This window comes from Idiotropiscis lumnitzeri, chromosome 5 (genome assembly GCF_059441095.1).
Source record: "Idiotropiscis lumnitzeri isolate Australia: NSW breed Sydney's pygmy pipehorse chromosome 5, RoL_Ilum_1.0, whole genome shotgun sequence".
Classification (NCBI taxonomy): Eukaryota; Metazoa; Chordata; class Actinopteri; order Syngnathiformes; family Syngnathidae; genus Idiotropiscis; species Idiotropiscis lumnitzeri.
In genome coordinates, this window is record NC_142395.1 from 9,341,073 (window position 1) to 9,485,251 (window position 144,179).

A 144,179-nucleotide genomic window follows, 5' to 3' on the forward strand; every position below is an offset into this window, starting at 1 on the left:
TCTTGCGGAAAAGATGAAACGAATAACGTCTGTCTCAGTGTCACTTTGTGTCGTTCTCCGTTGTTGTCCATCAGGCAGACCTCCGCGTCTCCCCTGTGTTCTGCTACTCCTTTGCATCTTGTGCCATCAGCCAATTCCACGCAGTGTGTCTCGGCTTGAAAACTGTCATCGAACGCTTTGAACTTCCCCAGATCGGTTATGATGTGTGAAGTGGCGCCCGTGTCGACCATCAGACCTGTTTTGTTGATGCTGCGCACCGGCTGGATATCTGTGTCGCTGTCATTCAGGTGGAATGCGTAATCCTTGTCATCGGTAACTTTTCGTGCGTTATCCGACCGTTGTTTACGCCTGCAGTTTGAGTCGCGGTGCGTGGCTCTCTTGCACAAACTGCACCACTGCTTACGTTGACATTCTTTAGCTTTATGTCCTTTACAGCCACATTTAAAACACTCAATTTCTGCTCTTTCTGTTTTTGGACTTGGTCGTCCTCTTGCTTTCATGACATTGTCCCCTGATTCTTGTCTTTTTAGATTTTTGTTGTCTTCGTAGTCCCGTAGTCTCGTCTTTAAGTCAGCAAAAGTCATTGCTTCTTCAATTTGAGTTATGTGGACGTTGAATGATTCAAAAGATTCAGGCAGCCCATTTAATACCATTGCGATGAGCAATTCGTCATACAACATCTGACCAACTTTTCGAAGTGCTGTGATGACGGCTTCTGCCCGTATAATGTATTCAATGACACTCTCACTGTTAGATTTTCTGAGCGTGGTCAACGCTTTGTAGAGGCTAAGAATGCGCGGCTTGACAGTACCCGCATAATGCTTCCTCAATATTTGTAGTGCCTTTCGTCCATCATCTGCTGCATCATCCATTACCAGTGATAAACTGTTGTCATCCAAAAATTGTATCAGCTCTGCATATGCTTCGGCATTTTTTGCTTCAAAGACGGCTCTTTTATCATCTTCATCATCTGTCTCATTTTCAGCAGGATTGTACAGAACCGCGTCTTTGAGCCCTTGTAGTTTTAAATGACCGAAAAACTTTGTCTCCCACAGTTCATAGTTTTTCTCATCCCCGTCAAAAACGAGTCTACTCCAGCGGCTACTCGTTTCAGTCGGCCGCCGGTTCATTGCGTTAGCCATTGGCTTACTCGCAGTTATGCTCACCAGACTCGCAGTACGTTGCGGCTTCTTTCTGGTGGTAGAGTCCAAAAATTCCTGATTTTGTCCTGGCTTCAGTCGGATCCTGGGCCCATAACCTGTTGGCAGAGTGGTACTACGCAGCAGTAGTATCGCGTCCAACTATTTTCAGGATCAGCAAACCAGAATTTCTGTATTGACAGAGGAATAACTACACACAACCTGCCCCGTCTGACAGTGTGGAAGAAGTGAAGACTTTATTATGAGGCTACAAAGGACGAAAGGGATGAAAGGGAAGACACATCATAAGCATGCATGTAACAAAGTATTACATCATAAACATATACGTAACAAAGTAAGGACTATGAGAGCACATCTTTAACAATAACAAACACAAAAAAGAGCAAGAATGCATTTTGATGCACTCTTCATTTGGCGTACTTAGTCGCCATCTACTGGCTTGTAAAGGAAATGCATTCATTGGAAACTACCTTGCAAGTACATTATTTGTGTGTAATAATTAATTCAGATTCATGGAGAGTTCTGAATGTGTCAATAACAACTAGAATTAACTATTAATTGATAAAACTGTAAAACAATCGCATTCACAACGAAATGTATGACTGTTTCGTGGATGTTTTGATGTCCATTTAATTTTATGAATTAATTAATTTATCATGAATGATTGTGGAAGTACACTGGAAAAACATAGATATTTCTCTTGGTGCTTAAATATGCAACCCAAAAAAAGCATGGCTTGTCAATGGTTAGGGCCTGATTGATAAAAGAAAAAGAAAAAAATGAAATAGCTCGTGGCTGGTTGAAAAAAAGATCAATAATATCGAAATCGAAATGAACATAATTTATAATGATTTCGAATTACAAGTATTTAGAAACAGAACAGCGCACCTGCCTTTTGTCGAATTGTCGTGTACCATTTGTGACCACAACCCAGTGGCTTGGTGCGCGTTCCCGAAGCGCCGCGCGCGTCCCCGTGACCGGGCTTCCTAACCACGCCTGCGCAGAGAAATACAAGATGGCGGAGAGTGCGGAACTGAAGGTAAGGCGCAGCCTGAAATCGGGATCGTTTTTCGCGCTTGGCGTGTGTTCACTTGTCAAGTCACTCGTGGCTTTGCCGGTTGAAGCGTCCGTGTGGTGACAATTGGTCCGATATGACGTTGACGGTCCAAACAGGCAGGTAACTTTTGAGTGCACGCGCGAGCGTGTTTATGTTGATATGGAGACTCGCGGGTTTGGCTGAACTGGACCGACCCTTTCCCCCCTCCGCAATTGAGCCGCTGCTGCATCTATGTGTCTCATTTAAACCTGCACGTTTGAAGCTTACACCACGGGGTTCAAATGTGCCTTTTGGAAGCGGGCTTGCAGATGTCGGCGAGACTCGCCGACTGACTGTCAAGACTGTCACTCGAACATGACAGCGGCTTCGTGTGTGCGCGCGCGCGCTGGTCACGTTGAAAAATCACCACGCGCACGCTGTTTATTGCACGTTTGCTTACACCGCTCAAGATATGGGTCCAAGTTGTTGTCGCTGTAGTATATTACCTGTGACGCTCATATTACCTGTTGATGACAAGAGAAATGCTCTGGCGCCACCTGAACCGTTAGACACGCCAAAAGACACTTCATCACACTTTTTCATGCACCTTGTGCTCATGTTTAACATCTGATAGTTCGCTGCTCTGCTTAAGTAAATTGTTCAGGCATGTGTTTTAACTTGCATATTTACTTGTTTACTTCCTAGATTTTAAAACAAATTAATTTGTCATAATCTGCTCGTTCGTTTTTCAACCAAGTCAAACACACTTGAGAGCTAGATTGATTGAAATGTAGCGGTTTTATACAGTAGAAAAAAGGGACAGCAGCAACACAGATGAATGTGAATCTGCAGGGAGCTTTAACAGTTTCAGAGAAGCAAGATTATTCCCCATCCATGGGCTAATTTGGGAGAGTTGGCAGATATTTCCAATAGCAAGACTGATTCGATGCAAATGTAGTTGCTGTGTCCAAAATTGTAATCTGCTTCCTCCAAAGGCCCCCTTGCAGGCTCCTCCTCATGTAGCTTCCGTGGACCACATTATTTGGACAGGCTTGGGAATTCTCACCTGACTGTCTTATGTATTGACGCAAGATGGTAGCAAAGCGCTCGGCTGGTAAAAGGCACAATGTCAAGAAGAGTGTCGTAATTACATTACGTACATTACGAAAGTGTGCTCCGAAGCAAGCTTTTCTCAAGGCCGTCTCCATGGAAACAATGGCCAGATTTGAAGGCCGCGTGAATTTGGACTCTGGCGGAGGTCGAGGCGCACCGGAAGTTGCGTCTGTGGCCTTTGGAGGATGCAGCCGACAAATTTCGACACTCCAACTCTGTCATGTTTCGGACTGAAAATGGCCTGTTTGGGGTCTTTATTAAATGCATTGTCAGGTATTCAAAAAGAAGGAAACTATTTCGTGCACGGAAATGTTTTTCTTATTTTTTTTCTCTTGTATGTGATCATGACGGGTGTTCTATGTAATTGACAGTACAAAAAAAATCTTACTTTTGTACTTTGTGCATTTTATTTTCTGTTCTTAAAAAAAATACTACCCTTACTCTGGCAGAAGTGGAACCATTCTAGCGGGTATTGATCTGAGTTTTTGTGTGGTGGGCTTCCACTTTAGCAGGGGTCGTCAAACCTGTTCCTCGAGGGCCGGTGTCAAGCCTGTTTTTCAAGTTTCCCCGCCGCAACACACCTGATTCAAATGATCAGATAATCAGCAAGGTCAGCAGAAGCTAGATGCGGATCATTTGAATCAGGTGTGTTGCAGCATGGAGAGACACTGATCCTCGAGGAACAAGATTGAAGACCCCTGCACTACAGTCTATTTACAGTGCAGGACAGAAGCAGGGAACTTTTTCAGTTGCGTTGACTGCCATAGCAAGATGTGTGGGGAAAAAAATGTATTTGAATATTCAACAATCTCGCAAATGGGGCAGCATGTGTGTCAGCGGTAAGCTCGTCTGCCTCACAGTTCTGAGATTCTGGTTTGAATGGTCGCTGCCTTCCTGTGTGGAGATTTCATGCTCACCCGTGCCTTTTGGGGTTTTCTCCAGGTACTCTGACTTCGCCCCGCATTCCAAAGACACGCATTTTAGATTAACTGAGTACTCTAAATACCCCATACGTGTGGCTGCTGTGTTCTTTTATCTCTCTATGTGCCCTGTGATTGGGAGGCTGCCAGTCCAAGGTGTGCCCAGCCTGTCACCCAAAGTCAGTTGGGTTAGGCTGCAGCTCACCTGCTACTCTGGGGACAAGCTTAACAGAAAATGGTTGGCTCGTTATTTTACGTTATGAGCCTTTGCAGGTTCAATGTTTTCACATTTTCTCTCAGGTTTTATTATTGCACGGTCAAAAAGTCAGAGTTTCCCCGCCAATGCCATCTGATGTTGTCATTGCCTCAGCAGTCTTACCCCCACAATGATGTGATTAAGGAGGAAGGCAGAAAATACATGGTCAGTCATTACTAACACAAGTGTCCGAACTAATCTGAAAAATAAATGTCATAAAATGAGAACTAGGGCCAGCCGTGTAAATCCAGTCAAAGATGGATGACAAGCTGGAACTTGAATGTTTACAAAAACACCACCAAACGTTTGGTGTTATAATTGATGCCCCTGATAAATTAGTCAGTGGTTTCCTCTCTGCTCCAGGCCATGCTTGTTTTAGTTATTATATTTGGAGGCTTTGAAGATGTCGTGCGTCTGAGTGTTTCATAGTTTGCTAGAGCTTAGATGAAGCTGTTTTGATCTGCACGGGTAGCTTTTTGTTTTTTCTAACTCTGTATAAACTATAATGGAAAATCAACAGGTTTAAAGATTTTGTAGCACGCTGTTAAGAAATGTATCTTTGGCCGAGTGGTGTGAGTCCTACAGTATGTAGTTGCTTCTTTGGGATTCAAATAACATGTAACTCTTTTACTCGCAGTCGTGGTTGGATCATTTTTATTTTATCTTTACTTACAGCTGGGAGAGTAGTGTTACAGGTTTTGAGAGGTGTACAAGATATAAACGGCGTCTACATTCGGAACTCACACAGGCACTTAACATCGTATAAGGAGTAATTGAAACATACAGAACAGGAAGCCGCCAAGGTCGAGCACCACCTTTTCCAGGTGAGTCAGTCATATGATGTTGTCTCAATTAGGGCTAAACGATTTATCGTTTTGGGACCAAAATTGTGATCTTAACGTTATTTTTTTTCTTCTTTTTTTCAAAGGGCTCTTGTGCCCCATGCTCACGAAGCAGGTCACACTAAGCAGCACCGTACAGATTAAAAGAAAAAGCATCAATCATTCAATACGTACCCTCAGAACAGAACACGTAAACGGATGACGTCATCGTGATGAAGAGGTTCGATGTCAAATGTATATTAAATATTTACAATCTCATCAATAATATTTGCACTATTTTGCACCACAGATTACTGAGTTTTGAGATCTACACAATAATAGGTCTTAAAATGATATATTTTGATTTAGCGTTGCTGAGGGACAATGATGGTGTTGACATATAATCTGACATTTATATACAAATTACATGTACATTAGTATGTAATGTAAAACATTTTGGAGTTTAAAGAATGCATTTTCAAAAACACAATTACACATAAATCCAACATTATATTAGATGGCAAGTAGTTTTTAAAAACTTGACAAAGAAATGCCCCCCCCCCCTCACAAATCCTTGTTAGTGGTTGTAAATGTCATTATACATTGTGAAGAAAATTAGAAAATAAATTGAAATTGCAACATTTGTCAGAAGCTGCCATATTGGACATTTTGGACAAATTCCTGTAAACCTTTTGATGTCACGTGTGCTGTACACCAGACTGTTCTTTTCAGACTTGTTTACCGGTCTATTTTGCGAGAAAAATGCCAGCTGGTCAAATATGTATCATCTATATAATATCACCCCTACCGTCAGGTTTCATGTTCATCCTAGGAAAACATCCGTATAACCAATGCGGCAAAATGTACGTGCGCAAGTGTTGACGTGATAATTATTCTCTGAAGTCCTTAGAGTGAAACTCGCAATATTTTGTATGATAGTCAGTAACGTCGCAAGGTTGCCTGCCCATATTTCCCTCATGGAGTGGCAACTTAGCGTCACTTATGGAACAAAAACATGACCCTTGCCACCAAATTTATGTGGGCACTTATAAAAATTAGATTCCATATTTTGGAAGATAGTCACGTCGGAAGCATTGCCTCATTAATATGCATATTACAATATGCAATATACACATTACATTAACACTTTCTATAGGTTGGCAGCTCTGTGAATGTGATGCAGTTGAATATTGTGATGGAACCGACTTTAGCGCGCATGCACCAAATTTAGGTGGACCAGTGCAAAAAGTTATTCTTGAGCAGATTTTTCAGTATATTTGTATTTTGGAACACTGTCCGTCTGTGGCATTTGTGGACTTCCCTCTTGTGAAAGCGTTTGATTATCATTCTTTTCAACGGACTTTCTAGAAAAAAAGATACTGTTGTCCTTATAGTGTTGAAGCCAGGGGAATTTAACCAAACATTCAGACTTGATGTGATGTGATGATTTGTGTCCCGATTAAATGGCTGTTTTGCAGTGTCACAATCACTCATCCTGCTTATTTTTTTTTTCGACACGGGTTTGGGGGAGTTTATTTAGTGTGACTTGGGAACAATGATGTCGTTTTTTGGTGCAGTACACATTCATGGTTGCAACAAAACGGCATGTAGCTAGCTTGCTACTTCTTGCATTCCTGACACCTTTGGCAGATGTCAATTTAAGATTGTGTTTTTTTTTTTTAAACTTAATTCGACGAGCAATGTTGCGTTCATACTGTAACCAATCCTGTGAGTCATTGGCTGCATGGTGAATTGGGGGATTAGTCGCATTATTTGCATACAGAGATTTGCGTTTCGGATTTCGACACGGGTTCCCCCAGGGCAATTTGGAAGGAGAAATTGGTCCATCGCTGGAGTGGCGATTATGGGAAATATTTATCACGCCACTCTCGTTTCAGCTTGTTATTGGCGATTTGGCGAAAGAGCGGCATGCACTCTGAATGAACCTAAAGAAATAGAAAGGGGGACAAAAATAATAAAAGGAGATCTTTAAACTCGCAAATTGCTTTTTGAAAAGTAGTGCGGGAAGAGTTGGAAAAGTTGCTAAATCAAGCAAATCGTTAAGTTGGCAACACTGACTTTGCTTTTGTAAACTCCCTCCTTTCGTTTTGCATTCATTTTGTTAAGATTAAACAGTTCGCCTCACCGGAGTGGAGATAATATTTGCACTATAAAAGCCACTTAAATTAATACCCGATCTTAATTTATATAATATTGTAGTTTCTAGCGTTGCATTATTAGGGTTTTTCCTGCCTCAAATTGAGTTTGAGATGGTACAATCGTGACTATACGCCATGATCTGCATGTATTCTGTAAATTCAACTCACTCACTTTCTTTCAGGCCGCATACTCTTATACATCTCCTAAAGTTAAGAGTTCCTATTAAAATACGACTATCATGTTAAAGCATTCATTTATTAAATCTATATACACACGCAAATCATATGTCAACTTTAAATTGAAAGTACACTTTATCCAACCATCTCACATCACACACGCAACATTTCAGCTTCCTCTTTTTTTCTTCTGTAGACCCACCTCATGTGCCTCCGTGTAGAAATCTTTGTAAATTGCTGTCACCTCGCGTCCTTTTTAATGTGTCCAGCCCGTAGTTGGTTGATGGCTGTCTCACTCGGGAGGCAGCGATTGCCTGCTGTGTTGAGGCGCAGAGCCTTTGGCATAAATAACACTGGATGCCTTCCTAAGTATGCCTCAGCAAGGTACATTGATTTAGCCACTGCTTGTAGAACCACCGGCTCTGTGTTTTTGAGATCTGGCAAGAGGAATAAAAAAAATATTTCAATCACGTACACGTTGGCTTTGCGTTGTTATGCTCCTAATTGTAAACAGATTGAAGAACCCTCCCCTCGCCGACTCGTCCTGTCCTGCTTTCTGACCCTCGCTTTCACGAGTCCCTTGTGAACTACTTTCCGACCTGACACAAATTTCCACATGTTGTCACCATCGTTACATTTTAGCTGCCTGTTAAGTTAATTCCTCTGCTCTGTTTCATCTGGACTCTTGACTTTCCTCCTCGTGAGGACCGCTTTTTAAAGTAGTGGCTGATTTTGATATCTGCAAGGCTAAAAATCATAAACACGAAGGAAACCTTGTTTTTTTTTTTTTTTTTTTTTTTTTTAAAACATTTACCTCTCTGTATCCAACACAGCAAATATAGCACCTACTATCAGGGGGAAAAAAAAACAAAAAAAAACAACAAAACACAATTCAATTTGTTTCTTCAGTACTTGATTCAAGTCTTTGCGGTGCACTGCTGTTGGTATAGCGCCTCCCTAGTGGCGCAGTGCTGCAACTGCAGCTAACATACTTAACTGCCACAGAGGGACATCAAACGCTAAATCAGTACAGCTGGAACGTTGAGGATATCAATCCCTCTGGCTGGGGGCGGCCATGCAATATTGAACGCAGGAAAAACCCTCGTATGATTTCCATAAATCTTTGAAGAAAAAGGACACTGGTCAACAAATTTGCACTCCTATTTGAGCAGCAATGTAAATAAACTTTTCTAGATGTATTTTTCGGGCTGATTCTGAATCTGCACTTGTTTTTTCCCTCTACCACATCAGGTTATAACAACAACAATAATATTAATAATAACAATAATATGATATGATATAGTCATATCATTTAAAATACAAAAACCCCAATCTCAAAAACCTGGCCTGCTCGAAAAATATATATTTTTTTAAATCAGTCGTCTCAGATTTAAAAATTGATGTTGACGATTGCTAATCATGTGACTCTGAAATGTGAAAACCACTTTGTTGTTTTGCTATAGTCACCTCCGTTGCATGCTTGATGCGGTTACCATGCCAACGGGCCTGGTGTCACAATCACTTCACAGGTTTTTGAGGCCAATTGGTGGTGGTTCAAATCAGAGTTGATGCTCCTACAACGTCCTTCTGCTTTTAGAAAATTCTATTAACGGGTTTATATTGTTCAAGGTGCCGAAGAGTCTGGTAGTCTTGATAATAATGTCCCCCTTTCTCTTCTCTTTTGACGAACAAAGAGAACATTGTATGCAAAGTGTAAATATTAATAAATTTTCCATCTAAAATGTTTTGACCTTTCCCTTGAGAGAAGCCGTTGATGGAGTGAAAATTGAAGCAGTTTTCACATGACACATAAACAGAAGAGCTGTTGTCAAGCAGAGAAAAGCTCGATTTAGTCTTTGGGGGCGAAACTGAGGACATGGCAGTCTCGTTCATCTTGCAAGTTCAGAGAATTAACTTCAGAAAAATACTACCTTAATCTGCACTTTTTTTATGCATTTTCATTGCCGTTTTTTTTTTTTTATGACAACCAACATTTCAAGATCCTGTGTATGGCTATAAAAATATATCATCCCAAGGAATATTAATAAGGAGAAAACTTCTTTGTTGAACTTGAAATCAGGTCATTTTAGAAAGCTTTGCTCTTACATTATATAAAGGAAATTTATCTTAAATTAGGGAAATAAGAAGTTACCTCAGGTATATTTAGTGCTAACTGATGCGGTTGTAAATAAAATCTCCGATATCCATTCTTTCCCCCCTCAGTTTGTTTTTAACAAAACCAAATTAAGTTTTTCCTTTTGTCCCTTTTTCCTTCTGGGTTTTAAAAAACAAAATTCAATTGATACTATCCAAGGTTTAATTTTTTTTCTTTTGAGCATTAACTTTCATTGAAAAAGTACAACTCATTTGGGGACATTTTCTTTCCAGATAATGTGAAAATAAGTGCTTCCTCTTGGAAAAATAATCCTTTTGTCCAAAAAATTATGCAAGCATTCTGTGCTGCGTGTTACTTCTGTTGTGTATAGAATTAATTTTCACAATAAGATTTAGTGTTCAACTCTTTAACATGAAAAAATGAACCGTCACACTTCTGTTCTCAAAGAGTTATTGCCGCACTCCCGACAGCTCTCCCAAACACTTAACTCAAATAGACTGTCGGCAAAATATTTGCCCCTTGGAATTATGTACCTCGGCTCAAAAGATTCCAACATTTAACAAATGTCATTTTTGTTTTTGAATGTTGAGTGTGAATCATCCGAGAGTCTGTGATTGCCTTTCACTGGGATCCCATCTTGATATACGGCAAATTACATCAAAACATTGTCAGTGATTTCACCGACATTATGTTGTAGTGTTGTCACGATACGCAAATTTTGATTTTGATACTATGCATGCATAAAATACCTCGATACTGGAATTGAAACGAAACCATGGCGAAAATTTAAAACCTCAATTAAAAGTAGTGCAATAATAGCTGGCAGGTAAACCCCTTCAAATTCCATTTTGTTTGTATTTTTAAAAAATACCAGAGGAATATTAATTACAATACTTTTGATAAAATAAAAAAAAAAATACATTTTGAAATTGTTCAGTTCTGATTTGTGCAATTAATTACAAAACTTTTTTTTTTTTACACACACTACTGACTTTTGATATGTATCCAGAACTGTACAAAAGTATTAGGGCCCCAAAAGATTTGTTGTTTATTATTTAAGGCTTCGGGCAGGATAAAATCTCATTAAATATTTAACATTTGTCATCCCAACCAATAATATTGTCAAAAGTTGCAGAATGGAAGCTTAGTGATTTATTATGAATTGTAACACAAGTGATGTAATGGACCATTGATTGATTGAAGTAAATTAGCAAAGTGATTTCACATCCATGATTTTTTTTCGTATGTCATATTTTATAGATCGATTGAAAGCCCACATTGTTTAGATAGTTTGGTTATGAATGTTTAATACAGGCACGGTGGTTGACTGGTTAGAACGTCTGCCTCACAGTTCAGAGGTCTTGGGTTAGATTCCGGCTCCGGCCTTTCTGTGTGGAGTTTGTGTGTTCTTCCTGTACCTGCGTGAAAAGCGGCTTGGATAATGGATTGATGGATGGATGTTTAATCCATTGATGGATTTGCATGAGTTTGGAATGTTCCACTGTCCTTGAATGCACACGAGTGACGTCCGTGTTTACTTGAGTTCTGATCCGCTCCGTTTTAAAAGGTGAACCACAAAGGTTGAATAATGAGTATCTTACAAACAGTAAAACAAATATTTAAGTACCGTACAAGCATCTACCTGTCATATGAAATGAGGGATCCAAGTGATACACTCGCTTTTACATATATATCAGCCCTAGTTAAATTTTATTTTGACGCATAGGTCATATTAAGTATAAATAGATAAGTCTCAATCTGTACAAATATGGTCCAACATTGTCCACTGATAAATAATGGAAAACATATCATTTAATACAACACAAAAATCTTGAGTCACCTGAAACCGACAAAAGAGCCTCAATTAAGGGGTTCCGTAAACTACACCCATCGCCCATGTATGGACTTCCTGAATAGAGCGCGTGTCGCCTGCAGCGTCCTGTCAATGGTGAGTGTGAGTGGATGTAGATGTGACAATTTATGGTTCAAGCTCTACTGTCTGCACCCTTGGTGGCACCTCTGAAACTGTCAGGGAAGTTGGAATGGTGTGGTGTCCTGTTTTTCAAACTGGGGTGGAAATGAAGCAATGCGTGTAGAAATGAAATGCGTGTGGTGGTGCGCGCTGAGAGGGTGAGAGCAGTGTGCAATTACTTGCTCGCACAGCTTAGAAGGAACATTGACCGTGCACGTGGCAAAGTACACATTCAGACTTAACATTTATTTGGTGTGTTAAGACATTGGTTACGGGATGGATTTAAACTGAAGGTCACAATACAATACATCTTTATTTATAAAGCGCTTTCACAACAGCTGCAGCTGTAACAAAGCGCTTTACAGTTGCTTAATTTTGACATTTAAATGTTTAAATATGGATACATTTTTATCGGCCCAGTCCGGGAAGCATCTCTCGCAACATGGCCCAACCCATGGCCCATAATCCGCTTTTTCAATTACACAGTCCAGCCCCAATACTTCTGCCCTTTAACTTTGTTTTTGTGCGTCTTGGACGGGTGCGCTGTGCTGCACACCAGCCCCGCCTAACGCACAGTTGCCTTTATTTTTTTCTTTTGCCTCCAAAGTAACGTTTTTTGGAAATTGTGGCATTTTTGGCAGGTGAAATACACGGTACGGTAGGGCTTTGCAATTAATCGAAATTCAGTTTCGATTATGATTATTACGTACGATTACAAAATCTGTTGAATTGTAAAAAAAAATGATTATGTGCAGTTTCTATTACATATAAAACATTGTTAAACTAATCATTTTACAATGTCTAATACAATAGTGAGTATACTTGAGTTCAAAATGTCGGCGTTGTCTAAATTGTTTATTTAGATGTTGCAACAGTTCTCTGGCAATTAAAGTGTATAGCAAGTAAACTCCATTGCAACGTTTGTTTATACAAAGATACCATACTCCAATTTATACATTTGCACAAGATAAAATACATTTAAATTCTCTTAATATTGCTTTTATTTAGAAATTTGTTGTTTTTTATCCCCCGCCCAAAAAAATATATAATTTGAATAATCGTGATTTCAATTATTACTAAAATAATCATGATTTTTTTTTTTCATAATCGAGCAGCCTTAGGGTACGATTTAGATATCGGTTCTTGGTGCAACACTAGGATGTTGTATGTTTGTTTGCGGGAATTAACCTTGCAAGAAAAATACTTGCTACTCGGGTAGGAAAAGACACTAAACGTTAGCGTTTCTGTGTTGTTAGCGGAAGCAATGCACATCGATGGGGACACTTCAAACTATTGAAACAAATACAAAAAAAAAAAAGTTATCAAATACTTTTTGAAAATTGTTTAATCCCCCAGCCCTATTTGTTGAATATTTTTTTCCCCAATTATCTTTGAAAGAACAACAGACTCTCTCTAAGATGTACTCACCGCCTGAGTCATAAAGATGTTTTTAATGAGAGAAGCTGACACGGGTTTGGCCAATTGCACTATATTTGAGATTACCAAAATGCTTACTGCACAAGTATTGTTATAAGAGGTGAACCTTTTGAAATTGCTCTGTGAATATTTAATACTACCAAGTACATTGGTGTAACATCACCAGGCTCTCAAACGTGTCCTGTTGCGTTTAATTGAGTTTCAAAGGAGTCCCGGCCTGCCTCAGCTTCTTTTGAACCGTCTTCTCTCTTCTCTCCAGCAGCAACATGGCAATACAAATAAGCATCTGTGCTCTGGCAGCTTATTGGAGGAGACAGTCTATTTGTAGAGCCTGTGGCTAGGTTAATCCCTAATGATACAGGCCCCTCCGCTTTGCTCTCCTACCTGTTCTCGTGTCTCCTCTGCCTTTGTGTGTATGCTAAACGTTCACACGGTGGGGTGGGGAAGCTCAAGCAGCCTCTCTATTCATTTTAATTACGATTCGATTACAGATTGTGGAAGGATGTGCAATCGATTTACAGTAAAGATTTTTGTCCGATAGTGTTTAGATTTCTTTCTCTTTTGTTTTAAATCCATATTAGTATTGATTGGTTAAGATACTGGATAGATGGAAAATACATTTGATACATTTGAATAGCAATATAACATTTGCCAACACAGGTTCTTCATCATTTAAAAATTTTTTTCATTTTTTTTGTTGATATTTGCATTAGGTTACAGTGATGTTTGTTAATATTTGTGTTATCACCCACAAATCAATTCACACATCCCCTACTTGAATAGCACACTCAGTCTCATGCAGCGACTTTCACGTCTCCTAAAGCTGAGGCTGTTGCTCTCTGATGTCCCTGACGTGTGATGTCTTCGCCTTCCTCAGTACCAAAGCGATAGACAAATCAAACTCAAGATAAATATGGTCATTTTAAAAATGTTCTAGGTTGGATTTTCCCTTCCATGATGTGGTTTGGGGATTTACTGTTAATACATACATATATATATTCATTGTTCTGGAGGTACGATGAGGTGTTGTGGGCAACTTTGGTTGTGCGAGTGATATATGTTGCAGATGTTTGACTGCGGACATATTCAAGGGAATGCCCGACTTGCCTCTACTGCCCAGTTGTGTTAGACGTATAGGCGTAAACATGAAGTTGCTGCATAAACACTTACAAAGACAAGCCAAGCAGCTCTATTATTTTGCCTCCGTTGTACCACTTTGGTGTAAATGTGTAAAAGTCAATTCCTTTAAAAATTGCATTTCAGCTAGTTGGATGCATTTCTCAGCAATCTGAGCTGCATTTAGCTTGTTTTTGCCAAAAGCTTCAAATATTAATAATACTTTGCATAACAACAGTATGTTCCATACAGCCTAATAACTCAGGCTCCGGCACTGGCTTATATTGTGCCTCAAATTTGTCAGCCACCATTGACGTCTGGAACGATTTAGCAAGGGGGAGCTCTTGTTGACGTCTGTGGTGATTTTGTTAAGCCCTTCTGTTGCCTTGGAAACCTGTCACATTTGAGATGGACATAGCTAGATAACAATTTGGAGTGTAATTGTGTGCTTCCAACTGGAAGAGAGACATTTCAGTGGCCACTCTCCTGTTGGATTGGCTGACAGCTGAAATGTTATAATTTAGCTAGAGGCTGAGCATTACATTTCATTAAAAGCAACACTTGAAATTAGGGCTGTACCAAAAAAAAAAAATAAAACAATTTTTCAGACCAACATTACGATTGGATTTGCGTTTTTTGTATTTTGCACATTAATATGCATTAAAATGCTAAAATTGTGAGTCAGTTTAGTTTCAGACATGTAATTTGATCAATATTATAACTGTCCCTATTTGATTAAAAGGCACTCTTCTAGGTGGATGTGCTAAGGCAATGCTTCTCAATTATTTTCTGTTATGCCCCCCTAGCAAGAAAAAACCAATTTGCGCCCCCAGCCCACCACACACTCTCCGCCGCAACTATAAATAGCATTTTCGTTGCAAAACAAACCTACACCGTAGAATTAATACTCGCCGTGCGTAATTAGCGATGAGAGCGCCACTGCCAACTACTGGAGTGGATGTGCAATTACACTTTATTGTGGTATGGCCAAAAAAAAAAAAAATAGCATGTTCCCCAGGGTCACACGCGCCCCCCTCAGCATCGCGCTACGCTCCCCCCTGCCCACCCCACGATTTGAGAAGCACTGTGCTAAGGGATGAGCTTTGACCCATATTATGCTTCTGAACCATATAACTTGCCAATCCAAACAATACTTTAGGGTTCAGGGGATGATGAAATTATATGATACTATAGTTGCTTATCCAGAACAATAACATGTCTATTATTTATTTTTTGGCAGCATCACTAAAATCAATCTTTTTTTTTTTTATAGCTGCATTTTACACAGTAGATGCACCGGACCAAGTACTAATATGATAATGATAATTCTCCCACACTCTTTTTAGAAACCATTACTTAAACTCAACCCTTTATTCCACACATTTTAGAAAGAAGAACAAAAAAAATGCTCCTGATTTTAGAAAAATCAGATTATATAGTGAAGAGAAACTGCAATTAGATAATTGAAAATAGATCAAACCTCGATGTTGATTAGATTTCGATTTGTTGTGCAGCTCTATTCAAAATAAATTTTTGTCGTTGTGAAGCAATTTTGCTTTGGCTTCATTTGAGAAGCAACTTTTTAATTTGGAGGAGCAATTTTTTTTGCTTGTTCATCCTAAGAACATGAAGCAAGGGTTTTGTTTACCAATGAAATTCGATAATATAAAGATTGAACAATTGGTGTGTTTTTTTGTCATATATACTCAATTCATTTTATGCTAAATTCACATCATGTATAGCAGCAAACTATGTTTTCTTTTCCACAAACATTTTCAATGGGGCAATTTCAAACACAAATATAAATTTCAGTTTAAAGTGGCACGAGGGAACTTTCAGTTTTTGTTAATTTTGGCTGCTCCATATGGAGAAAAGTGGTAGCGTTTTGCCTGATGTCGACCACATTTCCCACCAACGCATCGCGTTGTGAAATCCTGAGTTCTTGCACGCCTGCAGTTGGACATATATCTCTCAATTTTGCTATTGATGAACTAACGTTGTGTTTGGCGACTCTTCTGTCACCATGCGGTTTCTTTCCTCAACGAGCCAGCAGCAGGTGCGACCCCTCATCTTCTCTCCCGTCACTCACACTCATAACCCGTCATGCAGTGGCTTCATACTGTAGCTCCACCTACTCGCAGGCAACACGTTGTCTTCAAACGTGCTTCTACTATAAACCAATTAAAAAAAAATATACACAAGATCCTGTATTTTACGGACTATAAATCCCACCTTTTTTCAAAGGTTGGCCGGTCCTCCGACTTCAACTCCGGAGCAACTTATACATGAATAAAAAAGACTGAGTAAGCAGCAGGTTTGGCCCTTCATCTTCTCCCCCGTCACACACTCACAACCTGTCACAAAGTAGCTTCATACAGTTGCTCCTCCTGCTGGCAGGCTACACGTTGACTTAAAAAGTGTTCCTGATATATACCTATTCAAAAAAATTATAATTCCGTGCTTTTAATGAATCTGCTAAAGAATTAATGATAAAGAATAATATCTCTCTCTCGGGGGTCTTAGGAATTTGTGTTATGGCTTGAAAGATTGAACACCTGACATCTGTAGTGGAGGGATGATGAAATCTTATTTTTGTTGATGTGATATTTTTGTCTTTCATGTTTCCATGCAGTTCTCGATGGAGTCCCCAGTGTTCACCACCTCCGCTTTGTAGTAATACATAAAACATTTTTTTTTTCCTTCCCTCGCATGAAAAGTGCGCCTTTCAGCAACAAAATGTCCCTGAAGAAACACGAAAGTGGCCAAACATTGGTTCCGGGCCGTGTGTGCAAATATATATATATATATATTTTTTTTTTTTTATGATTAAAAACTGTTTGAGGTATACATTTTTTTTTTTTCCATTTTTTTCCCAGCCTGAGTCTCATGGTTATATGGAGTGCAGGGTTTTCCTCCTGGTGCAGGGAAATTTTAAGCTTCTCCTTGGATGATAAGAGCATTAATGAGATTGACAGTTCTTTATATTACCAAGATGCAGCAGATAATTTCACAGGCGGAGTGCTCTTTTTTTTTTTTTTTTGGCACCCATGAGATGCGGTGTGTGTGACGTGGAGACTGGCAGGGTGGGGAGAAATATAAAAAAAAGTCAAGTAGCTGCAATGAGGACGTATGCGTGTGGAGCACACAGTTATATATGAGTCCATTGTGCGGATCAGGTGCGCTGAGTTACGAGCGTGCAAATGCCATAGAAAACTTTGCTTCTGAAATGGGATTGAATGAAGCCCCAGTTGAGTTGGCCAGACATCACGTTCATTCGTCTGTATCGCCACTGTGGCCGAAGTCACTAGGCAGAGCGGGGCTTTACAATTTTGCTTCGGATATGAGGACAGTGACGACAGACGAACAAGTCAGGTAACAATGTGCAAAGCTCACACATGTCTTCCAACGTCTAATAAAAGTGCCGGTCGCAGATTGGATGAGGAGAGAGTTCACGTGCAAAGAAAGTTGACTGAGTTCCTTCATTGTTACACACGGCAACACAGGATGGAGAAGAAAATTATGAGGAGGATTACAAAAGACCGAAGTGATATTTTTTTTTCTTTGTTAAATTATCCTTTTTTAGCTCCTGTTTTATAATTTACATGATTACACTGATGAGAAAGTTTGCAATTCTCCAAAAGTGGTATTATTTAGGACATTGTCATATTTAAGTAAGACATCAAAAGGGAGCTACTATTGTCTTTATCTATCCATCCATACAGGGCTGCACAATGTCTTGGAAAAATATTGTCAAAGTGATAATGTGCAGAATGCAAATGACGTTCAATACATTTGTATGGAATTGTACCCTTTAATCTAACTTTGGCCAATCAGATGGAACCTTAAACGTGCATTGCCATCCAATAGGCGAAAGGTAACCAGGGTAATTACGAACACTACATCACTTGATTAGGTAAGAATAAATTCACATTTTTAAAATGTATTTCTTTCATTACTTGTTCAATATAATAATATTGACATTGCAACACACAACACCCATATCATATTTTGCATCTTTTTCCAATATCGTGCAGCCCTGCTTTTAATATATTACAACACATCTTTTTCTATGTAGCGCTTTAGTTATAATGTATGGCATATTTGAGTATCATTCCTGTATCTTGAGGCCAGTTCCTCTTTTTTGGAAATCAAAATATGGTCACCGTAGTCTAAGATGCATGTTCACATTCAGTGGCAAGTCATGTCGCACCTGTGACACCTTCATGTGCCAATATACATACAATATACATTTTGGTTCGGCTTGAGAAAGAGACAGACTGACAATGACGCAAGGATGCCCTGGCTAATGATGAATGACGGACTGGCAAAATGTAATAAATTCAAGTTCGGCTCTCTATGGCAAGGATGATGCGCTCACAAGTATTTCCTGTACTACAAAGATTCCTTGCGGATAGCGCAAGTGCATGTGCAGAACACAAATGAATGCCCCGTTTGACAAGAGTTAACCTGATCCTGTTTATGAGATCCAAAAACAGAACACTGTCAATATTCAGGTTTTTTAAACGTAATCAATGCGTTGCATCCCTCTCGGTCACATCTGAATTATTTTTTCGGTTACTCTGTGTGTCACGCACAGAGTCCAAGCTACACACGCTGCGGTTTAAATCTAATCCAGATCGGGGTTTATCATTCCAAACCAATGTGGTGGACTGAAGTCAAACTGTACAGCTTGGCGGAAGCTGTCTTCAACATACTTACAATGAGAAGAGCAATCACTTTAAGATGAGTTCTTCTTGGGTGCTTGGAAAAGAATGTGATTGCGCTAGACCTAGCTCTGAAATCCAGTCTTTGTTGAGCTATGGTATGAACTGCAACTTTGGATACTTCAGAGGCCGGAGGAAGACAAAACAACAGGCAGAGGTATTTGAGAGTCAGAGAAGCTGGAAGGCTAAGAGGTGGGGATGGGGTGAGGGGGAGATGGGCGCACAGAGGAGAGGAGGACAGGGAGGGATCTGACACTCAGTCCAGAGATCCCTTTAGCTGAGAGTGGGAGTTTTATATAATGGCAAGGTAGCGTGCAGTTTTCCACCCTCATGCCGACACAAGCGTCAAACACCCACGTGTACACAAACACACATTCTGCTTGACACAACATTATTACCCTCACCATCTTCTGGTCTGCTGGGACTTTCAAGAACTGCATTGTTGTGCAGCTTTCCTCAACCATGTGCAGCATAGTTTTATTACTGTGTGAAAACATTGCAGAATGCGCTAGGTAAACAATTATTGAGAGCTTGCAACCTAACTTCAATTTTCGGTCCCCGGGTAGGAAACAGTTGTTTACATGACAATTGAAAACACTTTGGGATAAGTGCGTGTGTTTGTAGCTCACAGAAAGGATAAAAGTTTTGGATGAACGCTGAAGCTGTTTTCTGTGAAAATGAGACATCCGCATGTGTGTAGACATGCACGAAAGCAACTCAGCACTTGACTTGGCTGTTTTTTGTGTTTTGCTGTTGATTCTCTACACAATGCATACTGCACCGGTGCTGTTACCAGTGGAGATCTACAAAGGTCAAATTCTGAACCCCCATTCACATACAGATACACTACGATACACTTTTGGCTGCCATTATTTGCATAATCCTGCAGTCCGTCTTATGAAATATCTCAATGCAGGTCATTAATTTCTTTTATGCTAAAGACTGGAGAGGTCTTTGCCTCTGACAGAGATTTGGGTTTTGTGCTGAGCGTTTTGTTTACAGCAGTGTTCCCAACCTTTTTTTCCCCATTTAGTTTTTATTCTCAAATCTCGGCCCAGTACCGGTCTGCGGACTGGTGTTGGGGGACCACTGATTTATAAGGTCAAGTCCAGTCATTTGCAATTTCAAACGCGCATCAGGTCACACTCAACTCCTGTCTCCTGTTCTATTTTTACTGTTGGGTTAAAAATGTTTAAAAATAAAAATTCCAACTCTTGACTTTGTTTAAATGCCCTTAAGCACTTGTTTATTAAACAAGTATTGTGATTTGCAACTTGTTAAAGCTTTTTTAGAGCTTACAAAATGGACATCTTTGTTTTAAAATTCTAATAAAAAGTGCAGGGAGCGCCCGGGCTCAGCAACATGTTTTGGAAAGTTAAATAAAAAGAAGAATCTTTTTAAAGTAGTTGTCCAAAAATTCAGTACATCTAAAATATTAGTTTGAAATAATACTAAAAGTGCCCCACAGGGGTGTGCAAAGTTGGCGAACATTAGCATAGTGCCGCTATAGAGTTGAAATCAAATGTTTAGGGAGTTAATGGCAAAAGGAAAGAATCTGCTTGAATGTCTGCTGGTTTTGGTGTGCATGCTTCGATAGCCCCTATCTGAGCTGGAAGAGTTTGTCGCCAGGGTGTGGGGGGTCCAAGAGAATTTTCTGAGCTCTTGTCTTGGTTCTTGAGGTGTGCAAGTCCTCAAGAGTGGGTAGAGGGGTGCATATGATATTTTTCTGCAATCCTGACTGTTCGTTGCAGTCGGATCTTGTCCTTTTTTGTGGCAGCGCCAAACCAGACTGTGATGGAGGAACACAGAACTGATTCATTATCTAATGTGTCGAACTGTCTCAACTGTGGCCGGGCGTGCTTCCTCAGAAACCTCAGGAAGTGCTGGGCCTTCTTCAAGATGGGGTTGAAGTTGGCCTCCCATTTCAGGTCCTGAGAGACTGTCATTCCTAGGAACTTGAAGGTCTCGACAGTTGACACAAGCAGTTGGACCGTGTGCGGGGCAGCTTTGGCGAAGTCCATGATCATCTCTACAATCTTGAGCGAGTTCAGCTCCAGATTGTTGGCTGCACCAGTTCGCCAGCTGCTCCACTTCCTGTCTGTACGCAGACTCGTCACCGTCTTTGATGAGGCCAATAACTGCGCTATCGTCCGCCACCTTCAGGAGTTTGACAGCTGGGTGCGTTGAGGTCATTTGTGTGGAGGGAGAAGAGCAGCAGAGAGAGGACGCATCCTTGAGGGGCCCCAGTGTTGGTGGTGCTTGTTGCTGAAGTTGTCCCCCTCAGCCTCACCTGTTGTGACCTGCCTGTCAGGAAGCTGTGGATCCACCAGCACATGGCCGGAGATCCCTGTGCCATCAAGGCGCTCCAGGGTGTACTGCAGCTCCATGTTGGCTGCGTCATCCACCAACCTGTTAGCCAGGTAGGCATACTGCAGAGGGGTCCAGTAAGGGTTCGGTGATGTTCTATCGGTGTTCCAGCGCAAGGCATTTAAATTCATGACCACAGATGTCAGAGCAACAGCTATGTAGTCATTCGCTTCTATTGAAGATGGTTTCTTGTGGACTGGGACGATGGTAGACTGTTTGAAGCAGGATGGGACCTCGCGCAGCTCCAAGGATCCGTTGAAGATCTGAGTGAAGACCGGAGCCAGCTGGTCAGCGCAGACTTTAAGGCAGGAGGTCGACACCCCATCCGGCCCCGCAGCCTTCCTGATTTTCTGCTGCTTGAAGAGACATTTTTATCATCAGCAACCTGATTTCAAGTAGTTAAATTTCTCTACAGAGCCATGTGGTTGACGTCGCGACGCATGTGGGGAGCAGTTAGATTTAGACTCAAGGCCAGGCAGCTTACTGCCGATTGTTTATATGACACTAAAGTGACACTTGGACGTGCTTAACATTGGCACTTATATAATGGCTATGTATGTAAAAATGACATCAGCTCTAAAATTCACCCCCTCCAAAAGAATCTGGAGTGATTTAAGGACTTTCTTTTTTGGCACGCCCCCTCTTGGAGCTTATTTTTTCCATCTCAGCTGTCTACGGCACAGCAGGGAGGCAAGCACTGTAATATTGCTTGGTTTGTCAGTTCTGTTGTGTGCAACGGCAACCGATCGCCACCAAAATTCAAATGCTCATTACTACTCTTGTCCACTTCAACCCGTGAACGTATAAAAACGTTCTGCACAATAGTTTGGATCAAACGTGAGTTCAAAATGGGCAAAAACCTCCACGAAAACAAAAAAACATTCTAGTCGCTTTTCCTCTTCCAGAGGCTGAAGCAAACAAGAGCATGAAAGCAAATATGAATCCGTGGCGACTGGTTTTAGTTTTCGGACACGCAAAAGTTCTGTTAAGACTCAGGAGCCTAAGAGTTGCCGCTCCGGTGGTCTTAAAGGGGAAGTCAACCCCCAAATTTTCTAAACAAGAATATGTTCTATGCAGGCCCACTTGTCATAAATATTGTGTTTGTGGAATATAAGTTAAGCTGCAAAATTCACCCGTTTTTATCCATCTCAGTGTCGACTGTAAATGACATCACTATTGCACACGGATCAGATAATGACCAATCATGTCTCAGCTTCAGAAAACAGGTGAGTCATTTTTACCTGAGCCCTGAGCAACCGTGATGTCAATTTCAGTCGACAAAAGTGACAAAATGGCCATCAACTGAGATGGCTAAAAATGCAATATTTTTCAGAATGCCATGTTTAGCCACATGAAGGAACATACATTTTATTGCAAAGACGTTTTGGGGGTTGTCGTCACCTTTAAAGGTAACAGCACTAATTCAAGGCAGCAGTTAACTTTCTGCCTCTAAACAGGGGCCACTTCGGGACTGATCTTTTTTTTTCGTTGGCTTTTGACAAATTCAGCACGCCCGCGCTCGTCTCTAGTGAGGATATGCAGGGCAGAAAATGTATGGATGGATGGACGGACATACTTTGAAAAAGCCAGAGCCCCAAAGCTCCAGCAAGGAGGCCGACTCCTGCCGAGTGTGGCCGCGCCCAACGTGTCATTTTGGGCCTTGGTGAAAAAAAGTCAGTAAAGTTAACGCTCATGGATTAGAATCTAATAGATAACCTACAAACAATTAACCTTAGGGAAAGCCTCTCAGAACACATTTTATTTGTGTATCTTGGTGACAGTAAATAAAACAAGCAAAATATGACCAAGTGCACATAAGATGCTCATTTTCTCATTCTCTTTTGTGTCATCCATGGAAAGGTGAATCATTTTGTGATGTTTTCTACTCACATTTTGGAGCCGGTTATTTTGACGTTATTAGCGATGTTTTTACAGTGAATTTAAATGGACAAATTATGATTGGTCCCTCCCGTGACTCCCACCAAGACATGGACTGAGGGGAGGGGTGGTGTGTGTGGCCATATAGCTCACCAGCAGGAAGCTCTTTCAAAGTCATGGGATTGAGTACGATTTCTGTAAAATCTGTGGCCATACCTTCATCTGCTCACTGGACCTCTCCCTGTGCGTGTGAGTCTTGAGGGAGAGCAAACATGCAGCTTTCACTGCTGATTGGCTGTTGCAGCCATTGCACGTGAAACCAGTCAGATGGTGCTGCACAAGGGCGGGCCCATGCTGCACAGCCAGAGTCGCAGCAGACAGAGAAGCGCCCTGCAGCCATCAGAGCCAAAATGAACTGGTTTTTAATTGTTCAGACGTCGAATTAAAAAAAAAAGAAAAAAGTCAAATGCCTGTAATTGCCCAAATGCCAAATATTGGCCTCAATAATAATATTGGCAGTGTTAAAAAACTTGGTCTGCATCCGACATAAAACACAAAGCTAAAACCAACCAAGAATTGCTGAATCTTCATGATCAGTCACTATTTTTTTTTCAGGCCAGCTTTGTTTGCAATTTGTTTTTATATAATTTAGTTACATTTTTAAATGAGTTATTTTTCCATTATGTTTAAACTAATTTGTCACTCATGTCTGGGACAGTGACTGCTTTTTTTTTTTTTTATTTAATGGAAGGGTAGAATTTATTTCTTTTTTCCCATGTGTATGTGGTTTGTTCGTATCCTGCATTAACAATTTTAGATGATTTAGATTTCTCACGAGAATTAGTGAAGTGTTGTTATGAGACCTTGGCTGTGCACACCAGCTATTTGGCAATCTGTGCGGGGCCGATGATCTCTGGTGCTGTTAGCGTATTCTAACGCTTTATGGGCGTCCCTCGCATGCTAACCTTTCGTGTGCCAGATCTTTGGCATGCGTGCACTTTGTCTTTGTGACTGCCCTCTGCGCGTGTGCTTAGTTAAGCTGAAGCTTTGCATGATAACAGTGAAATATTGTGTGCATGTGCATGTGGGCTTGTTGATTTTCCAGTTTGCAGTTGTCTGCCGTATCTTCTGTGCGTTAATCTATCTTTGATTAATTTTAATTCTAATAAGTGCATTTCACTTAGATGTCTTCATTTAGGCACCTAGATTGAGTGAACCAATCCAATTCTTGATGCAAAATAAAAATGTGCTTTGTCAGAGATGAGATAAAATGCTTTCAGTGCTTACAGCAAATAGGAGTGGCTACAGTAATAGATCATGTTTGAACAATTACGGTAGTCTTTATTTTTACAGGCTTAGCGTACTTACCACTATTGTCTTAAAGTGAATGAGTTCTGCGTTACAAGCTCCAAAAATAAAACACTTATACTAAAGTGCTGAAAAGTGTATCATGCTAAAAACGGTTCATATTAGTCTATGGATATGTATTGATTTTTTTTTTTACTTATTTAAAAATGAATTGATTTAAGATCAAATTAAACAGCTATCTAGAGGAAATGTACCATTTTAAATCGCTTGTCGTAAAACTAATGCAATGTACATTGTAATGCCGTGTCATGTGCAACAGTGCTGTCTTTCATGCAAGATTCGTTTAAAAAGAATCAAACTTTGGCTCGCTTTGTCCAGTGCTTTGTTTTTTTTCTCAGTTCATTCGAGCTCAGCCATGCACTTGTCGTCAATTTGCCACGTCATTGCCATTGCCAGAGTCGGTGAGATAACTTCCCGTTCGCGAACGATTCACTGAGTGACTGTCAGCATTTTGCAGATCACCAACGAATTAGTGAGTGAACATGATGTGATTTACCGTTCACAAACGATTCAGCGAGAGAATGTGCTGTCATTTACGTACTGCACTGCCATTCTCGTTTGTGGATTACAGCTGCAACATTTTGAAATAATAACAATAATACAAATGCACAAATTACAATTTCTGTAACATCAGGATGAGTACAATCTTATTTTTTTACTCACTCCATGGCGATGCTGGAAAATAAATACATCAATAAATAAACACTGACGCTAGCATGTCAAAGACAGGAAACTGTGTTACTTCTACTTCTATATGGTGTTGACTTACACAATATATTATTGCTAGAGTTTTGTGCTAATAAATTTTCCAAGTTTTTTTTTTCCACAAATAGTTGTTTATATGTTTATTTGTATAATAGTCATTTGTTTTCAAATTATTTATTTTTCAATAAATGTTATCGATACCCATCTCAAATCCCCCGCAAATAACGGGCCGACTGTAGTTGAATAAATACTAAGTTTTGAAATCAACAAAGAATCGTTTTTATTCATCGTTATTTCAATCTCAATCAAATTAGTTGTGGTTATTTTGCTCCATTATCACCCATCCCAGTAAGTGAAACATATAAACACCCTTTGCTGTGATCTATATGAACATTAATCAACATTTTAGGAGAGTTTTTCAACCACTTTTCTACACATATCTTGGTGATCAAAAGCGTCATTTATGTCATTCTTCACTTGGCTATGTTTTAATATTACAATATGAGAAACATTGAAGCCATACAATTATTATTATAGAGTAATGATTATTGTGCAATTGAATAGCATGCAGAATTATTTTTATTCGATTGCCTAATGTATGGCAATAACTGTCCCATGGTCATGTTCTTGAAAGAATTTTTAAAATATGGAAATTCAATCGGATTATTCTGGAACTTTGTTGGTTGGCAGCGCTGCACTTGGTCGTTTGTTATAAAGTGAAATGTCATAGTCTCTCTTTTCTATTCATAATAAATTGTTAACCTAACAAATAATATATACTTTCTGCGAATACTCAATTATTCAGTAGAATTTTCAGTTGTATACTTCAATACTAAAATATTTCATGGCTGCAGCCTTACATTCTAATCCCCAATTAAATTGTCATATTTTTATTGTAGAATAAAACCGTTGTTTCAGGTCCATGGGATTACCTGCAAAAAAATGCATCGCTAAATTTGAAATGTTCTACTCATTGATGACCAAAACATCTCCACAAAAAAAAAAATAATAATAATTTCGAGCCTCGCGTATGTCTCTTTTCATATTTGGATATGTTACTGTACATAGTGAATATTGCCCTGAAATTAGATTTGGAAAAAAAAATTGTGAATCGAATTGAAATCACAATCTCTGTCAGAAACATCGCAATAACATTTTTTGTTTTTTGTTTTTATTTTGTGTAAGCGCCCTGTCTGCTCTTATCTTATCTGATTTATCAGTTCCTTGGGGTGCAATCTTTAGAAATGACAGGCTTGCCATGAAATAGATGATAGGCCACTGAAGCCATTGCTAATAAATGAGGACTTTGCTGTATTGTAACTCTGCTTTCCGCTTTTGTTAACTGCCATGTTAAGGGGGGAGTATGTTCTTGAAATATATTTTTGTAGTTATGCAATTTGATACACGCTCTGATAGAGTGTCAGGTCTTTAAGGGACCGTAGTGTCGAGTTTCTGGCCAAAAATAATCGATTTTTTAGCTAGCAAACGGACACATATGATAAATTTGCCTTTAAATTTTTCAACCTGTATTTATGCTTTCCTGTGTGTCTCTATCATAGCAGCACCTTCCAAGCCGGCAAGGTCTTCTTTCTCATCTACCCCCTTCCTGTTGTTTCCACTGCAAGTGTGGGGAATTTAATTTGGTTTGGAGGTGCAGCTACTCTCTTGCACTCCCCCATCCCCCTCTGCTTCATCCACCCATCCATTATTTTCCCTTGCAATTATCATCCTACACACCGCTCCGTCCGTCCAACAGCATTGGGCTAATTTTGATTATTGGTTGGAACTAAGAATTAATGGTATGCTGCCGGGGGAAGTTTCCGAGCAACCACAGATATGCTATTCCCGGAAGGCCCAGAAGGTCGAAATCTGAACGACACCCGACATTATGGACTTCTAACGCATCATTTTAATCTCAAAATATGGTGTAGACACCATACCATCTAATTAATAAGCATCGCCCGCTGTGAGCATGCGCTTACGGTAATTCACAATTTATAGTAGCACAGAACTTCACTAAATCATACAGATATAATGGAAGGTGCTTTTTGCTTTATTTTTTTTTTTAACCAGAAGACTCTATTAGACGTCCATAATGTCAGGGAGTGTACATGTTTCTGACATGTGGATAGTCTGGGAAATCACGAGGCTTTGCCATCTCTGGAAATTAAAGATTCTTTGTTGCCACGTCAGCATCTACAGAGATTGTTCATGCGCAAACTACTGGTTACAGTTTCCATATTTTAAGATTGTCAAACGTTGTCTATTCGTACTTGCAATATCAGTATGGGGTCAAACTGTGTTTCTTTCTTTGCTTTTGATGGGGTTACAACCTTCCAGAAGATTTAAAGATGACCACTTGGCAAGCAACATATATTTGGAGGATTTGTGTTGTGCAACTTTGACTGTGTCACTGCAACTAGCATGGAAAAACATTGAATGGTATGTGTTTTGTTTCAAATGTTACATTCCATGAAGCACAGTTTCAGACCAATGTTTAAAGTGCAATGCTGAAATGGGAAGTAGAACACATGATACTCTGAAACCATTCCTAGTTTTTGTGGTCTGTACCACTTCCGCATTGCTGCAACGTTTCTGGGGTGGTGCACATCCTACTCAGAATTGGCTTTGGCATTAGCAGGTTATCAGCACTTTCTAGCTTCGTACACTTTTTTGCTTCTTACCGCACATTTAAAATTTGTAACAAAATTTTCCAACTTTGTTCATTTCAATGGGCTGTCATCGATGGAATTTTAGACGAAAGATGAATTTGAATTTGGCAGCACTCTAACGTCACAGCTGGAGATGAACTGTAAATATCACTATTACATAGGGATGTATTTTTGGTTTTAAGTATCTGCCGAGACCGGTTCGCAGTCCGATACTTCAAAAACACATGAAGAAAAAAAGAGCACACATCCAATCGTCTCAAATTAGTATGGAAACATAGATAACAGTAACTGTCTGTATGTAAACGTGTATATATGATATTATTAGGGATGGGCGTGTAACGATACCAGTTATCGGTGTTGGTACTCACGATAGTGCCCCGCCCTCTTGTGGCCATTTTATGATTAGCAACTCAAGGCATGCATGTCTGACAGATGCCCATTACGTTGAAATTTATTTATGCATCTACATAAATAAAAATATATGAATGAGTCGTAAGAATTGACCTGGATGTCACTATTTTACACGCAACATAAAGTCACGAGTATCCTTTTGAAAAATAAATAAATAAATAAAAACAGTGCAATGTATATAACCAAACACATTCAACTACAGATAGCACAAATATATCACAAAAAATAACTGATCTTAACCCCAGGAAGGCAAGGAAACCTCCCCAAAAGCCGTCAGGGGAAAAATTAGAAACTTTGAAAAGGGGTCACAGATGGAGGAATCTGGGATGCCCAACCTCCAATGCATGCTGAGTGTTCAACATTTTACGCATAATAGGATGCCACAAAATGTTGAAATATTGTGAGAGTGTGATTAGCATTAGAATCTAGCTTCTGATTAGCGCAGTTGAACTCCTATCGCCACAATTAGTTCTAAATTGAGCGGGGGTCGCTGTCTGGGCCTGTACCAGACATTCAGGTTTGGTACATGTGATAATTCTTAACAGTTGGTCTCATTCTTTTATTATTGACGTTTTTTCCAGTACAGCAGAATGCTATGACATGATGTCGGACTACTTCTTCTAATTTATGTACATCATTACGTGGGAAATTATTTATCATAGTCAAATTTTTTTAATTATAAAAACCTGGCAATTGAAAAAGATTGTGCAGACTTGTTAAATACCTACACATAGTTGTCACATTTAAAAAAAAAAAAAAAGAGAGAGAGAGAGAGCGCGCGAGAGAGAGAGTGCGCGAGACAGAGAGCGAGAGAAAATGTTGCTTTTGTCCAGGACGCAATCAAAATCAAAATAATCCCAAATGGGACTCTGCCGTTTTCTTCCAACCTTCGACATTATGCTGTTGTTTTATTTTGGTTTTCTCCCCATGAGACCTCATTGTCAATGTGTTACGTCACTTAGGACGTCAAGATTTCCGTTTGAAATTATCCCCCCGAAAAAATGACAGAGGAAAACGAACAATATATTCTCCACAATTATTGACTGTTTTAGTTTTGTGAGCAGATGTTTTAGTTACTTCTCCTTTTTCCCAAAACATAATAGTTTTTATGTTATATCGTTAACGAAAGATTTTTTTTTATTGTAGTTTTCATGATTTCATTCATTTTCGTTTACGATAACCTAGAAAGACACACCTGTTTGTCTGCTTTAACCCCATACTTGTATGCTGGTATTCTTTCATTGAATGATATGTATTCATCTGTTGAAGAATATTGTAGAAAAGGCTCAACCTGTAAAAACCGTCTGTGGCTCGAACACAAACGAAGCTCGGTTGTGAGTCAAGAGCAGACAAAATCAAACGACAGGTTGTGACGGATGGCCTATTCTTCTATCATTCTTCCTCCATCCATCCCCCCACTGTTTTGCGCTTCTATTTGTTTCCCCCTTTTTTTGTCGGCCTGGCAGAGGAATGTTACACATCCGCAGTGTGGTCGATGGTGAAAGTGTGCGTGTTTTGTGTGTGCCTTTTATGTGCACGTTTGCTTTGGATGAGAGTGGATAGTTTGCTTTGAATGTGTTTGTGTTGAGATATAGAAAAGTGTGTTTGAAATGGTGGCCAGCCAGTGACATCATTTGGCCAAACCACCCTCCCCACCTCATCTTTCCCATTCCACCACATGCATATTTCATGGAACTGGTCATTTATGTCACCAGCAGGGCAGTTCCTTGGCAGCGCGTGTGTATGTGGAAAGGAGATATGAAACTGAATAATATTAAGTTCGCAAGTCACTCTAGTAAAATCCACAGATGGACAGCCGCTACTTGCATGCTGCTGCTGTGATTGAAGCTCCCTGTCAGAGCCATCTGTGTTGGAATGATGTGTTTTTATAACTGCTCTGTTATTCACATCCAGAGCCTCTGAATTACATTCACATAATGTGTGCTTCCAGTAAGGCACATGCCGTGTGTATCTGTTGACACAGAGGAGAAGGCTACTGTATGCCATAACTGCCAGCTGTGTCTAGATTGAATGCATGTGCAGGTGTCTGCACATGGAGAATGCTCATCTTGGGCTGCTCATACACTGTACGTTTTTTAGTTATATCAACTCTGTGGCAGCGTCAACATGAGTGTGGATTGATGTCTGTCTCGATATGTGCTGCATGAGTCACTGGTGATCAGTCCGGTGTGTAGTCTGCCTTTCGTCTGAAGGCTGCAAGGATAGGCTCCATCTTCCCGTAACCATGAGCAGGTAAACCGCTTGTTGAAAATGGGTGGCTGGATGGTCAAACGTGCAAACCTCTTTAGGGGGAGCACATTGTACAAACTGTTAAACTCACCATAAAGTGGTACTAACGACCAAATTCCTTTTGTGTGATTTTTAGGGTTGAGGAAAAATCAGCTAAACTCAACTACGTTGACCGCAGAAATTGGTCGACATACATTTTTCGCCGTGTGTGCCACACTGGCATTTGTTGCAGACGCACCCGCTCGAAGCTTGCGTCCCCAAAAAAGATCCTCAAGTGCAAAGCAGTTTCCCGAGGGCTCAACTTTTCCTCCTCGGAGAAACAGGAGAAGTTCCATCTGGAGCAGAAAGGGTTAAGAGATGATGGTCCTTTAAAAAATAGGAAATCAATAAATGAGCCTCCACAATGCATCTGACATCATTGTTGCAAGAATACCGTACACAGAACTAAAAAAGATGCAGAAAGTTTGGGTGGCTTTTAACTTAAAACGGGAATTACTACACAGCGGTGCTGGAGCTTGGAGACCATAACATGTGACGACGAGCCCACCGGCAAAAACAACTCAAAGTGCTATAAAAATGTTTTTTTTCCCCCACTCATTAGCTAATGCCATATATCCTACCATCGCTAGCTACAAACTCCATTTGACATTTGGAGACGACACACTGTAATGCGTTCATTTTAAAAATGACTTTTGAGGGCCTGTTTCATGCTTTTCACAAAGTGCTGCTCACGGTTTGCTGCTTTTTAAGTAAACTCACACTGAACAAGCTTATCATAGTACACCCCATCAATATTTAATGAGCAAAGCATCTTCCACTAAATCCTTAAACTTGTCTCAGTGCAAATTGAAGCTACTCCAGCTAATTCAACTTAGCATAGGCTTGCTTGCTGCATACGTCTCTGATCAACACATCTCTTTGCAATGATGGAGTTTGAGAGTCCAGTGTGGGAAATGTGGATGAATAATAAAGAACATGAAACTATGACAGTCGCAGCTACAAAACTCTTTTTTACAAGTCATCCTCATGTCCACTGCCAGCGGGCCTTCTGAGCAGCCATTCAGGGCTCCAACAGGCATTTGAGATGGCGAGAGAGTGCAAGGCCTTATCCTGGCTTCGATGAAAAATTCATGTGAAAATGTTTACTTTGCATCTGGTGTTGATAATATACATCAACTTTTGCAAACTAAAGCGTTATTTGTAGAGGCTTGCTTAGAAATGATAATTTGGAAGAGAGCAAACTAAGCATGCAACATGGAGCAAGAGAGAATGGACAAGGCCAATGCTAATTGCTACGATAATGTGGCATCGAACACCAGGAAGTGTACATTTCGTTTAACAGAAATCTGGTTGGAACCGCATTGTTCATGCCAACTGCTTATAGTTTATATCATCCGTCTATCCATCGGTCTGTCATCTGCCATATTTTTTTCCCTTTTGACAGAAAGAAAGCCGTGTGCAAACAAGTCTGTACACGCCATCTGTACAAAAGATATTAAACATGAAAAAATTTATTAGAATCTGTGAAACTTTGGAAGACATTTCCGCATCGATTTGATGTTTCCGTGCTTTGATGTCTGTGGATTGACTTTACAAAAAAAAAAAAACATCTTAGTGATATCACTTTTGATTGGGAATGAAAGCTGCGCTATTCTCATTCTTCTCTTCCTCTCCATTTGTGTCTGCGATAGCAAATGGTGATGAGCCTGCGGGTGTCGGAGCTCCAGGTGCTGCTGGGCTACGCTGGACGCAACAAACACGGACGTAAGCACGAGCTTCTAACCAAGGCGTTGCATCTGGTAAAGGCAGGCTCTAGCCCTGCCGTGCATATGAAGATCAAAGAGCTGTACCGCAGACGCTTCCCTGCAAAAATGGTGTCTCATGCCGAGCTCTCCTTGCCCGGACCGCATCATCCAGCCACAGTGGGGGTGGTTGGAGGTGGTGCTGCTTTGCCTGCGGGCCTGACACAGCTGGCGTACGAGGGCCACGCGGGTCACAGTGGAACCCCGTCACCCGCTGCCTTACTCCCCCTCTCGCTACTCGGCCCTGGGAAGCACGAGTTCTCCGGCTTGACGCACCACCTGTCCGCTGCGGTCCCACTGCACCCCGTCCACCCAGATGTCAAACTTCAGAGGTTGCCATTTTATGACATGCTTGATGAGCTCATCAAGCCAACCAGTCTCGGTGAGAACAGCATTTCAGTGTTTTTCGTACGTACGGTGATTTGCTAAATGTGTTTTTTTGGGTTTTTTTTTTTTTAGGTGACCAAATATATAATCTAAAACTTAACTAGGGGTTTTAAAATCATTCAGGATTTCACGCCTCGGGTACTCTTCCATTATGATTTATGTCTCAGCTTCTTACAATCTCCGATTACCTCAATACCGTCATTGGCTGATGTCGCACTGACTGTTCATGCAGTCATGATTGTCGAGCATGTCATCCCTTAAGGACAACATCGCTGATTGGTTGCCTTTCGCCACCTACTTTTCATGAGGACCATTTTAGACTTACATATGCAAATCGACGGAGCGGGAGATACCTGTTTCGAGTGCCTTTCATTAGTTGCGCAACAGACCAGATGACAGCGAGACCAGCGTGTGCAAAAAAACGACTACCTATTCATCCGTTTTATGCATCAGAAATCTTATGTTGGAGAGGTTACAACTCGCTGGAAATGGCTATGGCAATTCAAATATGTCAGTTGATGTCCATCATATTTAATTTAACAGAGCGGGGCAGTCTCCGCCCTCTGGCTGCAATCTCAGTACGGTTCTGACTTCGACCCGCCGGCCTTATTCATAAAAAAATGTTTGTCTGCCCCTAAATCTTCCCCCACTTCCTCCATCCATCCCTATTCAGCATTTCATTAGTATTTTGATAGAATAGGAAACGATCATGTCGTTTATTTTCCTACCAATGTATGTACATGTGGGCCGTAGCTCTGTCATCGCAACATTTCTCCATCTCTTGTGCCGACTGAATTTGTTTTGTTCGTTGCTCTTCTGTGTTCTCTCGCCACTCTGCCATCATCTGCTTTGCATGCAAACATTTGCATTCAAAGTGAGAAAATTGCCTCCAGAATACATCGCTCCTTCTATTTGAATCTGAACTGCATACAGACATTTTGGTCTCTCACGCACTGACGCAGTACTGCACATATGGTTCCTTCCAAAACCAGACATACTTCATGATTAATAATGTATAAGTGTTCTCTCAACAGTGAGAGAAATGGCGAGTGAGGAAAAAAAAAAGAGGAAGGAAAAGAGGAACATGGTGCACGTAATTTCACCAGGCTGAAGATTTGAATAGTTGTAAAGAACTGGATCTGATCACCATATTTAACCTAATTATGAGGAATAGCTCATGCACAATTGCCTCACTTGGATCCATTAAATTTTCTTCAAACTACTCCCTCAATTGTTTCTGCATCCGCCTTTTGCCTCTTCCACGGTTTCGCTTTCAACAATTCCCTACCCCCACTAGTTCTAATGCATTATTGTTTTTTGTATTAGTATTGTATTGTCACGTGTCGCTTAAAATGCTAAAATGATACTCTGCTTAATTACAATTTCTCATAAAAGTTGACGTATCGGATGTCATCGTAATATAGTAGGGACACTGTAGGGACAGTGGATGTTCACTCCCGCCACTGAAGCTTTAGTGGTTCAGTGGTCAGCCAAAGCCCAGGAAAACGATAATGGACAGGACAGGACTGTGGTGTGGCCAGTAGTTGCATCTGTCCTGAGGATGATAAGCTTCAAATGTATTCTTCTCAGACAGATAAGAACACAAGAAGCTTCCTGGTTAGTAGCAGAACAGTTGAAACAACGTAAACATGCACATTTGTACATTTTTCAATGTTTAACTGTTCCTTTGAAGAGCTTTTATATTTAAGTTTCCTTTTATTATATTTTGTTTTCAAAACTGTGTTGTGAAGGCAATAAATTCATGCGGCGTGTCGAAGACTTACCATTTTTTTTTTTTTGGCACATTCTCGCCGGTCTCAGAAAAAGGTTCCACACGTTAGACATGACATGATAATAAAATTCGTCTTTTGCTTATTTAACAATGAACAACCTATTTTGATTAATCGTCATACATGAATACAATAACATTGCCTAATGTTTAAAATTGCTGCATGCGTACTTGAGTTTTATTATTAGGTTTATTGTTTGGCTTTACTTTGAATCACCTACTGAAAAAGTAGATCCTTTTTGTCTCTGTATTTTTATTGTATTGTATATCCATTTTATATTTTATTATATTCATGATTCATGTGTTAATTTTTTATCCATAGCTGTGATATGGAACTTAGTTATACAGTCGTAGTATTACATTCTTTAATAAGTCATCGGGACATAACTGATCAGAGTGAATGAAAAAAATCCTAAGCAAAAAGCTCAAAGTCAAAGTCACGCAGCCTTGATAAAACAAATGAACAGAATTCCAAGCTGTCCTGCTAAACAACGAGCGCCACGTAACCACTAAAATGGACTTGGATTTACAGTGTCCCTGTGCATGTTCTTTGCAGCTGTGTTGTCTTGGGTGTGGCCCATGTAGCACTGTAAAACGTGCATTGACGAGAATAGCGGGACCAGCTGCCAGGCTGAGAACACATCGATCTAAGCATTTCTGTACGTGCACATTGGAATGCCTTAATGAGCCCTGTGACCATTTAGCAGGAGAACAACCCCATTCAGAAATCAAACAATCCCTGTTGTTTGTGAAGAGGAAGTTCTACAGGTTGGCTTGTAAATTGGCGATCTGTACTACATATTCGGTATTTTTTTTCTTTTCTTCCTGTGGTTCTTTTGTGTTGGTGTGCATACGAATCTGTTTGCATGTGGCGTACCAAAATAATGAAAAAGTAGCAAGGGCCTGACCAAGCTAACAAACTCCAGCTGGGCTTAGTTGTGCTTATTAAGCAGATTGAGTCGAGTAAATTCTCCTTAGCTTAGCTCATACCTAAGACCAGACCGCAAGTGTTTTTTTTTTGTTTTTTTTGGACTTTTGTGCCAGCATCAGCACTATTAGCATATTGCACCTTTTTAGACCCTCCTGGTATGTATTGCATGATGTGCAGTTATTTCAAAAGTAAGCAGGATCTCTTGTTATCTTTAAAAACAATCCAAGGATCTTGATATAACAGTAAAATATATTGTCCCGAATTTTGATGAATACCTCTCCTCATTCTGAAAAAGTATGCGATTTTTATTTGGTGTTTGGGATTATCACTTTAGGTGGTTACAAATAGACATGGTTCATGGCAGCTGAACAATTGTACTACTTATGGTCTGTTTTACGCGACACAATTTTTTTTTTCTCCCCCAAGTGGCAAAATTCAGTTTTGCATCATCTACATTATTGATCGAAACACATTTTCCCTTACAATGAATGATTTTGAGGTCTTTTCTTCAGGCTGTCTGTGAATCGTTGGCATGGAGACAAGTCCCCGTCACTGAATATATTCTGGGATTCTCGAAGATCAATCAGCTTCTTGTGTGTTTGTGGTCACTGGAAATCAAGCTATTACTTGCTTTGCACAGATGGAACACAATAAATAATACATTTATCGCCACTATTCATGCAGGGTAGAAACCGACTCCTTTCATGAGACAGAAGTCTGGCTCGCATGTACGCAAACCGATGACAAAACAAAAAGATAATAAGATAGTCAAACTATAAACCTTTTTGAATTGATGTCTCGGCTAACTCGGTTCATTGTGCTTGGCTTGTATTTGCTAACTTTACCCAATTTCAACTAATGTCACTCTCTCAAACATCTGTTGAAGGACACTGATTGTCAGCATTGACATCACCTTTGTCATCATTTCTATCTTAGTTTGAGATTTTTAATAACACAAGTTTCTTTCAACGTTGCTTTCCGTTCTACCAACAAGCATGAGTATAATCAAGTTAAGTATCAGAAACATTATTTCCCCATGAACTCTACTCTTATCTTTCTTACAGCAAAATACGTTCTATACATCAACTAAATGCTTTGTGCTGCAGAACTACCTGGTGTTCTCGTCTCACGGCATTAAGGCGTTTATTTATCTTTGCCGATAACGTATTTGCAGAATGCTAATATGAGCCTCAGTTGGATCATAAATGAAGCTTAATCTGATATTATCACAAGAATTATGTGTGTCCAAGCCTTTCCTTTTGATTGTCTCATCAAAACACAATTACGTGAGCCGTATGTGTTTTATCAGTTAAGCGTTAGACTTTAAAAAGACAACTAAGATAAATATATGCGTACCGAAAAATAATGATATTGAACCTGTGGGAGTATTTCGACTTTGATCTAAATTCAAAGTTCTGTCGTCTTTCTTTCTTGATTTTTTTCATCCTGATGATGTAGTGAATTTGCATTTCTAAAATAATAATAAAAAGTGGCAGTTGCACGCTTTAGCTCGAAAGTTTATGGGGTTGTTGTCACCTTTTTTATATCTCTTTTAGCCACACTGCAACCTGAGAACAAATCCAGTTTTGCGGTGGGAGTGACTTCTAGTGCAATGGAAGGGGGATGGGGGAGAGAGTGAGAAAAAGCCAGCAAGGACAGAGTGAGAGAGAGAGTGTGATATAGCTAAAGTGATCCAGATCTATTTTTAGCTTCAATTGCCCGAAGAGGAAAAGTCTGAAAGCCCATCACATGGAATTTTGTTCTGCGGCACAGACAAGCCCCAAAATTCAGAAAGAAAAGACACGTTTCAATGAATGCATAATAGTCTATAAAGGTCCTTTTATCCAGTGGGTGGTAATTACCAAGGGAAAGAAATGCACTGAATATCTGATGACCACTACCGATATAATTATCTTAAGTAGATGTGCAGCTGTGAGTCACGTGCATGTGTATTAAGCAGCCTTCACCCGTTTCACTGATTTATTTTGAGCCGTAGTATAATCATTTCTTGTTTTCTTCTAGTTCCACGTCACATTCACAACCCCCAGAATGAAAGACCTCAGTCATAAGAATGTGATTAAACTGTATGCCCACTTAAAATGGAATAATTGCAAGATGTCTTTTCAATATGATATAGTATCACTGTGACATGGCAGTTGAAAGTCTCTCTCTCTCTCTCTCTCTCTCTCTAGATAGATAGATAGATAGATAAAATTAGTGCTGGGCTATTTAAGGCCTCTCAATCTTATTAATGGCTACAATTATTTGGCATTAATGACATTTGTACTATTTCTTTTATTGTGAAAGTCTGTTGCTTCCAGCTGCTGAGCTCACTGGTAGTGGTAATGGTGGGCTCCTGTCAGAGAACACGTACTAGTGTATATTTTATGTTATTTATTTATTTATTTATTTTTTAGAAAAATAGTCACTCGCGTTCTGCATTGGACTCAAGATGCGTTCAAAGACCACTCACACAGTTGGGCCGAATAATTCATGCGCATTCAATGCATCAAACAGCTATAAACTACTCGATGCTAAACCATGCAGGCTTTCTAACACAGTGCGCCATTACTAATAGTGACTTTTTCATCCAAAGAATACACGCGTTTGTGTTTGATTTGCATTTTTATAAACGTTTGGCAAACAATTTTATATTTAAAAATGCTTGCACTTTTCATTATTTTATTTCATGCAGCAACTTATTCACTAGAATTTAATCTCTTAGTTCTGCACATTTGCACTTGATGTGTGATAAAAAGTTTTTTCTGTCTGTCTGCAGCTTCGGACAACAGCCAGAGATTCCAGGAGACATGTTTTGCCTTTGCATTAACGCCACAGCAAGTCCAGCAGATCAGCAGTTCAATGTAAGGCGAATGAAGCGCCATTTTGTCCAAGCCAGACTGTGAATTGTTTCTTAATTATTCATCAAGCTACCTGGTTTATAGCAAATATTTGTTCTTTAAGGGACATCTCGGGGACCAAATGTGATTTCTCAGTTCAAGTCCAATTGCGGTTTTGCCTGTCAGAGACGAGCTGTCCTCAGGAAGATCATTTTCCACCTAGTTTGTGTGTGAAAGTAAACGGCAAGCCATGTAACCTGCCGGTGAGAAACACTCGCTGCCAAATACTCTTTTTTTGTTTGTATTTTAATTCCTTGTCATCTTCACATGTTTTTGCCGTACAATATCACAGGGTTATCTTCCTCCAACCAAAAACGGTGTCGAGCCGAAGCGGCCCAGCCGACCCATCAACATTACCTCACTGGTCAGATTGTCCACTACGGTCCCAAATGCCATTGTGGTGTCCTGGACTGCTGAGATTGGAAGGGTGAGAGACAAAGGGCCATATTTACTAAGATCCCAAATAGTGGCCATGTTGCGCGATATTCACTAAAATTGCGATCTTTTAAAAAAAAAAACGTATGGAGACTGATACATGAGGGTTTTGCGCTTGAGGTAGCTCTGAAGATTTTCACCATGGGAAATTTGGGAGAGCACCCCTAGGGCAAACTCAAATCAGAAGAATGGGAAGTGTGAGTGGAAGACAAACAAACATGTCACTGAATTACATGAAAGATGTATGGCTCCAATAATTTGGGGGAGCGTAAGCAACTTCATAATAGCCATTTTTTGCTTGGTGCTTCAATCGAGAAATTAGCCCGTCTCTCATTTTGCCTGCGCCTACTCATCACTGGTGCCGTTTGCACCTGCCTATCAGATGTGCTCTTTTAAGACACACAATCAGCCTTTGGAATTCCTCTTCAGTTTGACAAATAACAATTCATCTTTTGGCATATACCGGTTCTGCTCCAAATGCCCACAATTGCCAGTGCAGCAATTAAGCACGTTAAGCAGATGCAATCCTGAGTCCCCTGCCGGTGCTTCCACTTATGTTTGGGCGATTAATCAAGTTTGTGCCTGTTTTTACACACACAACCCTTTAGGAAATTAGGCACAAACTTAGTGAAGTAAGGACCTGCCTGTGGAAACAAGGGTCATAGTTTGTTGTAATTCCACAGACATACAATAGATTGTAGTTTCATGCATCTCACAAATTTCAAAAGTGTCTTCGGCCACGTCAGGCATGTCTCTCTCCGGTCTTCGAGGGCCGTTGTACCGCCCGTTTTAGATGTATCTCTCCAGCAATGCACATTAGACTAGCAGGTGTCCATTTGGTACCTCTTTATTTATCCAGTTTTGGTGCAATGAAAACAAAAACTAATCCTTCTTCCATGTTTTTCACTTCCGCAGAATTATTCTATGGCAGTGTACTTAGTGAAGCAGCAGTCATCCACAGTGCTTTTACAGAGGCTTCGGGCTAAAGGCATAAGGAATCCAGACCACTCCAGAGCACTCAGTAAGAACCCTCTGAATCTCTTTGTGTTTAGGGAATGCACAAGCCAATTTGTAGATACCCAGTAAGTATCTATTCTCAGCCAATTCCACTGACAAGTTTATATTGGCTGTGTTTTAAGTTTCAGCTTTGAGCATTTCATTGTGCAGTGGTTCGCAACTTTTTTCAGTGATGTACCCCCTGTGAAAATTTTTTAGCCAAGTAACCCTCAACAAGCATAAAGCATTTTTGGGTTTAAAAAAAAATTAAAACATGCCATCAGTGTCTGATTTATTATACTTTAGATCCTTTCAAACTTCATTTGTTTAGGTCCACAGAAATAAAATCATCAACATAAAGAGTCCTCTTTTGGATTATAGAAGAGATCCGCAACTTATGGGCCTAAAATAAAACATATTCTTCAACATACAACCGGAATTTTGCCGAATCTGGTTTGGCCTTCTTTTGCACTTATGGCAATCACAATTATTTTTAAAGGATTTTTGCAGGTTTGTCTGTTTTATTTAAAATCTCGCGCACCCCCTGGAGTTCCTTCGAGTATTCCTAGGGGTACTCTTACCCCCATTTGAGAACCGCTCTCCTAGAGACTTACAGCATTGTTCATTAATTCCAACTGTGGAGGATGTTCCCTTTTAGGGATGCTTTGCTACATCCTACACGGAGTGTCTTTGAATCTGTGTAGCTCATAATGAGCTCAAGTATATTCAGACAATCCTGCCGAGAAATATGCGGCCCAGTCTGAGTAAGCTTAATTTGTGTGAGGTTATGGTTCCTCTAAAAGAATCAAGACACAAAACACAGAAGAATGAATGAAACATGGAGCTATTCTAAATAGTCCTTATTTAAATCTTGTTTAACGTTTGCCAAAGCATCAGAAGCAAAGGCTCATAAGGAGGCAAAAATACATGTTGACAGGTGCGCAAGTCTCACTGAGGTTGCCGTGATAACTTCAAAGCGGTGTGTAACAAAATATTCAATTATGGATACCATCCTTTTTATCCAGGCCAAGTAATATTGTTGGCTGACAAAGAAAAAGATACAATTATTTTTACTGTATTTTTTAAATCAGTTGTCAAGTGAATTCCCATTTATTTATTTTTACAACAGTATGGCAGACGCAACATGATTGTAGTCTGCAAAATACATGAAAGTTCAAACTTACACCAGTCTGACTAATTGACTTTGCCTTATTGATGTTTTAATTGTTAATTTTTTTTCCAAATCATTTTTCCTATATGCTTGCAGTAAAAGAGAAGCTAACAGCAGACCCAGACAGTGAAATAGCCACAACTAGCCTTCGTGTGTCTTTGCTCTGCCCGGTAAGCATGCTTCTTTCATTCAAAGGCAATCGACCAATATTCTGCAGCATTAAGACGCATTACCAAAACAAAAGTGCAGTATACGTTCATTCAATCACCTTTCTTTTTTTTTCTACATATCAACCCCTGATGTGGACCTTTTCCACATGCTTGACGTGTTTTTGCCATATCTGGCACCCCATGTGTATACACTGTAAAGTGCCTTATGCTCCTGCTGTGTGAGCGACCTTTTTATTGCCTTAAAACATATTTTTGCACCCTTTCCAGCTCGGAAAGATGCGGCTGATGATTCCGTGCCGGGCGCTGACGTGCTCCCACCTGCAGTGTTTTGACGCCACACTGTATATTCAAATGAATGAGAAGAAGCCCACCTGGGTTTGTCCTGTCTGTGACAAGAAGGCCCCTTATGAACTCCTCATCATTGACGGGTAAATTACCCTACTTTTATCTTCTCGCTTGGTAGTGGAGCAACGCAATGGGTATTTAAAAAGAAAGGTCTATTTATATCTCAGCACAACTTGCCCGATCTATCTGGTGGACGTGAGAACTGTCACTGACTTGTGACTGTCTCTTCCATCTGAAACAGCATCAACATAATTATTTATACCCAAAACCAATTATTAAGGTATGCCTACCCTAAATCCAAAATGCAATAGTTGCCATTTTAATCCAGCTGTGTTTTACAATTTATCTTTAAATTTGCACAATGTGGCACCGCTTTACTATGCAGACTAAATCTGCTGCTCTTCTCTTGGCTAATGTGGCTTTCACTTTTAAATCATTCAGACTTTTTGTGGAGATCCTGAACAGCTGTATGGATTGTGATGAGATCCAATTCAAGGAAGATGGGAACTGGGCCCCCATGAGGACAAAAAAGGACTTGCAGGAAGTCTCCTGCACTGCTTCAAACAACAACCTGAATGGTAAGAAATGGATGGTGCCAGGTGTAGAAAGCAGCCAATTAAATGAGCTAGTAATAACGTAATTAAATAAGTGATAGAAGAAGAACAAAGTGTTCACTCTTTATATCATTATCCGTGAGTATACAGCTAACTTAGGATATATTTATGATACAGCATGTTGAATGTTTACCTAGCACCACTGCATATCCACAGGTCGGCATTCGCAAATTCACCAATTCTCTGATTTATAACTTTATGATTATTATTTATTGATTTACTTTTTATTTTTATTATTTTTTTGGGGGGAGGGGTCTGGTATTATCTGTGATGTGGGGGAAAAAAGGTAAGAATTTTTAGTTGTTTTTATTTTGCTGGCGAAATACTGCCTATTGTGTTAATTTTATTTATTGTAGCATCTCTTTAATTGAGACAAACAGTTAGTGACCGCCATAAAAATGCCCCCCCCCCAAAAAAAAAAAAAAAAAAAAGAACATCAAACTAGTTCTGCCTAGAGACACGTTCACCTGCTGCGGTCACAGCCCCGAGCTGGCTCTCTCAATTACAATATAACAGCACAGTTGCTAAATTTACGGGGTACAATAATGTTTGTAAACATTTGAAATTAGTTTTAAATCTTTTTTCACCTTAGTTTGTTTTGTATTTATGGTTTAAACTGTTATTATTGGCAATTCTAATAACTTTATGGACGCATAGGTCATTTTTGTAATTTCGCTATTCAGGGTGCGGTTTGCTCCCTATCTCTACAGTCCACAGTTTTCGGTTATGCCGTTGTGTTTGTTTTAATTTAACAACCAGTCAAACAAAAACAAGCTACAATAAAAGTCTGTCAGTAATGCCCGTGACTATCGACTATTTTTCTAATCTATTATTCAATTCATTATTCCCTGGATTCATTTGATACAAATATTTTGCACTTATACTTGGGATTGTTTAATAGTTAAAAATACGACCAAGATTTCAGAAGAGTGCAAGTGATGTGTTCACCAGCATGTTTGAAAAGGAAAGCTACTAACTAATGTGAGGGACTACACTTCTGGGTTTCAGGTTCATGACAATTAAATGTTATTCATATGACTGCAAATAATGATTTTTGTGTAGATTGAAGTGACAATTTCATTTTTCATAATTTGATTATGACTCAATGACTGGTGAAACATGTTAAATGGGGGTGGGATGTTGATTGTTGTTCTCCAAAGTAATAGGAGATGTTTGCAAATGTATTATTTGCTTTAAGCACAAAAGATTGTCTGCTTTCATGAATCTGAGAATTTTGAGAGTATGAAAAATAACGGAATACTTGCATTATCAAAATCGTTGTCGATTCATTTGATGATCGATTAACTGTCAATCGATTAATTTTGACAATTCCACTGTCAATGCCACTCTGCAGGTCTGTGTCCGACGTCTGCGAGCTCAGATCATCCGAGCTCCGTGTCAGCCAACCACAACAGCAGCAGCGACAGCAGCAACAACAAGAAAATGGCGGTGATCGACTTGACGTTAGACAGCTCCTCAGAAGATGAAGAGCAGGACACTCCGCCGCCTCTGCCGCCACCGCCTCTACCCCCATTGCCTCCTCCCGCCAAACGATCGTGTCCCTCCATTTCCCCGACATCGCCGCCCGTCCTCAACAAAGGGTCAGTCAGACATGGAGCAACGGTTGAGATTTTTATCTGCTCTCTTAGCTTGGAAATCATCAAATGTGGAAAAGACTCGCATGCGAAGTGAAGCATGTAGATATTAAATGATTGATGAGGTGTTCACTTGAATGCATGAATAGGTTTTTACCATTTTGGTTGAACAACCACATAAAAGGTTGAGTGCGTAACATTTGTACTTTAAATCCCTTGTGACAGGTAGAGTGATTACTCGAGACTTTTACTTTCCATGAAAAACAGTCATTTAGTAGCTTGTAGTTGACTGTACACGGGCCGTCATGATCAGATGTGGAAGAAACTAACATGGTCATAAAAGTACACGAAAGAACTGCATCAAAGCTAAGTTATCATTGTGTTACATGTCAACCATATGACATTTTTCGCAGGTTTTTGACACCTTTTGTGTTTTTGGCTCCGTGCATCTTCAAGAGGAACACTTTGGCTTCCCTGATAAATGAAAGTTCAGATACGACTCCAAATGTGTGACTTCGTACTTGTCCCCATATCTGCCATCAGGGTGTTGAACCTGCACCACCAGGCCTCCCCGGTGAGTCGTGCTCCCAGCATGCCAGCTGTGGACACTGGCTACATGCCTCCTGTCCCGCCACTGATTCAGGACTATAGACCCTACTACCATACCACCAATGACCTTCCAGGTAATGACAAAAAAAAAAATCAAGCATTTCAAGGAGCCCTATGTGCCTGCCTTCCTAATGTTTGTGCAGTTCAGGGTACATATATCGGGATTTTTTAAATCTGAAAGCTCACACACGACCAACAAAAAAAAAAAAAAAAAAAAATCAGTGCATGCTTTCTGCTATTTTAGTGTGTGGTATTCTTGAGATGACCAACATAGAACACCAAGCACTAACGCGTGAGAGGCAGCACGCCATAGGGCATTTGGACTGCCGGAAAGAAGAAGAAAGAGTAGAAACAATCGAAGCGCTAACTGATAGCTGGTCTGGTAACTGCATTAAAGTTGCAAACACCTTTCCATAACACTGAATGCAACCAATTTCTCAGCAGCTATTGTTCCGTTTCATGACACGATCAAAGAGTTCGTGGCTCAGCCAAACTCGATGTTAAACTGGTCTAATTTTTAAATTGTGAGTTCTGACCATTTTCTGATGAAAAAACACTCTTCACACGCCTCACACCACGGGATTACGAATCAGCGATATCTGATACTCAAATCAAATTGAGCCCAATTGTTGGTCGGTATGTGTGCCGCCTGCCTCACCAAGCTCTCTCCTACTCAATTTGCAGATTTGAACTTCTTCTCTTTCCTGCAAGGTGACAATCATCAGGTATGTGTCGCACGCAGGGATTTGGGCGATTGTTTGTAATACTTTGCGCCCATCAAGTTATATTGTGAAACCCATCATTAGAACTTTGAAAATTCACTTCTTCGATTTACGCTTAAAGGGGAAGTCAACTCCTCAAAAATATGTTCTATGTGCTATAGATGGGCACTTTACCCTATTGTGCCGCTCTGTCCGCCGCCGCGACCTGGGCACCCTTCTGTCATTGTCCCTGTGTCCTTATTCATAAATATAATGTCCTTCGTCGCTGGACGTCTTTGTCGTTTACAAGCACTTCTGTCCTTACTTTTCATCAGTCCCACCAGTTCAACTCAGTGTCTGCTGGAAAATTTAAAAGAGAAAAAAAATAAAAGGATTTTCTTTGTAGATGTCCAAAGCGTTTGTGGCTCCCGTTGAATCTTTTATGAATCGTTTCAAATGGCTCTTTATTTGCCGACAACAATGTAATATCCCTTCACAATTGCCGTGCAGTGTCGCAACGCGACAAGCTGAACAGAAGAAAAAGAACATCAAACGAAACATTGCCTGATGTGCAAAAATTGCCACCAACAGTCACTAAAATTGATGTTGACGTGTCTAGTTATGCCCGCACCAACTTCTGAAAATATCACAATGATCAATGAAGTGTTACGGCTTTTAGGGTGTTTTCCTCTTCATAGAGGCAATCACTACAAAGCCAGAATAGCGAAAAGGGTCGTCTATTAGATACAAAATAGATACGAGGTTGATACCCAATACCACACTTTGAAAAACGTGCAGGACTCTCACATGCAAATAATGACATATTTGTCGCAATGCACTTGCGTACCGAATATTATTTTCAGCGAGGCTGCGATTGGCTGTTGCTATTAATTAAACAAAAATCACATCACTGTTTCTTTATAGCTTAAATGTTTCGTGATAAGCAACTCAACATTAGTATTTCACAACAGGGACGGACAAAAATCCACTTGCGCTTGTGCTTAGTCTGTCCTTTTTTAAAAACTTTCTTGTGCATCCACCCGGAAAATAGGCCATTACATCCCTTTTACAGAATGCCTATCTGTGCTATGTGCCTTCAATTCGTCTAAATATGGCATTCTGGTTAATAAGGCCATGTTTCGACTAACGGTGCACGATACAAAATATTCCTGTTAAGAAAATCTTTGTGTTGTCTAAACTAATCACAGTCTGTTAGCAACCCTCGCACACGTTCCAACAATACAGTCCTGACTGTGACAAAAAAATGCAACCCGTGGCGTTCACGAGGCAACGTCTTGAAGTGCCACCTATATAATTATATGGAACCACAAACAGCATGGTGTGTTTGACGAGGAAATAGTGCATTGTCTTGGCAACTCGAGCTATTGCTAAAAGAGAATGCGAAGAGAGGGAACGGGAGTCTTGTGTACAAAGCCCTTTCAGAATGATAAAGGGCTATTTTTATCTTGTCGCCAGCTTTCATGATGATGATGATGATTTCACTTGGATGCTTGCAAAAATATTTGAGAGGCAGTCGGCAATAATAGCCTGCGTGAAAATGAACTTTCGCGCATCAGTTTCCAAGACTCTCCCATAACTCTGGCTTTTTAATCACAAGTACCATACATGTGACATTATGAATATAGTTTCAAAAACTTCTCTGCCGTCATATAACCTTCGACCTTTGGAAGCACAGTCAGACGAGTTGAAGGCGGTCAGCAACTAATGAAAATGAGTTGCAGAATCTGAGCGACACGATTGGGTCGTTCAGTTGCGTTGAGTTGCCTTTAAGATTAAATTTTTTTCAAACCACTTTTTGACATGATTATACCTTCACTTTTTGAGGGGGATATGTTCTCTATAAAACAAAAAAGAAATGTTGATTTGTGTTTCTTAACCTAGTCCCCCACTTATTTGTGTATTTTTTGGGCAAATAGCTGGGCTTCTTATCCGACTAAGGGGCATAGTAGCCCTTATTTCAATTTCTTACTTTTTTTTTGAGCTGTGCGATGTGGATGAAAAATGTTTCACAATTTAATTATTTCACATCAGTCAATTTTGATATTTATTTATTCATTGATAGTTTTCTTTTAAAAACCTATTTAAAATACTTGCGTTAGATGCTTCCCCAAAGCAGTATTGTTGGTAGTTACAGTAACCTTCATTCAATGTTCATGCAACGTAAGCGTAGGGAACTGAAACTCACTTGCAGTACATGCATCATCAATGACCAGGAGGACTACTTTGCCTTCGTCCATTCACATTTTACAAGTATTGGCCGAATGGTAGTCCCTCCCCACAACACGCACAATCCCAGGCTTTGTGTCTTAATTTTTATTTTATTTAATTTATTTTTTCTATTGAGCAATTTGTCAAAGGCGTTTTATGTTGATATTGATCACATTTCTATCATGATACCTACTGATATTGTATTATTGCCCTGCATGTAATTCTTTTTCTTTGATGTTTAGTTTGACATTAAACAAACAATCATGAGTGGCATTGAACACATTGAAACTAGTTTGCGCTCACGTCAAAGCAAAAAAAAAAAATTGCTGTAAGCTACAATAATCAAAATGATCATTTAAAAAATGGGTCCTGTTTAGCACTGGGTGTATTGAATCTAGAGAATTTGAGTTTCACTTTTTGAATTGGAAAACTGAAACAACTGAAGTTTTCCTGCACTATGCATGTATTGTTGACTAAATGTGCGAAGGGAATAACGGAGCATCACTTCTTCTCCGTCAGCATTACAACATGGTGATGGCGGCGGCGGCCGCCGCCTCCGCCTCGGAGGACCACGAGCTTCTGCTCAACCGCTTCCTGCCCTACAGCTCCTCCGGCTCGTCTGCATCTTTACTGACGCCGCCGACCAACGGGGCCAGCGGCTCCAGCAGCAGCAGTAGCAGCAGCAGTTTGGTGTCGTCCGGCGGCCTCCGGGACGCTCACTCGTTATCCTCGCACTCGCATGGCGGGGTGCTGGCCGGCCGGGGCGGCGCAGAAGCGGCGGTGGCAGCGATTTACGGAGGAATTCCTGACGTTATATCGTTGGACTGACTCACAGAGAGTCAGGCTGGATCCAACGATGAATTTAACTGCAGGGTAGAGAAGTGACTCGCTAGCCAGACTCCAATCGTTGGACTCCTCGATGGAGTCGACGTCGAAGAGGAGCGCACCAGGAGGACTTTGACGGCAGTGTTAGTTTAAAGTCGTGAAGGTCAGCTGAGCACATTGACTTTTTCAGTGGCTCATGTTACGGCTTTACTGCTCTCCCCCTGGCACAAACGGCAAAAACTCAAAGGAGGACAACTTTCTTTCTTTTTATATAAGAACACAAGGAGAGGCGCCGTGTACAGAGAACAAAATCTATTTTTTCCTTTTAATTTTGTATGGTCAATTGGGACACGTCCAGGCTAGTGAGGTGCTTCAACTGCTGTTTTTGACCACGTTATAGTTCATACATCACGTATGGCTCCTGCCTTGTATATGCTCATGTCAAAGCCCCCGCGGCATCTACCCCCGTTGAATTCCCCGCAGTCATTTGTCCCTCATGCTTTTTTAGTGCTGCTTTTTACGCAATAGGCATTCCTTGACATGTTCAGGTCACCCTGGTTGTGTGATTGGGAGTGTCGAAGTGGAGCGTCCGTATCTGGTTTATTATTTTCACTCCTTTTGATGACTCCATCAACATACAGCATTTAGACTGTCTTTAGAGCTTTACACTATTTATATATTGAAGTCGTGAGATGGAAGGAATCTTTCCCCCCCCCCCCCCCCCCCCGCTTATGCCAAACATGTTACCCTGACGATCGCAGTGCAGTTGGAGCACTTAAAAGGTGAGTCGTCTCGTGTCTTTCTTTGGGCAGTGAAACCTTTTGGTGAAACTTTATTTGAAGTCATAACCATGACACCTGTGAACATGAATGAATCCTTCTGACTGATGTCATTTTGTGTCATTCGGTAAATTATGTCACTTTTGACGGAAAGTTGACGTTGACCAATGTGTCAAAAGTGCCATAATTTTCCAAATTTACTTTCCTTAATGCCATAAATTTTCTATCAAATTGACTTAATGACATCTGTCGTAAGGATTCATTCATGTTCATGACAGATGTCATGTCATACTTATGACAGTCTTATGAACAAACTTCATATAAAGTGTTACCAACCTTTTTCTTTGGGACATTTTTGCTCGTACATTCAGAATAAATGACCAATACAGTTGAAAGTCAAACCGCTTGACGAGTCGTTCCACGGCGGACTCGAGTTTCAGCTACTGCTCGCGAGAATGTCCATGCATGTTTGGGATCTCCTGATTCCAAAAACAATTTCTTACTACGTCTTTCCACTAAAATATTTCCCTTCGAGTTGACAAAAACGTATTTGGACGTTTAGCTTGACTTGAGGAATACATTGGGTGGACCCTAAGAGTTTGAGAGCTGTGCAGTTAGGGGATGGGCATTGGACTATGAGGAAAATTACCAAAAGTGGGAATTAATCAGCACGTCAGTCTGTCGGTGAGTTCTCGTCAGTATTTCAAACCCCGCGGTCCGAGTCGGCCAAACGATGTTGAAAATGAATTTACTAGTACCACGTCACATGCAGGCACTACACACTTGACACACAGCCAAATAAAGAAAAAGTCCAAAATAAAACAAGTGTTATTTACCTCTCAGTCCCTCAGACCTCAATGACAAGTGTCCCATATTGTTTTTAATTTCACCGACATTGGACACTGTACATGTCTGTTGGTTTTACTATTATTATTTTTTTATATATATTTGGCTGCCTGTCTGCTTGTGCGGCGTCTCCGTGTGATGTGGAAATTATGCCCATGAGGGGACAAACTGGTCTGACGTGGGTTGGCCTGAAAAACTGACAGCAACTTAATGATGGGCTGATGTTGCCTCCTCTGGAATTTACCATGCTCTATGAAAAAAATAAATTTTCCTTGCCCTTAAGTATTTTTCACAGTTTTTCCAATAGGGATGGGCCAGTACTGATATGGCGTTATTTCAAGGTATTGGGTACTTGTAAAAGATGCCGATACCAGCTAGTGTTACTACAGGCAAAAAAATTAAAAATATGACATGGAATAAGTCTTCCTTGCCTGTAATTGGTGCTACACTGTGGCCGATTGACACGTCAGTGGATCATCACATGTGTCAGAAAAACAGAAAAGTAATTGTCATCGTTTTAATTGAAATTTTATGTATCATAATTACTAGTGCTTTCAGTACTTGGTATCAGCGAGTCCTCGAGTGAATACTCGTACTGGGGTCGGTCTGAAAAAAGTGGCATTGAACATCTCTATTTTTTTAACCCTGAAATACTTTTCAAGCAATGAAAAAAAAAAAGAATGTATTGTGTGACTAAACCTCTCATTAAACGTACACGCCATCTAAAACAAAGTAGCGTGTCAACAGACAAGCAGTCCAGTGAGAGCCGTTCAAGCAAATAGAAACTCTGACAAAATATTTGCCCTTAATAGACTTCATTTTTTTCTCAATGCATGTATAAAAGATCAACTATCCTAACTCAATAACAAAGGATTTGAAGCAAACAAATAACTACATAGTGTATTTTTTTGTTCTCAAGGGCTTTTTGCATTAAGAGTAACAATTCAAGGACGGCAGAAAACTGCTAAGCAGCAAACCAACAACAGTAATTTAATTAAAAAATTTTCACACAAAAATCAACAAAAAAATCCGACATATTCCAAATCGGCCAAGCAGAGGGATTTATCTGCTCAGAGTGAGGCCCGTGGACTGCCGTTGCCTATCCCGGTCTTCGGCTTTTTGTCTTCAGGACACAAACCAGTTTGAACTGAATCAACAGTGCCTCAGCTGTCTGCAGCCAAGTCGTGCACTGCATTTTGACTCCTTTTTCTCTTCTAGTTCACCTACAATCAATCCAACACAATCGTCAGTATAGTTGATCCACTCATTAAATGTTTTTTATGCCCATCCCTAAGTTAAAACTTGAAATTTGTGACTTCCATCCTTGCATTTTCTATATAACTTTTCTGCATTAGGACCGCAAATGAGCAGGAGCTCATCCTGGCTGACTTGTTGCAAGCTATTTATAGGAATTTGTGACTTTCTGACTTGATTTTTTAGGTCAAAGTTTTTCAGAGGGTCCACTGTGCACTGTGCAAATACAACGTAGAACTGGGAAGCCCGCAAAGGAGGCTGTGAGTAAAGTGAAGTGGAAATATCAGTTTTCCTCATGAATGTCGAGCATTGCATGCTGTTACATTTTGGAGTGTTGGACACATTGCGGTCGTTTGCTCACATTCAACTGTCTCTCCAATCACTGCTGACAACAAGCGCCAGCTTTTGGCGTGCACGGTCCTGTAGCCAGATGACCCACTTTTATTTTATTTTCACAGTCCGAATGAAGTCGGAGCCATTAGTCAGCATTTCTTGTTTTTATATGAATGAGCCAAGCAAGGGTGGCCTCTGGAGATGTTTCCCAGTTCAGCTTTGCTTCAAGTCCATAGAAGAGCTTTCGGAACAAACGATTCACTTTGCCAGGTTTTTCCCAGGAAGCTTTTTGCGACTTTTAGGACACATGAAGGTCACAAGAACCAACCCAGTCTATCAAACGCACTCAATCATTTTTGGGAGTAAGCTCTTGTGTCTTTCCTGTGTTGTGCAGTGTTTTATTTATTTGGTATTATTTCTGTGTATATTATTTTTTACAGTCAATTCTGTGGGAGAATGTGTATGAGTCACGATCATTCCGGATCTGTTTTGTTCCTTTTTTTTTTTTTGTATTTAATGTGCTTTGACAGAATTGTTCTTTCTATCAAACGACAAAGGTACACTTAAGTTATTAACAAAATATGTTCATTCATTTCCTTGAGAGCTTTAATAGAGTAAGAATCTTAGCCCGCTCATGCAAAAGTCATCATGACTTAATGGATGTAGCATGCCTTCCTGTCCTTAAGTCATTAGAAGTTAACTTTATGGATCAATTCATAATTACATAATGTGCAAAAAGGAACATTTTACGGCAAGTCATTGTCGCGTTGATTAATGATTTGACCTTCACCAAACTGTTGAGCATGAATGTAACAAATGATTGAACAGTTAGTTGGTCATATGGGTTAAAAACTTTGCAGATCAAATTAAAAGTTGAGTAGACACTCCTAAATATTGGAATGCATACAATGTATTGATTTGGAACTTGTACACAATATGTGGGCGTGGGGGGCGTTGCAGGCCATGTTGATTGTGTTTCTGCTCAAGTGCCCTGCATTGGGTGGATGGAGAAAAAGTCACCTTCAAATGTTCCGGTCGTGTACAGCGCCGCCCTAGTGGTGCACCATTACAAATATTAAGCTACTGTGTTTCTCTCTCCATCATGAATGACTTGTGTGAGAGGACAGCAGAAAGCATGCAGGGATGGATAAGCACTCGCCAGCACGTCTGCAAATGGATCAAACGAGGCCACTCCTCAAAAGCAGTCACGATGTGTCCCAATGATCAAAAGGGAAACTTCAACCATGTGTATATTCTGCCTGTATGGAATCCTGAAGATTCAGATCCAAACGTGTTGATGTCCATTTGTATGCTTTTTGTGTCGATTCAGAGCCGCGCGAAGAAAGTAATTTATATATTTTTTAAGAGCCGTAGCTAACTATCGAAGAAAGGATTGTGGCCAATAAAGAGTGTCGTCCAGCTGTAATAGTCAACACCCGCACTCACTGCCTTAAAACATGCACAGGTTTGGCTTCCTGGCTCCAACTTCAAAACCACATGAGGCTTTTAAAGAAGAGGACTGTGTAGTAAACCCTTGTCAGTTTGTACAAATGTACCAAGTGGAAGAAAAATATTTATTACATACATTGGAATAAATTGTTTACTTCTTGAATGTTAACTGTTTATGTAGAAAAGTTTAGATGTATTAAAAGTGCATTCTGCTATTTCACTGTGTGTGTGTTTTTGTCCTCCACCTTTCTTACAGTTTGGTCTCAATGCATTTCGTTGCCATTCCATTTACAGACACAATTTGTCAAATTTTGGATCAAAATTGTTTTGGCACTTATGCTTGCCTCGTTCTGTTTTATGCTTTTGGATCATGAATTATTCCTTCCCTTTCCTATACTTACAAAGAACTTGATTATGGTTCTCTACCAGCAAAAGATATTTACCTTTAGTTCAACTTCCCCATTCGGTGTTTTCGTGACCCCAATATTCCTATTTTCTATGCCAACTCCAGACGTTTATTTGCTTCATTTGTCTTTGAGGGGAGCCATAACAGTGCAGATGCCCATTTAAGCCAGTGGTGGGCAAACTTCAGTGTTCATTGGCCACATGGGATTTTTAAAACTGACATACACGTCATACATGGATGGCGTGAAAGAAAATTTGTCTAACGTAAAAATATATTTTTTTTACCAGTGATGAATTGTTCTTGTTTAAAATTTGTCATATTTTACTAGGTATAATTAATTTTGTAAATAAATTACCCAAATAAAATAATTTAAAAACTTCAATTCAAATCAATTTGTAAATAAATAAATTACCCAAATAAAATTATTTAAAAACTTCAATTCAAATCAATTTGTAGATAAATAAATTACCCAAATAAAATAATTTAAAAACTTCTAATCAACTTAGTACATTGAGTGAAACTGATTTGCAAATACTTTTCAACCTAAATTCAATTGAATGTGCTTTGCAAACAAGATATTAATGTTCAAATTGACAAGAACTATTGTTTTGTTTTTTAATTTGTTGCCTGCAACGCATTCCAAAATCAAGACGGCACATTGAGGAATCTTAAAAAAAAAAAACACCTGTTTGGGAAACAGGTGTATATAAAATGTGTATCCTCGAAAGGCTCTGGTGTTCACGAAAAACGGTCAGATGGGGTTCACCACTTTTTAAACAGCTGCATGAGCAAATAGTCCACCAATTTAAGAACATTTCTCAACTTACAATTGATTTCAACTTGCAATTTAGGCATTTCATCTTATACAGTCCTTCATATCAAAACAATAAGAGAAACTGGGAAAATCTCTGCACACATGCAGCAAGGTCTAAATGCCCGTGACCTTTGATCCCTCAGGCGACAATGCATCAAAGGGGAAGAAGGCCAACCCAAAAATTTTCTTGACATGATGTTCTATGCGGCTCCACCAGTCTAAGCATGGCATTGTGATTAATATTACATTTGTGAAATATGAGTGAATCAGCAAAATCCATCAATTTTTAGCCATCTCAGTGGGCAACCATTTTGTCGCTCTCTGTCAATTGAAAACTGCCTAACAGTTGCTCAGGGCTCAGATAATAGCCAATCAGGACTCATCTGTTTTCTGAAGCTGAGCCATGATCGGTTATTATCTGAGCAACTGTGATGTTATTTTCCGTCGGCAGCAAGTGACAAAATACCCCCCCCCCCTGAGATGGACAAAAACTGGTGGATTTTACTACTAAACTCAATGAAGAAATGCAATATTGATGCCGTGATTAGACTAGTAGTGCTGCATAGAACATATTGTCAAAAAAGTGTTGGGATTGATTTCCTCTCTACAAATAAGCGGCATTGTCCAAGTATTATTACGTAGGCCCATATATATATATATATATATATATTAGTGCTGTCAAGTGATTAATTTTTTTTAACTAATTAATCTAAAAGAATTCCATGATTAATCATGATTTGAATCATTTTTCAAGTACTATTTTTTGCGAAGCTTATAACAGATATTTACTTGAATAATATCTTGGAATTAATGCAAAATCACCAAATACAAAGTATATTTTATTCAAAGACTGTTCTAGTAGCTTTCTTGGATTCTTGAATCCGATCTAAATGGAGACATCTTTGCAGACATTTATTTTCAAAACATTTCTCAAAACTGCCCACATGTGCCACACTCCAACAGTGTTGGTTTGCAAGGCCCAGTGGTAACTTAAACACAGTGTTTTGTTCTGGGATGTGCTAAAGACAGGTAATATGTCACAATATTTGCAAAGTCTGCAAATTATTAGCACCATGGCCTCACAGTGCAGAGGTCGTGGGTTCGATTCCGGCTCCGGCCTTTCTGTGTGGAGTTTGGTTGTTTTCCCCGTGCGTGGGTTTCCTCTGGGTACTCTGGTTTCCTCCCACGTTCCAAAAACATGCATGGTGGGTTGATTGGACACTCTAAAATTCCAGCGACCCTCGTGAGGAGAAGCGGTAGGTACAGATAATGGAAGGATGGATTCTAGAAAGTGTACACACTCGTGTTTAAAAAAAAAAAAAAAAAAACTCCAATATTGTGTCTTGTAACATTATAACTAAACAGAGAAAAAAGGTGAAGTGAGCCGGCAGACATAGTTTCTCAAGATTGTCCCGAGTGACTTTGACTATGTATTTTGATGTTGGACATTTTGGTGCAACTTGGAGCTTGGAGTATTTCATTTTATTTTATTTTTTTATTTTTTTTGTGTGTGGTTCTCGGTGTATAAGGTTTGATTATCATGCTTTATAAAACCAGTTTATTGCTTTGTATGTGCTGTTACTATATTGTTCTTTATTAAGAATAAGAAACAAAAACATACTTTTTTTTGCGTTGTGCATTTCAGATCATTTATTTGGAAAAATATATAGATAAAGGAGCTTGGTCACGGACCGAACGATATTCGTTTAATTCAAGGAGCCACTCTGGCATGCGTGACAATTGGGTGAGAGCAATGATGATGATGCTGATGATGATTGTGGAAGAGAGGGCGGGGGGGGGGGGTGAAGGATAAAGCCTGAAGAGTTGGGGCGGTATATGAGAGCAGTCCATGCGTGCGGTGGAGCCGGATCGATCGAGCCATGAGCGAAAACAACAACTTCACCGTTTGGTCCAACAGCTCCGGTTTTCTTAATCTGGACGACATCGACGTCTCCGCGGACCAAAACCCCGTCCTCAGAGTCCTCATCTGCTCGGTGTATTCCCTGGTGTGCGCCACGGGTCTCGTGGGCAACCTTCTGGTCTTCTGCTTCCTGGGGACGAAACACGAGCACAAGACGTCCCGGATGAACTTTTTCGTGCTCAACTTGGCGTTGACGGACCTGCAGTTCGTGTTGACGCTGCCCTTCTGGGCCGTGGACACGGCGCTGGACTTCAGTTGGCCCTTCGGAGGCGCCATGTGCAAAGTGGTGCTGTCCGTCACAGTGATGAACATGTACGCTAGCGTCTTCTTCCTCACGGCCATGAGCGTCACCAGATACTTGTCGCTCAGGTCGGCTCTCAAGCGCACGGACGCGGAAAGGCCCCGCTGCGACAAGTGGACCTGCGCCGCGATTTGGATCCTCGCCACCGTGGCCACTTTACCCACCTCGATTTTCTCCACCGTGAGCCACGTGAGCGGAGAAAACCTGTGTTTGCTCAAGTTCCCCGGCGGGCAGGACTGGCTGGCGGTGTACCAAATCCACAAGATCCTCGTCGGCTTCGTGGTGCCAATTTCCGTGGTGTCCGTCAGCTACATCAAGCTTCTGCGCGTGATCCGCGTCAAGGGCATGAAGACGGGTAACCACAAAAGGAGATCGCAAGTCACCAAGTCCGTCACCATCGTCGTGCTCTCCTTCTTCCTCTGCTGGATGCCCAATCACGCCGTCACATTGTGGAGCGTTCTGGTCAAACTCAACGTAGCCAACTGGGACCGAAGTTATTATGTGGCGCACACGTACGTGTTCCCGCTCACCGTGTGCTTGGCCCACGCTAACAGCTGCCTCAACCCCGTCATCTACTGCCTCATGAGGCCAGACTTGAGGTCCAAACTCAGGCTTCTCATCCACAGAGGACACACGTCAGACGTTTAGCTTTCCTGGCTTTGGAATTGTGCGTAATTACGCATGGCTTGGCTCGTGTCTCACCCATTTGTTAATGTTTTAGCGAGCAGTGAGTGAGTGACTACACTGAAAAAAATGGCGTTTTGACTTTATTACATTTTATTTAATCACGTGGATACACAAAATAAAATAATCAGGATCCAGATACATTTATTTTCAAGTAAGTGTCTAGTCTACTTGGAAAACGGGATTCCAGATCTTTTTATTTCATGCAACCAATTGACAAATAAAAATGTGTCAATTCAAGAACAACTTTTTTATGTGGACTCAGTGTTTCGGGAAAAACAATATCAGGGGGAGACACATTTCTTTCTTATGATTTTATTATATATTTCTTTTGCTCACAATATCGCAGTTTTTGCTTGGCAGGCTGCAATTTCTGAAGACCCCCCCCCACTCGCCCCGCCCCGCCACGATTGTCATTACCCATCAGTGAGTCATCTCCCTGTTGATGTAGAGCAGGCAAACGTGAGCAAACGCTGCATTGATTTTTAAAATGGACAAATGGACAAGGTTATTCATATCTCTGCTCAGGACATTCCGTGGGGACACGCCAGTTTGTCGCATTGCAATATTATTATTATTATTATTATTATTATTTGCACAAAATAAAACCATGGCTGCAGTGACTAAAACTTCATGACCTTTGACATAAAATATCTTTCTTTTGTAAATGTCTTTCTCGTATGATAAACGTTACAGTATATATTTTTGACCATGCTTGGGGGAATTAGTGCAGTTCATATTATTCACTCAATCATGTTGTCACACTTGGGTCCAGACATTAAGACACACATGTTTACTCGGTATATTGCATATGATTAACTCAATTATCCCAAACTGTGCAGTGAATCTAAATCATGGTCAATAATTTGCAGTTGTTCAATATATATATATCGAAATTGAAAGAAGTGACATAATTAAATATACAAAAGTGCCATCAGCATCCTATTTTAAATGTTTTTTTGTCTTAAATTTTATGCTGCTGCAACTCCAGTTTAAGATACACAGAAAGCCATTTCGAGTCGCCAGTTCAGGCGACACGGTGGACGACTGGTTAGCAAGATGGCCTCACGGTGTAGAGGTGGAGGGTTTGATTCCGGCTCCATCCTTGTTGTGTGGAGTTTGCATGTTCCCCCTGTGCCTGCGTGGGTTTCATCAGTAAGTACCCGGAGAAAACCGACGCAGGCATGGGGAAAACATGCAAATTCCACACAGGAAGGCTGCAGGGAATCTAACCCACTGTGACGCAGACGTGCCAAACAGTCATCCACCATGCTTGCCCATGTTCGATAACTTGAATGACAATTTCAACCATTCAAAATGTACAGTGGTTATGAAGTGTCAGGAAGAATTTATTGACTTCTACGAAGATAACTTGGGATAGTCAAATTTAGCTGTTCAATATTAAATCTGCTTGCATAAATCTCTGTGCCTCTACTGTCTCTCCATTTCAACCCAACTGGACGAGGCAGACCTCCCTACAGAACCTGGCTTCTATTCAAGCTTGCATCCTTAGAGGGACTTTTTCCTTGCCTCTGTCGCAGGTCACTTACTCATCTGGGGTACGTGGAATTACTTGAAATGTAATTTTATTGAGAGTTATGTATCATGAATGACACAGTGATAATTTATAATACACCTAATATATTACTGCCGATTTGCTCTTATCAAGTCAAGTCTTGGGCCTCTTCCTTCCAAGAGGGTACCTCAAACTGTTGTTCCTGGAGGGTTTAGAAATGTTGCGAAATATAGTGAAAGCATTGCAAAGTTTTGCAACATTGCAGACATGGGAAAATAAAACACATATTTAAATATTTATTTTAAATATTTTGCATAGGTAATATCCATTGATAGAAATGGATAAAATAAATTTTAAAAATTACAAAAAGTACAAGAATCCATTCAAGTTAATGCTTCATATTTTCATAAGTGGGATGGACTTAAAAAAACTGCTGTATAGGTGTACTTTAATTCATCCGGTGCTAACTTGATTGTTTTGTCACAGGTTTGCGTCAAATTCAAATTGATTGATGTTATCAGTGGTGACTTTGGCTCAGAGTCATTCTAAGTGGAATTCTGTGGCTTGGTGCCAGCACCATGAGTGAAAATAGAGTCCATGCTCTCTTTTGAGGGGACTTGAGTGTGCTTCACAGTTTGTTGTCACTTGTGTAAATTTGGGGCGCTATGGGCAGCCACCCCTCGCCCCGTCCTTCGTAATCATTACGGGTGGGGATTGCTAAGAATTAAGCAATTCTGATTCCATTATCAATACTACTTATCGATCTGATCACGTATGAATTATTAATCAATTTTAATTGTGTGAGAAAATGAAAATATACACTCATAATGTGTCATGTATCCACAGAGGAGAGAAAAACATCAAATAAGCGGACTTATTTCTCAAAGTATGCCATTAAGAGACCAACAACCTTCTCAGCTGAAATTAACATCATGGGCAAAGTGTTCTTCTGCATTCACCACCAGAGGGTGGCGCTGTTGTTGGTTAAAATGGGAGGAAGTCTTGCACAGTAGTCTGGCTTCTTTAGTCCCTCCTTGTGCTATAAAACAGGGAAGGTTGCTGCACGGGCAGAAGCTCAATGTGCTCTTCATCAAAAGGTTCCTCTATAGGTGTGAATAGTTTTGCTACTTTATGGGTGAGGTCTGAAGTTGCGGACGTAACTAAAAGGATCCGTCTTTGATTAAACATTCCATGCGATCCGTCATTATTCGGCACAATAACCAAAATTTAAATAGTCACTTTCTTCTGTGTCTCTGACAGAAAGAAATTGACATTGTAAGAAAAATGGAGCAAGGAAAAAAGTTGTCGCGACAGAAATTTCATACAAACAAAGCGAAAGGAATGTTCAAATCTGAAAAGCGTTTCTCCTACGGCTGCTGCGGTCCTGACTCTATCTCAGATTTTATTATCATCCACTTTGGATTTGAATCTTGAGGCTAACAGAGCATCTTCCTTAGAACGGAGAACATTATAGACCGATTAACAAATCACAAATCACTTTACGGTGTGCTGCTTGGAAAGATTTTTCCAAATGTTCTCCTTGATGCTCCTGGTGAACGTGCAGTCAACTGCCTGTGTGGTGCCAAGTTTGTTTTGTGCTGCTTCTGAAGGATGGGCAATATCTGGTGGACTTTTTTCACTAAAGACCGCAAGTGTGGATGTACTGTTGGATGCATCACAAACTTCTTCACGATCTTTAGTTTCACGATTATGGTCAGCCCGCATCATAAATGCATCAAAAGTATAAACACACTTCATTAACAACAAATACAAAACCTTTACAGTTGTTCTCCATCGGTTTGGCTAATTTCCTGAAGCAGAGATGACATTCTTAAAACTATAAGATCATTTATGTCATGACCCGTGTCTGCCACGTCAGTGTTTTTGTTGTTATTTTCTTCCCTCCTTCCTGCCATGTGCCTTTTGTTATTGTTTTCATCACCTCCCTGCCATGTGCCTTTGTTATTGTTTTCGTTCTCACCAGCTACGCACCTGTTCCTAGTCATCATCACGCACCTGTTCCTAGTCATCATCACGCACCTGCTTCCCATCTGCTCCCCTAAGTACCCGGACTATTTAAACCTTCCAGACCGACAACGCAGTGTCGGGTCATTACCCTGTTTGCCTCCTGTTGCCACGTCACCTCGGACTCTCACGACTTGCGCGTCGCTCCCGTTGTTGCACTTGTCTTCGTTCCCTGTCCGCCTGGCTCGTTCCCGTCTCGTGTTTGGTCCTTGTCATCGTCCAGGTAGTCTCGTTCAGTTGCCTGTGTTGTTTCTTTGCCCACGCCCCGTTGTTCGTCCCCACCAAGCTCCACAATAAATCTCCTTAAAGCTTCACCTACCCCTGCTTCCTCGCTTCTTGGGTCCACCTCCTCATCGCCGCAAGGCGACTCCTGACAGAATGACCCGACCTCGAAAGAAGGACCCAGCGAGAGGCTCGCGGCGGCGTCATGGACACCGCCGCACGGACCCCCCCCCACCAACCCGCCGATCAGCTCAGCGCCACGTCTGCCACGCTCCCCGCTTCCCCAGATTACGAGGACTTGTTTGAAAAGACCGCCTACCTTTTGGACTCGCGCCGCGCTGAGCTGGGGGCACGACTGGCCCAGATAGCGGAGCAGGTGGCCTCGATCGCGGAGAAGGGCGCCGCCGCGGTACCACCCCGGGAGGCTATCATGGAGCTGACAGCTCAGATGGCGGAGCTGGAGGTCAAGATGGTGGAGAGCATGAGGCTGGCACAGCTGGCCGACCGACAGCTGGCTGAAAGGGGTCCCGCCTCCACGTCATCTGCCGCAACCCACGTCACCTCCACGCCAGCTGCAGCAACCCACGTCGCCTCCACGTCAGAAGCAGCAACCCACGTCGCCTCCACGTCAGCTGCAGCAACCCATGCAGCCCCCACGTCAGCTGCACCGACCGTGCAGCCTCCGATGCCTGCCCCTCACCAGCCTGCCGACCAGCCCCGTACCTCGTCTTCGTTTCACGGTAACGCCCTCGACTTCCCTCCCAACCTTCCTCCCCACTGTACCATTGATTCCGATTCCGACGACAATTTTGATCACCAGGCCAATTCACCCACTCACGCTTTAGTTGATAATGATTTAGCAGAAGTTTTTGAGCACTACGCCCCGCACGTTTTTGTCGACTCGGATCACGAGTACGATGCCGACTACATTTACGCCTTGTTAGACGCTCAGCGCACCCCGGACACAGTTAGTACCAGTCACCTTCTTCCCCCCGAACCATTCCTGACACCCTTTTCGTTCGAGTCTTTCAAGACCACCTCCCACTCCACCTCGCGCGCTTCACGTCCGCCCAAGTCTCTATCCCGGCGGAGCACGTTCTGCGTCCGCCCCCAGTCCCTGTTCCGGCGGAACAGGCCCCGCGTCCGCCACAAGTCCCAGTTCTGGCGGAGCACGCCCTGCGTCCGTCACAAGTCCCTGTTGCAGCGGGGCACACCCTGCGTCCGCTACCAGTCCCGGTCCCCGCTGCGCCCGGCCCGCCGCAGCTCCAAATCCCTGCTTCGGCGGTGCCAGACGGCCCGCCGCCAACCCAATTCCCTGTCCCGGCGGCGCCCGAGGACACGCCATTGCTTCCCGTCACTGCCTCGGCGGTGCTCGACGATCCGCCGTCGCCCCAAGCTCCTTTTTCGGCGGAACTCGACGATTCGCCGGCGCTCCAGTTTCCTGCCTGGGCGGTGGACGACGACCCGCCGTCGCTTCTCGTCTCTGTCACAGCGGCTCCCGACGAAGCGCCGCCGCTCCACGTTCCTGTCTCAGCGGGGTTGGAGGACCAGCCGCCGTGCCACGTTCCGGTCTCGGCGGGGTTCGAGGACCAGCCGCCGCTCCACGTTCCTGTCTCGGCGGGGTTCGAGGACCAGCCGCCGCTCCACGTTCCTGTCCCGGCGGGGTTCGATGACCTGCCGCCACTCCACGTTCCTGTCTCAGCGGGGTTGGAGGACCAGCCGCCGTGCCACGTTCCGGTCTCGGCGGGGTTCGAGGACCAGCCGCCGCTCCACGTTCCTGTCTCGGCGGGGTTCGAGGACCAGCCGCCGCTCCACGTTCCTGTCTCGGCGGGGTTCGAGGACCAGCCGCCGCTCCACGTTCCTGTCCCGCGGGCACTCGACGATCATCCGCCGCTCCAAGTTCCCGTCCCGCCGGCGTTCGACGACCAGCCGCCGCTCCAAGTTCCCGTCCCGCCGGCGTTCGACGACCAGCCACAGCTCCATGTTCCTGCTTCGGCGGGGCTCGACGACCTGCCGCCGCTCCACGTTCCTGTCTCGGCGGGGTTCGACGACCAGCCGCCGCTCCACATTCCTGACTCGGCGGGGCTGGACGACCAGCCGCCGCTCCACGTTCCGGTCTCGGGTGCGCCCGGACGTCCGCCTGAGTGTTCACGGGTGGACTTGTTGATCGGGCCTCCCGGACGCCCGCCTGAATGGCCCCGTCGGGACTCGCTGGTCTGGCCCCCTGGACATCCGCCAGACTGGCCTAGTTCGCGGGCCTTGGTCCCGCCTCCCGGACGTCCGCCCGAATGGCCCCGTCGGGACTCGCTGGTCTGGCCCCCTGGACATCCGCCAGACCAGCCTAGTTCGCGGGCCTTGGTCCCGCCTCCCGGACGTCCGCCCGAATGGCCCCGTCGGGGCTCGCTGGTCTGGCCCCCTGGACATCCGCCAGACCGGCCTAGTTCGCGGGCCTTGGTCCCACCTACCGGCCCCCTTCCGCCCACCCTCGTTCTTGGACTTGGTTTCATTTTTGACTGTTTTCGTTTGGGACGTCTGGAAGCCGTCCCTTGAGGGGGGGGTACTGTCATGACCCGTGTCTGCCACGTCAGTGTTTTTGTTGTTATTTTCTTCCCTCCTTCCTGCCATGTGCCTTTTGTTATTGTTTTCATCACCTCCCTGCCATGTGCCTTTGTTATTGTTTTCGTTCTCACCAGCTACGCACCTGTTCCTAGTCATCATCACGCACCTGTTCCTAGTCATCATCACGCACCTGCTTCCCATCTGCTCCCCTAAGTACCCGGACTATTTAAACCTTCCAGACCGACAACGCAGTGTCGGGTCATTACCCTGTTTGCCTCCTGTTGCCACGTCACCTCGGACTCTCACGACTTGCGCGTCGCTCCCGTTGTTGCACTTGTCTTCGTTCCCTGTCCGCCTGGCTCGTTCCCGTCTCGTGTTTGGTCCTTGTCATCGTCCAGGTAGTCTCGTTCAGTTGCCTGTGTTGTTTCTTTGCCCACGCCCCGTTGTTCGTCCCCACCAAGCTCCACAATAAATCTCCTTAAAGCTTCACCTACCCCTGCTTCCTCGCTTCTTGGGTCCACCTCCTCATCGCCGCAAGGCGACTCCTGACAATTTAGCCACTTTTACATCCATCCATCCATTTTCTGTACCACTTCTCCTCACTAGGGTCACGGGGGTGCTGGAGCCTATCCCAGGTATCTTTGGGCAGTAGGCGGGGGACACCCTGAACTGGTTGCCAGCCAATCGCAGGACACACATAGACGAACAACCATCCGCACTCACGCTCATACCTAGGGGAAATTAAGAGTGTTCAATCGGCGTGCCATGCATGTTTTTGGAATGTGGGGGGAAACCGGAGTACCCGGAACATGCAAACTCCACACAGGATGGCCGGAGCCCGGATTGAACCCACGACCTATGCTGTCTCTCACTGTGAGGCCATCGTGCTAACCAGTCAGGCCACCATGCCGCCCGGCACTTTTACAGTTCTGTGCAATACAGCTCATTTGAAAAAGCAATTATCGCTTCCAAAAAGTTTACCATGAGTCCAAATTCAATTCCTTTGTAATATAATCAATGCCTCCAAAAGGCCTTGTCACTGCGAATCAAAATGCTTGGATGTTTTGTCAGTATGGTTGAGGTCTAGCTCACAGAATATGATGTATAAAACTGAGAGAGCAAATTGGGTTTTCCTGCTAAAAAAAAACCCCAAAACAAAACAGAAGACAGAATAGACAAGCATGGTGTTGTTGTATTTTTGTGCTGCTTTTCGCTGATGACACCAGCCAGAGCAAAACATCGGCAAACGCACAGTCACAGCCAGTAGGACCAGGATGTTGCTCGGATCCAGGCAGAAGCTGTTGATCGACGGTGACCAGTTGGTCTTGCTGCATGGGGTCACCAGCTACCAGCTACCAGCAGGACAGCAAGAGCATGTTGCTCTTGCTGCGTGGCTGTGGATCAGTTGAAAGAGTGTGTTGCCCACTTAACGCAGGTTCAGCTGTTTGAATCTTGGCTGTTTTGCTTTGCTTTTGCTGCTGTTTTTCTGGCACAAATGCAGCACAATCCAGCACAAAAACACAACAAAACTATACGTATGCTGTTTTTTTGCAGGGTTCACAGTAAGCGCAGCTTCCAAAGTTTGACGTCTCACACAGTACACTTAAACTACCAAGGAAATGTAAACGATTCTTTATTCTCACACAAAGTAACTTCAACACTTTACTGTAAAATACATCAAAAGTAAATCTATATGTATATAATTTGGCCATAAATTTTCATCCACATTGCAGCGGATATACTGATCTCATGTGATGTCCTCGCACACAACATCCATTGCATGGAACATGACCCTCTGGGCTTGAGCCCGATGTTCACACTCTCCTCCTCCAAGTGGAAAAAAAAAATCTTCAATCGGATTGAGGAAAGGACAGTATGGAGGGACTATAGCTACGTTCCATGAACATTTACCAAATGTCCAAAGGCCTCATTTTTCTGACTATGGACGAATTTTACATAAACATTTGCTAAAATGCACTGAGACACTTTGAGAGATATACAAAGTCAAAAATTCCACTCTATTGTGAATGATTGAAAGCTGCTTTGGGGATTTGACCATGTTATTTTGAGAATGTAATTTCTGTTTCAAGAAATGAGTTAAACCAACAGAGAAAAACTGTAGTAAAGGTTTTTTCACATTTTCAGGAAGTATTTAGCCCCCCATATTAGTATTATAATAATAATAATAATAATAATAATAATATTCCCTTTATTAGTCCCACAATGGGGAAATTCGAGATTCGAACCCAGGCCTCCTGGGGAGGCTGGGTCCTGAACGCGGCGCCTTAGACCACTCGGCCATCCTGGCATTTTGCGAGGAATGGTCCACAAACGCACCACGATAAAGGGGTGGCAGTGTTTTGCTCTGTGCATACTGCAGGTTCAGATCCCAGTGCTGGAAAGGCGTGAGGAATTGTTTGATACAAACCATTTTGGGGGTGGGGAATGAAGGGGGCTTTTTTTTTCGGAATAAAATGTTCAGTTTCAAACAAGTATGTTATGCAATTATCTATCTTCTTTAAAAAATAATGTGTATTAAAAAAAAAACCATCACATTTTAGGGGTGCTCTGATTAAATTAGTCATCCTTCCATCCATTATCTGTACCGCTACCCTGAACTGCTTGCCAGCAAATTGCAGGGGCACATAGACAAACAACCATTCGCGCTCACACTCATACCTAGGGGCAATTTAGACTGTTCAATCAACCTCCCATGCATGTCTTTGGAATGTGGGAGGAACCCAGAGAGAACCCACGCAGGCACGAGGAGAACATGCAAACTCCACACAAGAAGGCCCGAGCTGGAATCAAACCCACGACCTCTGCACTGTGAGCCCATTGTGTTAACCAGTCGGGCCACCGTGCCGCTGATTAAATTTAGTTGATGTGATTTCTTTCATTTTAATTTTTAGAAACACCCACATAAGCAGGAATCAAGTGGTTTGTTACACTAAATGTGTGTGTGTTTGTGTGTGTGTTTGAGCTACAGTCTTTCGTCCCCTACAGAAAACATTAATCATACATATATTAACTCCACAGGTTAAAACATGCAACTTTTATTCGTGATTTTTTTTCTTTGATTTCACTTGATCAGATACCAGAAAATGTGCAAAAAATTAACCTTGTAGTGTTGAAGTTCTGAGCCATTGCACGTACTGTGGCAAAAAAATAATAATTAAAAACAAATAATAATTAAAAACAAATAATAATTAAAAACAAATAATAATTAAAAACAAATAATAATTAAAAACAAATAATAATAAATAATAAATAATAAATAATAAATAATAAATAAATAATAAATAATAAATAATAAATAATAAATAATAAATAATAAATAATAAATAATAAATAGACATGCACATATAGATCGATAGAAACACATACAATAAATCAACCATAAAGTAGCTACTTTTACCTCACGTTTCATCCAACAGCTGGCTAGCTCGTTAGCTCACCTCAAACTCTTTTGTTTGTTGTTTGTTGTATTGTAGCTCTATGACAACATAATGTGATCTTTTGCGTCTCCCTTTCATTTCATTCCTCTCGTTCCAGGCGGAGGAGTCCTGTACTTTTATGGGCCATTGCTCTATGAAGCCAAGGTTTGTGTAATTATGTGCATCATGTCCATTAATCCTCAGCCGGGTGAGCGGTTCAATGGTTGGACGCCCATGGTGCTGTTGGGGAATGGCACTGCACTAACACATGCTTCAAGTCGTTGTGTGTTTGCTTTTGCAGTGTGTCAAGATCAGCATGAAGGAAAAGCGCATTTCTAGAGTACTTTATTCATTACAGGGTTGAATAATAAGTGAGCTTTTTCTTCTGTGTGGGCTCCAAACCATTTGAGCACTGAACGTTGTGTGGTTCAGAATCTTTCAGCTGGGATGAATGGGTTTTTGAGCACATTCTCTGGTCTCCCAGGCCACCTGAATTAGAAGCATTACCACACTCCTGAGTGCACACTTGGATGACATTTTCACTTGGACCAATGCCTCAAGTGCTCATCACAGTAAAGAAATACATTTTGAGGAACCCTTATAAAGCTAAAAAGGTTATCCTTTCATGCTGGATTCCCTTTTTCAGTTTCTCCTCTTAAAAAAAGCACACAAAAAAGAATTGTACTGATTTTATAAACTGCATTTAATGTAATGTACTACCACACTTTGTTTGTAGTCCACTTTATGCTGTTGCATGTGTGTCTTAATGCATTTTTTTTTATTCAAAGTCTGATCACAGCCACTAGAATGGTATTCATCAACACAATTTTTTCAAACTGAGTATTTCTAAAACACACAAAAAACTGTTTTTTTATGTCTTAACATCAAGTCTGTACTTGACCACATAAGGTTAACACTGTCAGATTCACTTTTCTGTTTATTGCAACATTTCAGACAAACTACACAACAATATAGGCAATGTGGGTATATCGGCTCTGGTCGCAACAACAATGTTGGGCTGTTGAGTCTGTGATTTACACAGTCCAAAAACGAGGGCTTGGGCATTGTTACTCTGCATCACAAGTCCTATGCCTCTAGCTTCATTTCCATGGTAACACTGTTGCCATGGAGTCATTGAGACATTTCACAGCTGGCAGCATGTAGTGGCACATTTCAAGAACCAAATCTTTGTGGTCACAACCGCTGAGCGACAGCACTGTGCATACACGGATTCCACATTACATTGCACATGCAGGATTTTGTTAAATACTGAGCTTGGCTATGCATCGATTAGTTACCAGCATACACGTAAACTAATCATGGATATTGAGCCCAAAGGCAGCATGATGGAATACCTGTTACCATGCCAGCCGCACTGGAGCATTGCTGCTTGGACTTTTGTTATTTTCCCAGTCCTTGATGTGGAAATGTGATGCTTAGGTTGATTGATTTTTGACATAGTTTACATGAGTACTTTCATTGAGAAGAAATGCTCCTTTTTCCCCTATACGTTATGTGTGCCATTTGCCCAATCAGATGGAGCTGGGTAGTCACATGAGCGCACACAGCCCTACAAAGATGCAAAGTTATCAAAGTGATTTGTTTACATGAGACATGGGAGAACTCTATCATTACGTTACAGTTAGTCTGCGGCTCAATTCAGACCCAAATACAGAGAAGACAGAAAATGGATAGACAGTAATAAAAAAACAACTGTGTTATGCGCTGTGCCTTAAAAAATGGCATTTCATCCAGCAAGAACCCCCATTTTGAACTTGAGAAGCTTTTGGCCTCTGTTTGCAAAATGTGTTTATGGACTAAAACCACAGCACGTGAATGCAAATTGCATTTGCACACAAGATCTGCACTGAAGATAAAGATGAAAGTAGGCAGAACTCAAGTGTTTTTGAGTAATAAATCAAATAATAACATTGCAGATAAATCAGTTTGACAAACTTAAATATAATCCACTCATATATAATTCTGAAACAATCTGCCTGGTTACTCGATTGTGCTGTTTCATTTCAGTAATTATTTTTTTTTACTAGCAAGCTCTGTTCATATATTTTATATAAAGATCCATGCCCGCTTATTGGCCGTTGTCAGCCACCTCCTGAGAGTTGACATGACTTAACTTAGCTAAATGTCCAAAATATAACCAGTCGCGGTTCATGTGCGCATTCTTGCTCATGTCTGTTTAAGCCTGTGTAAGTGGATTAGCTATCGGCACTGTATTTTTGAGTTTGTGGAGGTGATATATATATATATATATATATATATATATATATTTACTATAGAAATAAAATTGTTTCGTAGAATTGTATTGTATTGTATACTTACACGTACAAAATAAATTATTTAAATGATTAAATCATTATTATTCATTTTATTTCATTTCATTTTTTCCACCTTGAAAAGTCATTCTAAAGTAACAATAATCTTGAGGAAAATTATAGACTACTTTTGGCCACTTCACCTCTGCCTGACATGACTTGTCAGTTGTGACGCCATACAAGGGGCAACGTAAGAATTTCATTCATTAAATTCATTCGTCCTGAGACATCCCTATCAAACGTATATTTAAAAAAAAGTTTATATTGCCCCCCCCAGGTGTTTCAGTTTCAGGTAACCCGAACGTCACCCCGCCTCGTCCCAGGATAGCTCCAACTTCCCCCGTCGATACTACAAGGAAGTCCCACCCTACAACGCAGCCGATTGGATGACAAATAAACCAGCCCGCTAATACTCGCTTCTGGTTGGCTGCAGGCGCTCCTCGCCACTGTGATCTGGCTTTGCGGTTAGGAGTCAGGTGGAACTCACCCGTGGGAGAACAGGATAAAACTTCATATTAGTCCCCGGGAAGTTGTTTTTCCCCAATTTGTACACTTGATGGTTTTGTCAAAGAAAGAAGGAATTTGACAAACCAGCAGTTCGAAATGAAGAGTCTCAAGTACCGGCTGAAAAAGCACGAAGTTAACATCACTGTAAGTGGACTTTTGTTGTTTCTGACGATTGCGACTCCGTCTGTGATAGCTGATTTAGCTTTAGCTGTGTGTTCATGAACAATGTTCACGACAAGTGTAGTTTGACCTCTTCTGCTCAGCCACTACGTCTTGTTCCCACTTTGTTCTCCGAGTCGGTAGAATAGTAAGTCCGTGGAGCACCTGCTTGTTGTTTCGAGCCAGCCACTTGTTGTGTACGTTCACAATTTCCAGATCAAAATTACGACCAAACTTGACTGACCGGTGCTTTCGGTTCGAAGTGGCTCAAAGCGCCCATTTACAGTAGTTGTTTTCTTTTCCCATGGGACATGCTCGCTCGATTTATATGCGCGTTCTCAAGCTTAAATTCTCTCACTGTCCTGCTGTGTGGGCCACATTCAAGGTTTTGCCACAGAGGAAGGTGCAATACTAATACATTAGAAAAGACGACACATGACCTGCATTATTAAATAGGGTCCTTCGACACTATGATGAATACTTACCTGACAAGAATTTTATTGAACAACGTGGCCGAAATGACATACAATTATTTGTTAATCTAGTTCAAAACTCAAAGACATCAATGTCTTTCATATCATTGCTACGCTCTATAGCAGGGGTGGGCAAACCTTTTGATTGGCGGGCCACAATGGGTTCTAAAATTTGACAGAGGGGCCGGACCAGGAGCAGATGGATGGAGTGTTTTGGTAACCTCACCTCATCGGAGCAAAAAAAACAAACATTTAATTTTAAATGGAAGTGAACAAAAGCATTACAACAATATGTATATGTCTTTGAAAAACCACAGTATTTAGAAAATAAAACATTAAAAAGGTATATTCATTTAATTTTTTTCATGTTTGGTGGGCCAGATTAAAACGTTTAATGGGTCGCATGTGGCCCCTGGCCGTAGTTTGCCCACGCCTGCTCTATAGAGTGTATACACATGATAGAAAATCAGCTTGTGTTTCTATCAAAATTAATCTTTAACAAAATAAATATATGAACCAACAAAGTGCTCCAAAATAAAATTCAAAATTGCCCCAGGGGTGGTAGAAAAATCAAAGAAAAAAGCAAAACATGGGATGCGATATAGTTTTTTAAAATTTTTAGTTTTATTTATTTATTCATTTTTAATTTTATTTTTTGAAGCAGTTATCAAACTTCATATCAATGGGCATATATTTTAAACCAACTGTGTCAAACTTGTTTTTTCATTATATGTCACATTGTGGTTATGCTGGTTATAATTATGAAACTGCAAGTAGATAATCGGTTTGGTACATAATATGCTTTAAAAGTCATATTTAACTTCTCACGGTTTACTGTAAAAGAGCAAAATGCAAAATGAGCCGCTCATGTTTTTTAAAAAAAAAAAATATTTATTTTTTTTACCCAGGAACACATTCACTCATATTTAAAATAAAACTTAAACACATTCAATATTTTCTTTTTGGGAAACTTCAGCATCAAAATTTTCTTTGTTTTTGTAAATAAAGGATGCAGAACAATTCAACAGTAACCACTTGATAGGTATGAAATGTATAAGCTGTAAAAAAACAAACAAACAACTAATATACACATTTGTTGTTGCTTTGGCTCCATCTGAGAGCCTAGAGGAGTCTGTTTGAATGCCACGACAAGTTTACATTATGCCAAAAGCGTACCGCGAACCATGCTACCTAGGAGCTGAGCTGCATTGTGTTCGTTTAATGGACAATGTGTGTGGCTGGAGCAGGTGATGGGCAACTGGCAATCCGTGAGCTGCATGGAATCATTTTTGAAAGTATAAATACGCCTTAGCGGCACGGTGGCCCGACTGGTTAGCACGATGGCCTCACAGTGAGAGACAGCAGCGGTCGTGGGTTTCCGGCCTTCCTGTGTGGAGTTTGCGTATTCTCCCCGTGCCTGCGTGGGTTTCCTCCGGGTACTCCGGTTTCCTCCCACATTCCAAAAACATGCATGACAGGTCGATTTAACACTCTAAATTGCCCCTAGGTATGAGTGTGAGCGCGAATGGTTGTTCGTCTCTGTGTGCCCTGCGATTGGTTGGCAACCAATTCTGGGTGTCCCCTGCCTGAAGACAGCTGGGATAGGCTCCAGCACCCCCCGCGACCCTCGTGAGGAGAAGCGGTAAAGATGATGGATGGATGGATGGATAAATACGCTTTATCAAATTCCCAAAAAGACGTTAGCCATGGAAGATTTCCACCTAAGTCGCCACTAGAACATCGAGTACACAAAGAACAGGGATTTTTTTTCTCTTTTTTTTTTCACAAAAACCCTTGACATTTTTTTCAGTGAATGAGGACTTATTACATTTGTTGATTTCATTTTGCTCAACTTAATAGTGTAACAAATGCATATGGTTTGTTAATTGGACAACCGGTTGTGACAGATGACCGTTAACTGCCGTTGACGTCTCACCTGTTACTGGATTGGTCACATGACCTGTGCAAGGGGAACTCGTAGGCACTTCAATGTCAATTTCAGTTGACAACAGTTGGGCTTCCAAGATTAGTCGACTATTCACGAAGTTGACGGTCAAAACCGTTGACAATTTAAATAGTTGTTGAGTCGTTTATTTATATATTTATTTATTTGGCACATTGCTTTTCTCTTGAAACAGCCTTGTTGCTCACTTTTCTCACTGGCTGTATGTGCCAGTCTAGGATGCACATGCGGAGTATTGGTAATTTGGGGCCATGCGTGATGTAAACAGAAGCATTTTGGGTACTGGCCCCTACCTTAGGCACTGTGATGTCATTTTCAGTCAATAGTAAGTGGCAAAATGGCCGCCACATGAATAGGATTAAAAATGTTTTTTTATCCATCCATCGATCCATCCATCCATCTTCTGTACCGCTTCTCCTCACTAGCGTCGCGGGGCGTGCTGGAGCTTATCCCAGCTATCTTCGGGTAGTAGGCGGGGGACACCCTTAACTGGTTTTATTTATTTATTTATTTATTTATTTTTGGACATGTTATAGTGTATACAGTATACTGTAATTAATCTATTTTTCTAATCTCCTCTTACATGGATGCAATTAAACAAACTGTCTTAAAGAGAAATTATAACATTTGCGTGTTATAATTACCGTTTGTATTTTTCTAGCAGTTTATTTGTAAGTAAAGGCAGAATAAAACTCATTCTAGGCTACTGTGTCAAATCAATTCAACCATGTGCTGGTCCATGTATTTATAATCAGTCATGACAATTCTGCACAGTAAAGATGCAGTGGTTTTTTTTTTTTTAGTGCCGTCAATTACCATGACAAAAGGCAGAAAGCTCTGTGTTGGTGCGGGTCCGTATTTCAGAACAAAAGAAACCCGTTCATAAGTCGTGTACAATTATATTCACACAGGAAGTTGTTCCCACATTTTCTGCAGAAATTCCTGTGATGTGTTCAAGCCAAATTCATCCTTCTTTCTGCCCTTTCGCACAACTTCAAAAATCAAATCTGGCTGGCTTGAGGAAAGCTCTGTTTCCGAAACGTGATACTTACAAATCTCATTTGGTTTTGTCTGTGCAGGCCTGCAGCAAAATCCCAATTAAATTTTGGTTAATCATTCGGGCCTGTTCTTGTTGCACAGGTGGCATCCTATCACAGTTCCATTCTGGATTTTAGTGAGAGTGACCCATTATTTCAAAAATGCTTAATTTTATACTCCTGTGGCCATAAAGGTGATTGGAGCACCTGATTCCGACGCCAATTTAAATGATTTTTGGTCAAAATATTTTGACTTCTGCCTACATTTTACTGAGATAATGCAGTATGTTCACAAATTTTACTGTATGATGTTTAACTGTTTGGATTGGAAAATGATTATGACCGTCGCTCATGGTTACAAGTTTAACACTTGGATATATCACATTCCCTTGGGCAAAGACCAACATTGTGAAAGAAGTGAAATCAAGGATAATGCAGTATTGCAAGTTTTGTGGATATGTGCAGCTCCATGCGGGTTAAGCAATTTGCATGAGGTTTAGAAAATAAAGTCAATACATTTTCGTTTTTTTTGTGTGTGTTTGTGGCGTTAGGACTGTGGGAAGGGAGAAATATGATGCCATGTTTGTCGCAACGACCACTGTTTTATGTAATTTTGTAATACCTAATAAGGTAGGTTAGTTTACATAACATACAATTGTTGAATGCTGAAGACTTGGAAAATAAGAGGAAAGGAATTTGTGAGTCAAATTTCAAAAGAAATGTTACAGAATTCAATGTGGGTGCTCTAGAACTGGATAAAAAATATGTTCAGTTACTGAGTTTATCTATTGGTCTGATGCAGACGGCTGAAGGGTTTCATCTCTCACTGGTTCGCTATTTCTCGCTCTATTTGAGTGTAGACAGAGGTGAGTTGAATTGCCCACAATTTTACTTGTATGACAGTACTGTTACTTTAGAATGTCTCTAGTAAACGTTAAATTTTGTTTTCCAACTAATTCCCAGATTAAAAGTATTCTTTGAAAAAAAAAATCACATACAGTACACCAAATCGACACAAATATAAAATGGGAATTTGCAATTTTAGACATTTCCCAAAAATATAAATTCAACTAAAACAATATAAAATTAAGTCTTTACAAAATTTGAAAAACTTGAATGAACTAGAATTGCCCCCACTACTTGAAGTTTCTTTGCTTTGCATCTTAATGTTTGCAATTGTTTTGAAAATGCTTTTAGATGTTGTGTCTTTGCTTTCTGTGATGACATGAGTTGCCTTGGATATGAAATGTGCGAAACAGATAAAGCTGCCTTGCTTATGGGCTCCTTGTAAGTAATCTTCCCGCCACCATCTTTGATCAAAGGTCAAAATTTTATCGCTCAAATTCCCAAGAATGTGTTCACACAATGTCTGAGGCAGTTAATGTTTAGCTTTCATACATTTCCGGAAAAGATTAACTTGGAACATTACCTTGATATAGCATTTCTTTAGCACTGCCCAATATAGCAGTAAAACTACAATCCCTATTTGTATAGAAAAACCGTTATGTACACAATGTTGGATGATCTTGGCCTTAATATGAGGTGCAGGTTGGTTTCATGCCAAAGGGAAAAACGTCTTAGAAGAATGACTAAAGTAAGATGATAAAAGCCAGCCAAATGAAACATGTAACATTGGATGTGGTCTTTTAATTTGAAGCAAATGGTTTCATTTATCAATTGATTTATTTTATTTATTTATTGATTGATTTATTTTTTTTATTATCGTTATTTATTTAATTTTTTACAGAATAGCAACTTGTAACATACGTGTTCACCAGTGATAGTTCATATGGGTCTTTACTTACATTTGACAATATATCGAACTCTCATAAAACATCCGGGCGATGACCGAGGTTCAAGGATGCTGTGTTGGCTTTAGAATGTGTGCTTGGGTGACAGTCTGTCTTTTTAGGATTATTGTCTGGCTCCACGGGGGCCAACCATGAGGTCATCTCCGGTTTGACTCGTCTGTGTTCCCATGCTGTGCAGGCCGGTAGTGGCATGTTTGTAGCTTTTTTTTTCTTTTTTGTTAAACAGCCATGTAGGCTTCTGTTTGCATATTTTAGGCATGTATCTTGTCTTGTCATGCGGCTGACATCAATTCTGTCAATACACACGCGGACTCACACGCACAGTGATGCTGTATGTCGAATATTAAGCGTGCTAAGCAGCAGCACCGGGAACAGTGCGCCCATTTTCTGCTGATGAGCAGCAAACTGTTGTGATTTGGCTCAGACTAAGCCTCATCAAGCTATGCTCTGGGCGTTGTTGTTTTTCCTCTCTTGAAGGATTAAACATACAGGATAAGTGTTCATTTTATCTTTCAGCTGACACTTGTGACAAGTTTGGGCCCGGCCCATACTTGACGCTTGCAAATCTTTGTTGCTCCGTGAAGGTATAAGAAAGAAAGTGGTGGTGTATTGTAGATATTTTTTCACTGATTTTCAATGAACCATGATCCTTCAATCATCAGTTCAAGTTCCATTGTAGTCCTTGTGGAGTTTGGTTTTATTGCCGGGATGTTTATTGAACCACATAACTTCTCTAATAACTTGGCTGTGTGTTTATGCTCTCATGTCTCTTAAAACAGGGTGGAGACTTCTCTTAAATGTTTTTTGTTAGTCACAGGTCTCTTGTTAAGACTTGGGCCGGTTTGTACATGCTTGTTCTCAACTGATCTGTATCTGGTGTCACAGGAATGCGGTAACATAGGAATTAAGGGCTCTTCTTCCTTATCTCTAATATTTGTATGCTGTATATTTATGTTTACTTATTCGCCTCTATGACCATCTTTATATATTGTTTTCTCTGCTGAAATTTCCAACTTATGTGATACTCAGTTTTTCTTTTTTTTTCTAGTTAGAAAATCTAAAATGTCGACGCCTTTTATTTCAGTTAAATCATTGTTTCCCTCATAAATTCCGTACGCGTCCAAGATGGCCGTCGGCTCGCGACTCCAGCGCATTGATCCTCCCAAAAATGCAACTCCTGCAATTTGGCATCTTTTTCTTGGTTAGTTGAAACATCAAAAGAGCATCAAGCCACCAAACTGTGCAAGACATTTTGAAACGCCACAGGGCGCTGACAGTCGTTTGGAGGAAAAAGGAAGCAAAATACATTCATATCAGGCAGGGATGGATATAGCATCGATAGTGATAGACAGAGCCTTCGCTCTAAGTGGCTGCAGTGTTGAAATGACACATTATAAAATGACACGTGGCCCGCATCATAGCTGCATGTCTGATGTTTGTGACAAACCAATTTGCGTCAAAATCGGTAAAGAATTCAATGAGTTAAGAGCAAAGAGGGAGAAGAGGCTCAAGAGCGCATGCATTGCTAGTGGCTAGCTTAGAGCAAGTGAACCCGGAGGTGCTGGCTATTGAAGCGTTAAATTGAACTCTTAAGCAGTCACTTGAGCCCAGCGAGTCAGTTTATTAACATCTTTATCTGCTGGCCTCTCACAGCGATATCCGAAGGGAGTTTGGCCAGTTCTATGCTGCAGAGGTGACGGAAATACGCAGGTTATCAAGGACAAGCAAATTGATTTAAAATTAATCCAAAGGGGTGAATGTTTAAGAAAATGGGTGGATGGATGGCTTGTTGTAAGAACACTTTATGTTGTACTGTTTGACGTACAGCGAGAATTTAAACCAAAGGTTGATGCGGCAATGTTGTTAGGGTGTTGGCATCTTTTCAAAAAAGCGCGTTTGACTACATATGGTGTAGATAAAGCGCTATAAAATTTCACCTCATTTACCATTTACTATTATGACATAATTGGATGTTTCCCATTTGTTTTGTTTTTTTGGTAAATTTTTTTATTTATTTTTTTTAATTTTTTTACTAAAACACGTTTTATGGTGGGACGTCTGATGACTGGTTAGCACATCAGTCTCACCATGGTTCGCGGTTAACCGCTTCCCGATTGCCCGGGGCAAGTGAAATTTGGCCACGGGCAAGGTAAAATTATGGGCAACTTACCCGACCAGGCAAGCATTTTTTAAAGCAGCCAAATATCTTTAATTTCGACGAAAACTGTGGTGTGATCTATTTGTAGTCACTGTATGGTGATGGTTTAACCCAGACACCCCCTTATGTTGAGGTATGGTCCATTGGCCTTATCGGGGGCAACGGGCGGGCGCTACGGGGATCAGTTAGTTCAGTGAATGTCGAGTTAAAGTGAACGTCAATAAATCCCGCAGTATTGGAACTCGCTGTAGTTGCATCCTCATTTGAAGTTTGAAAAACACAACAAAAACCTACGATATTTCGGCCGAAAATTGACAACTTTTAGACAGACTTCTCTTAAGTTGACTACACCTAAGCATTTTTTTGGGTTGAATCTGTATTTTACTTTAGCGATTAGCTCGTTCGTCTCGCCTTGTTTAAAACGCTACTTGTTGGTGGGGTCGTTTATTTGCCATTGTGCAGCTCGTTGCTGCTTCTGTGCACGGACTTGCATATTGTACTAATGCTAATAAACTCCGTACTGCTCTGGCCCAAGATATCTTAGCGCCTAGCTTGCCTACCTGTTTTATTTTTGCGTGCCAGATGATTCCGCTTATCGATTCCGATGTCAAATGCAACAGGTGGATTTTAGTAGTGAACTTTTCCAACATGTCGCCAAGGCAAAATCGCTCTAAACTGTGGCTATATTTCACGGAAAAGATGAAAGGTGATGACATGTTGGGCTACTAAGTCTCTTCACCATTACGCCGCTGATAAAAATGATTAACAATTCATTTAATAATTGACATCGTTTATTTATTTATTAGTTTAGCAACAGAGCCAGAAAGTTTGGGCACATTTCCCCCAAAATACTAAGGTGGAATGCTATGTAACTGTGGACAATTGAGCCTCTGAAATTGGCATTGGAGAAAGAACTCAATCAATCAACTTACTCACGACCAGTGCGCTTCCCGAAATAGTCTTTTGACAGCGTAATCCATAACTCTAGAATATCCTGATGATTTATGGCTTCGCTCAACTTGGAGTGGTGTTTCCAACCGAAAATACACAGACAATAAAAACAGCGCCAAGTGTACTGTGACAAGACGGCCATTACATCTGCTGTAGTGGTGTGGGGGATCGATACTGTTTGAGCTATCTAACATATATAGTCATACTTTTGATACTTCATTCATTTGAGACACTGTACACGTGGAGAAAACTGTTGATACGCCTCTATTAATGAAAGAATTAACCACAGTGGTCACAGAAATAACTTGAATCAAGGGTTGGGTGATATGAGTGTAAATGATATTATAATAATATTTTATTTTCTTCTATCTATTTATACATTGATTAGAAAAAATAACATGAAATAACTACCTGACAAAAATAAAGGCTGAGTTTAGGTAATTGTATTTTAACATATCGCTTACGCCGGTTCAATACCCCGTAAGTCACATTTTGGTGAATTTCATATTTTTCCAAACATCTATTCTATCGGTCAGTTGACACACATGGAGTCATGTATTTTATGAAAATTAATAAATTAAAATTAGACATTGCTTATGAATTGTGGTTCAACAGATAAGAAAAAAACGACAAAAAGGGAAAAGAAAAGGAACAGGCCTGGTCAATGACGAGCAAAAGTTTTTGAGGCATTCAATGCAGTCATCATCATCATCAAATGATTTTATAACTCTCAATGATGCTTCTGCACCTCTCTGAAGATATTTTGGCCTACTCTTCATGAGCTAACTGATTAATTTGATTCGAGTTTGTAGGGTACTTTATCCAAATGGCGTGTTGTGTTTCAGGTCCTTTCACAGATTTAGGTCAGGGCCACTTCATAATAGTGCAATATTTTGCTCTTGGTTATTTTTACCTTTTTATTATTATTTTTTTTAAATTATTATCCTGTTGTTAGACTTATGACTGAGACCTAGCTTTCTGACACTGAGCAAGACATTTCTCTCTTCAAAACATTGATAGTCTTGAGATTTAATTGTACCATGTACAGATTTCAAGACACGCTGTGCCTGAAGAGTTCAGTTAATTCACCACAATACAGTATATCGTACAGCTCCAATTTACAGTGTCTTACTAGAAAATAATTGTGAACTGAAGAGTGCCTGTCTCCCTTTGCTCCATGTCCTAGGAAACATTTGAATTTCAGGCGCTGTGATTTGACTATTTAACACTAGAGGGTACATTTGTCTGCTCTACCAGCAGTGGCTATGCTCTGACCAGCAAGTGGTCCTGCTTATCTCACTGAGATAAGAAGTGAGTTCTTTGTGTGTACCTAGAAACAACTGGTCTGAAAAATCTGGAGTGTGACTCAAAATGTTGAGAATGCATCTTTACCAATTTTTGCTGTCAGAAATGCTCCTCCATCTCTTTTCTCGACAGCTCCATTTGGGGGCTAACAGGGAGCTCGAACCTGACCATAAGGGGCAAAAAGCGGACGGCATTCTGCCCTTACATTGTGATAGCGAGCTCATAGAGAGAGACAACAGACAACCATTCGCGCACATATCCACACCATTAATGAATGGGAATTGAATCCACGCTGCCTGCAGAGATATTAAGCGAGTAAGCCACTATACAATCACTTCCTCTCCTATCACAGATATATTGATTAAAATAAAGCTAGAAAATTTTGCATCATATTGCAAAGACACGTCAGTATGATGCTATTAGGTTTGTCACTATAATTAAAATTGATGTTTTATTTACATGGACACTGTTAGGAAGAAGTCAAGCTGTTGTTCATGTGATGCATGACAGTAACACACCACCAATGCCGCAAGTCGACTACCTTCAAAAGAAAACGTAACCTTACCAAATACTATAGCGACATCAATTGCTTGGCACGCTTCAATTTTGTAGTTGTTTCCTGCAGCGTGTCGTGGTGTAATGTCTTCTTGACTGTGTTTTGGATTTTATTGCCATCACAAATTGTTGCTAACAATGACACAAACACAACGTTGTCCTGAAAAAATGTTGAATTAATAATAATAATTGCACTGACACTGGATTGTATGGCACCTTTTTCCAGCGTTTAGCGCTAGCTGGTAGGGCTGAATGATTGATTGCATTTGTAATGTAATCGAAGTTTGAGAGCCCGGTTTTGAATTCGCAGAGGCTGCGGTTGAAATGGTTATATTGTCCGCAAAGTGGACAGGAGTAAAGGATTCACAGAAGGCTAAGCTAACGCTGCCGTGTCTATTTTATGAGGTTTTGGTTGACGCCATGCGTTGGAGCACATGTGTGAGGAAATGTCTGATAGCTGTCAGACGTGCCGCCTTTGTAAGGCTTGACTTCGACTTCACGCAGAGACGATGGTGTCCGGCTACTTGAGCACTAACAAATAAAAAAGCATCTGTGCATGGTTGTCAAGCAGTCAACTATTCAGAGGATGAATTCAGCCGTATGCTTCGAACCAAAAGACAGATGAAAACATGTTTAATGATGAGACGCCGCTGAGTGGTAATGCCCACTGGCGCTTGATATCATGTCAGAAGTAGACATGATCTTGCTTTTACTACCGGGTGGCGTGTGATGTTCGTAAGTTGAGATCTATTAAGTTTTAATTTTATACATGTATTTTTTAGTTATCTATCCATCTATACCAGAAGTAGAGTGAGTGATTCAAGGAGTGCAGTCTGTTTACATCTCAGGTTTCATTAAATAAAGTGATATGGAGTCAGTGGCAAAGCTACTGATTTGTTTACAATATTGTTGTAATTGTTGTCTGCACTTGAGTTTGTCGTTACAGTTAGTATAGTATACACTTATGTTTACACCGCACCTGTGTGTCAGAATTATGTTGTCATGGTGAATGCTTACGAAGCTGCACATCAAAAATATTTTGTAAATGTATACCTCTAATTGTAGTAGATTAACTTCTTCACGTTAGTTATTGCTTAATTTGCCTTTACCTTCATATTCTATTGTACATAATATATCTGATGTTTATTGTTATAAAGATTAATTGTTGAAAAATGACCTTAAAAATGTATAAAATTAATCACAATCGCAGTTTTTAGATAAAAAAAAAAAAATCACAGTTAGATTATTTTCCATCATTGTTCAGCCCTAGTGATCACGTTAATAGACCTAAATGACTCTCCCGCTGCGCGACCCCTCAGATATGATGCTGGGCATTAGTGCCGAGGAACTCTGTTCCCAGTGGGCGCATGATATCAATTCAACATCACTTAAGTTATTTTTGTCATTTTGATGTTGAAGTGACATCAGATGCGCACAGGGTTAATTTGAAGTTGTTCCTGGCGGCGTAATGACTGACTTGTCTTCCAAACTTTGGGGCCATTTGTTCGGCGTTGCAAACTGTTGCTTCCGACTTTAACAATAAAATGATGTCCTGAAATGGAGTTCAATCGCCAATTAAGGGCGCTAAAAACACACTTCATGACGCTCACACTATATTGTATGGCACCTCTTGTCAGCGTTGGCATTCGGCACACGGTGGCCGAACCTGCAGATGCTGGCATGTGTGATGCTAGCCTCCCACCACAGGTAAATATTGTGAGAAATAGGCTACTCTGTTTGGTCTGTTTGTGCTGCTACGGTTTAAGAGATAGTACCCAGTTGAATTTAGTAACTGACCAACAATAGGAACATAAACAGTAGTTTTTACGGCACAACCAATGGCGGCGCCAGCCGAATCAGCAGATGCTAATTTGCTAACATACCTAAAAACAACTGTGTAGAGAGGGTGAAATTCCGCCAGCCGTCACCATTAGTTGATCAAAGCACTCCTGGCACTTCATAGGGATCGGTAATATCCGACCTGTCCTTCTTGCGCATATCAATATGTTCTTTTCATTAAAGCGAGTGTGAATTCGCTTGGATGGAATGTTAATGGACTGTTAGTTTTATTGCTGCTCTCCACTGTTAGCCCTCCGTGTGGTGCCGCTTCTATCCTGCCAAAGTGGCAGCGTAATTGACAATAGTCACGTGATGTCCGCAGCTCTATAGGCCGTCGAGAGCTGTCAGAGAGCTGTGAGATTACTTTTGAAAGTAGACGTAAATTGCTGTACGCACATTGTTGGTAGAGTCACACAGGCCTTTTTAACAAATCAGGGTTACTCAGGTGTGCTGTTTTAGCCGGCAAAATCACTAGTTTGACTCTGTCGTTTCGTCACATACACCAAAAACACGTGGTGTGATTTGTCTAAAATGTCACTCATGTTTCTAGAGAGAAAAATGGTGTGCTATTATGCACAGTTTAAATTGAAGTATAAAAATGAAAACCATGGCTGTTCATTATTAAGTAGAAATGTGTTTCTTGTCTTATGCATCTTTAACCAAGTCAAAACAATTATAATTGAACGTTTTTTATCGAAATACATAATTATTTGATTGAAATTTTCAATAGGCTATCTGAGTCTGCAACCCTAAACATCTCTGTCAGTGGCATTACACAAACAACGGTAGTTTATCGTGATAGTTTCTGGGGGAAAAAATATGACATGCTTAGATGCCATGGAGTACCATAATAAGCATTTTTAAATGAATATAATTCAGTCAAAACTGATCATCTCCCTTTTGATACAATGCTGGCATTGGATATCAGATTGTTTGGGTGTACCCACACTTACACTCAATTAACACGTGTTTTATTGTCTTTTTAGCGCACACTATTATTGTCTCTCCCCCTCCACCTTGGCCCTTACATTCTCCAACCCTGATGCATTTCATTTGCACACTACATGTCCAGACAGCTGCAAGATTCAAATTGGCAGGTATATCTTGGCGCTCATGAATTAAAGGGTGGAAGGAGAGGGGGTTGAGGGTGTAAATGCCAACAGTCGCCACCAGGAATCATCATTAATCTGAACAGTTTGATTGATTTGTGATTGTGGGAACAGGCAGGTACAATAAACAATACTTGAAAAAACTCACACTGTATTCATGATGATGATTAATGTAGCCAAATGCCTGACATGTATGCAGGCGGAACGTACTGATGGTGTCTGGATTAAGCCGTAAAAACAAAAGGTTTGTTACAGATAACATTTTACTTATCCATCCATCCGTTTTCCCGTCCGGGTCGCGTGTGTGCTTGAGCCTATCCCAGCCTTGCACGAAGCGAACATGCAAACGCCACAAAGGATGGCCAAATTCACGACCTCTGACCTGTGAGAAGGATTTTGGTGCACTTATTTTGCATTAATTGTTTCATTTGACAGGATGTAGTGGAATTCAAATCAAGAATTAAAAAAAAAACAAAAAAAAAACAAGAAGCCTTGCAGACACCTACCATCGCCAAATGTTGCAGAAAGACCCATTTTCCCTCTGAAATAAGTTTTCATGAATTCTTAAATGCTCCTCCCAAAATTAATGTAATGTTTGTTAATGATTTATTAATATGAACATAAAATCAATAAGCTGCCTAACGCTTGGCCCATCAAACTTTGACATTTCGTACCATATGTCATAGATCGTAAATAGATTTATACAGTATGTCTACTATGACTGTTTTCCCCATCATCGTCATAACCTTGTGAAACCACATCTGTAACATCAGTAGTTTGGCAGTGTCAGTTTACATATTAGCCTACAGCTTTATGCTTGTGTCCTGCCAGTAGGCTGTTATTAGATGACTGGCTTTCTATTTGCTGCCAGTGATTTCATCCATCAGGACATTAGAGACCCGTTAGTCCAGCTGGGAGAGGGGCAGGAAACCGAGGTGTTATCAAGAGTTACAGCCTGCACTGAGGGGTTGATAGCATGTGTAAAGGATGACAGCAGCCACACGCTGAAATATTTCCAGGCTAAAAGAATGTGCGGGTAGTTAAACACCTTGGATGTGTCAGGTGATGTTATGCTGCCAAGGTCGCTGTGTTTAAATAGCAACTTGAGATGGTCACATGCTACCCTTAGATGCATGCAAACAAGACAATTATAAAGCTGTCTTTTTAACCTCGATGTGTGCCCCAGTTTTACTTGTCCCCTCATAAAAAAGTTTAGCAATATTTAATTATACCAACACACACACACACACACACACACACACCACCCAAGGTGTTATTAGAGCCAATTACAAGCTCAGTCTTGCAACAAATTCAACTCAAGAGTCAAGGTACCACTGTGTTATTTATATTATTTTTAATAAATCTGTAAAAAAACATGAGCATTTACTAAAGGTCAATTAATTTAAAATGTAAAATCTTTGTTTTGGCCCATGCTACACAGTGTTATGTTTTCCGTTAATGCCTCATAATCCCCTTTTCCACTTCATTGTACCTTCTCCGCTTGCCCTGAATGCACTTGGCTCTGCTCATCCACAGTCGCGGTATTTGATTTTCCACTTCAAAATAGGATGTGGTTGTGAGAAACTGCTCTGACGTTACTAATTTGTGTGTCCGTAATAAATGGGTATTATATGAAACAAGATTTCTCCAAAAATATATTGCTTTTGTATCTATCGCCAGCTCTCCTCAAAAGCATTTAGCTCAGTGGATTTTTTTTCTTGCTAACAGCCCTATTATTAACTACTACATAAACAGACTGACAAACAAATACACACACAATCAACCCGTGTGAGATATTTACGTGATGTGCTCTAAAGTATACTGTGTGGCTAGGTGCCATTTTGGCACCATTGTCTCCATGCTAGGGTGAGCAGCTTTCGTAAATTGACACCCACTTCTTCATATGACATGACATGTGGAGGAGGATTGTGCATGTTTGTGGATCTCAGGGCTGCTCTGTTTACACCACTCCTGAGTAGAGGCCAGTAACACGAGTCCACTCGGACCTGAAAATTGTGTCAGTTAAATACCCTCCTCATCTCTTTCACTCTTATTTTTACGTGTGACTTTTCACTTAATCATGTGAACTCTGAACTCTACGTCTGCGGTGGTATTTGGATGTGACTGCGCTGCAGTCTCAGACAGCCGGTTGTAAAAAAGGCTGACTTTTAACCTTGCTACCGTGGAACTTGGATCACGGGGCTTTGTTAAAGCACCTCTCTCTAGATGCACCGGTCAGCGGCAGCATTTTCCCAATATGCTAGGAGCATCAATGCCAGGTTCCTTTTGAAATGTGCAAAGCTTAATCCCTCTCTGACATGAATATTTTCAGATGGGAACGAGTAAGGGGTATGGTGGGTGTGGTCATGTAAGCAGTGTCTTTTGGATGGCCTTCTTTCGTGCTGGGAGTGGAGACTCTATAGCCATTACTCATGGTGCAGTAATCTGCAGAATGTATTCTTGGCTCCTGTCTTCCAATCAGTCACTATAGAAAGGTTTGCAAGTCAAAAAAAGAGGTAGCCAGTCTGCAGGCTGTCTGCACCACTGCTATTTACCAGGGAGGGGGTGATATTTTAAACCGGAGAGCCCACATATTTACCCCATTGAGCTTGACTGACCTTGCCATTTGTTGGGGGTTAAGGCGCATGAGACCACTGACAGTGAAAAGAAGCTGGGAAAGAGAGAGGCTCTCTTAATAGGCGACCAGCTTCCAGTGTCTCTGCCCGGCAGACTGAAAGCAGTCCAGAGAGGAGAAGGAAGACTGTCAAAAAGAAAACTGAGTAAGGCAACTCGTGTAAGATTTTGACGAGCGTAGCGGAAGAAATTTGGTGGCGTTGAGAAGTAGCCAAGCTGAGCTGACTTTCCCCCCGAGGAGGAGTTGCAGTTGCCGGCCAGGGCAGGTCCCACGGCTGGCAGGGGCTGGCCCTACTGCTTCTCCACCTCCATTTCTTTCCTCCTCTTCCACTCTTCCTTATCCTCCCTTGAAGAATCGACTGCTGCGCAGTGGTGAACTTACAGGTGGAGCCTGTAAGAAACCCAGGAATGCTTGAATATTCCTCAAATGAAGACCACTCCAGAGGATGAGCCTCTGCTGCAACTCTGATCTTTTTTTTTTTTTGCACTCACTGGTTGAGTGCATATAGGAGAATTTTATACTTTTTTTGTCCTGCATTATTGTTTTTTTCAAACCGGAACCCTGGCAACCTTTTCGGTAGCACGTTGCAAGGACCAGCTCCACTCACCCAAGATGAGCCGCTGGCTGAAATGTACCTCCATGCACTTTGTAGGTACTCCTTTCTAAAAACGACTAGAAAATGATTGCTTTAGGTTTAGTTTCATTCTTGTTTAAAAGTAATGCTGTGATTGAGCAAGGCTGAACAGTGATTGGCCGATATGATGACAAAATGGTTCCTAATGAAAAATCCAGCAAACATTCTTACTCGCTGTAATTCACTTCATGTCCAACGAGTAAACACATTTTCTGATTTAACCTGGCTTTGTACGTATCGGTGCTTATTATAACACTGGTCCTTTATATAAAATAACTCATTTGTAGCTTGTAATCACTGCTCACACTTACAAGCAATGTTCCTGTAAAAAACTGTCTGAGACTACATTGCTCATAGTTTTGTTTTGTTATTGTCAGAACACAGACTGGAACAAGTACGATGATCGGCTGATGAAGGCAGTCGAACGAGGGGAAGTGGACAAGGCGGCTGCTGTTCTAAGCAAGAAGGGTATCATCCCAACCAAGCTCGATGTGGAGGGACGCTCTGCGTAAGTAAACAGACACGCACATTTCCATACTCAGACAAGCACACGCCCAGTCAGTCTGTTGACATACAAAAATAGACCCTTTACAAAACACTTGAATGTTCAGTAGCGATACAGGACCAGCAGTTTATTTTCTTGCTCCTCTTTCTAAAAAACTGTTAGCTCAGCTATTAACTGCTTACTCAGAAATAGTTTGACACCTTTCTTTATGACCTCAAAGCGCCATCTCCGTATCTGACCCTCTAAAAATTGCAATAAAATCCTCACGGCTATAGACAAGGTTTCACATTTCATCTTTAAACCTTCATCCAGCTGCCTAACATTTTTGTATCACAGTTGAACACTAGTACAGTGCTTTATATATATCCAACATGTCCCTTTAAATGGCCGTCTGCCTCTGGAGGTCAGTGTAGGAGTTGGTCTCAAGAATTTTTGTGGCCTCTCAAGGCTTGACCACACTTTTGTTTGGGTAGCTCTCACAGGAAATGACTGCCCAAAAATTCATCTTAGATCTGTTGTGGAGTTCACAACATGAACTTAGACAGATGTTTTAGCTCAGATGCAATCTATTATTGGGATGAGTTAACCATATTTTACTTGGTTGCATTTTTGTCAGGGAGCCTCCCAGTTTTCTGCCAAGAAAGCTTGGAAAACATAACTGTTTCATAAAATGAATTCAGTTTAAACTTCAATGTATTGCAATCTCTGGCCTCTTATGTAGACTTTAATAGTTTTTTCACTGTGGAACCTTAGTTTAATCCTTGAAGCATTTCCAGTCGACTGTGTCAATTGCTTTTTTTGGCAGCGTTGCACAAAACAGTAAAATATTCAATATACTATTATAATATAATATTCAAATCTCTCATTATAATGTGCTGGAATTAATCAGGACTGAATGCAGTAACCTTGGTACTGGATTGAATTATAAGAAAAGAGATTGTTCTATTGCTTGGTCTGCCCAAAACAAAAAATGAACCACAACTGCTCCTCAGCAAGTCTACATTTAGTTCAGTGTGCCACACACGGACAAACACGTGTCTATGGCATTCAAGCTGCTGCAAAAGCCGGGAAAGAATGTAGAATGGTGACCGGTGGTTATTAAAGACTTCTCTGTGGGGGAAACTAATTACAAACTGCGAGGCCCATTAATTAAATTTGTCGTATTTGTTTGTCAGTCTGTACTAGTTAATAATAGGGCTGTCCGCAAGGTGGATTAGCATTGAGTAGAAGTAATTAATTTAGGTGGCCAGCTGATTAAACACAGTTAATGCCTGCCATGGCATTAGTTGGCTAATTCGCCACACCTGCTCAAAAAGTGCAGATGTGATTCACCGCTAACAAGGAGTCAGCTGCTCAAATCAATTTGATCGCACTTGGCATGCCAAGTTCAACCTCGTACTCTCTTCACCGTGGTCCCCGTGTTATTCAAGATTCACAGTTTATTTCTTATTTTGACCATATCCTGTATGCCTGTGTTGTCATCAAGGTCAACATTTGATGTTTTCATTTTGTTTTCATTATTATTATCGACCTGTAGTGCTCAATTAACGAATTGGGCACCCCTGGTCTAACAGTTTAAGAATGTTTCTCAACATACAATTGCAAGGAATCACCGTTGATCTGTTGTGTGTTGTGTTTATTGTGATGTTTTGCCGTATGTCGGAGTGGAAGTGTATCTCTGATGGCTGTCAGATGTGTGCCGCAATTGTAAGGGTTGACTTCGGTTTTCGTGTGTCTCCCAAGTTTGAGCACACACATAGACATAAAGGTTTGCTGCTACATGAGCCATGAAAAAAAAAAAAACATCAAAGTTGTCAAGCGGGAATTTGGCCGTATGTTTTGAACCAACAGACAGTCGAAAAGATGTTTAATGATGACATACTGCCAGGTTGAAATGCCCGCTGGCGCTTATTCATTATTGAAATAGATATGAGTAGGTACTATCTTATTTTTTCTACCGGTTGCCGTGTGACGTTACTAACGTTAGGTTGTGCCTTTACAGTATACTATACTTATGTTTACATCACACTTGTGTGGCAGAATCACGTCAAATATCATTGAATATGTAATGTTTGACATCCCAACTACTAGAATGAAGGATGCAAGTATTGATTGCAATTAAATAAAATAGCGTGATTTTTACCAATTCTTCTTCTTGATATAGGCCTTTGTCAACTTTTATCGATGGATAGAAAGCCCGCATTGTTTAGGTATTTGTAGGTATTCATTTAAAAGATTGATTTAATTCATTTTGTTTGCGTTTGAAAGGTCCAACTGTATTTGAATGCACCACATGTCTCGACGAACGTGAGAGATGGCCTGAGTAGCACCAAATTTTTCTTCTCCAATCCCATGATTAAAGGTAAATTGATTACCATCCCTCTGGAATCCCTATTGCCGGTATTTCCTGAAAAAAATCTCACCCCCTATTGGGTGGTTGTTATAAAGTAAGGTCGAGGAGTGTGACATGAATGGCCAAAAATGAATTTTTTCAAAAGCAGCTAAAATGATTATACAGATAAATCAAACCTTCCTGCTGTTTTCTATGACCAATAAAATAGTTCACGTAGCCTTTTATTCGCAAGACATTGTTGTCATTTTCATTGTTTCATATTGGAGCACTTGGTAGCGCTTCCCATCAAATAAAAATACATTTTATCACTTGAACAGCTTCATTAGATTCACACAAAGGTACTTAGTTAAAAAACTGTTTCAAATTACCAATTGTCCATTAAAAAAATAAATCGTGTGACACCACAAATTATTAGATGTTCGTTTAGCAAAAACGCCTGCAGCTGAAATGTGAAAGGCGCAAGAATACACTTAGAAATAGTGAACACATTGAACTTCCGGTTCAACTAACTTAAGTTGTTCCGGTGGAAGTATACTTTTTACATTACATTAATCAATCGTCGGGGTTACCTCGTGGGCTCAACGTGTCATTTTTTGTATAGTGTTGGACTCAATTAAACTGTAGTGTTGCATTGACATTCTGCCAGTTTTTTGCTTACAACTGTTTTTGAAGTTGGTGCATTTTAAAAGTATATATGACTCTTAATGACATGGGCGTGTCACAAAGAGAAGGTAGTCCAACTGCTATTGTTCACCACTCGAAACACTTTCACACACAAACGACAGCGCAAATCTCAATAAGCTGTTTTATTTTATCTCTGCGGTATCTTTGCAATATTGTAAGCAGTCAAAACTGGTGATTGAGTGTAAAGGGAAAAAATGTTGACTCTCAAAGTGGGTCATTGTTTGAGCATCTGGCCTGGTTTCTTTGCATTGGGGAGCAAAATTTAACTCCTTCAGGTGGCTCAACACGTTACATATTTCTCTGACTAATTCTGCTTTGGTCTCTTAAGAGGAAAAAAATAATTTGACATTGCATACATCCATGTTGCAAGGGACTGTAATATAGGAGTTATGAAATCAAATTTAATGCACACATTTGAGACAATTATTGGAGTCTGGGCACATATGTTATTGATGGGGAGAGGTTTGAGTATTTACTCTTGTTAACTGGTCTCGGTCAATCTAAATATAGATACCATATCCCGAAAAACTGCCAACCTGAAAGCTGCCCAAAAATAGCATGAGGGATGGCAAAATGACATCACTGAATGTGTGGTCTTGAAGCCCAGAATATGTTTAGCCTTTTTATGAAGCAGGTTTGTTGCATGTATCTGTTTACCACTTTTATGTATATCTTTATGTTCCGTTATTAACATTCTTGGCAGCACTGTGGTGTCTTAACATTCTTTGTGTGGAGTCAAATGACTTGTATACCCCTGAGCCCCCCCCTAACTAGTTTCTGCTTCTGAGGTGTTTACTCAGTGAGGTGGGGACCCTCCAGTGCTCCCTCCTAGAACTAGCCTCTCTGCGCCATCATCACTGCTTTTAATACTCATATGGGTGTTGAGGTGACAGCCATGCTGTCGCCTTGGCAGATACCGTGGGCTTAGTGTATAAACAGATTCATGTGACTTGATGTGTTATGGACTAAGGTCAGTTTACGCAGTACAAATGCTTTACAGAGCAGCCAGTGGTCACTTTACTGCTTTGTGTTAAGTCATTGCAGCGAGTCAAAAGACTTTACTGCGCAAAGTGGTTGTCAAAGAAATGTAAGACCGTTGTGCTTTGGATCTCATCATTGTATTCCACCAGAATAATTTTCATATGGCTTCCTTAAAAGGAGGACAAACAAAGAGTTCATAAACTTGACAACGTGCAGGAGATTATACAACATGTACACACATTGAAAGTGACAGCTGTCAGGTAGTCTTCCTTGTTGCCATGGCTTCATCACGGATCATGTCGTTGTGTATCCCCAAGGTTTCATCTGGCTGCAACACGAGGACACTTGGACTGTCTCAATCTCATCCTGTCACATGGAGCTGATGTCACTGCAACTGATGCCACTGGTGAGTCCCTGCTTAGTGACATCAATATACTACCGTACTTCTGGACAGTGTTTTGACACTGATGAACAGGGCAATTATACCCAGGCATACCTGGAAGAGTCTGTGGCTCTTTGGCTGAGTGTGTCAGATTTTCTTCTTTGATCTTGTACGGCCTCCTTAATAGGCCTTAAGTGACTCCGGTGCATCAAACGATATTTCACGCTCACCCTTATTCACAGTTACCTGCTGTGACAGTTAACAGTATAATGAACAAGTGTTAATATACCATCCCAGGTGTTTTCATTCTTATTTTCCCCTATATTATATATCATGCGTCGTCGCATTGCTGAGGGTAATATTTCCTCTTATTTTACAGCTTCGTTTTCCTTTAAACACACTATTACTGTGGACTAAAGTAACGACTGCCGCTCAGAAAATACTTTTATAATCAGGGTATTGATGGTGGTTTAATTACTTCCTTTTTGTGATTTAACACTCTAGGTAAAAATGTTCTTCATCTAGCTTCAAGAAATGGTCATTCGCTGTGTGTGCAAAAACTCCTTCAGGTAGAGTGATTTTTGGTCTTATTTTAACTTCCTCATTTGTACCATGTGTAGGTAAAATGTTTTTTGTCAGTCCATTCCTTTTCCTGTTGATGTACACTCTCTACCGGGTACACATGCACCACAATCGAATACAATCCATCCCATGAGCCTTAAGATTTTCAATGATACTGCCCGAGTCCTGAGCTATTGCTAATAATTAAATACGGTACATGTACATCATTGTGTGCAATGCAGTGGAACTATACAGCACTAGTTCATCCACAATAATAGGCATACAGATGATTAAATATCTTTCAAAAAGCATCCAAAGAATGCATTTCAGTTTTTAGTAATTTAGTTTTTGATACAACTTTTATTCTGCCCTGATCACTTTGTGCCGCTGATTGGTAGGACACGTCGTGTTTGTTGTGTCTGCTGACATCATTTGTGGGGTTTTTATGCATGTTATTGTCAGGTTTAAAAGGTCCTGACGCCTTCATTAGACTGAATTAAATGCAGAGAACCAGAGGAATAACCAGGGAAGGTTTTGTCTTTTCTCCATCGCGATGGGAGGAGAAGCCAGGAAGTGAAGTAGACGTCTTGCCAGTTCACTCTCCCGCACTCTCACTGACTTCTTCGCCCATCCCTCTGGACTTTATTCAGAGAAAAACGAAACCTATGGAAAGTGAAACTTAAAACAAGCGTGTGGGTGTGCGCATGTGTGCTGAAGCAATGATGTGCGTGTCTGTGAGTGTGTGTGTAATTATCATTGATACAAATAGTGTGTAAAAAACATGATTAAAAATACACAAACTATTTACATACTCTCACAGTTATAATGGACATTATTGACACTGAGGCTTTACAGTCAGAGCATATTTCCTTTCAACTCCTTTGAATAATTCTTGCAAAGATTACTGGCAGTTGTGGCCGTTGCCTCCTGTGTTTCTCTGTGTAAAGAGAAACTGCCGTATGCACCCCCTAAACATCATTTTCCCACGTGGCAGGGATTTAACAGAGGTCATGTCTGTTGATTTCCAAAGTGTTGACAAGCCTTACAGCCCAGCCGTCCATTCTGGGTGCCGTCATCATTTCACACATAGCAGCACGGTGCCAGCGATCTCAGTGCCAGCCACCACCGTCTAAGTTCATTATTGCCGTGTAGGATATCCCCCTAGATGCTTTAACATCAGAACCCCCCCCGGTAACCTGCTAACCCCACCGCACCTCCTACCCTCCGCCACCATGGTCATTTGAGCATGATGCTCAATTTTGGCCCTTGTTGCCAGAGAGAGGTAGATTTTTATAGTGCGTATGTGATAGGATAGTGTCTATGCTTACTGGCAAACTACCCAGCAACATTAGGCCTCCTTCTGACCTGATGGCGCTCATGAGCAGGTCCTCTTCACCACAGTGGAACAGTATGTCTTGTGGTGACTAAATTTGTTGGCTGAAATGTGTTATGCATTGTATCATAGCTCCACTTGTCCTAACTTGACATGCTAGGTGCCTCACATTTCACCGCCAACCACCAAAAATAGATGCTTTTGGCAATTTTTCTGCAACAACTGCAGTGGGAGGAGGGGGGATAGTATAAGGGATGTGGGGAGGTAGAGCTTATTTTGGTAACATCGACATTGCAATTTTCTATGGATGCTGTTGATGATTTTCAAGGTGCAATGAATAATTGATTAATATGTTTAGACTCGATTAATCATTTAGCAACGGTGTTTGATTTACAATTGTCCAAATGCTGTCAATTTCAGCATTTCAATGGTAAATATGCTCAGATTTCTGTACTCCTCCCTGAAAACAGACCCACTATCCCTGTATTGAATCATAAATAAATCTAAATAAAAACATTTGCGTTTACATATGAAAACAACAATTGAGTTCATTCATTCATTCATTCATTTATTTTACCATTTTCTGATCTGTTACCAAACCCATAACCAGAGCATAATTTGCGTATTTTCTGCACTGTTGATCGATAATTAAAATGGCATTAATGGCAGTCCTGGATCATTTGAAAATGTTCACATGGCACAGATTTACGGAAATACTGTCGCATATTAATGTACAGATATATTTGTTTCCTACCTTAACCTTGTTAAATCATTTTAATATTAATATCATTAATTATTATTATTCATAACGGCAGCACAGTGGATGACAGGTTTACACATATACCTCACAGTTTGGTGGTTGTGGGTGCAAATCCATGCTCCGAGTTTCCTAAGTGGACTCTGCATTTTTTTTCTCTTTTGTCATGGTTTTCCGGTATCCTCCCACATTCAAAAACATGCATGGTGTGTCGATGAATGTTGTTTGTCTTTAAGTGCCCTTCGATTGGCTGGCGACCAGTTTAAAATTTACCCTGCCTATAGGTCAGCTGGAATAGGCTCAAGCATACCTGTGACCCTAGTGAGGATGAGTGGTATAGAGAATGGATAAATGAATGAATAGATTGATATTAATAATAACATAATTGCTGGTATTTTTAGCTCATTTATATCAGAAGTGTATATCAAACTGGTTTTACGAGTGAAGCTTCATTGGTAAGGCTTTAAATTAATCTGTACCCAAGCTGTGTTTCTCTTAAAAAAAAAAAAAAGCTATAAAAGCTGTTTGCGTGCCCCTTCTCTCTGACATCTCTGCTTGCATGCCTGTATGTGTATAATCCTGGTGCCTGTAAAATGTGCAAAACAACAACATATTATGTATATCAGAGAAAAATATAAATTTCGCCTTGAGAGATTATCAATATAATGGATTTAGTTTAATTTAATTTAAATTTCACACTTCCACCTGTACAAGATGGTCTTTAATACCACCTCACCATTATTAAGTGCAAAATGAAGTACTATTGTTGCAGTGTGTTATTAGCTCTAGTAAACTTGAGTTTTACTCTTCTAGCATAATTGTCCAGTTGGAAATGTGGACCTTCAAGGAAGAACAGCGCTACATGATGCTGGTAAGGGTCTGTGTAAATGTCCGTTTATACAATGCAAACTACATCCAGTTCTATTCTAGCGGACAATACTAATTGTATAGACCAAACCATATTTTATTCCAGAACCAATTTAGCAAAGGTGATTAGTAATGATTATTGTAAAGATTATATTTTGTTGAGCGTTTTAGCTTACTAATACTAATCCAGGGTTTCCCCCAAAACACTTTCTAAGACTGGTTGTCGAGAAGCCGGCAGTTTTCATTCTTTCATTTTCATCAGAGTACTACATTTACATTATTTATTGGTAGGTCACAATAAGACATTTTCCCCAGATTATTTATCTACCCAGTAACTCTAATGATAAACTACAGTATTGTTTCTTTCTTTTTTTTTTTTTTTTTTTTTTTAATAAAGTACTGTACATCTTTTTTTAAGTGCAATTATCTTTCAATTTTCAAGGATATAGGACATTTGCATTAAAACCTAGAACAATAAAATGTCTTTGATAAATAAATAAAAATTGAAATAAATAAAGTAAATTTTTATTGACGACAACAACATTCAAGAAATATTAACAACACATCACATACAATATCTCTAGTCTCAAAGTAAAAGCGTCTTTCCTTTCCTCACTCCTTCATGAACAATTTATCTTAACTTTCCTTTTCTAAAACATCCATCAGCATCAACATTATTATTGTGTGCCCTGCGATTGGCTGGCAACCAGTTCAGGGTGTACGCGGGTACTGCCCGAGGACAGCTGGGATAGGCTCCAGCACCCCTGCGACCCTTGTGAGAGTGCTACAGATAGTAGATGGAAAATATCACTCGTCATAGCTGCACTTCAAAGACCTGTGGCCGTTTATATTCCAACAAGTATTAATTACTGTCATGACAGGAATGTCACGTTGCATTGTCCTAGCGTTTGCTATCCATCCATCCGTTTTCGTAACCGCTTATCCTCACCGGTGTCGCAAGCGTGCAATAAAATTTGTCATTACTTGTAGACCGCGCATTATTGGAACTAACAATTTGTCAAAGAAGCTTCTGCAGCCTGCTAGGCTTATTTAGCAGTTGTGGAAACCTTTCTAATTTGTGTGTTTCTTAGCAGATAGTACATTTGACTGACTGTTTTTCTTTTTTTTTTTTTCCTTTCCACAGTCATGGCAGGCTGCTCATCCAGCGTGAAACTTCTCTGCGACAGTGGCGCTTCTGTCAATGCCAGTGATTTTGTAAGACTTCCACTTGATTTCACACTGTACACTGTAGCCTCAATCCCAGTTCCACTTATTCCTCTTAGCCCTTCTCCTTTTGTTCATGCACCCTCTGTTTGGAAGGCCAAGATGACAGGTTTAAAAAAGAAAAATGGCATTTGTGACCACTACAACATGAACCCTTGCTTCTTGCTGGCTTTGTCATAGGCAGACGTGACAATTGTTTGCACTTCCACGATACAATCTGGTGGCAAATTAATGTAACTATTCGTTTAAATTTGTCTGTCAGTTTAAAGGTAAAAGCACTTTCCGCTGGTATTTTGAAATTGTCTGTAACTCAACACAAGAAATGTTTCCTTCCACATGGTGAGGTGCAAATGACTTATTATTTTGTGTTTATCTAGTCAGTAACACATTTTTATGGAAGGAACAAATTACGTACGCTAATAAATAACACCAACAACAGCCAGCACAAAAACCTTTAACTGAACGTTTGTAAATACGAAATGAATCTCAAATATACAAATAAAAGTACAACGTTACGAAAATAAATCTTCATTGTGTCTTAAAATTTGTGTTGCATGCTTATTCTGCCACCAGTACAAAGCCCTGCAAAAATATACTCTTGAAGTAGCATACCCAAATTGATGGGCTTTTGTGATTTAAAGTGAAAGACTGTATTTTTGCTCTGCATTTATTTACGTATTAACACTTGTCGGGTGCGCATGTGTGTATGTGTGTCACATCTGTATTTTTTAGGATGGCAGGACTTCTCTGGTGCTTGCAACCCAAATGTGTCATCCACGCATCTGTCAGCTACTTGTAGAGCGAGGGGCTGATATCTCCGTACGGGACAAACAAAAAAAGTAGGTTGCAAGTAGTTGCCTGAATGAATAGACACTTTGAGAGCCTGAGCTCATTCTGATGTGAAATAATACTTTATAAAACTCTGTTCATGTTCTGTACTTTAATGATGATAGTCAAAGGAGTCTTGATTTGTGGGTCAGGCAACAACATATCCACACAAATATTTTGGTCATTTTTACTGCCAATGGTCAAGGTTGATTTTGGCAATTGGTGGTCTTATAACACATTACACATATCTTTGAATTAAATGTATGTACATTGCTTGTTGTATGAAGTTCGCTGTTGCTGAAGCTGTTTTTTCCCCATTACCCTTAGGACAGCACTCCTTCTTGGGTGCGAATATAGCTGCAAAGACGCAGTGGAGGTGTTGTTCAAGAGTGGTGCTGATGTGAAGGACGTGGATAGCTTGGGTCATGATGCTTTCCACTACGCGCGCCTCAGCAAGAACCCGGAGCTTGTTACTTTGGTCAAAACCTACCTTGAGAAAGCCAGCAAAGGTGAGAATATGCAAGAGTCAGTGGATGTATGCGGAAGCACAGCAATCCATGAAGCCATACAAAGGATATAAAAAGTCTATACACCACTGGTCAATGTCGAGGTTTTCCAGCAAAAAAATAATTGTGACATGTGTTTCACTCCTTACAGAAAAAGAAGCAGCAAAAATAGAACAGTGGAGGAGACAGGTAATGTGGCTTTCAAGGAACTGGTTTCAAAAATCAAACACAGTTCACTCATGATTCTTTTATACTACTGGTAGGTACTTATACCAATAGTACTGACACATTTATTTTAAAGGCTCTTCAAGTTGTTTTCCCCCCTTTTTGGGCTACTAGCATCCATTTATTTCCAATTGCTTTCACCCAAATCTATTCTGCTTGTATCCACATATCATTACAATGATATTAGGCCCCCCCCCCCTCATTTAGTAGCCGTTACTTCTACGTCATAAACAGGTAAAATAGATTTTGATGTGTTGTTGTCATTTATTTTTGCACATTTCTGCAATCACTTCACATTTCAAATTGTTCCGGAAATCTTGCTGAAACAACAAACAAAATTAAAATGTTCCTTTCCTCAGCAGTCGGTGGAGCGGTCTGACACCATGGAGGTTAACAGAAGGGATCATATTATACATGTAAATACAATTTTTACTCATTTATAATGTTGCATTAACAGAATGGGCAGCAAATTAATATACCTGAAGTCTGAATTGCCTCTAACACGGAAAATTTCCTTTAATCTTTAAGTGACCGATAATTTATTTGGTTTAAGTTGTAGTGTGTGCTTTTTTAAATTTTTGGCTTTGTGTTGTCAGGACCTGGAGAGGCAGAACGAGTCCCTGCAGGAAAGTCTCAGGAAGTACCACTTGGAGCAGAGGGGCCTGTTAGATAAAGTCAACCTGTTACAACAACAGCTCACACAGGTAAATGCTTGTCATGGAAAGGTCCTAACTGACAATGGTTTTCTAAAGTGTTCCTCAGCCCACGTGGTAATTACACAGTTACACAATGATGCTGTCACTGGTGGTTTTTAGCCTTGCTGCTTACGTCTTAGAGGTTTTTAATGATATCCCCAAATTTCTTTCAATTGCACACTCATAAACATTGTTCTTAAATCTTTAGACTATTTGCTCAATAAGTGGTGAACCTCACTCGATGCTTGCTTGAGAAGAAATGAGCCTCTCAGTGATGCTTCTTTTATATACTATCATCTTCTACTTGCAGGAAAAGAAGACAGTAGAAGACACTCACAAAGAGGTACAGTGTGACCAAAACTGACCATATGGATATTAAGGATTTTGTTTTGTTCAAACATGTCACGCCAAAATGACATTAGAAAAAATGAGATTCTTCAAGGGAATTTTTTTTCATCATTTCTTTACAGCATAAGTTCACATTTTTTGGGGGGATGAATGTGAATGTGAATATTCATGCACTTGTAATTTTAATGATTTAAAAAAAAAAAATAACGTGCGCTCCTATTTGATTTGAACCTGTGACCAGTTAACCTGGATAACGACGTCACAGAATAGATACTAGAAGAACAGCAGAACACACGTGGGTGACACATTCACAACTAACCAATCTACAGAGAGATATCCTCCCTCTGATGATGAAAATACAGTGCCTCTTGCTGTTATGCATCAAGGAAACTTGCTGCCAATGTGCTGCTGGGCAAAACTAGAAGCTAAACCAAAAATGCCAGGAATAAGATACAGATACTAATGTCTAGATTGATTAACTCACCAGCAAGATGATACACGTGTAAGAATACTTCTGTCATTAGTGGCCAATATGGACGCGTGCATTCAATTGAAAATCTTGCTGTAAAAGTGCAATAAATCGATAAAGGTGCTTTTTTTTGTGCTTTTCAACGATAATATTTCTACCAATCAAGCCATGTATGTTAATTTGTGTCCCAGTTTTAGTCAGTACAGAACATCTTATTGGCACAAAAGCGACTAGATCAACGTAATAAAGCATAAACAGACTATAAGAATTGCTTGAAAAGTACAGGCATTCAAATGAAGATTAAGAAGCGGAGTTGTGTAAATATCCTGTCTGTTTCATCCGTCATAGGCCAATCAGAGCAACGATCAGGCGTAAGACATAAGACTAAAATGACCCAGATGGGAAAGAATAAGGATAGTCTTCCTCTCAAGTCCCACCCGTTGCTCTTTTGCTGCAGCTAGTTCTATCAGGGTTATTCTAACTGACGATTCAGCATATTTTACTTGGTGCTGATGATAGTTTAATTAATTTGCATTCACCCATGCAAACGTCGGTGCTAATCTGGATGTGGTCGCTGTTAAACTTATTTGTTCTTTTTTTTTTTGTTCTTTTCATTGTATCAGAAGGAGCAATTAAAGGTGTTACTTAGTGCCAACGAACGAGAAGGGTCACGAGGCTTGGAGACTGTCAAGGTCCAGCTCAAAAGCACTATGGTCTGTGAATGTATACAGATCATTTAATATCTCCTTTTGGGAAACTGTTGAAGTGCATTTTGCTCAGATGTTCTATTATTGTGCAGTTTTGTTTTATATGTTTACATATTCAAAATGTATTGTTCTTTGTATTTGCAGGGGGACTACTCTGGACAGTCAGTGATCAAAGGTTGGCTTACTTTCATGAAAATAACTTTTCCTAATAAAAAATATGAAATACTTATCACTAAATTGACTTGCACTTATTTTTAATTGTGTTAATTACAGGAAAAGAAAACATTTTGGTCAAACAAACTTATAGCCTGGATTTGGATCAGGTAAGCTAAGCTTATTTATACAACTGTCAATTTGTTGTGTGCACCGTTAGCATGCCGTGATGAGAATTTGTCAGAAGATAATTTTGAAAAATTCCTTTTCCTGTCAGAAACTCCAGAATCCAGCAATTTCACGTTCACTGTCCAGACCATTAGAGAAGGGTTTCTCTGCTGAGCTCGATCTCCGAAATGAGCTTGAAATGCTTCGAAGAAAACAACAGGCAACCGAGGAGGAGAAGGCGAGACTTAGCTCTGCTCTGAGCAGAAAAAATCGAGAGTGCCAAGAACTGGTTCAGAACCGAGACCTTATCCAGAAACAAGCTGACCAGCAAGTTCAAGAACTCGAGGATGCCTTGGGGGACGTCCAGAAGAGAATGCTTGATTCGGAATGCAAGGTTAAACAGCTGCAGGCGCATGTGGTTGCGGTGAAGGAACACTTAGGAGGCCAGGCTACGGAAGAGCTTCGTGCTCAGCTTCAGGATATCAAAGCCAAGTATGAAGGGGCTTCCGCTGAAGTGGGTCGCGTTCGTAATCGTCTTAAGCAGAGTGAGAAGGCATTGGAGGAGTATAAGAACAGTGAAAGCCAGCTGGCAACTGAAGCTGAACGGTTAAATGAAGAGCTTGGTGCTGTGACTGCAGAGAGAGATGAACTTTCAGAAACGGTCCTTGCAATGGAGACACAGTTGAAGGGCGCTCAGTCTAAGCAGGGCAACATGGTACCAGCCGAGAAATTTGATAACATGAAAAACCTGTTGGCCAATGCAGTCGATGAAAAAGAACGGCAACTTGCTGAGCTGCGAGACGACTATGATCGTGTCCTGGAGGAGGTGGCGGAGCTCCATCGCAAGCTAGATACGCCGACCCAGGGAGGAGCAGGGGCAGTGCCCACTGAGGAACAACAAAAGGTTCAAGCTGCCCTGGAAGAGCAGAACATCTCGTTGAAGAGGAAACTCCATGATGTAACTGCAAAAAGCCAGGGGCTTATTCATGAGATGGAGGAGAGTGAGGAAGAGCGGGAGATATTGCAAGAGAAGCTGGAGGAGCTGAATAGCAGGCTTGAGGCCGACTTCATCCCCATCCAGGAGCACGAGGAAGCTCGAATGAGAATGGCTTCAGCTGTGGAGGAGCTGGAGGACAAACTCGTGGAAGCTAGCGAACGTTTTGGCAAAGCAGAGGCACAAGTTCTACTGCTAAACACAGAGAAAGTCATGCTTCAGGAGAATATTACCAAGCTCAATGGTGCCAAAGAGAAACAGCAAAGTGAATTGGAAGTCCTGAAGACTCAGAATGCTGAAGTGACGAAGAAATTTGAACTTTTACAGATGAGGAGTGATGACAGAGACAAGCAGTGTGCACAGCTGTCAGCACAAAGTCAAACTTTGAAACAGAGCTTAGCGGGAGAATATGTGCCCAGACAACAGCATGAGCAACAACGGATCGAGTTAAGCTCCGTTATCGAGAGCATCAAGGCTGAGAATTTAAATTTGGAGTCCACAGGTAGAGAATGTAGAGAGGAGTTAAAGAATGTGAAAGAAGGAAACGCCAAGTTGGAAAAAGAGTTGGAAAAGCTTCGGTTAGAGATGAAAAACGACTATATGAGCGCAAAGGATCACAAATGTGTCACAGAAAAGATGGGCGCTGCTGTGGTGCAGGCAGAGAATAGAGCAAACCAACTGTCAGCCATGCATGCGTTGGCCCAGGAGGAAAATGTGAAGCTGACTCAAGAACTGGAAGCTCAAAAGAAAGAACTTGATACCATAATGGAGGCTATTCAGTCCAAGTTTGTCCCACTGACAGCAGTTGATGAAAAAGAAAACTCCTATAATACCCAAGTCAAGGAGTTGGAGGTTAAACTGTTGGAAATGGAGGAGAAGTATAACAAAGAGAAGTCTGAGAGAGAGAGTAGCAAACTGGAGAAAGATAAACTGAAAGTTGAGATTGAATCTGTTCAACAAAGACTTGACACTGCTCTTGTCACTGATGAGAAGCGCAAGGGATATGAGGAAGAGGTCAAGGACCGGTATGAGGCCATGTCGCTCAAGTTAACGAGTCTGGAGGGGATGCACAACGAGGTCAAGATTCAGAAAGCTGAGCTTGAAGACCGGAATGCCCTGTGCAACACTCAAATTCAGAATCTGCAGGACCGCCTAAAATCGGAGCTGACGCGGATTGCGACTTATGACACTGAGCTCAAGGCCATTCATGATGCCTTGCAGCAAGCCCAGGCAGATTGCAAGAAAGCACGAGAGGCTCAGCAGGCGGAGGCCCTGAAGGTTTGTGCTCTGCAGAAGGAAGTGCAGGAACTCCACGGAGAACAGGCGTCTCTGTTGCAGGAACACAACAAGGCCAATGAAGCCCTGGAGACGGAAGTCGCCGAGCTTCGGATGGCGCTCCGAGAAGAGGAAGAGAACAGCGGCCAGAGGGCCGAGGATGTTTCAGCCCTACAGTCCGAACTTCTTCAAGCCAATCAGGCTCTCGAATATCTTCGCTTCAAGGAAGGTCATGTGACCCAAATGAAGAAGGAGAAGCAGCATCTTGAGGAGGAAGCCACCAACTTGACCAACAAGCTGTTGAGTTTAACAGAAGAATGTAAAGCGGTGCACCGTGAGGCCACTCAGGCAAGGGAGAGCGAGAGCAAGGCCAGGAGGGAGATGGATGCTGTTCATGAGAAGGGACAGGCCATTGAACGAGAAATCCGGGAGCTGAAAGAACGCTATGATGAGTCACTCAGCACCATTAGTGATCTTCAGAGAAGGATTCAGACGTCATCGCAGCTGACTGAAGCCAAAGACAAGAAGGTAACTGTTCAATCAATTCTCAATGATCAGGGAGCGTTACGCAACTACATCATGCCTGTCTACATTTTGAAACAAGCATTTCATTGACTCGCATATGTTTTGTCCTGCGTGCTGTTGTGTGCTTGAGCAATGAATCCATTTTCTTAACACTCCTGCTTGCTTCAGATCACAGAGTTGCTGACGGACGTGGAGCGGCTGAAGCAGGCGCTGAATGGTTTGTCCCAGCTGGCGTACACAAGCAACACTCCAAACAAAAGGCAGATGCAGCACATCGACACCCTGCAAGGCCAAATCAAGAACCTACAGCAGCAGCTGGCTGTGAGTCGATCTATTGCATAGGATGACACTATCTAATATCTAATAAATTAGGCATGTGTGGCTGAAGTTTAACTGGGTTTTGTGACAGCCGTTATGTATTGAAGCAATAATCTTGTGTTTTCTCTGTCTGTTCATTTAGGATGCTGAGAGGCAACACAGAGAGGTGGTTTCCATTTATCGAACGCACCTCCTCAGTGCAGCGCAGGTTAGTTGTCATTCAGTAAACGATACTTCATTCAACATTTGATGAGTCATTTTGATCGAGTGCAACCAGTCGAATCTAATTAATATCTTAATAAAGAGTATCTACAAAAAATAGTCTTAAGACACTGAATTTCAATCGCATTCTTTGTAGTATAGAACTCAATCCATGTTGAACTGTTTATTAAACCTGGAAAACAAGAAATGTGATATTTATTTGTTAGCATCAGTTTCTAGAAGTGAGGGACAGCACAGTGCGCGCGGCTCTTTCATTCCGACAGCTCTCCTTGCATGTGTGTAATTTGGTTCTCTGTGTGCTGTGCAACACAAATATACAGCAGAGTGGATTGAATTTTCCCTTCAGACAGTCTATTGAGTGTAAGTCGTGTGTAAAATAAGTCTCAAAACAAGGCTAACACTGTAACACAAATAATCTGATGCAAAAAGGCTGACTATGACAAAGAATTCTTTTTTTTAATTCTGGCGGAACTATGTTCCATTTTTTAGAAAACATATCTTCAAGAGCAGTGACATATTTGCTGGATTGTCCACATTTTAGTGAGCAAACTACTTCCATGTTCATTCTCCAAGCTGTCGGGGATGACGATAGACCGTTTTTCGGCTGGCTCTGATATCCTGTGTTTTGACTAATATTGGCATCGGCCTTTAAAAAAAATAAATAAATAAAAATCTGAAGGCTGATAATAAATCAATTTGAAACTGTTCACTTCAAAGAACCATTTATTTAAATTTTCAGTTAACTTTACAAGAGATTCTGCTGACCCTGGGCACACTGACTTTATTTACTGTAGAAAACTATATGGAGCTATTGTTCCCTGAGCTTTTTGTTAGAATTTTACGACGTGCATGTTTATTGGCAAAAGAAATGAAATAAAATAAAATAAAATAAGAATAACAATAATAATAAAAAAAAATAACATTAAGTAAATCTGAAAAAAATGTTCAATAAATATATGCGTAATCACGTTACAATTATTTTTTAGATTTTAACGCTTAAAGATTTTGACTATTAATAATCGGAATTGTATAATCCCTGGAAAAAAACAACACATATCAATTTTTCTCTAGTTAGGGACTATTTACATTTTACTGCAGGGAAAGGGTTGGCATTGTTACAGAAATATATTATTGTTCAAATTGGTCCAATTCACGATTAATGACGATGAGATGTATAAGAGTAAATTAGCTGCACAGAACCCTTGACAGTGTATTTTTTTTTGTCTTTGTTAGGGTCACATGGATGAGGACGTCCAAGCTGCCTTGCTACAGATCATCCGCATGAGACAAGAGTTTGTGTGTTAAAGCTTTCTTCAGCATAATGTGATACTACTACCTGCAGACTCAAATTCACCATTCTCACACTTCCACAACGCTGTAGTGTTTTAAACTGCATTATGTCATTCAAATAATGAACCGGCATTTGGAGATACTTCTTCCTACTCACAGTTAAGAGGGGAACACACATCATGATTTTTAGCATCTTAACAGATTTATTTTAAACGTGACTTTAGACATAACGAGGGGGAGGGGTTGGCAAATGTGTGCTTACTGCTAATACAGTGTGTGGTGTACTGAAGATGACCAGCACATGACACAACTAACGATCGCACGTCTTAGCGCCAAATCAAGATGCTGTCGTAGTACCAAGGCTGACCTGACCAGAAAACATGGTGCCAGAAATTACAAACCGTAACCACAGTAAAGAAACTTCTTATCTTACCTGATAATCATAGTTGCAGTTTCTTCTGCTCGTCATTTCTGTTGCAATGGGTGACCTCTGAGATCCGTTATAAAAGCAAGCAACAACACAAGCAGTTGATTATCTATTTGTGTAGGGCAACATCTGTGAACTTGTTGCCTCATATCACCATCTTGGAGTCAGTGCGATTGTAAATATTGAACAGGTTTAAGATTTATGATTGTCGGCCCTGACCATTGTTGTCTCGACCATTGTCGGTTGGACCTTTGCAGACTTTTTTTTTTCTTTTTGCAGAAGAGCAAATGAAAAAGTTTAAATTATGACTAATTATCGCAGTGTGTACGCCACTTTAGCGTTACATTGATAATAGTACAGATCTGCTTAAAGATGGCCACCATGAAAATGAATTGAAAGTGACATCATTTGATCGATTTTTACTGTTAACTCCTCAAACACCGATCACTTCCACATTCCTACTTAACACTCAGCCCTCAGATAGGATTTGCTTTATGCTCTAAGCTGACATTTGAAGAATGCACAGTAGAACACTGCAAATACAGATAGATATTCAAATTGCATATATAGTTTGGATCCTCACATCTCAATATCTGCTTGTTTCTTATTTCACCATGACGCTGCAGATACGACTCACTGACGTAATGTGTACAAATAATTTTGGTTTTGCAATTAACAATGTCAAAGAGTGGTGGTTTTGTACTTGGTAAAGAACAAGCAAAACACTTAGAATCACCGAATAAGCATTTCTTGAAAACAAATTTGATTGGCTCTTCCAGTTCCTTTCAGGCATAATGACGTCTGAAAATAACTGACTATTGCTTTACATAGACTACTCGGCTTATTTAACAATTCTAGTCATTTGTTATTGCGGGTAATGCTGAATTTGAGTCAAGGAGGTGAGTGCGTGTGAGAAAGGAGCTCTCTTGCTGTGTAGTTATTGCGGTGGCTGGTCATCTCCTTGTTGAAACCTGAGTGCCCTCTAGTGGTCAGACTTGGCAGGCCAAGTTAATAGAACGTTAACTTCAGTGTGCGGGAGGGGCCACTCGTTGTCTTCGGAAGCTGCTGATATGAGAAACCTTGAAAATTTGTCAATAATATAATGAAAACTGAAAACTCTCACAGCTCCCCGGGATAACGGCTGCAGTGCCTTGCCCCCCCCCTCCACCCTGAAGTGGCTGCGTGTGCCCCCTCTGGGTGTTGTGTGTTTTGATTGTTGAGCGAGTCTCTTGTGCCTTTTCACTGACTTTTTCATTGCTTTGTACTACTTTGATGACTGTACTAAAGTGTGACAGTTGCAACGTTCAGCAGGTCTGGAAGTAGAAAGGCACAACACAAATGTTGAGCAATATTTACTGTGTAGGTCGACATTCTATAGAATCAAACAAAATCCATTGAAAGATATGATTAGTTAACCTCCTAAAAATGTGTTATTTGAAGCACTCCTGCCTTTTTCCTGTGAGCTTAACACCCTTAAACTCTCTGTTTTTATACTTTGGCCTAATTTCTTCAGATTTTTAGGATGGACTTTTAGTCCCTCAATCATCAACCAAGTCTGTTAAATATGTTAATACAAATATTTGTGTTTGTGAGTCAACAAGACTAAATCAATAAAAGTGCCTAACATAGAAACAATGTGTTTTGTTGGTCTATTTTTATTGCCATACTAGTTCCTCCGTACACACTCGCTAACTACGAGATTTTATTTGAACAATTTTCCTATAACAAATACAAGTGTAAAAATAAATTGGTTCTAACTGTTCTATTCTAGTGGTTCGCAACCTTTTTTCATGTGAATTAGTTTTTCAGTACCACCAAACCATTTATACGTATCTGTCTGTCTGACACAAGGCCTGCGATTATATAAAAATGTACGTTCATGTAATAGAACATGTTTTTTTTTTGCATGTTATTGAAATTAATGAGTTTTTAGACAGAATGAACGGTGAATAATCAAAACATTCTACACATTATAATATGAAATGTTTTTGACAGATTATTATACAGGCGCATGTGGTTGGCATGGAAATGCACGGTTTGGAAAAACTCTAAATCTGGGTGCATACTCTTAAAATTTAGCATGCACATCCTGTGTGGCAAAACCTTTTGCATTTCATAGTGTAGATGTCAAACTCTGGTCCTGGAGGGCCACTTTCATGCATGTTTTATATCGCTCCGAAGGTGCTTCATAAAGATCCTACTCTTTTGAATCAGGTGTGTTGCAGCAGGAAAGCGCCCTTCCACGGCCAGAATTTGACACCTATGTTTCATTTACCGTTATTGTCTTGTGTGCTCGTACCACAACTTTATATTTTCTTGCAACTCTTTTTTTTTCAGTTTTTATACTTGTTTTCCAATCTAACTGGTTTACATTGTGCAAGAAATGTGACTATCTCAAAGCAGCCTTCATGAAACTTCAACTCAACTGAATTAAATGTCAGCATTCAAGCAGTTCTAGAGATGAGTTTTTTGCTCTCAATAATTTCATGTGGAGAATCGCCAGTGTCTCTAAATTACTTGTACCATACTTTCAGTTCCATGCACGCACAGACACACACACACACAGGCCCATGGGAAGCGAGTTTCATATGGTTTCACTTTAAAGGTAATCAGCTCAGGAATGAGAGTGAGTCGTTCTTTGGCACACAGCGCTTACTTTTTCTCTTTCAGCTTGCGTTTTTATTGATTTTGTCTCCTGCATGCTCTCCGTCTCATCTCAAGGTTTATTTTCATCAAACTGCTCCCATACAGGACGCTCACGTGTTCTTTCCTGAACTGAGGTCAAATCTATTTCAACAAATTCCGATTATGCATACACGCACAGTCTGGTTTTGTAAACTATTTCAAACAGTTGAAAACAATCACAATTGCTGACAGCACTAGTACACACTCATAAGATGAAGCCTCAGAACTCAAATATCTGTATGCTCAACATGTACACCATGTCTATTTGATGGAATCATTTGCTCGGCTTTGACTTACTGGCGACTCAAATTTTGGCTTGTATCACATATGCAAGACTCACCCAAGCAACAGCTTGTAATCTTGCAAGTAGTGACACTTATAAAGTGAGGCATCATGATTCAATTCTAATGGTCCTAATTGGTACAGTTTCACCTTGTGTCCACTTCTTTAGCCTGCACATGTAGTTTCACAGACATTAGTTTGTGATTCATGACATTTGAGCAAATCGAGCAAACATTTGCTGGTCATGTGGCAAATGCGCCGGCCAGTGGCTAGTAATTGCTAGGCCGGGCTCAAGCAGAACTAGTGAAAATAAACAGCATATGGAAGTGATTCCCACTTGCGCTGCATGAAAGGTAAAACCAGCATGACAAGGAAGACAGGAAATTGCTTCAAAAGCGGAATTACGGTAGAAGGATTATGAAGTAGGTTTGAATCACGACTCTAAATGACATAGAGTAACCATTAGGCCATCCTTCCTGGAACCCGGTGAATTCCAATGGACAGCTCAATGAAAAGGCCGGTGCCTTGTTTGTTTTTCTTGTGTAATTGCAAACATTTTTGTGTGTGTGTTTGTCATTAATAGTCGATTACTCGGGCAGCAATAGGCATCAGGCCACGGACCCCCTTATTTTTATTAGTCCCAGAGGAAGTAGAGCAATCTTGGAATGGGGCTGAGACAAGCAAGCCCCCTTTTAATGTTTTTGCAGGTTTACAAAGCACTTTGTTGCTTCAATAAAGTTCTTTTATGGGATAATAAGGCTCTGGAGGACACATGGTGCTGATTTGAGATGAATGCCTTCAACATGGTTCCCATTTCCACAATCAGCTCCTTTGGCTTCCCTTCATCGCTTTAACTTCTTTGCCTATCCGCTTCGTTTATCTTTCTCCACTTCCTCACCTATTCTTTTGTCTCTTCTACTCATTCATTGTCATTTCCAACACGGTGCTGTTACTGGTTGCTCTTGCTCTAAACTGGGATTTGCACCCGACACCCGGTGAGGGGGTTCATCAAGGAGTCGAGCTGAGGAGCCCTCTTTTCTCCGCTTCTTTTACCGTTGAGCGTTGTCTCTGTGCTGCCTTCAATTTAAATTTGCAAGAGTTTTTATTTGGTGTCATCCGTTGTTTACTCCCATCTTGTTAGGCTTGTAAGATTAATCTGCCTTGCAAAGTTAGTGATCTGACTTCAGGAAGATGGGTGACTATAATTATTTGCCAAAGATTTATAATAGATGAGCATTTTGATATTTGCCCTTCCAATGGTGCTTCTGTCAATTTTTTTTCATTTCATCAAATTTTTGGTGGAAATTAAATGCATCAATAGTTATAGCCAATCTTAACAATTTGCAGCGCCAGTGTCCTTTTTTTTTTACCGCAGATGTTTGTCAAATTAAGTGGTGGAAGTGGAGGGGCTGGACTATGGTCAACATTAGTCGTGGTAGTTAGTAAATTGCTTGTGACCAAAGTATTTGGTGTCCACTTTTGGAGAACATTCCGCATGACACCAGGGATTTACGAACTCATAGAACGGCATGGCTCAGTTTGTAGTGTTGCCATCTGCCAACCTGAAGGGTTTGGGTCCTTTCTTCAACCTTTGAGTGACTTTTTTTCTTTTTATAAACAAATGCAAGTAAAGTGTCAAAAACTCCAAATCTCTCCGTGTACAATTTGTGAGGGAAAAAAAGTATTATTGAAGTGAATGTCACTTCAAATTTGTTTCAGTGTAAATTAATATAAAAATACATCTATATTTTATCTCTAACAAGTGTAAATTGATTACTTGGTTTGGAATCAGACCAGCTATACTCTTTTTTGAGTAAAATGTACTCAACATTTTTTAGTGATATGGTCTAAATATGGTTGACTAGATATATCACAGGACTAACTCTGTATGTTGTATGTATAAGTTGTGTGGTTAGACAACAGACAATAATAATAAAAATTTCCTCGGTGCGTTTTTTTTCCCAATTTATTCATTTTTTTTATTTGAAACCATTTTAGCCGTGTTAATGCTAATATAATGCATCTAGGGATTTTTTGTTTGTTGTAATTTTCAAGTATACTACTGGCATAAAATTTGACCTTTTTAGTTTTCTGCTGAGATCTCTAGGGAACTGGTATTGTTTTCTATATCGCTTGTCGATATGAGTTCATGGGTGGCCTGGACTCTAAGGATTAGTGTTAGTGTTGGCTGACTAACTACGAGTAAACAGTTAACTGACTGACTGACCTCAGCTGATTTTATGCTACCGTGTACATTTTACACGACTTTTCTTGCGTTTGCTCGGCTGCGTAAACTACTTTTCCCCAGCAGAGGGCAGCACGTTCTCATCTATTTAATCTTGATTTGGAGAGCCTCAGCAATGGACTGGAGCCTCGTAGAATTGCACTTGTTCATGTGGAAATTGCTCACAGGGATGCTGATAATGTAGTAGTACAATAATAATAATAATCAGGACTGTTGAGTGTTTATCGATGAAGGCGCTTCTCCTCCCCAACTTTGGTGTTTGTAACCTGCTGTGCCTGTCACGGGGTTGCGATAGCTGTTTGAGGATTTATTCAATGTTCTAATTACGCCAACTCAAGGTCCATGTGCGTATGCTTTTTGGAAGAGAATTTAGTCCACTAGTAGGAAAACTGTATTTTTAGATTTAGACATCTCTGCTCACTAATAGCCTGGACAGACTGTGTGTGACTAGTAACTTTTCTACATTTATAATGTCACTTGCATCGTAGTTGTTTGACTAGTATGCTAAAGTTGTCTTACTAGAGAGGACAAGTACTGAATTAGAACAAGGACCTTATGCACTGAAAATCAAGCATGTCCAATAAAGGCTAAAGTGGTTGGACAGACTCCCAACAAGACTAACCGCTGAGAAAGTGAAGAACAGTGCACAGAGAACCTCGGGCCAACACCACCACCACCACCGCACTACTGCATACTCAACTCTCAGAGTGTCTGTCAGACTGCACCTTTTGATGAGACATCCTAAACCACATCTCTTGCTTCTCAGAAGTGGTGATCTCATTCCGAACATGGCTCTCATGAGAAAAAACGATTTGATTCCAGGCCTGACCATGTGGGGGCCTTGCGGAGGGATGAACCAGGCTGCTGCTCCATTGCACTCGTGCACTTTCACGCTCATAAACACAGTCAAGGCTCAGTGCGGGCACACTCATCACTGAACTCCTGCCCCTCCAATCCCTCACTGTTACTCTTCCAAAGTCGCACACGCACACACATTGCTCCTTCTTCCAGCTGTTAAGCCGGTTGTTGTAATTAAATAATTTATTTGCCATTTGTTTCTCCTGCTCAAGGCTAATTGAGTGTTCAAGATCTTAATTAGATTAGTGCTCTCTTTTCACCTCGTTTTTTTTTTCCTCCCCCTGCTTTATCTCTCAAACACTTGGCTTTTCATGTTTCGAGTGCAGCGTTGGAAATCATTAAATGCTGTGATCACTGAGCTACCTCTGCTAATCATCCATTGAATTCTGGGAGCATCAGTAATTTATGAAGTCCTTACAAAGTGACAGGTACATCACGTCCAAAGCACTTCAGAAGCTTTAAGAGCACAGAGGGATTCCCCCCCCCCCATTTTCAATTTTCCTGATACTTTTAACAAATTCATTTTGTTTCTCTCGGTGCATGTAAACACTTGTGTTTCAGAGACAAACAAATCCCAGCCAACTTGTTTTGCAATCTTGGAGAGGCTGCAGACAGATAAAAGCTTTAAATTATGTATGTGTGGTTGTTAGTAGAGCTACTCCGGGTCCTAATAAACTCTGCACTGTTTGATATTCTCTGTATCTTTGAGCTGAAAATAGGAGTCTGAGCTGGATTCCACCAGAACGCCTTTTATTTTGTTTGTTGTTCTGTGACTTGTATTTGCCATCTTGTCTTATTGGAAAGTTAGGTTCACAAAAACTTCAGTAATTAGATATGGAACTTTGTGACTTTTTCACAACATGAAATAAATAGGAATTGCATTCATTTTTTTATATACGGTTTTTTTTATTATATTATGGTGCTTTAACAACCTTCTATAATAGGCTCCAACATTGTATTGTACAAAGTCACAACATACACATCTTCACTTTAATTGAGTTTTTTTTTTTTTTGAATCATGTGGCAATTTCACGTTAACAGACGATGTTTACTTCCACACCACATTCCGGCTTTTGCCAATCATGTTTTAAGTAAAGACCGTTTCATTGTTTTAAAAGCAGTGAACTTAGATTACACAGGTTGCTTCTGATGGATGTTCTGTCGTCACAGCTGACAATCAAAAGTGAGGAAATTGTGCCAAACGACTCCAACAAGGACAATCAAACTCTCACACTGGGTGAGAACTTTTGTTAGTCTTCCAAGGTTAATATCACAATGAGCCAGAATTCCAAAACAGCGGGTCGTTCTAGGCTGCAAGCACATTTGTCAAAGGAAGCCACATGCTTAGTGGAGCGAGTTATTATTATTGCCCGCCACACCACCTGCTGGTAAAATATTTGCAGCAGCCTGCTACTTTGACGCATCTTGAAAGGAAATAAGTAAGCAATGCGAATGATCAGTAATACAAAAAAAAACCAACATATTTGCGGCATGAGATTTGAAGTCTTGTCAACATATAGGTCAGTTTTAGCAGTTTGCTTCCAACATTGTGCAGTGTCATATTTATATTTTCATTATGTCTTACACTTGCATCCTCCACTCTCAATACATCCTTGTAATAACACAATGCACATGCTCAACTATATACTGCATCACAATTTTTGGGGGTTTTGAATCTTGGTTTTCACTAAACTTATGTGTGTGTGTTTTTTTTTTGTGGTTAATATTATTGTGGTAATATTTAGGTAGCAATTGTTTCCAAAAACTATGCAGCAATGCGTCAAAGAGCTCCTTATGAAACTATCAAAAGTGCAACGTTTTGACCTCCTCAGTTCCTCCTCAAGTCAAGAAGCACATAATAGTTCCCAATGAGTCTCGTGACGGGTGCTTTTTGCCCTTCCGCCTTGTTTGATCAATTTTAAGTGATATGTTCAAGCTAGTATTGCATGATTTTTCTTTTGTAATGATATTTTAATTTCTCAGGTCCTTGTCTCTATGCTCAAGTTATCAGAACTAAAATGGAGCAAAAACAGAAATGATGTTGTTGTGGCGCTCCCCACAAAACATGTCACTCCAGAGAAGCACAGGCTCCCCTAAAATATTCAAGGGCAGAAAGGTTTATTGAGTTTGTCCAAAAGGATTTATGGTGGACCGCAGAAGTGCTCATGAAAGGGGGGGGGGTGATATTGTTTATGCAGGGGGTACCTCCTCAGACGGCGTTGACTCATGTGGGATCTATTAAGATCAGCAGATGCGTTACATACTTCCAGTGAGAAAGTCTTTAAGTTGGATACCATTATGCTTTCATTCTGTGTGTCACCACAACACATTTTACAGATGCGCACACATCACCCGACCACGACACGGGCAAATGATTTTCTTTCCACTGATTTTGCTGTCTTCCAAGTCTGTGTCTTTCTTGTATTCCCTCAGTGATTCAGCACATCTTTGCACTGTTGGGATATTCATAAGGACATCCTGAGGCTTTGTGTCTGCATGTCAGTGGCTTTTAGAGTGTTGTCACTTGCTACCCTCTTGACAAGTGCCCAAGACTGTTGTGTTTATTTATTGTGACCATGGACAGGATATTTGTTTGCATTTAATGGTGCAGTCGAACAAGGACTCCAGTTGTGACTCATTGTTGACAGGGTCCGGCACAGTATGTTTTCTATTAGTTGGGGGCATGGGCCTGTCGTCTAGTGCGGACATGTCTGACATAGCCATTGCTCTGTGTATGTGAAAGTTCTGTAGATTTGTTGCAGATCTGCCAAAATGTGTTGCTCTTCACCGTTTGAGTCTTAATATGGCAAAAAAAAAATAAATGATGTCCACCAGACAACTGTAGAAAAGGTAACATTTATTTTTGCAAAAATCTTAATGATATAATTAATTAAACATAACAATTTGAAAGTCCGGGTACTCCAGTTTCCTCCCACATTCCCAAAAAGGGAATGGGAAGATGATTGGATGGTCTAAGTGTGATAGTGAGTGCAGATGGTTGTTCGCCCTGCAATTGGTTGGCAACCAGTTCAGGGTGAACCCCGCCTACTGCCCAAAGATAGCTGGGATAGGCTCCAGCACGCCCGCGACCCTCGTGAGGAGAAGCTCCTCAGATAATGAATAGATAGATGGATTTAAAAGTTTGGTTGACACACATAAAAGGATTTGTTGAGCCGTTTCTAGCCCTGTGGCCTAGTGTTCAACATATGGGATGTACAGTATGATTTTTATTTTTTTTTTTCATTCTTTCTCCTGGAACGTGTTCTACTGTATAAAAAGACTAAATGCAATCAAACACTAAAACAATTCAGAGACTCCCAATGAGTTGAAAACCAAAGTGTAAAAATTTGTTTAAAGATGAGCTTTAAACATGGACTGAGCAGGGGTGTCAAACATACGGCCCACGGGCCCTGACCAGCCCCCCAGGGGAGTCCAACCCCGCTTGCAGAATCAATTTTGAAGTGAAGAAATGTGTGAAAAACAAAGATTTGATTTATTTATTTATTTTTTTAATAAAATAAAATTTCTTAATTATCCACTTGGTGCTTTAACAGAACACACAGTGTTTTAATCAAAGTAGAAGGAAAACAGATGATAGGAGTGCGCCTTTTCCTAATGACCTTTTCCTAATTATGTTGTCTACCCTTATTTGCCAAAATGATTTTGTCCAAAAGAAAAAAGTGAAGGCTAAGTGCAGAGTTTTCCAAGAAGAATTGACTGCTTCCTATTAATATATGGAGGTGAATGCTTAACCTGTGTCCTCGAGTTTCGGAAGGAATTCAATATGCGGAGCTACTCTGAGGCTCATTAAGGTGAAGAAAATGACCACTGGCAAAGGCAACAGAAAAGAGAGAGACGATAAATGAATTAGACACACACAAGAAATCTGAGATTGTACATATGGTTTGTAAAATGGATATTTCATGAAACACATTGAGTTGACTTACATATAAATGTGCTATATAAATAAACCTGCCTTGCCTGAAATACACAGATTATCCTGAGGTACTTCTATTGCATGAAATAAGGGAAAACATGGAGTTATATCTAATTAGACAGTAGGTGGCCCCTGCACTATAATGAGTTTGACACCCGTGCATTCTAGCAAAACAAAGGGAAAAACATGCACTTATTATTATTTGAAGGTAATTATGCTCTTATTTTACTGGTCTGGCCCGCTTGACCTCTAATTAGGTAGTTGATTTAATGAAAGGTCATTCCAAAGAGAACGGCCGGCAACGGCAAAAGCTTGTTCCTGTGTGAGGCTTTGTTTAGTCCTCAGTACCCCCTAGTAGCATCTCGTCCGCTGACTTGTGGCATAGGGTGAGTTGATTGAGGAGCTCACAACTGTACATGAAAGATTTTTTTTTTTTTTTTCACACTGTTATTTAATTGTGCTTATTGCAATGCATGAGAAAAATCAAAAAGAAGTCTGGCAACATACAGTACTTGTTGGTTGTCTATGGCCACATAGTTTCCAATTGAACAAACTTGTGAAAATAATCTTCCTCTCATCAATGACCCTTTAACTGCTGCCATGTGAATGATGTCTAGAACTGTTTTTTTTTTTTTTTTTTAAACTCCTGACAATGATCTTTTTATAACATCTATGTTTCTTGTGCCCCAAACTTAGATTTTAATAGGCCCACCATAATCGATGAATAACGAGCCATTATTAAGACGAGAAAAAAATGCGGCATTAAAGTAAAACAGTTTTGCGTCTGACTTGACAGAATTATGAATCAGCATAAAGACAACTCCGACCTTTGCTCTCAGCTGCCTCACTTCCACTCTTTAGTTACAACCATTCCGGAGTGGGTAAAGGTCGGGAGGTCTTCCAATAATTGTTTCAACAGGCTTTTGAATAACAACGAGCATGGGGCCAATTATAAAATTCCCGTGAGACACCACAGACGTGTAAAGCAGCGCTAGAAGGTGACAAGGGACCCACAGGACGAGCGATGGGAAGGAGGGAATCGTGTCGAGAAGATATGAGCGAAGCTGTTTCATCACTTTTGCGTCCCTTCTTCAGTAGCACATTATTAACAACATAAATCAGCGGTGGCATCAATTTTAATAGAGGGCTGTGGAAAAACAGTCAAGGTCTCTGTGGAGAGCTTCTCGTTTGAAATTCCATTTGCATAAATGATTCACTATTTATTTTTAAATTGTATGTTCATTTATTAGTCATAAAATCCTTTATACGTGGCGGGATTCACGCAGCAGTGCTCTGGATTATAAATCAATGTCTTTTAACAACGAGTGTCTCTCCAGCTTCTCTTCCAATTTGCGGTGTGGTCATTTGGGCTCATATATGCGTGCGGATCGGCCACAGTACCTGCCATAGTCAAAGCAGCAGCGTGTGCGCGTGTTTGCCGAGACGCTCTAATGCGCTGTGATGTTGTGTTTTTTAGGTGACATGACATCAGTAGACAAGGCTGCGTGGCCACCTGGAGACTGTCCTCCTCCGAGAAACAAAGGAACAACTGCTCCCATATTAGTGCTTTGCCAAGTGGGTGGAGAAGCTTTGTCAGGTGGAACATATTGCGAGCTTCCCCTGTACTAACATTTTGCTCACAACTGACATGCTACTGCTTAATCAGTCTCGGGGTCTTTGGAGATCCTTGCAGGTTTTTGTATCGAAATGACAATGTTGTGCATTTGATCACAAATAAGTGTGCACATCCCGCCGTCCATCCATTTTTTTTATGCCATTTCTCCTCATGAGGGCTGTGGGTGAGCTGGTTCTTATACCAGCTCAGTATAAGTTGGTCTGGATGCCAATCAATGGCAGGGGTGCATTTTCAAATATACAGCGTCTCCTCGCCTCGTTGCAATTTTCTAATTTGTGAATGAAGGGTGCCAGTCATGCTCAGATGCTATCTGCTATTCTTTGCACCACTCTGTAACGTTAATTCCCACAAGGATTATTCTTTCTTGACCAGACCTCAGCTCTCTTTCTTTAAGCATGATTGCACTTTATTGGAAATACTGAGTTAGCTTTCTGATCAAAATGTGTAGAAATATCCTGTTGTCGATTTGGTTGGAAGTCAATAATGCATACTGATGAAAGTTTTTGCCGAGGAACATTCGGGTTTAACACTCCATTAAAGAACGCTATCCAACTAGTTTGTACAGTGTATCAAAAGAGTTTTGCCATAAAAGATGATCTAGAGAATTAATTCATGCAATCCAAACTTCAACATCAGTTTTCATCTTAAAAGCATCAGTGTGACAATATATTGTTTATTGGTGTGCTTCTCTTGTCATTTTCATGCACGTCACTTGCCAGTATAGTTTCTGTGCTCTTTGAGCCCACGACCAATTCATGAAGCAAAGGCGACGTTTACGAGGCGCCTCATAGGAGTTATACACCTTCAGATTGCATTTTCGGTTTTGCGTTTACAATGCGTTGAAAACCGAGTGACTACCTCCTTGCTAGTTGAGTTTATTCTGTCTCCTGATGAAGCAATCAATGCCGTTTTAATTGTTTGCTGTTAGCTTTAGCATATATTTGCCTGTTTGCTGGAGGAGGCCTTTGCTCTGAATAATGCATGGCTCATCGCACAGCTTTGCCGTATGAATTATGGACACATCGAGCTGAGGCACGAACTTGCTCTGACGAGCTGCAGGTGAGAATAGAGAATGAGACGGAAGGGGAAAAAAAAAATCTTTATTTCAAGCCGACTGCCGTACCTCTGTTGGATTTGACGCACGAGAGGAGGCTGAGATGTCTTGGCCACTTGGATGTGATGTGTTAAATGTCAATGAAACCTAAAGGGAGGTAAGACTCCCTCAACGTAGAGACCTTTCCTTTTATGACACAGCTGTGAGTGGACGTGATTGTCTCCTTTCTTGCATTTTAATAATAATAATAATAATGCCTTTATTAGTCCCACAATGGGGAAATTCGAGATTCGAACCCAGGCCTCCTGGGGAGACTGGGTCCTGAACGCGGCGCCTTAGACCACTCGGCCATCCTGGCATTTTGTGGCCTTGTTTGTCTTCTGTGATGCTTACTTCTCCAATTCAAAGATCTTTTGTGCTGATTGCTGTTGGTCATTCTTTTGTAATGTCATTTCTGCCACCCGAGTGGGTGATTAACATCCGCCGGTATTTTTCTTTCCAGTCAAAAAGGTCATATGAACACAGCACAGTGGAATAGTGGTTAGCACGCCTGGCTCACAGTTGTACGGTTGTGGTTTTGAATATCTACTCAGGTCTTCCTGTGTGGGATTGCAGTGAAGGTGCATTGAAGATTTTAAATTGTTGATAGTCGTTGAATGCAGGTGTGATTGTTTGTCTGCGATGAGTCCAAGGTGTACCTCGCCTCTCGCCCATTGTCTGTCGGGATGGACTCCAGCTCAAACGACCCAAACAAGGACAAATGGTTCTGAAAATGGACAGATGGACTTAGCGATACTACTTGAAAACAAGCTTCATGTGTTGTTCTTTCCTTTTTTTTCTTTCAAGCAAACCACATTGCTCTTTAAATGACAACTTTTTTTGTTGTTCTCAGCATCCGCCTGCCCTGACAAAGATAACTCTAATGTACAAGATGCACCTGCGTACTTCTATAAAAATAGCCCAGAGCTGCTCAAGTTGTTTCCTTTCTTCTTGTTGCTGTCTGCTGTTTGAAAGACTATTTAGGAATCCGATAGTGTCTGATATCTGGGAGGTGGGTGCTTTGTGTTGAAGGCTGTGACACTGGGGTGTGCTTGAGGGCAAAAAGGACTGAAGCGGAGCGTCACCTTGAAAATGCGCTGGGAACAGATCTATCAGGGGAGAAGCTCGGGCAGCTCACCCCCCTCGGGAGAATGTGCGTGTTGTCAAAGGAGAGCTGGAAAAAGAAAAACAGCCTTCTGACATCTTATTATCATATTGAAGGGAAAAGAGAAGTAAAAGCACAACAAAACAAAACTGTACAGGAGCTCCTGCCGCTTAAAGGACATATTGGCGCCTTCCTATTACGTCCTCTGCTATGCAAATCACACTGTGTTTGCCTTGCCTGAAAAAGCAACTCGATTATTATTAGCAGCGTAAAAGAAACGTCTGACTGGGGGTTATTTTACCTCTCCCAGTGGGGAGTGTGCAAATTAACAAAAGAGAAAATTGAATGCAACCTTCCCTGCTTCTTTATTTTTCATCTCTTTCCCCCGCATGAGCAAATTAATTGGCTCTGAATATGTCTTAATGATATTTATACTTTTTCGTGTGATTGTCTAATTGCGCTTTCGTAAAGAAATGTATTCAGTGTGTTTGAGAAGACAACTTGCTTGTCAGGGTAAATTATTCGACTGTATTATTTTCTGTATCGCTCACAACATTAGGCCGGCTCCTGTTATGATTTTGCCTAAGCAGCCTGGTTCTGTCTCCAGCTGCTGTGTCTCTGGAGGTGTAGATTCCACACCGAGCTGTTGGTCAATTAGTATGTGCACGTAATTCAAAGGCTGTGAAACGACCGGAGGGAAATAAAGACTCGTGTTGTTGTTTTTCTTTTTACCCCGTGTGTTTTTGGTGCTGGTGTCAATATGGATGCTTTGGAGAAAAATAAGCACCACAAGAGCTTCACGAAAGCCGATACCTTCACGAATGCCTTGTTCCTTATCTCTGGTGACTTCAATCATGCTTCTCCTTCCTCCTCTCTGCCTTCATTCACACAATATGTAACATGCCAAACCAGAGACAATAAAATATTGGACCTCTTCTATGCCAACACCAAGGAGGCGTACACGTCACTGCCCCTCCCCCCGCTGGGCAAAGCTGACCACAACTTGGTTGCTCTCCTGCCTGTGTACAAACCTCTCGTCCGCAGGCAGCCAGCTGTGACACGCACAGTTCAGCGATGGTCCGGAGAAGCCGAGGAGGCCTTGAAGGACTGTTTCAACACAACTGTGTGGGAGGTATTCAGCGAAGCTCACGGTGAGGACATTAATGGTCTAACAGACACAGTTACAGACTATATTAACTTCTGCATGGAGAACACCATTCCCACCAGGACTGTAAGATGTTTCTCCAACAACAAACCCTGGATCACACCGGACATTAAAGCTCTCCTGAAGGAGAAAAAGAGGGCTTTTGTTTCAGGCGACAAGGACGAGCTGAAGAGAGTGCAGCGTCAGCTGAGAAGGAGGATCCGAGAGGGGAAAAAGTCCTACAGGATGCGGATGGAAGAACAACTGCAGCGGAACAATGCCAGGGATGTCTGGAGGGGCCTGAAGACCATCTCAGGCCACGGACAAGCAGGTAAGACCCAGAAGGGGGGGGGGGCTTCAGTGGGCAAATGAGTTGAACCTATTTTTCAATAGGTTTGATCAAATGTCTGACCCCGCTCAGGCTTCCCTGATGCAGCCCCCACCCACCCCTCCTGCCACTGCGAACAAGACCCTCTCTCCCCCTCTCTCGCCCCTCTCTCTCTCCACAGGCTCCAGTTCCCAGCCTCATCAGACAACCACCACTTCCTCCTGCTCAGCCTTGTTCCTCACAACATCTCAGGTGAAGAACCAGCTGAGGAAGATGAAGGCGAGGAAGGCGGCAGGCCCAGATGGGATCAGCTCCCAGCTCCTCAAATCCTGCGCAGACCAGCTGTGTGGAATCGTCCAGCACATGTTCAACCTGAGCTTGAAGCTGGGCAGAGTCCCCCAGCTGTGGAAAACATCCTGCCTGGTTCCGGTTCCAAAGACACCCCATCCGAAGGAGCTCAACAACTTCAGACCAGTGGCGCTGACGTCTCATCTGATGAAGACCCTGGAGAGACTGGTCCTCGTCCATCTGCGCCCCCTGGTCAGCTCCTCAATGGACCCACTCCAGTTTGCATACCAGCCTGGCATCAGTGTGGATGATGCCATCATCTACCTGCTCCACACTTCACTCTTCCACCTGGAGAAGGCGGGGGGCACGGTGAGGATCATGTTCTTTGATTTCTCAAGTGCTTTCAACACCATCCAGCCCGCCTTATTGGGAGACAAGCTGGAGCAGGCGGGAGTGGCCCACCACCTCATCACATGGATTCACAACTACCTCACAAACCGGCCACAGTACGTGAGAACACAGGACTGTTTGTCTGACGTGCTCCTCTGCAGCACGGGAGCGCCGCAGGGAACTGTGCTGGCTCCCTTCCTGTTCACCCTCTACACCTCGGACTACAAATACAATTCCACAACCTGTCACCTGCAGAAGTTCTCTGATGACTCTGCGATTGTCGGCCTCATCACTGACGATGACGATCGGGAGTACAGAGGGGTTACGCAGGGGTTCGTGGACTGGTGTCAGCAGAACCGCCTCCAAATCAACGCTGGGAAATCCAAAGAGCTGTTGGTGGATTTCCGCAAGCGTCGGCACTCTCCACCTGCACCAGTGAATATCCAGGGAACAGACGTTGAGAGGGTCTCAACTTACAAGTACCTGGGTGTTCATCTGAACAATAAACTGGACTGGAGCGACAACACAGACGCTCTCTATAGGAAGGGTCAGAGCAGACTCTTCCTACTCAGGCGGCTGAGGTCCTTTGGCGTTCGGGGAACACTCCTCAGGAACTTCTATGACTCGGTGGTTTCATCAGTCATCTTCTATGGAGTGGTCTCCTGGGCAGGAGGCATCTCGGGCCGAGACAAAAAGAGACTGGACAAACTGGTGAGGAGGGCCAGCTCTGTCCTGGGCTGCTCCCTGGACTCTGTGGACTCAGTGGGGGGCAGGAGGATGACGGCAAAACTGTCATCAATGCTGGACAACCCAGCCCACCCACTCAATGACATTCTGAGAACACTTTACAGCTCCTTCAGTGACAGACTTTTACACCCTCGCTGTACCAAAGAGAGATTTCGCCGCACCTTCCTGCCAACTGCTGTCAGACTTTTTAACAAGAACATTGGGTCAGGCCTACAAACGGGAGGGCATTAGTGCAACTGTGCAGTCCTAGGATGCAATATTAACTACTACTGTACTTTCAGCCAAGGGTGTACTTAAATATTGACCAATGATGTATTTTGTTTACCATTACAGTATTCTTATTACAATACTTCTATCACTGTAGTATTTCTACCACTGCAGGATGTTCACTATTACAGTACTTTTATCATTGCAGTACTTTTATCATTGCAGTATTTTTCTATCATTGCGGTACTTTTACTATTACAGTACTTTTACCATTGCAGTACTTTTACCATTGCAGTACTTTCATCATTGCAGTATTTTTCTATCGTTGCAGTACTTTTACTATTACAGTACTTTTACCATTGCAGTATTTTCTATCATGCAGTACTTTTCTATCATTTCAGTACTCTTACCATTACAGTACTTTTATCATTGCAATATTTTTATGATTGCAGTATTTTCAATCATTCAGTAGTTTTTATCATTACAGCGTTTCCCCCTCCGTATAATGGACAAACATTAGGAGTGTTTCCTTACACTTAGATACGTTTATACTGTGTATATTTGCATGCTTTTTCTGAATGTCTGCTGCTAACGTTATACATTAACGGCTACATTACGCCGCCGACTCTGTGTGATCTATATCTTTGCTGCTGTAACACCTCAAATTTCCCCATTGTGGGACTAATAAAGGACATCTTACCTGGAAGATTGCTCCTAGCATATTATGGAATGGACAGGTGTTGAACTCAAGGCCCCGGAGCCACATTTTTCCCACCATATCAATTTATGTAGCCCGTGAAGGTGATGTGCATGAACATTGAAATTAATTCTTCTTTAGTTTAGTGTAGTTTAATTGGGCATAGTACATTCCAAATCACCTATAATGGATCTGACCCCATGACCCCAAGTGGTCATAGGTAGGGATGTCCACATGAATTTTGGTGCCAATTGATCACAATTTTTGGACGTTAAAAGCAATAAAAGTACAAGGATTTCCAATGGAGAGTTTGTAATCCGTCATCTTAATGAGTCGAGCGAAACATGGAGAGAGAGGAGGCCAGCATGTCCATATTCACATAGGCGTTTTTCAAGTCGTCACTTATTTCCTTTTTATCCAAAATAAATGGATAAAAAACTAATAAAAAAATGATAACAAATTTCAGTTTCCTGATCAAAAATATATTAACTGAGCTTGTTAGTGAAAAATCTGGTCAGAGATTTCAGTTTTACCAGATCTTCAAGCTCGAAACTGATTAGATTTGAATGGTACTTAAACTCGACATTGTGCACAATCCTGACTGCTTTTTTCTGTAACCCAAAAATAATAAAATAATATGGCAATTTTTTTTTCCTTTTTCTTTTTCTCAACCAATCTCCCTTTTAAAACAGAGTAAGAGTTGAACAATTTTATTTTTTTTACCGCCTTCTGACTTCAGAACTAGTTATCCATCCATTTGTTATGTGTATATATACTGTGTGAAGTAATACGAGGCAATCATACAGTTATTTGGGTTCACAGTCATAACGGCCCTCTGAGGAAAAACATAATCACGATATGGCCCGCAACAAAAATGAGTTTGATGCCTCAGCAATTTTACATATTGATTTACGATATTACATTAGACTCTGGGCTGCACGGTAGGCAACTGGTTAGCACGTCCTGCCTCACAGTACAGAGGTGCAGGATTTGATCTCCGACCTTTCTGTGTGGAGTTTGCATGTTTTCCCCATTCCTGCACGGGTTTTCACCGGAATCTCCGACTTCCTTCTCGGCTCTAACCGGCCCGCTCGGGGTCCAAACCGGCCCACAGAATCAATTTGGAAAGTGAAGAAATGCATGTATTCATTTTGTATCTGTACAAACACTGAGACAAGATGTGAATGATAATCCGAAGAAAGCTGCAAACACAAGAAAGCTGAGGTTGTTTTTATAGTTTGTAAAATGAGATTTCATTAAACACATTAAGTGTATAAAATGTGCTGTGCAAATAATCCTGCCTTGCCTTAAATACACATTTTTTCCTGCATGAAAAAAGGCAAAAACATGCATTTATTGTTATTTAGCGATAATTATGCTATGATTTTACTAGTCCGGCCCGCTTGACATCTCATTAGACAACTTCACGCAGGTCCCGCACCGTGGTATTCAGTGACGTAGTTCTTCACCCAGGAGTTCGTGGTAACACTAGACATTACATATTTGACAAGACCTGGTCTGGATAGTGTAGCATCTCACTGTTCGTTAACGTTGCTTTCATTTTGACACTTTGGCAACCGGTTGGTTCACCAAACGTTTTGTCATGATCATGCATTCATCAATTGATGGCTTTCAGATGTAGAGCAGTCTTGCAGAGAGAGTTTCACACATACATTTATTATGAACCATAATTCAAGCAGAGGCGAAAAGAAAAGTCAGGAGAATAAGTTTGACTCAACATCTGTAAAGATGTAAACGATGATATGGACTCTTAATTATTAGCTAATTATTGTCATCTGTTTTAAAAAGTATGAAATTGAAAACAAGTGTAAAACAAGTTGTGAGTCAAACAAAAATCATCAAATACCATGTGAGAGGTTTGCCTACTTTAAGGAAGGTTGATTCCATCTTGCAAGTGCGGAGGAAAACCATGCTTAAGAAAACTATCTCGACTCTCACCATTCAACTTCAATCCTTATTTGAGTGCATGGTTTCAATTTCCAATAGGCTTGAATCCAGCGGGTGGCACCCCAATTTAACATCGTATCAGTGTTACGGCCCAGACGACAGGCTATTTTATTCCTGAGTGGTGCTAATGCAGCGATGACAACTTTTAACACTGGCCGATTTGCAGCGATGGTGTAGTGCAGCAGGTAGATGCAAGTCAAACATTTGTTCAAGGTTCAGAGATGGCACTGCTCCATAATTTTCATTCATAAAGTAAAGAAAATTCAGGCTTCGCTTCAGTCTATAAATTTGACATATTTACTCATCATAGATTAATACTACACAGTCTTCAGTTGGTTTCAACATTATCTGCCTCGATATAATATATTCTTAAATTTGCACCCCCTCACCTCCAGTTGCATTGCCTCTCTTCCTTTTCCTCCAGTTGCGGGAATAGCGTCAACTCTCCTTGACTTCTCAATCATAATGGTGACAAGTTTTATGAATATATCACAATGCTCATGACCAGTCCACAAATCCAAAGACGGTGATGGTTTATGGGACAGACGGCGACGGAGAAAATGAGAGTGGGAAGGGAAAGGAGTGCAGACGAGGAGGATGCTGCTGCACTGCTGAATTTTAATGAGGACCGCGGGGAATTTCTTTCTCACATTTTCTCATCTTGCTCTTTTTACATTTCCCCTCCTGTAGATGTACCTCTGTCTGCCACATGGCATCTTTTCAAGCTCGTAGAGCACTGTAACACTGCACAACGTGGCTCTAATAGGTGATGCTCCATTTGGGTTCTCTGCCAGCAAACAACACCCACACCATCTTCCTCGAAACTAGCACATACTGTAACTAACTTTCTCACCATGACTGATCTGTGAATTATTCATTCTTTTCATTGGAATCTTCTAGAAATCATCACAGAACACCAAACTGCCTGTGTTGTTGTCTCTCTTCCCACTTTGAGCCTTACAAGCTCACCCGCGGCTTTTCCGCACTGCATGTACCTCATCTCAACCTCCAGAGAGGACTTTATTATGATTTGCTCCGACAGCCAAGTACACAGATAAAAGATAATTGCCTTGCTTGACTCCTCCCTTGATATGGAAATCGGATTTCAATTATTCACACCTTTTAAAGGTGAGTTGAAGGTTGTTACTGGCAGACAGACGGAGGAAGCCATCCAGTGAGATGCAAGTTGCAAGATGTGGCCGACCGCAAGGTGAGGTGGCTTTCTGAACGACTCGTTTGGAGTCCAAGGTAGCAGAGATGGCTTGTGAATAAACCACAGAAGCCCCTCAGGGGATCTTGGACATGCTAGTGGAAGTCTATTATTACGCCACAAATTAAGGGTGGCTTCTCCACAGAAAATTTACTTGTAAATAATAACCATTCCTTGGCGACACGCAAATCCTCCGTCATCTCTTGTCTAGCCCGGCAGAGCATTTCCTGCTTCATGCAGCGCCGCCAATGTACTTCTATAATAAACCGCGCCTTCTTGGGGAGGATGGAACCAGGTGGGAGCGTGGGCTTTGAATCGGGGTCAGTTCTACGGGGACGCTGCCTGGCTTGAATTACCTGCTCCGCATTTGCCACTGTACTATCCCCGAGGATACGCGCCCTGATCACAGTGGGGGATTGTGGGATAAACAGCAGAGGGGAAGAGGTTATCAAGAGGCCCCTTTTTCTGCTTCACTCACATTACCTCAACACCAACATCGATATCTGAGAGGTTTTGTTATGCCTGCAGACAGGATTGACTATGGACAAAGCAAACCCACTCTCATCCACAGCTTTGACTGCTTCCACATACACGCACACATTCACACACATTCGTCCACGTCTAAGTCGCCATATTGTCTGACCTGGATTCTGAGCTTGCTTTGAAAACCACTCATAAACGGAAGAATGGTTTTACAGTTAAATGCCACTTTCAAGAACAACCCTTTTTTGAAATGTATTTATTTTTGAAAGAAAGTCGTTCCCTGTGGGCTTGAGAACAAACATGCTCCAGCTGCGACAAATGACAAACATGGTGGGCATGCTGTGCGAAAGTAAATGTTGCCAATTGAGCTGCATCTTTACTGTGATAACAGTTTGGATTAAAGTTTTAGGCAGTTTTTGTATTTTTACTATAATTATCGCAGTTATGCGTTGAGATACAAGTTTAATTCCATCTGTAAAGCTGCTTCAAACTCAAAACACTTGCACCTCAGATAATCATTAGTGTCATGTGTTTTTCACAAGGAAATTAGTTCCCTATATTTACTTAAAACATTAACTTATTGAAAATAGAATCAAAAGCAATATAAAGAATTACACATTTTGTGGATCATTATTAATTTATTGCAACTCCTGGTGTGCCACCAGAGGGCAGTATATAGCCTTGATGACACAATAAAAAAAAACAAAAAAAAAACTTGTGCATGACTCTGTAAACTGCAGGAATATTATTATATATCGCTTTTCAAAGAGCATAAAGACAATATGCCCTTGAATATTGTTATATTTTCTGTCTACATTTTGATGCACTGGCTATTTATTACCCCATCTATGGCATTTAAGCAGGTTACAGAAGTTCTTTTAAATGTGCAACATGTAATTATCTTTGTTTAATGCGTAGCGTGACAGTAAATTTCACTCTGCAGTGCTATTAACAGTTGCAGCATCTGTTTTGGAACACTTGTCGTTTTATTGAAAAAGTGTGACGTTTAAGATTCTCTGCCCACAACTGGTGTCTGCCTCATTCTATGGTATTAATCACATGGTGTTGTGCACTGGTACCATCTTCATTGAATCAAGTCTTCTGCAGAGGTCGCCATTCGTCAGTGGACCAGCTCGGTTGGTCCGAGTCAGCCAAACGGCGTTGAGAATGGACTAAATTAAAAAAAATAAAACAGTGTTGTCCCACAGACGTCAATGACGTGTCCCATATTGTTTTTATTACACAACGTACGTGTCTGCCTTTTGTTCTTATTTATTGTTATATATATTTTTATTTGGCCCATGTACGCATTGAGAAGCAATGTCATCCCCCGAAAAAACACATTATATTTTAAATTTCCCGTGACAAAATTTAACGGATGATATTAGCAATGTAGCATTGAAATAGTCAAGCTGTGGCTGATTTGTTACGGGAATTCTTAGCGTTCCTCACGGCAGTCCGGATGGTTTTGATGGTGCCCTATGCACTGCGCATGCTTTGCGTATAAGGAGCTGCGCTGTCGTTGTGCTCCACAAAACCTTCCAGATGGATGAGGATAGCAATGCATCTTGACACGAGTATAAAAAAAATTTCAAAGCATTATAGGTTCACAAAACTCATATACAAAAACCTGTAAAAAAAAACAAAACAAAAATCTGACAAATACGTGACGAAGAGTTCCGAAAATTCAGAATTTTGACATTCTCATGAGAACTAACCCTTCATAAACAGCAGATGTGATGTGTTCAAAATATTGCTCATAAGCTGTGTGTGAGGATGTATGTGTGCATATGTGCGTGCATGCGCGTGCATGGCGGGTGCAGTGAGGCCAGCCCAGTCTGAGATCTGAGGAAGCCTGCGGGAATGTTCGCTGCCTTTGAAGAGTCTGCTATGTGCGCTCAACAAATATCAGGTCCAGAATGAAGAGAATGTGGCTTCATCCCAGTCCTGTTTTATTAACGGATCCCCTTCTCTTTTTCATCCGGCTGCCTCTGTTGTTGTTGGGGATGAAGAGGGCGCATCCATACTGATGAGGAGAGTTGGGATGGAGGCTGGAGCTCAGAGAGCTCTTCCCCTTCAGTCACAACACACCAAGTAGGCTGACTGAATGCACGATGTGTGGCTGCTAGCTGGAATGCTTTATAACCTGTCTGTAGAGTATCTCACAAAAAAATGAGTACACTCCTCATATTCTTGTAAATATTTCATTGTATCTTTAACGGGACGACACTGGGAAAAAAACATTTTCCTAAAATGCAGCAGCATAGAGCTTGTATAGCAGTGAGAATTAACAACATAAATCAACACACATGTCTAAACTGCTGGCAACAAGAGTGAGTACACCCCTAAGAGAAAATGTCCAAATTTTGGTAATTCAAGAGTTTGCAGTCACAATTCATTTTTCCAGCAATGCCAACAGTTGGACTCGCTTCTTTTTAGTTCATTTTCCATTACAAGACACTCTTTGTACTTTTCGGCAGCCTGGATGGCCTTCATCTTGAATACATCACAAACCATCAGAGCAGTAGGCATAGACGCGCTGATTTTGTTCTTGTCATGTGTTCCATCCCTCTCATATTTAAAGGGGATTAAACTCAAATATTTTTTAAACCACTAGTGCAAACAAAATTCTCTGATTTAAATTGCCTTCGTGGAATACAAATTTAATGGAAAAACTCATCAATGCGAGGGCAGCACCATGTTGGGTGAAATCATGATGAAGCACATGCAGCAACTCATCTGTGAATACAGCACACTATTGTGTCGGCTGACAGATTGCAGAGAGCGATTTCATCATTTGACCATGTTTACACCACGTCTAAAATTGTAAACATCCCGTGGCTGTGTTGTGAAGAGTAAAAGTGCTACACATCAACTTCTGGTCTGCCAAAAGGTAGCCCGATCAGCCCACAACTCCGAAAGTGCATCAAGATGATGCCATTGCGATGATGGTTTACTACATGTAATGAAGTGAAATGTGTAGCTATTTACTTACTTACTACTTATTGTAATTGTTACACACACACATGTGAGCATGTTTGACCAGTGGAATCCAAACTTTTGCTTAAATGTTGTTTATCCACATTGTACCATTGTCTCCTGTCACACATCTCACCATCTGTTTCTTCATCTTTGCATTATTTACTCCTCGCTCAAGAATCAACGTCTTACCAGCCCAGACATCAATATTGAGTGTTTTTTTTTTAAAATAGTGGCCACAATTTTTCCTCGTTTGAAACAATATAGCCTCAGTGTTGCTATTGATTTTAATGGATTGTGCTCCACTAAGCACTCTTTCAAGCCCCAGCTGCTATATTAAGCAGTCATTTCCCACAATGGATGAGACACTTTCCCTGCCTTCCGCTGCCATTTGGTTGGCTCTCATGGGCCTGGCATTACTCAAATACCACATTGATTGCACAGTCGTGGATTTTTAAAAGAGTGGCTCAATGCGGTTGTCACAAAAGACTTTGGTTTTTCATTCACAGAGACATTTTCATGTGGATTGGTTCTGCATGATCGTTGAAGCTACTTCTCCCACTGAATTATATTCAACTTCAACCCTGCTGTGATGGCGGTCTGACTCAAATTCATTATTGCCCTTCCAAATGCTGGACTCCTATTAGAATCCAGCGACAATGTTCCAGGGTTGATTCCTCTGGCCACGCATTTATTTTTCCGGCTTTTTGTTTTGATGTGATGTGACTACATTTCCTTTCCAGGCTAAAGAATGTCTCTTGAAATCACCGCTGCCTTGGGAGGGCAAATACAAATGCTTGCAAAGGCTGGGCTGCATTTCCCATCAGTTGTGGTGCACCGGATTCCCGCGAAGCTATCTACGATCGGCTTCCCATGTTAGCAAGTGTCAATAAATTAGTGCTCATTACAGGCAAACCACAGAACGGGGAGAATAAGTGTCATCATCTGTTCTTATATTACAAATTCTTTATTTGCCTTTGTTTGTGCATTGGTCATATGTGAGACTTTGTCTATTATGCTTGCCCCGCGATTGGCTGGCTACCAGTTCCGGGTCTACCGCGTCTCATGCACAAAGTCAGCTGGAATAGACTCCAGTGCAGCCGTCACCCATGTAAGGATCCATGGTATGGAAAGCGCATGTTGTGCAATCTGTGACGGCACTCATTATGGAACACATTACGATTTTGTTCGCAAAGCTAGATTAGTTTTTGTTTACGCTTTCCTAGGAGGATTGTATTCCACCCTTGTGTTTCTGCCGCTGTTTGACGCCTACAGTAGCTTGTGATACACTAATTAAGGCCCATTAGCTTTTAACAAACTGACTTGAATACGCAGTTTAAGACACAAAGGTGCCACAACCTCTGTGGAAGAAAAGAAATCGGCTAAATCGAGGTCCTCATTAAATGTACATGTAACAAAGGCCTGAGTGTTAAGTGGAACAAGTTGAGAAGGCTGAAATACGTTTCCGGAGTAGCTAAATATCGGCTGGCTTAATGCCGATATAGCCAGTTCAGTGCACATTTGTATGCATTGCATTATTTTGAATTGGTCTGTGATGGTTAGCGGTGAAGTTAGTGCGTGGAGGGACATGGATCATTACATGTCTGTGCGTATGCATTCATGGTGGCAGGTTATGGCTGCCCACCCAGCTGTCTGTCAAATAAGGGGACAATTGTCCGATTAAAAGCCTCAAATGCATGTCAATAGATCACAATCTGCCTCCTGGCTTCAATTATCGTGCCTCTCGTCCTCCAAGCTCCCCTTGGTGTGGAGAGGAGAATTAGCTGTGAGCCTCATCATGTATTCAGAGATGTAATGGCTTCTGTGTGCCTGCACCGCATAGATTAGCAGCGAAAACCAAAAGGGAAGCTCGATGTTGGCTCAGGCTTCATGAGCGTCGCTTTGATGGATGCCCAGCCCAAGTGTCATTAGCAATGTTGTGCAGTGAATTGTGCTGTAGATTGCCAAAACAAACCTGGCTTGTTCTCTAATAGTGTAGCCAAAGGGCATGACGACGTGTGTATTGAAAAGCAATCAGAAAGAACGTCTTATTGTGCGGCTATTTTTGTCTTTCTAAATATGGTCAGCGTGTATTGCTCACACATGACAAGTCCCCTATAGTTCACCTCTGCTACCCTCAAGATGTGACAGAAGGGAAAGGGGGTGGGGAGGATTTGAACACCCCATAAATTGTCATGCAGGCTGCCTGCTACTTTCATTCCCCCGGCAGGCTGGCATATAAACTCGGTGCCAGCCCGTCACACTGCCATTGGCCCATCCGAACACACATCGACAGTGAAGCGCAATTAATGGCATAGATCACTCACATGGTGGCAAATCTCATTTTCATAATGTTTCCTTTATTATCTGAGGAGGATATTAAGCCAGGAATATATTTGCGTACCAGCTGCCAATGTTAACAGCTTGCTAATTGCCTGTTCGATGATTAATAAGCTTACAGCAGATGCTAATGAAGCGAGCAGTCATGGTTTCAAAGGTGCTCATGTGGCAGGGATTGTATTTTTTGCAGCTTAATTACAGCCATAATTATGCACTTGTTGCATCTGCTTTGGTGCAAATACAATTAATTGATGCAGATGATATATGTCTCGGCTAATGGATGTCTAACTGTCGTGGAGTGCTGTCACTTGTCGAGCAATCAGCATCGATTTCATCTAGGATGCTTCTTGAAGATCTAAATATGAATGCACGTTGACAAAGTGTCACTGAACACACCATTTTGTGCTTCAAGTAGCGATTTCTTTTGTTTTTACCTGTTGCATAGTAATTCATGTCATCCTGTCGCTCTTCCATTCCAACACTTTGCGGTGTTACTGTCGTGGACACAGTATCTCAGGGTTCTTTACTGTTCGGTAACAGTTCTCCCGGAAAGCTACTGTGTATAGTCAGCGATGAATCATGGCACAACCAGGTGTGTTACGGTTTAAGGGCCTGGTGCGATACGGTGCGTCACGTAATACTACGGTTGCATACGACTGACCAGTGTCACGTTTCATCCGTAGAAAGCCTTGACAGAATGTGAAAAAATGTGTTCTATCTTGATCAGAACATGACGAGCCAGGGAGTAACATACTGGCATCTGTGGTGGCCCGCGGGCCAAACTGTAATGCATCTTTGAGCCTGCATGACCCTTCTCATCATCATGGATATGGTGATAGACCGTGAGAAGACTTAGCAAGACTTAAATAGGGAGAAAGAATGGTCTAAATCCCACGGTGTACTCTTTTTGGGCAAACAGGCTTGCCGTGGCGCCCATAATGTAAACCGAGCGTCAACAGTACATTCCAACAAAGCAACTACAAAGATAAGTTCAATGTTGCTTGCTGACAGTAACATCTAGCAATACCACAAGGTGTCATGCCAAGAGCACCTTTCTGTTCTCACACCGTGTAACACATAATATTTTCACCAAGCATTGGTTTAATTCTTTCTGTCATGATCTGTATTTGTGGTTTTTGGTTTAGTATTTAGTTTCATGTTTTTTTCCCTTGTGTTTGGTGTGTCTCGTCACGTTCATTGTGTCCACCTGTGTTCGTCTACCCAAGCCCCAGTGTTAACCAATCAAGTCCTTCCAACCCTTTGTGTCTCTTCCAGGTGCTCCTCGTTGTCTTGTCAATTTGTTTGTATTTCGTTCCCTGTTTTCTTTCAGCTGTCCATGTCCGTTGTCCTCCTGCCTGTCTCCCTTTATTTTCAGTTAAGTCCGTCCTTGCGTTTTGTTGCCCCCATTTATTTGTACTTTTGTGTTTTTTTTGTTTTATTTTAATTAAATGCCATTTAAATTACCCCTGCCTCACTTCCCTGCAATTTGGGGTCCTCCATTTCCTCAACTTCCACCACAACCTGACACTCTCAACATATGACACTTAGAAATGTTGAATTGTTAATTTAAACGTGAGATGTGATTACTGAAGTTTACATTTGCGACTGATTAAATTCCGCTGAATGTTTTTTTGAACAAAAAAGACGTTTGAAAAATTGACCAAAGTGGAAGCCAATGAGCATTGCGTAACTGATAATGTTTGACCTGTTAATCAATCGTTACAAACTAATAACATGAGCCTTGAGGTTCTTAATTACCCAAGTTCATTTCTTTCTGCAAGTAAGCACTCATGTAGCATGTGAAAATCATCAGAGAATCGTCGCAAACTGGAGCTCTTGAATTATTGCATGATGAACGCTATCTGGTCTTTGGCACAGACAGATGAGTTGTGTTTTAAGAAATGGAGGCAGACTCATGGGTGGTGATGCAGAACAGAATAAATCCTTCTCCAAATCCGATGTTTTGCATCAGTTATTATGTCAAATATCCCTCATGCTGTTTGGAATCTTAAGAAAACACCCACTCAATCTCATCACAGTAAAGCATACTCAGAGCTCGTGATACTCATTAAACCGAAAATATATGCATTGTCTATCTTTTCACAGGATTTAAGTTTACAGTTAATAAACGGCTTTGAAATAATTGTATTGCTACTCAGACGCTACAAAGAGTGATTAGCTCAACAATGTCTGGTAAACCTTTTGCTGTTTAATTATTTGTTCCTATGATGCCGCAGCTATGCTCTATTTATTTTGCTGCTTAACCAAAACAAAAGGCCGGGTTCAACTTTAGCGGAGGCTCATGCAATATTGAGGAGAGTAGAAGACTGAGCTGCACTCCAGAGACGTCGCTCCCAAGCTTGGTGCACAAAGACGAGCAAGAGTGTGAGCGCGTGTGTGGGTGTGTGTGTGTGTGTGTGTGTGTGTTTTCGTTCACGTTCGTTCCGTGTTAGTGCCAAGACTGTGAAGAACACAGCTTTGAGGCTATGAATAATTTCCTCTGTTTATGCTTTCTATGCCCCCAGAGTTGCCACCCGCCCCTTGCCGGAATTATTCCATTCCTCCACTCCAAAGATTTGACTCCGATTTGCCTCCAGGATCACTTGTTATTATTATTGCAACACCGAAATAGATTATGTCCAAAACAGAATAGCTTGTATTGCAACAAAACTTTTTTTTTACTCTCATATTAATAATACAGGATAGCTAAATAAGTGAATGAAGACCGGGGTTTTAATGTTTCAGACCTAAAACGTAATTGAACTGATACAAAGCAGGTATTCCAAATTTATTTCTCCCAGGTAGATATGTGACACAATGTGCAGACCATATTAGTAATGGTTACTGTACATCAGTCCGGACGACCACATTTCAACGCATTAATTGACTAACACTTTCCGACGTGCGGCTATAAGCGCTCATTCATAATAAAGTATATTTATACCGACAAATGTTGGAGGGATATGTAGTAAAAAGTAACACGGGGACCAATTAGGTACAGTGCCTGAGGGCTTTTACACTTTTCGGAGAAAATTGGCATTTTATGATAAATTCTCAATATATTTTAAAAGAATATGCTCGCTACCAGGAATGCAAAGAGCTGCTCACTCCGAGATGTGTATACTGTACATGCTTTATTTAGGTCATTAATGTATGTGTGCTCTTTATCTTGAGCCAAGTAACTATTTATTCATTTCCCCTTATTTCACTATTAATGGGAAATAGGTCTACTGTTGTGCCCCACAAATCTGCATATATTATAGATGATTAAAAAGATATTTCAATGGAGCGGTTGCTTGATTACAGTGTGATTGCTGTATATTGGGTACCACGTTGATGGTGTCCAAGTGTAGTCAACATTTTGGCTGCTGTATTTGCCGAGGTGGGCATTCCATCAGGCTGACAGACAGACCGTCACTGACGGATGCCTGTTCTGCTGACCACTGACAGAAACACGCCCCACCTGTCCCACAGTTGTTCGGAGGGGGTTACTTTAGAGAGAACTGCATGGGCCATGTATGTGTAAGACTGTTTTCAATAGGATCTGTGCGGAGACTGTGATGGCTGGCTGGATATTCTAAGGATGCGGAACCAGTTCTGTTTTCCTTAGCAACACAAATCCACAATGTTTGTTTTAGTTGAATATTTATGTAGGTGTATTTATTTGCATATAAACCTTTATGGTTGAGGTTTTCCGGTAAATCTTGTTGAAATTATTTATATTCAAGACTATTCATGTGTTTGATCGCAGGGCTTTGACTATAAATGGAAATATTATCGACTTCCTGTACATTAGGCGGCGGTATGAGCCATGAAGCAGAAGCGGTGCAGCATTTATAAACAGTGATTGGACTGCGCTACTTGAATTGGATTTTATTTACCCATGGCCACAATTTAGTGCTGGATTCTGGTTAAGTTAAGCCATTATAAACTTTAAAACCTTTCGCCATTTTAGGAGTTAAAACAGCTGCAGGCGGCCACCAGTTCTATAAACTGGCAAACAAGAGTCTTATGGACTGATTGACGGACCAATGGACTTTTGATGGACTATAATACTAATAATAATGACTAATAATACAAATAATAATGAAATACCTAACAAACTACCTGACATACGGACTGAGCAATCAACAATTACAAGTTGGTTATTGGTTATTAACCTACCTCTGAGTTATTTCCTTGCCAAGTGAAGCACTCATTGAATTCTAACATCTTAACAGTTTTTTTTAACACATGACCAAAATTACTCAGCTTGTATTTGCAAAAGGCTCTGATAGTTTGCGGTGTACTCAAGATGACAAACATAGGACATCCGTGACAATATTACCTCGGACAATCGTGCATCTTCTCCTGTTAACTAAATAGATGTCATAAGACCAAGACTTATGTGTGATAGGCAACATGGTGCCATAGTGCACGCAGACTGATAAGTGATACAAAGAAGAAAGAGTAATCACACATCCCTTCCGACAGGATAATGATTCAGGATGATCTTTCCAAGACGTTGATTGTGGTAAAATAGTTAGCTTTATTTTTAGGATGTATGAGGAAAGCAGGATCCCATGAGGGAAAACATACAATGACATACACCAAATTATTTTAACAAGCAAATGTCAGATTGAACATACTGAAGCTGTATTTTCTGTCATCATGCATCTTGGGTGAGTTAAAGTTTTATGTACTATGTTTATAATGATTAACCTCTAAATTCAAATGCATCAAAGTTATTGTGTTGACTGGTGTCATAAAACTTCACATTTACAGTTAATGGTTGTTTGATGCCGGGAATACGCTGGGCGAGAAAGGTCACAACAATTGCAAACTGCAGAACACAAAATTGAACCACGATACTATTGCAAATGTAACAACGGAAGTGACGGAAACTCCCACGTGACGTCAAAAGAAGTAAAGCTGGAACAGTAAGCAATATAAAGTTTTTTTGTTGGAGCTTGTGTCACTGTAGAAATGTCATAAATTACTTATGCTGTGTTTTTTTAAAATTATTTATTTGTGATATTCAGGTGGTTTCTCCGCGCGTGCAACAGGTTCAACGTGTCCGTCTGCTGAACTCAATCATTAAAAAAAGTTACTAAAGCAGAACTATAATGACAACTTGGTTATCACATAAGTGCATTACTCATAAGCATTTTTTTTTTGTAAAAATGAGAAACCGCACAAGATCCCAAAGCCATCTTTGAAGAATAAATTTGAAGAAAACATGTCGTGATGTCCTATAGTAACCTCTTTTGATGACACAGTGTAATATTTGCTTTTTAATCCCAAACATTTATCATCATGGATTATTTTAAATGCTGCTCAATAAAGCGTCTGACAAAATGATTCTGTCACTGTAGTAAAAAGCATGTGGCTTCAAAGCAACAAACATCATCAGCCATGAATTTGGCCCCATCCTCAGCGAAACCTCTTAAAGTGTTTGTCTCAATCTTAATTGCTTCGGGCAAACTCTGGGTTTATTCTCCATGGAACTGTGTTCTAATTAAAAATATTGCTTTGACAACAGTGTTAATTATTCTAACATGTTTTACTCTTATCTGATCAAGTGCTCTGCATTGGAAGCTCATTGAGGGGTTGTGTGTATTGTGTGATGTTTCATGGTCGGAGGCCAATTGTTTATCTTATGACCTTAAGTGATGGGAAATGGGCGAGATCGGAGTACATCGTGGATTGGTCGCCAGCCAATAGAAGGGCACATATAGACAAACAACCATTCACGTTCATATGTGTGGGCATTTAAGTGTCTTCAGTTGCCCAAAAGTGGGAAAATGCTGGACGACCTTGAGGAAACTGACTCTCGAGTGTGAGGCAGACGTGCTAACCGCATGTCCACCGTGCCACCACAAATAATGTTTCCTATTAAATTAAGTGAACACAAATTTAAACACACATTCAGCATTTGTAGTTTATGGCCAGGATTGTATTCGCTCACTGATGTCATCCTTCAACTATTGTCTGTACTTTGGAGGATTAAACATCGCTTCGTTCCTAATTATATTTCCACTGGGGGGGTAATTATGGACTGTGGAAAGGAACATTTTCCACATCTGTGACCGTTTAGAAGATGTGCATATGGAAACTAGTTTTCTAATATTTCCAGAGTTCATAGACAGTTGAAGCCATGTTTTGTATGAACTGTTGGCCAGCTATAGTGGTTACACGCCAGCTTCAATATTTGGATTTGTAAAAACAATCTGTTGTCAACAATTGTTGTCATATTTCTTCGGGACCATTATGCCTTAGGCAACCGGATGTAAACAAACCTGCTATTCACTGTTATTTTCACTTATCAGCTTCCAAATTTGAGCGATGAGTTCAAAAATCTGACAAGTGGTCATTGTATTACTGCAGTCAACTTTCAACAGTATACTTCAGAGATATAGAGTTATTGTTGTCCAGGCTGGTCCAGCAATATCATCACCTCTAAATTAGGTAGTTTGGAGTACCAACATGTCCTTGAACAGTGTTTGGAAAGAAAACGCTGTGAATTAGATATTAGCAAATTAAATGAGTCTTCCAAGTCACTGTCTGCCTCGTCATCGTCTGTTCTCAAGATGAATGCACCAGCTTGTTGCCCGAGATAGATCCACCTTTCAAAATCAAACTTGCTGTCAATAAATTTTTAGTCTCCTTTTTATTTGTATTTAGGTAACCAGGTGTTGTTGTGCTTATTGCTGCCATTTCGCAAAAATTTGACTTATTGCAGACCATCTACATGATTTTCAAACTGTTGCTTTACTGATAACTCAGTAGATATTTTTAAGTTGGTTGAAAAATCCACCAACACTTTGATATGCTTTCCAAGAGAGGACATAGGTTTTACCTGCAACATGCATTTCCTTGATTTGATTGTGTTTTACAGGACGAGGTGGGCGTATGGTAAGCCAAGGCACTATAATGCCATGCATCAATGTGCGTGACTCCTGTAAATGTCCATGTTAGTGGGTCCAGCTGGCAATGCTCCAGGCCCTTCTGCCCTTGGTGGATGACAAACTCAGGAAGGTGGTCGGTAATAGCTTTCCTGCACCTGCTTATTCATCCCAAATCCTTCACTTAAAGGACGAATGAGATTAAGTTCCGCTCAGGCATCCCTCTCCTCCTAAACCTACTGACCCTTGCTGATTGTGTCATTAATACTGAGCCAACTTGAAGCTTTTGAAGTCCTACCATTTTATACAGCATAACCAAGAAGCTCAGCTTTTAAAAATGAGGACAAATCTTGGAAAGTTGCCAAATTTTTAAAATTTCCTCTCCTTTAATCACTTTTCAAAACATGGATTTCATTGTCTATGTGCACTGTATATGATGAGACTTAAGTGGTAGCAAACAAACTGTGAGCGAGCGGTGTCAGAAACCTCTCTTGTTGTATGAGATTTTTATATAGTATTTGAAGTCAGAGGTTTACATGCGCTCTATACAAATACTTTCTTCATTACATTTAAAAGTCTTAAACAAAACAAACATGAATTTGAAGCCAGTTACAGTTAAAGTTTTGAGTAAATTTTTTAAGCTTACGTGTTAATATTTTTTATTCAAGCACACACGCAGGACACAATACAGTTTTATGATGTGAACATTTATTCTACATGGGAATTGCGAGGAATATATCTATTCTGCCCTCGCCACGTCCCCGTTGCAGCTAGGCAGATAGACAACTCCTTCAATGACCACACTTGTTGATGAATCTTGTTATTTATTCACCGTAGTAGCAAGTCGGGAAGGTGTAAAACTGTAACAATAAACACATGAAATACTCAAGTGTTGTTTCATAATAAAACAAAACAAAACAATGTACCACACCTTGTTGCTACGTGACGAACAGTTAGCCAAGTTAGCAAGCTATCGTTCGCGGGCTAATGCGCTAATCGCTAGCTAACAATCATGAGCTAATGCGCTAATCGCTATCTTAAAGACCAATCATAAGCACATATCATCACATGCCGGAATGTAAGTACTGACATATATCGCAGAATACTTATAACATATACATACAGGCTGTGCTTGGCTCAGAAGACGAAGTGTGCAGTCGATCCTCATAACGTCACTGTACGTCGCTAAACGGGAAGTGCATTGCGCAACACCATCCGGTTTGCCTTTCACAATAACAGATATAGCTTTACAAAATAACGCAACTCTGTAACGATGGAAACAGATAAACAATATATGGCTCGTCAGAAGCCAGAATACTCCCCACCTGACATCAAGAAGATGTCACCCTAAACCCCAAACTAATCCCGCTGAACAGCATCTGACAATATCAGAGCAACATCTGTTACTGGTCTCAGATAAACTCTAGCATTACCGTCTTTGACCACCTTCACTTCCACTTTTCTAACATAACCATCACTACAAGGAATAACCTTCACAATGAGTCCCATCGGCCATTGGTTCCTTTTTGCCAGGGGATCCTTAAGAAGGACAACGTCCCCCTGTTGAAGATTGGGTCTGGCAGAATGCCACTTGCGTGGACATTGTAGAGTTGAAAGGTACTCCTTTCGCCAGCGATACCAGAAAGAATTTGCTAGACTCTGGACTTGTTTCCACTGCCGTCGGTAGAGGTCTTTCTCCTCGAAATTGCCTGGCGGAGAAGCAAGCGCACTGACTTTCTGAGTCAGGAGAGTTGCAGGAGTCAGGATGAACGGTGCGTTGGGGTCACTCGAGACAGGAACCAGCGGCCTCCCATTCATGATTGCTGCGACTTCAGCAAAGAAAGTTATTAAGACCTCATGAGAGAGGCGACCTCCAAGTTGGGCCCGCTGACAATCCAAGATTCTTCGCGCGATTCCTATCGTCCGTTCCCAACTGCCCCCCCATGTGCGAAGCGTGCGGAGGATTAAAGACCCAAGTACAGCCACTATTGGTCATGAACGATCTTACGTTTGGGTCTGTGAGAATCTTAGTGTCAAACCCTAGCTCCTTGCGTGCACCTTTGAAGTTAGTCCCGCAATCTGACCTTAACTGTTTCGCCGGCCCCTTAATGGAAAAGAACCTGCGTAGAGCGTTAATAAAACTAGATGTGTCCATTGACTCTATTGCCTCAATGTGGACAGCTCTTGTGCTCATGCAGGTGAACATTACAGCCCACCGTTTGTCACTTACAAACCCACCCCGGGTTCGGCGAGAGGTAACTGACCATGGCCCAAACACGTCAACGCCTACATAGGAAAACGGGGGCCCTATAGAAAGGCGCTCTCTAGGAAGGTTAGCCATTTTCTGAGACTGAGTCCCTCCTCTTAGCTTCTGGCAAAACACACATGAGCGAATTAGACTGCTAATCTGGCGTTTACCCCCCAAGATCCAGAAACCTGCAGACCTTAAAGCGCCCTCTGTAAGGTGACGCCCTTGGTGTTTAATACTTTCGTGGTAATGGCGGATTAGCAGGCTAGTTAAGTGGTGCTGACGTGGCAAAATGAAGGGGTGTTTTTCTGTAGACTCAAGATCCGAAAGGAGAAGGCCTCCTCCAATCCTGAGAGGACCAGTTTGGTCGAGATGTGGGGAAAACGTTCTGAGAGGGCTTTCCTTTGGCATGTTCTTTCCTTCCTTCAGACGTCTGAGCTCCTCTGAGATGCATTCTTGCTGAACTGCCTTTATTAGCACTTGTCTTGCTTGTTCCAAATTTGAGGTGGAGAGCTCATAACACATGTGCCATCCTTTACATTGTCCATCTGGTGGTTTGTGTTTGAAAGTCTTAATGATGTGTATTAACCGGGCAATCGCTCTGATTAGAGACAGCCAGCTGGAGAAGGACTGCATGTTAAGACGCTTTGAGACAAGGTGGCGGTGCGTGGGAAATGGCTGTCAGCAAAGGACGAATCTCTTTGTCCGCGTCAGGGTCTTGTAGTTGGAAGGTATCACTTGTGTCGTCCTCAGCAGCCTTTAGAAGAAATTCTGGCCCCTTTAACCATGTGCTGGATAACAGTTTTGCCGCTGGGAGAGATCTTGAGCCATGGTCTGCGGGGTTGCTCTCTGTATGTACATAGTTCCACTGAGTTGGTTGTGTGGCTCGCCTGATTTGTTGAACACGATCGTTCACAAAAACTTGGAATCTCCTTGACTCGCTGTAAATATAGCCTAGAACAACTCGGCTATATGAGAAGAAACGCATGGCACTAATTTGAATGCCCATTTCCTCTCTTATTAACTCTCCCACTTCCACCCCTAACACCGCTGCGCAAAGCTCAAGTCTGGGGATAGTCATTTCGGGCTTGGGAGCAAGTTTGCCCTTTTCAAATACAAAGGCTAGCTCTGTTACACCGTCCTTGTTGGTTGCTTGCATGTAAGCCACAGCCGCGATTGCTTGAACTGATGCATCGCAGAAGATGCAGATCTGCTTGCGTTCAGCATCCGCCAATGAAAATGAGAAGAATGATCTTGGAATGTGAATTTGCTCAAGTTTTTTCAGAGCACTTCCATTCTTGCCAGTCTTTGAGCATCGTCACAGGAAGTGGCTCATCCCACCCACAAGTCTCCCATGTCAACTCCCGCAACAGTAGCCTCCCTTGGATGCATATCGGCACTGCGTACCCCAGCGGGTCGAAAAAGCTATTTCATTGTGGACAGAACACCTCTTTTTGTGTAAGGCTTATCGGCTTGTGACACTTTGAAGGTGAAAGTGTCTCTTCCAATGTCCCAGCATATTCCTAAGCTTCTCTGCATAGGTAGGAACTCTGTGTTGAAGTCTATGTCTTTGAGCCCATTTGCCAAATCTTCCTTGGGAAACGCTGCCATGACACTTGTGCTGTTTGAGGCTATTTTGTGAAGCCTTAAATTGGAAGTAGCCAGCAGTTCTTGGGTGTCTTTAAGGAGTTTGACTGCCTCTGAAACAGTGGGAACAGATTTCAATCCATCGTCAACATAGAAATGTCTTTGTACAAACTGCTTGGCTTCTAGAGAGTGCTGTGAATCAGAGTGTTGGGCTGCATTTCTCAGACCAAATATTGCTACGGCTGGAGATGGGCTATTGCCAAATACATGAACCTTCATTCTGAACTCCACGACTGGTTCTGTTGGGTCATTGTTGCAATACCAGAAGAACCTGAGGACGTTTCTGTGGTCCGTTCGCACATGAAAACAATGGAACATTTGTTGTATATCCGCTGTAATGGCCACCGACTGCTCTCTGAACCGGATAACTACTCCGACAAGACTGTTATTCATGTTTGGACCTGTAAGCAGCACATCATTTAATGGCACCCCTTCAAACTTGGCACTTGAATCAAAGACAACTCAGATTTAATAATAAAAAAAACCCGAAAAATGGCAAATACCAGCATTCGCCCTCTTCCCCCAGATTTGGTGCTGGTTCTGCGTGATCTTGGTCAAACAACCCCTGCAGGAAGTCCATGAAGTGTTTTCCCATTTCTGGATGTTTCTTAAGTGTGCGGCGCAGTGACTGTAACCGTCCGAGAGCTAAACTTCTGTTGTTTGGGAGACGAGGCCTCGGAGTTCGGAAGGGAAGTGGAGCTATCCAGTTGTTTGCGTTGTCTTGGCGAAAGTCTCTCCTCATTATCTAAAGATAATGGCTTGGTCTTCGAGTGATGGGGCTAGCCTTTCATCATTCTCAGTTTGTTCAAACACGTAGTCCTCTTGTTGACATATATTTCGAGAGTGGGGTTCGCTGGGTAACTGGAAATGTTCTTTGACATGGAAACTATTTGGGCAGGTTTCCAAGAGACAAGGACGGCCGTTTTGTAGAACCGTAGTTCTGTAAGTAGATACGTTGGTAGGCTTGTGAGCGCCCCCTAAGCATACGTCACAGACAATAACCCAACCAAGTGCCAATCTCTGAGCAAATGGTGCATTAACTGGGCCATTAACGTGTTCAAACACCTTGTGAACTTGCACTACGTCGCGCCCCAATAGCAACATAATCTCATCCTTAGTGTCCAGGGGCTGGAATTTACCTGCCAAATGTCTAAGGTGCGGATGTAACAGAGTGACTTCTGGTGTCCCGATTTCAGACTTATTGTCTGGCAGTGCGTCACATTCAAGCAGGTGAGGTGGCATTGAGCAGAACTCACCGTCCAGTGACTGTATGACAAAGTTCTCGGCTACACGGCCATTTGTCTTGTTAACACCTGAACATGTTCTAAGTGTAAACGGAGCTACATAGTTCATTGAAATGCCAAAGGTGTCAAAAAAGGCTGACTTAGCTAATGACCTATTACTTTGGTCGTCTATGATGGCATAAACCTTAACCTTCTTGTCTGGATGTCCCTGTGGATACACATAGGTGGGACATATTTTAGAGCAGGAGCGGCCCCCATAGAAATTCCCACACATTTGCGTGCAAGCTGAGCTAGTTTCTACTGTGCATGCACTGTTCTCCCCACCTTGCTCTTCACCGCACTCCTCATCCTGGCCAGTAGGTGTGTGTTGTATGTCCTGTACTAACCATGGAGCTGGTCCTGCATGTAATGCGGCAATATGTCTGTTGCTATTACACTCTGAACACAAGATTTCTACCTAACAGTCTTTTGCTTGGTGAGATGAAGAGTCACAGCACCGGAAGAAAATGTTGTATTCTCTGAGATAGGCCTTCCGTTCATCCAATGTCTTTTCTCTAAAACCTCG

At 41.1% G+C, this 144,179-nt stretch overlaps 3 protein-coding genes across 8 annotated transcripts; all 3 read left to right on the forward strand.

Moving 5' to 3' along the window:
* Positions 1-2,085: 2,085 nt before the first annotated feature.
* Positions 2,086-53,033, forward strand: LOC148336854 (E3 SUMO-protein ligase PIAS1-like). Of its 4 annotated transcripts, XR_015843232.1 has the most exons (14): positions 2,086-2,199; positions 32,350-32,842; positions 38,347-38,431; positions 38,532-38,670; positions 38,760-38,894; positions 39,818-39,923; positions 41,166-41,239; positions 41,507-41,667; positions 42,026-42,162; positions 43,553-43,799; positions 44,337-44,476; positions 45,087-45,127; positions 47,852-48,939; positions 51,223-53,033. XR_015843232.1 is itself a non-coding variant. In XM_088296730.1 (13 exons), the coding sequence occupies exons 1-13, from the start codon at positions 2,176-2,178 to the stop codon at positions 48,158-48,160; spliced, it is 2,091 nt and encodes a 696-aa protein (XP_088152856.1). In that variant the 5' UTR covers positions 2,086-2,175; the 3' UTR covers positions 48,161-53,033. The 4 variants fall into 4 exon arrangements, 3 of the variants coding, with proteins under 3 accessions (XP_088152856.1, XP_088152857.1, XP_088152858.1); XM_088296730.1 differs by having other exon boundaries at positions 47,852-53,033; XM_088296731.1 differs by lacking the exon at positions 2,086-2,199 and adding an exon at positions 2,215-2,337 and having other exon boundaries at positions 47,852-53,033.
* Positions 53,034-55,886: 2,853 nt separating this feature from the next.
* Positions 55,887-57,245, forward strand: LOC148336855 (relaxin-3 receptor 1-like). Its single transcript, XM_088296536.1, has one exon. It carries the CDS (start codon positions 55,919-55,921, stop codon positions 56,906-56,908), a length of 990 nt encoding a protein of 329 aa, XP_088152662.1. The 5' UTR covers positions 55,887-55,918; the 3' UTR covers positions 56,909-57,245.
* Positions 57,246-69,490: 12,245 nt separating this feature from the next.
* On the forward strand, positions 69,491-106,604 carry uacab (uveal autoantigen with coiled-coil domains and ankyrin repeats b). 3 transcript variants are annotated; one of them, XM_088296428.1, is made up of 19 exons: positions 69,491-69,687; positions 86,550-86,680; positions 91,013-91,101; positions 91,582-91,646; positions 94,542-94,599; positions 95,740-95,810; positions 96,552-96,658; positions 96,975-97,156; positions 97,305-97,342; positions 97,738-97,794; positions 97,975-98,082; positions 98,384-98,416; positions 99,514-99,603; positions 99,742-99,772; positions 99,871-99,920; positions 100,028-102,715; positions 102,881-103,033; positions 103,173-103,238; positions 104,486-106,604. In XM_088296428.1, exons 1-19 carry the CDS (start codon positions 69,640-69,642, stop codon positions 104,555-104,557), a joined length of 4,137 nt encoding a protein of 1,378 aa, XP_088152554.1. In that variant the 5' UTR covers positions 69,491-69,639; the 3' UTR covers positions 104,558-106,604. The 3 variants fall into 3 exon arrangements, with proteins under 3 accessions (XP_088152554.1, XP_088152555.1, XP_088152556.1); XM_088296429.1 differs by having other exon boundaries at positions 97,741-97,794; XM_088296430.1 differs by lacking the exon at positions 99,514-99,603.
* Positions 106,605-144,179: the final 37,575 nt, after the last annotated feature.

Excerpts from the sequence above, each read along its gene's own strand:
- LOC148336854 (XM_088296730.1), top strand. The coding sequence starts at position 2,176 with ATGGCGGAGAGTGCGGAACTGAAG. Across the intron at positions 42,163-43,552 it reads TTCAAACAACAACCTGAATG|GTCTGTGTCCGACGTCTGCG; the intron begins GTAAGAAATGGA and ends GCCACTCTGCAG. Across the intron at positions 45,128-47,851 it reads TGCAAGGTGACAATCATCAG|CATTACAACATGGTGATGGC; the intron begins GTATGTGTCGCA and ends CTTCTCCGTCAG.
- LOC148336855 (XM_088296536.1), top strand. The coding sequence starts at position 55,919 with ATGAGCGAAAACAACAACTTCACCGTTTGGTCCAACAGCTCCGGTTTT.
- uacab (XM_088296428.1), top strand. The coding sequence starts at position 69,640 with ATGAAGAGTCTCAAGTACCGGCTGAAAAAGCACGAAGTTAACATCACT. Across the intron at positions 103,034-103,172 it reads ACCTACAGCAGCAGCTGGCT|GATGCTGAGAGGCAACACAG; the intron begins GTGAGTCGATCT and ends CTGTTCATTTAG. Across the intron at positions 103,239-104,485 it reads ACCTCCTCAGTGCAGCGCAG|GGTCACATGGATGAGGACGT; the intron begins GTTAGTTGTCAT and ends TGTCTTTGTTAG.